The sequence below is a fragment of the Lipophrys pholis genome (genome assembly GCF_963383615.2).
Source record: "Lipophrys pholis genome assembly, chromosome: 11".
NCBI lineage: Eukaryota > Metazoa > Chordata > Actinopteri > Blenniiformes > Blenniidae > Lipophrys > Lipophrys pholis.
The window spans coordinates 4,147,596-4,250,728 of NC_137631.1; the positions used below are offsets into that span (position 1 = coordinate 4,147,596).

General features: G+C 43.5%; 4 protein-coding genes across 5 annotated transcripts in view; 1 reads left to right on the plus strand and 3 right to left on the minus strand.

Moving 5' to 3' along the window:
• LOC308116515 (anoctamin-1-like) overlaps positions 1–5,898 on the minus strand; it is a gene marked incomplete at its 5' end in the record, with an annotated part of 64,645 nt that extends 58,747 nt beyond the window's left edge. The window contains one exon of the mRNA XM_080474764.1: positions 5,791–5,898. Within this exon, the coding sequence (XP_080330890.1) occupies positions 5,791–5,898 (108 nt within the window). The remainder of the gene's footprint in view (positions 1–5,790) is intronic.
• An 11,898-nt stretch (positions 5,899–17,796) lies between these two features.
• LOC308116830 (transmembrane protein 263-A) lies at positions 17,797–25,000 on the plus strand. The gene is made up of 3 exons (XM_080475258.1): positions 17,797–17,953; positions 19,461–19,593; positions 21,478–25,000. Exons 1-3 carry the CDS (start codon positions 17,942–17,944, stop codon positions 21,756–21,758), a joined length of 426 nt encoding a protein of 141 aa, XP_080331384.1. The 5' UTR covers positions 17,797–17,941; the 3' UTR covers positions 21,759–25,000.
• Positions 25,001–30,486: 5,486 nt separating this feature from the next.
• Positions 30,487–60,164, minus strand: ankrd27 (ankyrin repeat domain 27 (VPS9 domain)). 2 transcript variants are annotated; one of them, XM_080475237.1, is made up of 29 exons: positions 59,806–59,943; positions 57,499–57,621; positions 55,265–55,375; positions 52,705–53,013; positions 51,136–51,195; positions 49,809–49,862; positions 49,599–49,664; positions 49,448–49,524; positions 48,496–48,617; positions 46,248–46,326; positions 43,275–43,407; positions 43,008–43,100; positions 42,615–42,736; positions 41,893–41,975; positions 41,699–41,814; positions 40,550–40,642; positions 39,707–39,904; positions 38,482–38,538; positions 38,058–38,174; positions 37,589–37,633; positions 37,353–37,469; positions 36,236–36,430; positions 34,669–34,788; positions 34,215–34,388; positions 33,680–33,773; positions 32,414–32,492; positions 32,227–32,278; positions 31,120–31,472; positions 30,487–30,696 (listed from the first exon to the last, which is right to left on the minus strand). In XM_080475237.1, exons 2-29 carry the CDS (start codon positions 57,598–57,600, stop codon positions 30,621–30,623), a joined length of 3,297 nt encoding a protein of 1,098 aa, XP_080331363.1. In that variant the 5' UTR covers positions 57,601–57,621; positions 59,806–59,943; the 3' UTR covers positions 30,487–30,620. The 2 variants fall into 2 exon arrangements, with proteins under 2 accessions (XP_080331363.1, XP_080331362.1); XM_080475236.1 differs by lacking the exon at positions 30,487–30,696 and having other exon boundaries at positions 30,797–31,472; positions 59,806–60,164.
• Positions 60,165–61,731: 1,567 nt separating this feature from the next.
• tdrd12 (tudor domain containing 12) lies at positions 61,732–101,346 on the minus strand (the record flags this gene model as incomplete). Its single annotated transcript, XM_080474765.1, has 31 exons — positions 61,732–61,802; positions 61,875–61,935; positions 63,298–63,451; positions 64,242–64,355; positions 65,847–65,988; positions 66,346–66,413; positions 66,486–66,658; positions 66,763–66,855; positions 66,946–67,153; positions 68,700–68,881; positions 70,028–70,109; positions 70,249–70,463; positions 72,155–72,291; positions 72,364–72,481; positions 75,679–75,807; positions 78,578–78,769; positions 79,725–79,852; positions 79,924–80,077; positions 81,544–81,726; positions 82,501–82,608; positions 84,816–85,074; positions 86,575–86,643; positions 89,031–89,090; positions 89,942–90,024; positions 95,043–95,195; positions 95,237–95,358; positions 95,448–95,503; positions 95,576–95,695; positions 97,932–98,068; positions 100,700–100,843; positions 101,323–101,346. The coding sequence occupies 31 exons, from the start codon at positions 101,344–101,346 to the stop codon at positions 61,732–61,734; spliced, it is 3,939 nt and encodes a 1,312-aa protein (XP_080330891.1).
• Positions 101,347–103,133: the final 1,787 nt, after the last annotated feature.

Below are 103,133 nucleotides of genomic sequence, written 5' to 3' on the forward strand. Positions count from 1 at the left end.
CCCCAGCATTTTCATACCGTCCTACTCCAGTTATTAGATAATCATTCATTTGGTTCCATTGAGCATCCTCTTTAACCACTGCAGGCTGTATCACTTCTTCTATACTTGCTTTGGACCTGATTTAATATCCTGTTTGGAGAATGCTAAATTGCTCAGATGAATAAATGACACTTTTCGTTCACGTGTCTTTGCGACGGGCTCTTGCTTTCATGATTGTCTGTTTGAGTTCTTTGTGGAGTGATTGGATGAAGTCGTTATGTATTTCATGAAAAAATGACTTCAGGTGCAATGGAGGGAGATTGCCTGTCAGAGGAGGAGCAGCTGCGCTTCCAACTACCTCATATATGAGCCATAAATAGTGAGTGAATTATGGGCTGTGACGTGACCTCATCTTCTCCCTGTGAAGTCTACTGAAGCGGCTGCAGACCTGATTAAAAGTGCATAAAGATCCAACTCCAGGGACAAGATCCATTGAGGTCCATCCAGGTCATATAATAATGGCTTGGATATATATAGCGCTTTTTTCACACTGACTCAGAGCACGTACAGAGACCATTATTCATTCGCACCAGTCCCACCAGTGATGGTAAGCTACGCTGTAGCCACAGCTGCCCTGGGGCATGCTGACAGAGGCGTAGCTGCCATTTTGCGCTACGCCATTTTTTATACGAGGCAATGTGGGTAAAGTGCCAACGACAATGACTGTTTGACAGAGTGGGATTTGAACCGCCAATCCTCCACTTATTGGACGACCGACTCTACCGCCGAGCCACCATCATATGACCTTTGGGTTATCCCACCATAGGTGACAGGTGGGATTTACTTTACAGTAAAGGGACGAATGTTCCACTAAAGTCCACTGAAATGATGTGAAGATATTTTAAGAGTTTGTGTTGAAATCTTTAGTAGGGAGCTCCTGGAGCAGAACTGGAGTGAAGACCCAGACTTGGAGGGTCAAATAGAGCACATGGTTCATGGCTGGGCACCCTGCCTAATATCATGTTGCAGTGACACACCCAGGTGGAGGCGGAGGGTTGGTATTCCCAGGAGAGCTCCTGGTGGCTTGTTTCCTGAAACGGTTCAGCCTAAAAGAGCTCAATAGGAGGACCGTGTGGTTCCACCGCCTACGAGAACCAGCATCAGGGTCAAAGGTAAGGCTGCTTCAGGACCCCCAGGAAAGAACCTTTGGCTCCTCCAGAACAGCCCGAGGAAACTAAGTCAGGAGCAGCTCTTCTTCAAATTAAACCTTGAGGTGTTTACTGGACTCACAAACTACTGCCCCCAACACTGCTTCAGGCTTTAGGCCTCAGTTTGTCTTCGGTGAAATGTTTGTTGCTTGTTGTTATTGTGGTTTGTTCCGTGTGTGTGTGATTCACCTGCATGTGCTCCCTTCCTGTGACAAGGTGGTCACTAGAGTAATGCAGCAAAGGTCACACACATATCCACAACTCACTCACTCACTCACTCACTCACTCACTCACTCACTCACTCACTCACTCACTCACGCACTCACTTTGTTTTTCCTTTATAGCAATGGCGGGCAGTGCATTTCAGTCCTCTAAAATCATCCATGTTATACATGACAGTCACTTTTGTCCTTAACCAGGACCGACCCAAAGTGCTCCGTGTCTCTGAGTTCAGCTGGACGAGGCTGCATGCAGGGAATTTTTCTGATAATCCAGAAACTTTCAGGGGTCCAGGAGCGAGACTAACATCAGTTTTTGGTGGTCCTGAAATCTTGTGTCTGGCAAATGAAATAGTGCAGAATCCTGCTGTGAAGTTGCTGGGTAGTTTGTGAGGTCCAGCTTCGTGCACTCGGAGCGCTACGGTGCGTTCAGTGACCTCTGGAGAAGTCTGTTTTGAAAATGGCTTTTACAATAAATCTATAACCAAATCAAACCGAAAACCCCCCTGTTTTTTATAGGGGCGGTGGTAATTATATTCCGGTGTGTGATGGTGGAGTATACCATGTGTTAATGGACACTGGGTTCTCCCTCACGCTTTACTGGATTTGCTGCACATGAAAGGGAATATGTGTTAGGATGACTTCGATTGTTTCCATCTGTGTAGTGTGGTTTTGAGGATAGGCTGTCAGAAAGATTCTAAAGACAGTAGGTACAGAGGGGAGGGGCTAAGCGTACTGTATAAAGGCCTGTGGCCTCCTCTGAACGAGTGGGACTGAGGACGACAAACCAGAGATCCAGAACCTGTGGAGGACTGAACCCTTGCGATATATTGGTGTAATATATTTTTTGTTATTGTAGACGACCAACTGCTATGATTTTTCCACAATATTTGTGAACAAGCAAAACGTGTTTATGTCGTTCTTTTGTGACACTTCACCTGTGTATAAATACCTCCTTCCCTCATGTGTCTGTTGCCGGATCATCTAGTTTGGGTTTTGTTCTCAGGTTTTGTAGCCTCTTGTGGCTCGTTTTTGGACTTTCTTCTGCCTAAACCATTTTTTAATGCCTCAAACTAAACTCTTCGTAGGGAAATAAGCTGTTTTGAACTTAATTCTCGATTTCTTTTGTGTCTGTAACGCTCCTGACAAAGATAAAAGCAACTACTCAGCAGAGGATAGCTTTATGGTGTAACGAACAATTGTGAACATTTAAGAAGCTGGTATAAAAACTGGAGAAGAAATGGCATCCTAGAAGTGTTTTATACTGATTACTATTGCAACGACACATCATCAGCAGGGTAAAACTAACCTGTCTCATGACGGTCTACACCCAGCTCACGTTCCCTATTAGTGGGTGAACTATCCAACGCTTGGTGAATTCTACAGAATTGGAACTGCCCTCTATTCCTCCTTAAACAACAACAGGTTTCTCTTCAGCACTATAGCCAGGCTGACAATAAGCCACAGCTCTGTTGAACCTTATATTCCATTGACTTTGAGCAGTGATGACTTTGTAAACTTTTTTAATGACAAAATTCTAACTATTAGGGATAAAGTTAAAGACTCACTGCCCAGCTGTTGCAGACCGATCAACCACATTTTCAGATTTGTCAATAGAACCTGAATTACAGTTATCTAGCCTCCATCCTATAGAGCTCTCTGAGCTAGCCTCAATTGTGGTTTCATATAAACCAACAACATGTCTGTTAGATCCAATCCCGACAAAAATGTATAAAGAAAAAAACATCCTAGGCAGGCAGGCAGGCAGATAGATAGATAGATAGATAGATAGATAGATAGATAGATAGATAGATAGATAGATAGATAGATAGATAGATAGATAGATAGATAGATAGATAGATAGATAGATAGATAGATAGATAGATAGATAGATAGATAGATAGATAGATAGATAGATAGATAGATAGATAGATACTTATTATTGGTCATCCCCATGGATTCAGTGATGCCAAGAGCTCAAGAGGGATCCAAGGTTTTCAGAGAAAAGGTAGTTGACACCTCTGAGAGATTCCAAAAAGATCCCCAAAGCACTTTGAGCCAAATCAATGAATTGTAAGGAAGGATACCTGAGCTAGGGAGGTCGATTTTAAGCAACAACTAATGATCCAGGAGGACGGCCCTCGTGCCAACACTGGAATATTAAGAGGGGGCTGTTAAAACTTGTGGTTAATTCTCAGATCCAGGCACTAAACATCCTGAAGACATTGATCCAACTGCAAATTGTACAACATGTCAGAAAGAGTCAAAAAATAATGGGAGGATTTGTATAAATGTTACACGTGAACTGGAAGCATAACAAAAAGACAATGACCTATGACTCTGATTCTCAAACTTTTTATGTGTTCACAAAACAGACACCAGATATGAGGATTGTTAATGATTGTTAATGAATTAATGTTCATTTTTGTCAGCAACAGCCACATGCAAAACAAGAGCTTTATCACAATCACTTCAAATCATCCTAAAAAAAAAAGAAAGTAGCTACTCTTCATCTCTCATTTACAACCCTCAGATATTAGTGTTCAAAGTTCAGTTAAAACAAGTTTGTTAAGCAGAAGTTATAATTTTCAACGATTCCTAAAACAACACAAAGCAGAATTATTTCACATTTAATAGAAACAGTGATTAGTTTGGAAGAAATGTGAAGAGATGAGGAGGTAACTCAAGGGTTAACAAACTGTGACAAGCAGGAAACTCCCTCAATCATAAGGAGCACTGGGATTTACATGTGTTTTTAACATGACTTGATGTCTTTGTAGGAATATTGAGCAAGTGAGAAAACACCCTTAATGTGTGTGTAGATATACACAAGCTGTCAGGTCTGTCAAATCTGTGTTTACCGATGCTTCAGGCCTTCTTACATTTATAATCTTTAATGAGCTCTTTGCTTCTCGGACTACCAGAGCAGACTCTATGGGTGTTCGTGTTACAGGCTGTGTGGGCTCTCCTCTTCATACACTGCTTTATTCATTCATCACTACTAAGAGAGCAAGTTAAAGAACAAATCCAAAAAGCTGAGCTCCATCACACACACACACGCACGCACGCACGCACGCACGCACGCACGCACGCACGCACGCACGCACGCACGCACACAGTTTGAGCAATTCAAACTGCCTGACCATATTTTTTTCTTAATTTCATTTTTATCTATGATACATTTTTAAGCAATTTTTAACCATTTTAAATTTTTCATTCAATCACATCTTACATATAGAACCTTTAATAGACGAAATAAAAGCAGTAGAAAGTGCTCTACGGATAAAATTGATTATAAATAACATTGCAAGCATTCTTCTATCACCTTACTGAACATAATTTTAAATAATAAGGATAAAAATCGCTCAGTATATAAACTTTTTCTATACATCCAAAAACATAATTTTAGGTTGCTTTAATGAAAGGTTATATCTGTAATTTAGAAGAAGCACATTATTTTTATTCATAGCTTTTAGCTGTTCCAAGACAATCTATCAATACTCAAAAAAACGAGAAGTATTAATTCTTTTTCAGTTATTTTGCCTCCAACAAGATTTATCCAAAGATCTCTGTTGGATAGTTTATTAATATAATAGCTTATGAGTATTTTGTCCAGTACGTAATTTTAATCATACTGCTCTGCAACTTCTAAATTTATGTTGCTATTAAAAACAGCCACGGTGTCTTTTCATCTGCATTTTTGTGGCCAATAGCTCATTAAAACTATGAGTTACATTTACATGTGTTCAAAGTTGGAGTCAAATACTCTGATACTTTGATCATATATATTCAACCAGATACATTCAATCAAATGCCTGCAATCAATCCCAGTTAAAAAGTAACTAATACCTCTTTGTAAAGAAGGTGCTTTGTTTTGTTTTTAAACAGTACAATGCAATTAATCACAGTTAAAAAGTTACAGATACTTTAAGCGGCTGCTTAGAAATGTAACTTTAACTTGTTTATCTCTTTACTTGTAACTGAGTACAATTAACTATCTTCCCACTACTGCATTTGTATTTACGCCAATTTTAGAGTCACTAATTGGTCCCAAATGTTTTAGAACTGTGTTTGGAAACCCATGCGCACACAGGAGGAACATGTAAAGTACCTGGACCTGAATTTGTATACAAAGTCCTCAGTTGTATTATTATTAAATGACATCTAATTTGTGTAAACGTCATTCTAAAAGACAGGAATGTACATGAAAGCAGAGATTCAAACACCCTGTAAAAGATTGTTGGTTTATCATTGACATTTACAGACCAGCGCTAGCATGACCTTCCACCACCTCATGTCCTTCAGTGCTTTGGACAGTGTTGGACCTGCTGACCTTCACTGCCTGACTGGGGTCTAAATGTGGACCCCCCTGAAGAGACACTCACCCTGAACTTGCCGTGGAAAACCACATCTCGGAGAAAGTGTGGCGTCTGTTTCTCGGACCCGGAGCTTGGACACGTGTCAGCTTCCACTTCTGCCTCCTCCTTCGTCATGGTCCGAGTGGGAAAGAGAAAAGAGCTGGAAGCCGGAGACAATAGTCCAGTTTGTGTGTCCCTGCTGATCCTCTATGAGAGAGTGTGTGTGGTATGAGCAGCCTCTCCTTTATTTCCCTGTAATTCCTCACTTTTCTGAGTGGAGGGGCTGAACTCAGCCTGCAGCCTTGTCACTTGAGAAGCCGCCTATGAGCCAAGATCTAAACTTAGACAACGATAAAACTCTGATGAGCACAAGGTGCCCTCCCTCACTTTCTCTCTGTTTTCACAACTGCAATCGCTGAAAGATCAACCGGCTCAAAATACGGAGGACTTCCCTCTGTCTCAGACGTTGTGCCTGCTGTCGCTGAGCCCTGCACAGATACTGAGAATGAGCTCCCAAAAGCTCCCAGATCAGTCGGCACTTGGAATACTCCAGCTTGGAGGGAAAGATGAGGTCAACTGCTTTAACAATCTCAAGCTCACTGCAGGAAGTGATGGTGAATGTTATTCTGATCTGCAGAATATCAGACCAAAGGCAGCATAAAGTGTGCTAATTCCACACTCATATAAAACCATGAGTGACATCATGCTCAAAAAAGGAGGATTTAGATTAATATTTCCGATGCTTTGCGGCTTTTTACAAGAAAAATGACCTGCAGCTTTTGTTTCTGAATTCATTTGCACGTGTTCACTGAGGAGTGATTTGGATGAGCCTTGACAAGCACAAAATAAACTGTGAGCTGGTGGTTTTGGTGGAATTTACGAAACATGAAACATAAACAGGAAGGGTTCTGTCGATGATCCCGGCGGCAGCATTTTGAACCAGTTGGAGTTTATGAATGACTGAAGGTGGAGGTATGGTGAGAGGGCAGTGTTGTTGATGTGTGACTGAAGTGATAGATTCTGTTGAGGATGACACCCAGACTCTTGTCCTGAGAGCCTCCTCAGAAACAGAAGAGCTGCCGATGATGGAAAAGCTAAGAAGCTTAGTTTACACGGTAACGTTTCACGTGACAACACCTTGACAGTTAAAAAAACCAAACAGTTGCGTTTATCTCAGGCTGCAGGCACACTGACCATGATGTGGTCAGTATGCTGGTGAAAAGGTGGAGTTGGCTTGTGGCGGCCAAGCGTTCATAGCTACGTGGCTTTTTGATCCTTCGATGTCGCCTCTTCCAATCATTGTGAAGCAGAATTCACCAAGCGTTGGATTGTTCACCCACTAATAGGGAACGTGAGCTGGGATTAGACCGGCGGATATTTCCCTCTCTACGTTTATCTTCATTTACACTGACCCACATATACAGCTGGTTCGGAGCTGCTATGAGCAGCCAAACCTGTAGGGGGCAGTGTAGCAAGAAGCATGAAGCCATGATAGCCAATCAGAATCCTGGGGAAAAAAACAGGACGTCACGAATTGTGACATAAATATTTGCCTTAGATGCAAACAGAGACACAGGGTATGTCTGAATTGTTCCTCCTATCTCCTTAACTTTCGACTTTTCCTGAACCCCGACGCGTTTTGTGTGGCAGCCATGATAAGGACTGTCTGAATTCTCAATAAGCAAAGGAAAGGAGGCTTGTTACTTCCTTTAGAACCTCCTTTAGCTTAGGAACCACTGATGCTTCCTTTATCAAAGGAGACCAGCTCATGTTCCCCCACAATTCCTTGTGGCGACAACATTTAAAGGAACCCCCTCATCAGAGCTTTCAGGGAAACTCACAATGTCAGAGAAAAGGAGCAGATCATGTAAGTTACCAAAGCAATAATCTGCCTCGAACAACTTTAAATCATCTAAAACCTAGATGAACTTTTTGGAGTCCATTTTCTGAAACTTGTAGTTCTTCCCCCCACCATGGCAGACGTCACTAACTTGCGCCGCCGTCGCAATATTATGACACTCAGTGAAAGTGCCGTCTGACTGCCACACTAACATGATCACCTTTCACTAACACCTTTAGGAAGCCTCCTAACACCTTTCCTTAACCCCGTGACATCATCCAGGGGTTAAGGTAAACTCGATACTCGGACGTACCCACGTACCCGTATCACAGTTTTTTCAGACGCCCAGGTACGTGAAGAAAATGGTCTCAGAGTCTCAGAGCTCCTAACGTAGCCTAAATATTCCCAGCGAGGAATCTCAGCTTCGAAGTGATTCAGGAAGTTTCTAAGAGCAACTCTGAGCAGGAGTTCACAGCAACTTTTATCTTAGTGAGGAGGCGAGGTCGACCCCGATGTTATGTATGATGCAGTCTGCTGAAAGCTGATTGGTTGTTAGAGAAAGGAAGACGGAAAAAAGCCTCTGTGCTCCGAGTAATGAACGGAGAGTAAAATGAACCATCAAATATCTTGTTCTGTATTAAAAATGTCTAATCGTGGAAATTATTTGATGTCATGATGATGAAACTCAGAACAATTAATTTGTACACAGCTTCAGAATGATTGAACTTTCCTCGTTCACTTAGTGATTATTACATTGATTTGATTATTATTATCTTTTCTGTCCACGCTGGTTATTTTTACCACTTAATGTATTTGATACTAATGGCTGACGCAGCGTCATCAGTTCCTGTGATTGGTGGAGCTCTTATGAAAAGAGATTTGACTTGGCAGAATGATGAAAACAACAAACGGAATGGAAACGAACAAGAAAACAACAACCTAGAAAGCCCAACTGGACAGAAGAGCAGTGCCTGCTGTGAGCACAGCTCATGGAGGAAAATAAAACTCTATTAAGAGGTAAGCTGGGTCCCGGGATCACTGCTCAAGGGAAGAGGCAGACCTGGGAGCGCTTTACCCAGCAACCCGATGTGTCGTTCTCTCCTTGTAGCACAAGTGACGAGTGTGAGAAGAGCTGGTACCGCTGCAGTCCAAAGCCAGAGCGCAGATTCGGCATTCAAACGAAGTTCTTCTCAAACAGGTGAACGTAGTAGTATATCCCATTAAAGCTCTGACTGCTGACATCAGCTCCTTTGATATTAATACATGTGTGAATGTTTGTGAATTTGATCTGCTCATTTCCTGAACTCTTTAGGGGCTGGATCAGCAGCTCAGCAGCTGGTCCAGCTGGCAGTCGCTGTGTTTAGTGTGTTTAGTGTCTGACAGCAGCATCAGTGGCCTGGAGGAGGACATTGACCGCTCATTGATTCAGCTGGCAGAGCTGCGTCAGAGGAAGGACAAATTGATTTTCCCCCAGAGAAAAAACATTTTACAGTCGGATGAATCGTCTATTTTCAGGTGGATTTGTTGGGTTTTCTCTGGTGGTCTGGACGAAGGTATGGAGCGAGAAGCCAAGCTGTGCAGGGTAACCACTGTCCCCTAACAGGTGGCGTCCAGCTGGCACCTAGCGTCCTTCAAACTGCTGACTCAGCCGCTCTCAGACAGCATCCGGGAGTCGTGCGTTGAGCCTGGCCATTTTGCCACGACGTCCACAATCATACAGTTTGCATTAAAAACAATCCTCGGGTTGATGCTGCGGCAGCGTTTTCTGTTGACGTAAACAGCCTCGCCTTGTGACGGAGCCGCGACGCGGATGTGACGCCATCAATGACACCAACAACACCAGGGGAACACGCCATGTCCATGAATGCCCGTTTGTTTGCCTGAAACCAGTGAGCGTCCAACGGAAAGTCAATAAAATGTGCAACAATGTGAAAGAACCGTAACGGTCAGACGTGTCACTCTGCTGACGGAGGGTTGGGACCGACCCAGTCATCACCGCTCCACCGCTGCAGCTTACCTGTAACGAGGTATCTCAGTGTTGTGATCACCTTCATCTCGGATGTTAGTGCGTTGCTTTGCTGTGTCGGTGAAGTAGGATCATCCCTGCTGAGGTCGACCACAAACATTATTCCTGTACGATGGAGTCGGTACCGCGTCAATAATATCGTTGTCGGTAAAAAAACCTTGAAAATCTTTCTTTTCTCTTTGTCTTTCCATCATCTTGTCTGTTGAAGAAACTCTTAGACTTCTTAAAAGTCCTCCTCACTACTTTTAGTGGTTTTCCACCTCAGGAGCTCTCTTAGGGCTTAAGGCGCTTTGTGAATTACTTTTATCTTAGTAAGAAACATTTCTAAGAAAAATCTTGAATTTCGAGGAATTCTAAGATTTTTTTTAAGAGTGACGTCACTAAGAGCAACTTTTAGTCTTGGGATGCGTTGTGAATACAGGACCTGGTGAGTAAGTCCTCGTACTGAACAAACTTACTACAACTGACCGGGTCAGACGAGGCGAACGACTCTTTTGAACGCCTCACGAGTCGTGTGAGCTGACTCAACACTGAGGACACTGAGCGCCCAGGGCGTCCTCTCCATGTCCAGTTTTGTAGACGAGTCAAGCTCCAAACCTTTAAATAGGAGGTCTTCTATGAAAGCTGCTCCAGAGTCCATACTCTCTTCAGCACCTTCACTTACTCGGTGTGTTCTGATGTTTTCACGTTGCCGGCGCTCCTCCAGGTCCATAACGTCAGCATTTGTTTGCCCCTGAAGTTCCCCAGGACTTGCTTTCGGGTCCCGGCCACATTAATCCGCTCCTCCAGTCCCTCCAGTCTTTCATTGATCCGTTTAACGTCGTCTCGTCTGCTGCACAGTTTCCCACTGGAGTCTTTTCTGAAGTCATGGAGCTTTAACAAGATCGCAGCCAGACGAGCGTCACGATGCCGCTCCAGGTTTTACGTCTGACAGAGCGTCGTCCTCCATGTTGCAGCTTGTTAACGGTAGTTTTTCTTCACCGCCTAGTTTTCTCTGAGCAGTTTTCTTTCCTGTATTTGTCCTTTTTTGTTTTCCCGTGAAAGCAACAATAGTGTATCCATGTTGAACCGTCTCAGTCAGTTTGGACGATTTGTTCCTACAGTCGGGAGCCTGTTTGTCTCTGCAGCCGTCCATCCTCAAGCTGGACGGGAGCACACATTTATTCTTTTCATGTACATTTCTATCTAAAAATGAAAAAAAAAAAAAAAAACTAAACCAAAACAAAACATGCTATTACTCTTATTCTTCTTCCTGATGATCTCTGGCGCCCCCCAGAGGAGGCCTGCACCAACCTTTACATACTACAGATTAAAGCGCATTACAAGTCAATCCAATTAAAAAAAAAAATGGAATAATAAAAAAAATGAAGGAAGTTGTCTGAAGCGGTAAAAAGGCTTTAAGTGTAAAGATTGTGCTGAACTATTTTAGATGAAGTAGTGAAGTAGTTGTATTCCGATATTAATTTGATTTATGATGAACACAAAGAGAGAGTGAGATTTCGCTCCACAAACGATGATTCCTGAAAACTCCGTTTGCGTCTAAAGAGGGGGAGGCGGAGATTTACGAAAATGCGACGTAAACGTTATCATCGTCATCTGTGTGCGACGGCGTTTACGGTATGACGATACAGTGAAAAGCAGCTTGTTGTTCTTGTGCTTTGTTTGTTTTATATTCTAACGCCACATTCAGGAGGAGCTGCGCTTGTTTATCCGTCCAAACAAACAAACTGTTTCACTGAAGGAGCAGGAAATAACTTGGGCCATACTTGATGTTGTGTATTTTGCAGGACACTGATTGGCTATCATGGCTTCATGCGTCTCTTACACTGCCCCCTACAGGTGAGGCTGCTCATAGCGGCTAACCAAGCGTATAGGCAGATCCGCGTCGATTAAGATTTTTGTGTAAACCTGGGTACGTGTAAACATGGTTATAGAAAAACACAAAGATGATTTAATGTGTGTGTTTTAAGATTTGTTCTTACAAATAACACTGGTCTTTCTCTTGCCATAGATTTTATACAGTTCCTACCAACCCTTAGTTTACTTTTTTATTCATCTTTGTGTTGTTTTTTGTGACCTCTGACTTCAAAGCTGTTAAGTAACATTTTTATTGGTTATTCATACAGTTTTTGTGAATTAATCAGAGTCACACTGTTCTTTTATATTTCAGCTTCTGTCTGAAAGCACATTTATCAGAGTTCGGTCAGACTTCTGCGACATGTGTATTGCACATGTTGATACATTTGTGGTATATGGTGTAAAAAAAACTTGTATTTGAAGAGAAGTGCTGCACGAATTGTTGCTTTAAATTCTAGATAACACAAACAAACAGAATATCATTGCCTCACAGTCTCTAAACGTCTAATAGTTTCTCTGTTTTACCATCTTTACAACGGATATTTCTTCATTTTCAATATTTCGCAGGCGACAGACTGAGAGGTACACATGAGTTTACTATTATGAATGAAATTGTTGGTTCTTTTATTAGCTGCCTGTTTAAGAGCATAAGAGACAGTGATGATATCCAGAGTATCAGGAAATCTCATTCAAAAACTCAGGAATACGGCCTGAATGCTGTCCGAGTGCTCGACTTTATGATTGTTAGTGTTAACTTTTACAGTGGAGCGCAGGAAACCTCACATTCTCCTTCGAGCCCTTCTCCAGCTTGTCCCCTCTGTGAAGCCGTTCCAGGAAACTGTCCTTTCCTCCACAATTGTTTACTTTGTGAGAACTTAGATCCAAAAACCTTCTGTACAACCTCTCATTCCTGACACTTCAGTCCAACAAGCTTATGCAACACGGCAGCAAACATCCGCACTTGGGGGTATTTTTAGCCTTTAAGAGTTAAAATACACAGAAAACGGAGCAAAAGGAAAGCAGAGACCCCGCAGAGCCCCGGCTCCCGGGGGACGCCATGTGTCTGCCTGCACACTGGGAGCAAAATGTCGGGGCCAACGGTCAGTTCTCACAGGAAATGCAAGGGAGAGCTGTTTGTGTTCACATACTATAACTCAGCTTTTCTAACAACAATGAGCAAAACCCTGTGTAAACCCGCCGCTTTCATGTTTTCGCCCGCTGGGATTTTACAGATCAGACACCTCCGTATGCTCCGACGGGCCGAGGAACTAAACTCAACTTTATTAAACTGGAAACGTGGAGAAAAAAAATGTGTGAAATGCATTTTGTGCCTTTAAACAAACAGTTCTGATTCTACATTTACAAGCTGAACCTTTAATCAGCTTTTATGTTCAAAAAGTATTTTTTAGCTACTTTCACCAAATACAATTTTAAACCTTTACTATGAGGATATACAGCTTTATTTATACAGCTAATTATGTGTTACTTAAAGTATTTCTAGATCCATTTTGTAGCTGTTTTAGTATATGTGCCCACCTTTTTGTGGATTTTACTGACTTAACTTTCAGCTGCTATTACTATTTTCGACTGCTTTGAATTTTAATTCATCTGTGCCTCCGTTATTTATTTAAATGAGAAAAGGCAATAACGGTTTATAACAACTCACATATTTTACATGTCGTATATTTTATATTTTTTTATTTTTAACAGTCCCTGAATGTACATATACATTCAGGGACAACATGCGGCGTGGCTTGACCCTCCAATCCGACTCTTAATCCGCCAATCTGAGGACAGATTTTATACTTTCCATCTATCATGAATGAGATGTGCTGCTACTATTGCTCGTCTTCTGCCATCTATGTACTTTACTCTAAGTTTATGTACTTGTTTGTTTGACACTGTTTGTGCTTATGTCTGGAATGTGCTGCTCAGGCTCGCAGGGTCGTGCAACGGTTGCTTGTTTGAAGGTGTTTTGATTGGTGTGCTGATAAATAAAGAGTTTATCATCTGCGTAGTTATAGTGGACGTTGTACTGGCCGGTGACCTTCACCACAGGGAGCCATTCACTATGTCGATTGTAAATAAAAGAGGATGGCAACATGAGGAACTCCACGGAGAGATTTTCACAGGCTCAGGTTTGTAATTATTTATATACACAGAATACTCCCTGTACTGTAAATAAGATTTAAACCGCTTTATTGTAGTGCCAGAATTTCCCTGGTATTTTTGGTCGTCAAGTCAAGCAGAATGTTATGGTCAACTGGGTCTTGGTAAGTTCAGTATATACTTATGTCACCGGTTTAAAGTTTTAAAAAGTTTAACACGTACTCATGCCTCACTCGTGTACTTCTGTCCTCAATCTGTTTCCCACATTATTGGACACGTATCTTAGTTTTGCTGAGTCACCAGCAGGAATAACGAGAGACAGCCACGAAGCCGCAGCTCACAGCACCGATGGAATGATAAATAATATTCAAAGACAGAGTGGACGATCACATCCTTCAGGAAGCTGACAATGCTAGAGTGTTCCCTGAACTTTGTGCCTGTGTTTTACTTTGTTGCTTGTTTTATCTTTATCCAGAACCAAAACATCATCTTAACAAGCATTTGTTGTGATGTCCAGTTGTCCCAGAGCTGCTTTTACTGACCACATCCTGAGCTGTTCAGGAAGGACAGTGACTCACAGTGAGCGGCCAAGTGGCGTTTCTCATCGCCGAACATCTCCAGAGCTGGATAAAGTTAGTTTTAATGTTGAGAAATGTCCTTTTGGACCACTGCAGGACCTCGCTATGAAAATCTGTTTAAAACTTGTACAACTGGATTTCAGACAAACCCGCCAAGCTGACAGTTGACAAGAGCGTCCAGCCAGATGGAGTCAGAATAAACATCCACCAGATTTAATAGTTATGACCCCCGCCCCCCCACCCCTCCCCCACCCCCCATCTTTCATGATTATATACTGATATAAGTTAAGAGACACTCTAAAGCCAATTATTGATTGGCATTTTTAATGAAAATGTAAAAACTAAGTATTTCTTTAATTGAGTATTTCATCTCCATCAAAACAAATGTGTTCAACCCAGAAGCTATCAGGTGATTTCTGCACCATCCATCTTTCTTCTTTTCCTTCCAGGACATATGGAGAAGCAGTGGCAGAATGAAGAACACAGAAACTTCTACATCTTTTACAGCCCAAACCAAAAGTTAAAGTTTATTCACCTACGGACCTCCGCTAGTTGCCAGTTCAACAAAAAAAGGAACGGGTGTACCGTGGACTTAACTTTGATTTAAATCAATACTGAAGAGTTACACCTCCACTACCAGTTTGGGAGAAGATCAACAGAATCTCTGATGTAGAAGAAGAGTGAGTGCCGAGGGTTAGGGTTAGGGTCCTCATTGTGTAAAGCTCAAGGTTGTAATAGATTATTATTAGGAGTTTAATTCAAATACTTAAATACTGTAGTACTTAGGCATTAAGCAAGCGAAGTGCAGGACTCTGCTGTGAAGAGATTTGCCCCAGTGGTGTATTGAAATTGTATTAAAGCGGCAGGGTTGGTCCGGCCTCTCGTCACTCTTCTTCCAGCCGGTCAGGTGGAGCCAGAACCTCCAAGAGAGAAGTGTTACCTTCCTGCACCAGCTCACATATTGGGTCAATGTCACTATCACTCAAAACCAACGAATTCCCTCCAGTGCTCCTTGAAACTGGCTCACATGAGGACCGGCCCAGGACGAAAAGTCCAAGAGTCGCCTCTCCCGCTGAAGATAAGTTCATCTGAGTCACTCGCCTCAGAAATAGCAAGTTAAAGGCACTTCAGATGAGTGGGTCGAGAAAATCCACAGAGTTCTAGTAGCAGACACTGTTTGCATCAACAGTTCAGAGGAGAATCAGGCCTGAAAGGTCAAATAGCTCCTAGGAAACCACCAGGAAGTAAAGGCAACGGGCAGAAGAGATTGGTTTGGGCCAAGAAACACAAGAAATGGACTTTATATCGGTGGAAATCTGTACTTTGTGTGTGATGAGTCCAAATATGAGATCTTTGGCTCCACCGCTATGTCTTTGTGCGACACAGAAAAGTTGACTGGTTGGTTTCCACATGCTTGGTTCCAGTGATGCCGGTAACACGTTAATTAATAACGCGTTACTCTGTTACTCCTTTTCAGTAACTAGTAATCTAAGTCACCGTGCGTTACTATTGCAGCATCCAGCAGGACGAGTTTCTTATCTGTAAAGCTGATTTATTATTAAACAGAACCAACAGCTCCTTCTTTCTCCTCCAAACTGACACAGACACACCATGCATGCAGTCCCCACGCTCACCTGACCCGCCCCCTTTTCCACTCTCAGCCAATCACAGGCCAAGTCGCTCTAACGGTGCGTTCAGGCAACACAAAAGAATGGGAACAAACAAACGTCATCAATAAACCTTAATATTGCAATCAGTATATCAGTATCAAATAAATGAATAGATGAATAACAACACACTACAACTACACCTCCGGGTAAAAAAATACCTGTAATTGTGAAAATCTGATCATAGAACCACGAGTCAGATATAAATACAATAAAGAATGAAGGTCAAAGGTTAAATATGTATCAGCAGGAGGCCAGGCAGGCATCAGAACTGAGTTTCTGGTAAAACCGGTTGTCAATTTTATGATGATATCGAGGGTGGGGTGTTGTCAGCAGCTGCTGAAAGTAAGTGAAAATTTACTTGTAATCTAACTTAGTTACTTTAAAAAACAAGTAATCAGTAAAGTAACTGTTACTTTTTAAATTAGTAACTAGTAATCAGTAATCAGATTACTTTTTCAAGGTAGCATGGAGGAGGAGGTGTGATGGTGGGAGGTGTGATGGTGGGAGATGCGATGGTGTGATGGTGTGATGGTAGGAGGTGTGATGGTAGGAGGTGTGATGGTGTGATGGTAGGAGGTGTGATGGTAGGAGGTGTGATGGTGTGATGGTGTGATGGTGGGAGGTGTGATGGTAGGAGGTGTGATGGTAGGAGGTGTGATGGTGGGAGGTGTGATGCTGGGAGGTGTGATGGTGTGATGGTGTGATGGTGTGATGGTAGGAGGTGTGATGGTGTGATGGTGTGATGGTAGGAGGTGTGATGGTAGGAGGTGTGATGGTGTGATGGTGGGAGGTGTGATGGTGTGATGGTGGGAGGTGTGATGGTGTGATGGTGGGAGGTGTGATGGTGGGAGGTGTGATGGTGGGAGGTGTGATGGTGTGATGGCAGGAGGTGTGATGGTGTGATGGTAGGAGGTGTGATGGTGGGAGGTGTGATGGTGTGATGGTGGGAGGTGTGATGGTGTGATGGTGGGAGGTGTGATGGTGTGATGGTGGGAGGTGTGATGGTGGGAGGTGTGATGGTGTGATGGTTGGAGGTGTGATGGTGGGAGGTGTGATGGTGTGATGGTTGGAGGTGTGATGGTGGGAGGTGTGATGGTGTGATGGCAGGAGGTGTGATGGTGGGAGGTGTGATGGTGGGAGGTGTGATGGTGTGATGGCAGGAGGTGTGATGGTGGGAGGTGTGATGGTGGGAGGTGTGATGGTGTGATGGTGGGAGGTGTGATGGTGTGATGGTGGGAGGTGTGATGGTGTGATGGTTGGAGGTGTGATGGTAGGAGGGCTCTGTTGGTGACACTATTGTGGATTTATCCTAAACTGGCCCAGTGAACCAGCATGGCGACAGCAGCCTCCTGCAGCGACATGTCATCCCACTCGGTTTACGTTCAGTTGGACCAACATTAATATTTCAACAGGACAATAAGACCAGACAAACCTCCAGGTTGTATAAGAGCTGTCTGACCCAGAAGGAGAGTGAAGTAGTGCTGCCAGAGGACCCGTCCTCCACAGTCACCTGTTGGTTTGAGATGAGATGGACCACAGAGTGAAGGTCCTCAGCCTCACTGGAACTCCTTCAAGACTGGTGGACAACCATTTCAGGTGACGAGCTCCTGAAGCTCAACGAGAGAATACCACAAGTGTGCAAAGCAGAAATCAAAACAAAGGCTGGATATTTCAAAGAATTGAAAACATAAAACATGTTTTGAGTTATTTCACACTTGTTTTTGTTTACTACATAATTCCAAATGTGTTCCTTCATAGTTGTGATGCCTTCAGTGATAATCTGCACAAAATCTGTGTAAATGAAGAATAAAATAGAAAGAAAAAAATAAAGAATGAATGAGAAGTTTTGTCCAAACCTTTGACTGGTAATCTATATTAAGTAATGTACACTGTGTGTGTCTGTATTTAATCTTCTCTGCTGCCATCGTGCGGCCAAATGTTTTCATTACATCTGTCAGCATATAGTAAACAACACCACGTCACGTCCGGCTTCAGGTTTACAGCAAAACAACAGAAGCAGGACCGATTTTTACATCTTTTCTTAAACACACAAAAACTATTTCCAGGGAGCACGCGCTGGTTGATCGGAGGCTCGGACATGAGGATGAAGGTAAGCGCGTGTCGGAGGAGCTGTGCGGTCTGGAGGTTCAGACACCATACGGTGCAGAAATCTGCACAAACACAACATCCTACTGGCAAAGTCTGCACAACCCTGTGTGTGTGTGTGTGTGTGTGTGTGTGTGTGTGTGTGTGTGTGTGTGTGTGTGTGTGTGTGTGTGTGTGTGTGTGTGTGTGTGTGTGTGTGTGTGTGTGTGTGTGTGTGTGTGTGTGTGTGAGATTCCTATGCCTTTATCTCTATAGGCTGCTATAGAGGAACCAACATAATGTTGATTTTGCCTCCAGCTGTGATGAAAAGTTGAACAATAACAATGTTTGGTCGGAGAAAAACCATGAGAGGCTCAAGTCCAGTGCAGGATGCGACTGTTTGTGCGATGGAACTATTATTGTGATGGAGACCAGGACCAGGGGAGCATCGATTAGTGATGGACAGCTCAGCACCGGACCTTCCCTTCATGGTTTCAGCTCAGACGCAGAAATTGTGATGAACTTCCAGCTCTGTCAGCTTTGGGGAGGACTATTCACTCAGAGAAGGTCGAGCGGATAGGAAAACCAAAATCATGTAGCCCTTCATTACTGTGATGGGATGGAGATATCAGCCTTCTTATGAGACTGTTTGTGGACAATAAGGAAGCACATGAAGTCTCAGACCTGCTGCAGCTCAGATATTTCATTCACTCTGGTAGGAGATGAAACATCAGTGTGGTTCAGGATCAAATCACAAAACAAAGGAAGTTTGTCTGTGAAGATTCTGAGTCGTCCAGCGCAGAAACTCCTGACCTCCAATCCCCAGACTGTATTTTCCCTCAAGAAATCTAAAGAAAACAAAGAAATGAGGCTGTGGCCCATCTGATGTGTAAAAACAATGACACTGAAACCAAATGCAGGCAGATGGCACCACCGTCAGTAAGCTACTAGACCAGGAGAGCCCAGAAGAGAGTTCTCTTACTAAATGGTATTTATTTCATGGTAGAGAGAGAGAGAGAGAGAGAGAGAGAGAGAGAGAGAGAGAGACTGAAACTCAGTGGTCCTCCAGCAGTCTAAATTAGAAAATGGTCCAGGTCTGTCCTGTCTGATACATGTGATCAAATCCAGTTTAGTTCTGTAACTTTTACTCTGGTGATGTTTTCTATTTCTTTCTCTGCAGTGGGACGTTATGATCAATAGTATCAATGCAGCACTGAGTTCTAACCGACCAGAACAGAGACCAGTCCTTTGTCTGAGGTCCAGAGAAGGCCATTAGAAACTTTGACCAGAGAGTCTCTGTCCTACGATGAATCTAAAACCTGACTGGAAAGACTCAGATAGGTCGTTAGTACATAAACGCTCACCGAGCTGAGGGTTTTAGAAAGAAAGGGAAAGTTACTAGTTACCAGCATAACCTGCTGACGACTGGTGTTTTAGGTTAAACAGCTCTGTGCAGATCAGATCTCATTTCACGCAGAAAGATCAGACCCATCTCAGTCTGTCCCTGTGAAAACGCTGGTTCTGTCTCTCAGGCGTCGCAGACGTCCCAGCAGGAGGTGGACGGAGAGGGGAGCTCTTCTCCCGCGGACTCCGACAACCATCAGAGCTGTGAGGAGACGGAGGACGAGGAGGTTCACCCGCAACTTGAAGAGGAGGACGCATACGGTGAGGAACACCAGTCAGCGTCTTTCTGCAGATTTTGATCTTCTCCTGTCTTAGAGCTCCGAGGTCCTGTCCATGCGTCCACCTGTCCTCGGGCCACAAACTTAGTGACAACTTCCTGTATACTTCCTGTATACGTCCTGTATACTTCCTGTATACGTGATTGAAATCTGTGTGCACATACTGTACCATAGTGTCTGGACCAGAAGTTTCCTGCAGTGAAAGGTAAACATCACATGTGACATATTTGAAACTACTGAAATGATCTTCTATTTAAACCTGGTATTCTCACGGGTCCAGTCTACCTTAAATTGTCTTTAAATCAATTCTTAAAATTTATTAGAAGAAAATCCAACATGGAGCTCGTTGTGTTTCATACCACAACCTTCTCTTGCCTGAGTTCATGCGAGATTTTGACTGGTACAGATGTTAGACGCTTGTTGATTGGCCGAAAGAACCGTCAAACGTGGATACTGTGGCGCTGTGCGTGAGAGCGGTCCTTTGCTCAGAATAAAAATAAGAGCCTCTCGTGGTGCCGTCAAACATTCACGCCGCAGAGCAACGCACCCTGGAGATTTCAAATGAACTAAGGGCTCATTTGTCATTGTCAATTACTGAGCTTTCAACGTTCACACTAGCAATGTAGCATCAGCATCTGGGCTTAGCATCTAGCATGAGCATCTAGCATGAGCATCTAGTGTTAGCATCTAGCATGAGTATCTAGTGTTAGCATCTAGCATGAGCATCTAGCATGAGCATCTAGCATGAGTATCTAGTGTTAGCATCTAGCATGAGTATCTAGCATGAGTATCTAGTGTTAGCATCTAGCATGAGCATCTAGTGTTAGCATCTAGCATGAGTATCTAGTGTTAGCATCTAGCATGAGTATCTAGTGTTAACATCTAGCTTGAGCATCTAGCATGAGCATCCAACATGAGTATCTAGTGTTAGCATCTAGCATGAGCATCTAGCATGAGCATCTAGCATGAGCATCTAGTATGAGCATCGAGCATGAATATCTCGTGTTAGCATCTAGCATGAGTATCTAGTGTTAGCATCTAGTATGAATATCTAGTGTTAGCATCTAGCATGAATATCTAGTGTTAGCATCTAGCATGAATATCTAGTGTTAGCATCTAGTATGAATATCTAGTGTTAGCATCTAGCATGAATATCTAGTGTTAGCATCTAGTATGAGCATCGAGCATGAGAATCTAGTGTTAGCATCTAGCATGAGCATCGAGCCCCATTGGCAGGTCGCTGCTGTCTTGTCGACTGTGATTTCAGGGTCTCATACACAATAAAGCATAACGCTACACAAGCGGCGAGACGTACTGGTTGTACTGCAGGCGAGTCCCCGCCAGTTGGACTCTTTCCAAACGCAGGTTGACGCCACCGTCGCCTGGTATCGTCCCAAACTAGTGAAACGTTCAGGAGCAAAACGTTCAGGAGCAAAACGTTCAGGAGCAAAACGTTCAGGAGCAAAACGTGGAGCACAGACATGAAGAGAGTCGCAGGAACTTTGTTGTTGATAAGTTTGGTCCAGTTTGTCCCTGGTAGTTCGGTCCACCGATGCGGCTTCACTGAAACACTTCTGTATTGATTCTGGCAACCGACAACTGAGCAGTTGACATGGGAGCAACGTTTAGACATCTTTCTGACAACTCGTCGGTACTGGCGGCGCCGCGGCAGATTGACCGGTGGTTTCAGGTGGCGGAGTTATGACATTAGCCTCCTGTGTTGCTCTGAAACATACCGGGAAGAGCTGAGACGAGCCCCAGAGCTTTCCCATGTACTCTGAATTGTATTTTTGAAATGAATCATGAAGACAGTGAGATGTTTGACGCGTGCTTAGAACACGACCTGTAAGGTTTCTGTCTTCTGCAGGCTCAGATAAGGACCATCCCAGACCAGAAGGAGGAGTCATGTGGCGAGTGGGCGGCGGCCTGTTCAGCATGACGCGAAACGTGGTCGGTGCGACCTTCGGGGGCGTGGCCTGGGTGGGAACGAAAGGTTTCGAGCTCACCAAGATGGCTGTGACCAGCGTGCCCACGGCCGGCGCGGGAGTGGTCAAAGGAAGCATCTCCATGGTGACGGGGGGCGTCGGCGCCGTGGGGTCCGCGGTGGCGAGCAAAGTCACACCCAAAAAAAAGGACAAAGCCGACTGACTCCCGGAAGGACGGACTCTGTGCGCGCTGGACAAAATACCTGGAGAGTCCAGACTGGAGCAGTTCATTCACTCATGCAGCTACAATCACACAGGAGCAGCTAAATCTGACCGAGGAGAGTTTAATGTCCGAACGAGGCGGGACCTCCGGACAGGGTCCACTCCTCTCCTCGGCTGTGGCGGACTTCAGAGCCCGTTCGGGCCCCGTGCACATGACAACGACTTTACTGGAAACGCCAGACTCTGGTTGAGTTTTGGCCGTTGGTTTACACGACGTTCGGAGGGACTGAACACGGCTTTAACGGCCGCGGCGCTTCTGAATCGCCCTCGTCTTTGTTTCCGTGTAAACACTGAAAACACAACGTTGCTGAAACACACAATAACAATAACAACATCTTCAACGTTTGGTGCGATCGATTGGTAAACGTGAAAGTTTTCCGAGGTTAAAAAGCGATGTCGTTTCCAGTCGACTGTTGTGTAGACAGGGCCTGGGGTTCTCCACACAGATCCTTGTGTAAGGATTCAAAATGTACGACACTGAACAAAACGTGAAAAACATAGCAAAGAGTCCCAACTAATTCTAGGAGGGATGTTTATGATCCCTAACCCATACCCTAACCCTAACCCAATACGTGCTGGGGCAGGGCGGCAAGGTAAGGCAAGGTAGGGTAAGGTAAGGTAAGGCAAAGCGCACCCAGACCATACTCCGTTGCCGGTCCCACCACAGAGAGTACGGTTAAAATGTAGGCGGGGTTGTGAACGACGCAGGTATGTAACGTCATGCAAGAGTAGTGGCAGCATCAACGCCGAAGTTGAGTTCACAAAACAAACAGTGAGCGCAAAGCCGCGCATGTAAACAACAAAACAACAACAAGAGGGTTTATACGGCCGATGAAAGATTGAAAGATTGCGAGCAAGTCCAGAGAGACGCTCATCACTGACCAATCAGCAGACGGCTGCGTTGTCGCTCCTCCTCATGGGACCTGTTCCTCGCTACCCCCAACGGAAGGGTGACGAAAAACCGTAACCGTGGGTTACGGTTCTTTCGGTACCACCCACAACTTTTGTCTGTGGGGACGCGCGAAAACCCCTTCCCGCCCCGTTCCATCACTTATTGCGCGGAGTAAATTAAATATGAGATTTTTTCCAAAAGTCAAACCTAGAATGGAGTTTAGCTCAGAACAAACCAACATGATATGTTGGTTTGACTTTGGATGTCTGACTTCTACTGGTACATTCTGAGACGATCCAATGATTAAACAGGGTTGGTTCAGTGTATTTAGGTCATTGTAAATAATGTTTGTCTTAGGTTTTGCAGTACTTTGTGTTAATTGAAGTTTAGAACACGTTTACTGTCCCCACTTTTATATAACGGCGACAGAAGGTGTGACGTAGGAACATGAAACTGTCCAGTCGACTATTTAACACGACCACATTCTCATCCAGCATCAGCGGAGTTCCAGGATCAACGTAGACCAGAACCTGGTGTAGCAGCCAGCGTGAGTCCGAGGTCAGAGCAGGTTCTTATTGTCCGAAAAGGTCATCTCTAATCTTGTTTTTCTATCTTATAATGCTGAAGATCCATCTGAACACAATCTGAACACATTAAAGTTTGAACTGGACTTGTCCTCATCAACTCGCAGGCTTGTTGTAATATTGGGTCAAAGTGAAATCGGCTCCACGGGGTTTAATCTACTGAAGGTCCAAACACGCATGGTCCAGCTTTTAGTCTGAGACGCTCAAAATGACCTGTCCTCACCCGGTCCCATTACTTTATTCACGGGCGTTGTTGTCAGATATTTTCACGTTTCAGCTCCTCTGAAGTTTCTTCAATCTGTTCTGTCGCTTCAACGTCCCACAGCTTCAACTGTCCGATAGATTCTTTTGTCCGGTTCAGCTTTATTTGCTGAAACGTTCCGACCGTCCGGCTCCGTGGACGTTCTTCACTGCTCAGTCCAGTCACTTTCGGGCTGAACGCTCATTTTTAATCTCTTGTTTGTTTCTTCTTATTTGATCATGAACCTGCAGTTTAACAGGTTTCATACAGGAGCTGAATTATCTCTCTGACTGTCTCTTTAGTTTTCTATACTTTTTATTTATGAATTTTCAATGTAAACGTTACAGAACAAACAGGTACACTGTGGTGACGTTAGAACAGCAAACAGCCTGACGCTGAACAAGTTTTCATGAACGGGCAGAAAAGCAAAAAGAAACAAAATACTGTATACTGACATTTAAAGAGTATTACCTAAAAACCAGAGACCTGAGGTGGAAATGTACATCGATCATAGGCGTTACTGTGTAACTCGTTCTTGGTAAATATAGTAGGAATGGTTGTCACGTCTTACGTTGCAGGGCTGAGAGAGAGACGTTGTGTCGGATCGTTTCCATTTGGAATAAACTGCTGACCTCTGGAAGCCAGGCGGTGAAGGAGGCTCCTCGTCTTCCTCCCACTCCATCGGACCCTCTGGTGTAGTTTTACGGTGCAGACTGGTGAGCGTGGGAAGGACCTAGAATGGCAGTGCTTCGGTCTGGAGGAATATTTACTTACAGTGTATACCTCAGAGGAACAGTTGAAGCTTCTTGTCCAGGGTTCCCCGGGCTGATCTGCTTTTTGAGCTGGTTGGAGGTACAGAAGGGTGGAAGGGATGAAGCTCGGTACAAGAGTAACCGGGTTCCCAAAGGTGCAAGAAACGTTCCATCTTGGGAGCCGGCTTAAAAAAAAGTCACGGTTGCAGTGAAACCGAGCAGCGGTGTCGCGTGAACGGACTCGTGAACGGACTCGTTTCTGTTGTGGCGTAAGCGTGGCCCCGAGTCCTTCGTTAAAAGAGTGCGCAGATGATTTGAGGAGATGGCGGCACAGAGAATCGGTGGAGACAAAGCCGAGAGCGAGTTCCCTCATCGGGGAAGTAGAACTTCCTTTGTTAAAATGTGTAACTTACTTAAGGTCTTAACAGGAATATTAAAATAGTAATCATCTAAGACCTAAACAGAAGAAATGTGTATTTAAAGGTTTACTTGTCGGGTTCATTCGGGGTCAGATGCAGCTGGAATAATAATGCGATATAAATGTAATGAAAGTGGAATAAATGAGTTTTAGAAAGTATTGAAAACCTCGTCACTTTTTCAAGCTGGAATTTTGTTGAATGTTGTGGAAATGTAAAAAAACAAATGTGCATGTTTTTTCTTTAAAGAGACAGTGCTGGTTACCGTGTTCAGTAATTCACACCTGATTAAAGTTGCAAAAAAAAAAAAAAAAAAAAAAACATGGAGAAGACCCAGTTATTTTCCATGTCCAGTTCCAGAACCTTCTGTGAATCTGATCCCCGTCGTGTTTTTAACCCACGATTAGCCACTTACTAAACGAGTCCATCAAACATGGTACTGAGCTTTATACTTTGTGCTGATCCATGCAGGTTTGTGCTGAGCTCAGTTGAGCCAGCTTGGTTCTGCCAGCGGCCGTTCTAGTTTGTTTCAGGAGGAAAACAGTTTCTGGGAGAAGTTTGCATGTTCTCTCTCTCTCTCTCTCTCTCTCTCTCTCTCTCTCTCTCTCTCTCTCTCTCTCTCTCTCTCTCTCTCTCTCTCTCTCTCTCTCTCTCTCTCTCTCTCTCTCTCTCTCTCTCTCTCTCTCTCTCTCTCTCTCTCTCTCTCTCTCTCTCTCTCTCTCTCTCTCTCTCTCTCTCTCTCTCTCTCTCGGATTTTCTAAGATGTTGAGATAAAGACAACGAGCGGTGAGTCTCTGATTATTAACTCTGTCTCGTCTCTTCTAATTCATTCTAATTTGGCTGAAAAGCTGCAGGTCAGGTTCACCTTCCTCCATCATAGTTATTTTTAAATTCACACAAACAGAAATGTGTTGAGAATTTATCTAACATGTCCAGGTTTGTTAATGTTTATAAATATTTAGATAAACTCATATTTATTGATGACTGAAAATCTAGGAGTTTAAAAAAAGCAGTTTATTTTGTACTTCTTTTTTTTTAAGGTTTCCTTTAGGCCCCGCCCGTAATCCGGTGCTGCGAGGCGCAGAGATTACTATCCTAGGACACCAAAAGAACATCAAAACATGCGGAACGTTCAGGAACAGGTTGATGCAATCTTTATCAATGACTCGGTTAGCAGTTTCAGAAAACAAATCCCCAAACACTGCGGAAACTTTTCTCATAGAAAGCAGGTGGGAGAGGCACCTCGTTGGAGGTTGTTGTACAGATCTCTGTCTGAGCCTCACTTGAATTATTGTAATATTATCTGGTAGAGTACACACTCCAAAACTTCTGACACTACAAAATAAAGCCAGAAGAGTCATTTCATGGTCTATTTCAAACTCTCCATTAGATCCTCTCTTCTATAGATTTGGTCTCCTAAAGCCTCCTGAAGTGAATCTTTATCACAACGCATGTATAATGTTGTCAACAGGGTCAAATACTACAGTATGTGAACTCATTCCATTATACTCACCAACATGATACCAGAAATAAACTGCTTCTAAAAGGGAAATATAGAAAACTAAAAAGTGCCATATTTAGTAGATACCATAGAGGTCCAAACGTATGGAACGATCTGGAAAGCAACTTCAAACAATCAGCCACACGATCCACGTTTAAAAAGAAACTAAAGAATCAACTATTGGAGAGTTCTGAACATGGTTTCCATGTGGCGTAGTACTCACAGGGTTAGAAGGTTTTCTCTCTGTACATGGATCAATTCAAAGTATAGATTTACTGGTAAATGTCTGGAAATGTAGACGCTTTTATTGTCTTTTCTTTTTGAGTTCAGGACCTCACTTATAGGGGAATGGGTTTGTTTCTCTATGTATGTATGTATGTATGTATGTATGTATTTATTTTACCAGCATTTCGCAAAAAACTACTCACCCACATTACATGACATTTTCAGGTATGATTTGTCATCATCCAAGGACCAATCGATTAGATCATGTGATCGATCAGGTCAAAGTTCAAAGGGTCACGAACTCTGACCCCTCCCATCAACTGCAGCAAATACTTCCAATCCGAATTAATTGGAGGCAGTACATTATTGGACATAGCAGCTCCTGGACAGGTAGGACATTTGGAGAAGAAGGAGAAGCTCCTGAAGAAGTTCAGACTCAGGCTGCAGCAGGACGTTTCAGATCAGTTACTTAAAAATACTACATGTCTGAATATGTTACTCAGTTTGGTCGTATGTTTTTCTGCAGTTACTACCAAGCAGCTCACGCCGGCTCCTGAAAACTCTTAGTTTTTCAGATTGTACTGAATTTATTCAGCCTGTCGCTCTGCATAGAACTCAGAGCTTTGCTTTAAGCAGCACATCACACATCTCGTGTTGAATATCTCCTGATATTAATTATTATTGCATATTATTCAAGGACACAAAGGGAGAGCCTACTGTGACTGGTCAATGCCCTCTATGACGTAGTGCAGGGGCCCATTTCTGATTTGCTGTTGGAGCTCGTCCACCAACATGTGGGACAAGCCAGTGAGAGGGAGGACAGACTTTTCTCTCTTGTGAAGTGAATTCAGCATAATAAGACCCCGTTAAATACTTTCTAGAGTAGCTTTAAAGCAGCGAGTCTTATAGTCCAGAACTTACGGTGATCACAGTTTTAACTTTCAAATTAATTGTTTTCAGGATTGGAGAATGGGAGATGGGCGAAGACATCGAACGACCAATCCAAAGGACTCAGGGAAGTCAAACATACGGCTTGTGGAGCAAAACCAGCCTGCTGAGGGTGTATCCTGACCTCGGAGAGCCTTCACACACACACACACACACACACACACACACACACACACACACACACACACACACACACACACACACACACACACACACACACACACACACACACACACACACACACACACACACACACACACGGGGCGGCTGCCATGCAAGGCACCCGGTCCATCCATTGGGAGCAGTTTGAAGTTCAGACAGGCAATTGAACCTGCAGCCTTCCGATTGACAGACGACGTGCTCTACCAAGCGAGACACCTTCCGGACCCTCTACCCTCTGCAGGGCCATGGGGGCTAAAGTGGTATTGCATCTTTATATTGAGGCCTTGGCAATAAATTAAAACGTTAACCATGAAGAACGTCAAAATAAAGAAGTTATTTTGTTGTTCCCTTGTTGTCCCCCAGGGAGTCGCTCTGTTGTCAGGACGGAGACGCTATCGAGAAGTAGCGTTAGCACTCTGAGGGGAGATTGTCCAGGTTTAAAAGCTTTTACCAGACTGAGGATACAAACTGATCAACAGGAGATTTCTCCAGATGTGTTCCAACAAGAAAAGATTAAGCTGAATTGTTTGTTGCTTTTCTTATTAACAGAAGGGGAAATATACGTCAATGGAAGGTTTACGATTTCAACTTTAGCAGTTTCAAAAGTAACAGATTTTTAAAATCGACTTAATTGTCCTTAAACTCAGTCAAAGGTCTTTATATCCCATGATGCTGTGATTTCACGTTTCCCGATCAAATCGAACTAAACTGCCTTCAAATCATCGTCCTGTTGGTCCGACCAGACCCACTTCTTGGCCAAACAACACGTCTGGCACTGGTAATATCATAGTTTGTCCAATTAAAATTGAGTATATAGTTCAATAAGTGTGTAAGACGGGATGAATTAAACAAGCTAACTTGGAGGGAGTAGTGTCAATCAAAGGTTTTATTGTGGTAAGAGTGAATTAAATAAGGCACATTCACAACATCTGGAAACATTCAAATCAGTGGTACAAAAATAATACAAACTAAATCAGCATAAATACGAGAGAGCTGTGTGTGTGTGTGTGTGTGTGTGTGTGTGTGTGTGTGTGTGTGTGTGTGTGTGTGTGTGTGTGTGTGTGTGTGTGTGTGTGTGTGTGTGTGTGTGTGTGTGTGTGTGTGTGTGTGTTTCCTTTCAAAGCTCAAACTTGTCAAAGTCTCACAAACCTTCTTTCATTAGAAGTAAATAACTGAAGAATCTTCTGAACCTGAATCAGTTTTTTCAGGAGTTGAAGCCAAATGAAATGGAAGCAGAAACGTTGGAGGCCGGTGCTTCAGGGTGCTTCAGGGTGCTTCAGGGTGTTTCAGGGTGTTTCAGGGTGCTTCAGGGTCAGAGTTGCACTTCATGTCCTCTTTTATCAGAATCGAGCTTTATGTGAAGAACCAAACCTGCATCGGGCCTCTGAAACCTTCACCAGTAAAAGACCCGCTTCGAAACCTTTACATAAAGACATTCAAGAACAAAACCGTTCAACTTGTTTAATAAATCGTGAATTTAATCCGTAAGCCAAAATAAGTTTTCTTGGGCTGATTTAAGGTTTCGTTTTTTTCAAGCAATTTTAGCTGCTTTAGTGGTTTTAGACTTTAGAGTTTATTTATTTAACTTCACATTAGTGGTGCAGTCATTCTGTTTGACCTGTTTATGTATGTTTATAGTGGTTTTAAGTTATTTTCGTTGAACTGTTTTAGCTCTTTGTAGCCATCTTAGTTTTTAGTTGTTGAAGCTCCATCAGCCTGTTTAGTCATTTCATAGTTTCTTTATTTTTATAACCTTATGTTAACAGTTTACCCATTATAGCTATTTAACCTCTTTTTGTGGTTGTAAGTTATTTTAGCAGTTTCAGCTGTTGTCTTTTAACCTATTTGAGCTCCTGTTTTTAGCTGTTAACCCACTAAAAAAATTGCTATTCCGCTAAATAATAGTTAAAAGAAAAAAACTGTAAAAAAAAAGCTAAATTGGCGGCAGCAGCTTCAGCAGCTAAAATGAGCTGAAACTGTTAAAATAACTACTAAAAAATTGGTGAAACAACTAAAACAGATAAAATGGCTAAACCACTTATGCAAGGGTGAAAAGAAAAAGAAAAGCAATAATCCTTTGAGTTTTTACATGAAGGGGCTCCAGGGAGCTGGATCCCACTGAAGATAATGTGTCAATGCTTACATAGCATTACTTAAAATAAGAAAAAAGAACCAGGCAGCAACATCCAAGAGGCTCAAACTCTCTTAATGCACAACTTCAATTCACAATAAAACCTTTAACACTGGAAATTAAAGAGGAAAAAGCAATCATCCATTTGTAATACACGGGAAAAAAAAAGAAGCTAGCTAGCATGTAGTACTCAAGTAAAACTGAGTCAAAGACATTCAAGAAACGGTCTGCATCCCTTTCAGCAAAGTGCTTAAAACTCAGCCGAGACCACGACAACAAATCAGGGGAGTCAAACGTTCGGCCTGCGGGTCAAAATGGGCCTGCGACGGTTTGAACTGGACAACAAAACTTTAAAAAACAAACCAAAAAAAATGTATTTTTCATTGACTGAGGTTCCCAACTTGTCCACTAGGTCGCCCTGTACAGTACTTTACATAGTAAGACATCTTTGCAGATGTTCCTAAACACCTGGAAAGATGCAGTTGTGAATGCTAGCTGCCTGCTACTAAAGGATTTCAGGCAGGCCGGCAGAATAGCATTAGCATCGAGGCTAACCATGTGAAAAACCCCAGATTCAGTCAGAACAGAAACACTCAAATTCATCCGACCTGAACGGAGCTTCAGGACTTAACTGCACATTGTTGACAACTTCAGATGTTTGTGTCTATTGGTTCTGAAGCGACCAGCACCAAAAGCACCGGGAGCTAATCGGAGCGTACGCTAAAAAATACCTCGGAGCTAAATGCTGCGAGTGTGACAAGTTTTAACCTCGGGTACTCAAAAACTGACAGCAGTGAAGTGAGGTGGGAATGTACAGTGTTCACTTGTTGTTATGCCGAGTCAAAACCTCAAAAGTACATCAACAGAAGTGTTCACAGGTTTTCTAGAGATACAAAATGAACACGTCACCAGTTTGGCTCCTTTAACGGGTTCAGGTCGCGGTCCAACTCCTCACCGCGTCACCAAAGTGACGGCTCCCTCTGGTGGCCAAGAAGCGTCACAATGAAGAAGCTTTACAGGATCAAACCTGCGGGATTGAACCAACATTCATTCTTCATTGTTTACTGCTAAAGACGACCACTGGATCGTTTATCCATTTCAAATGTCAAAATAAAAAGGATGACTATACAAAGAAAACCTTGCACTTTTATTCATGCCATATAACAGGATTGGCCGCAGGTATTACATTTGGTGTAATACACGTTTTCTATTACTGGTCAACTCCTTATGGACGCGGACGGGAGGAGGTGATTGGCTGCAGCTGTGCTTGTTGAGGTTTGTAGCTTCGGTCCAGGAGGCAGTGGAGAGAGAGAAGAGCTGCGAGTGAATGTGGTGTGGCCTGGAGGATGGAGACTAGGTGGTGTGTGTGCTCTCTTGCTGTCCGTGTGAAGGCTGGAGTGTGTTTTCACCTTCACTCTCGGTGTGCGCGTGCGACTGTGTGCGTTCGTACCCTGCAGCTGTGCTGTTAGCGTTTTCCTCGTCGTGTCCAGCAGAGTTTTCGCAGCGTGCCGTGGCCTCGGACGGTGCAGGTGTGTGTGGTGGTGTGTGTGTGCGCAGGGCCGTGCGTGAGGGCGGAGAGGGGGAGCTGTCGCCGCTGCAGGCGGAGCCGTCGGTGCTGTCGGTGTGTGTGAGGTCCGGATCTGTGAGCGTGGCTCCTGGGCGGGCGAATGCTGCAGGGTCCAGGGGGTCCGCACAGTCCAGCGTGCGGCAGCGAGTCAATGGGCGCTCTCTGAGCCGGGGCCCCGCCCCCACTCTGACCTCCATCGTCTCCCCTCTCCTCAGCCTCCTCTTGTCAGCCTCCACCTGCACAGAGGACGGGCAGACTTAAATTGAATAAAAATAGATAGATTTAAAAAAAAGAAATTTAACAGAACAAATAAATACTGAATTAAAGAAAAATAAACGGAATTGAAATTGAAAAGAAAATAAATATATCAATGATATGAAGCAAATAAATTGTAAAAAAATGTTATAAAAGAAGAAAATTAAAAGAAACATAAAATGCGATAAAAAAATTTTTTATAAAAAATGAATGCAACCTAAATAAATATAATGAAAATAAATAAAAACATTTGACTAAATATAAATGAAAAATAAAATAGAATACATAAAAAAAAATAGAATAAAATAAAATGACCTCATTGACCTTTTATGCACACAAACTGACCTACAAGCAAACAGGTGAGGATGTTTCCCTTTAGGAGCCTTTCAAAGCCGTTTGTTTCAACTTGTGTTCACGTTATCAGGCTAAAACCTCCACGTAACCTTTTCATCAAGGTCATTTGGGTAGTTTCTGTTGTCGTTATGATTTAAAAAGAGTCGCTTGATAATAAATGGCTTCACACTAATCATGAGTGAAAAAAGTTTTTCTCTCGTCATATTCTCTGAAAAATGGCCATGAAATCATATAGATTCTTCCAGCGAATGTAAACTTAAGAGCACAACTGTAAAACACACAGATCAGCAATCAGAACAGAACAGAGCAAGTTAAAGAGGAAAAGAGCAGGAAATAGTTCACAGTCAGTCAGTGCGAGGTCACAGAGGTCACAGAGCATACCTGACCGACAGGAGGAGGACCAGCAGAGGAGCCTGTCTTCATCTGCTGCACCCTGAACACAACACAGCCACGTGAAGCGGGGGGGGGAGGGGTGGTGTTGGTGGTGATGGTGGGGTGGGGGGGAGGGGGGGGGGGTACAGCATGTGGAAAGTAATTGGGGTGGTGTGTGTGTGTTTTTTTTTTTTACCTGCTAATGGACTGAGCTAACTTGTGCTTCCTGCCATTGGAGTGATCCTGTAACCTGAGACGCTGCACAAACGAATGAGCTGCAACAGATAAAGTAATCAGATTACTTCATATCATCGCCACTGTTAAACTCACTACTTTTAGGAGCGCGTTCACAACAGCCCTGTTTGATCCGGGCCAGAGTTGTCTTCAGGGACTTTCTGGGAGACGCTTCGTCCCCTTGACTCTGATCCAGATCAAACAAGTGAACTCTGCTCCACTTGAAAACGTGAGTCTCCGTTCACTTGCAAGTGAACAACTGTGGACTTTCCAGCAGACGGGTGACGTGACGTAGAGTGCAATGCATTTTGGGAAGTAAACAAACAAAGCTAACCGCGCAAACCCGAAGAAACAGACCCAGAAAGAAAAGGTTGGAAAATATCTTGCGAGCAGACGTAGAGTAGTGAGGAAGACGCAGTGAGGAAGACACAGTGAGGTAGACTCAGTGAGGCAGTGAGGTAGACGCAGTGAGGAAGATGCAGTGAGGAAGACGCAATGAGGCAGTGAGGAAGATGCCGTGAGGAAGTTGCAGTGAGGAAGACGCAGTGAGGTAGACGCAGTGAGGAAGACACAGTGAGGTAGACGCAGTGAGGTAGACGCAGTGAGGAAGACGCAGTGAGGAAGACGCAGTGAGGTAGACGCAGTGAGGTAGACAGTGAGGAAGACGCAGTGAGGAAGACGCAGTGAGGCAGTGAGGTAGACGCAGTGAGGAAGATGCATTGAGGTAGACGCAGTGAGGTAGACGCAGTGAGGAAGACACAGTGAGGTAGACAGTGAGGAAGACGCTCATTAATATCTGGTCTGGAGACTATATATTGCGGGCGTTTGTGGCTACCCATTAGCCACATGCTAATTAGCCTTTAGCTACCACAGGCTAAAGGGGCGGGACTTCTGCTTTCTGTCTGGACCAATCAATGAGCCGTTTGTCTTTTCTTCCTCTCTGGTCAGTGTTTGTTTCGGGAGACAGCGCCCCCATACGAGCAGCTGTTGTAATTGCATGATGTGTCCAGGCAAGTGTGAACGAACGCAAAGCTAACCAAATGAAGGTGTGAAAAAAGGCTTTAATTTCAAAATCTGCTTGGACTTTGAAGTCGTAAACTGTTGCAGTCGGTGACAGAACATTTGTTTTTATTTTAACAGGATTTCTTAAAATATTTTCCCTGGAAGAGTTGAAACAACCTGGGAAAGCCGAAGTTTGTGGACATTTTAAAACAGTGATGCGAGTTACCGAGAGCTCCTTTGGGCACAGAGAGGAGTTTGATGGGTTCGTCATCAGGAGACAGTCCGGACGCCTTCTGGAGAGCTCTCAGGATTTCAGTGTTCTGGAAACATCCACACATTGATTCAATAAGTGAGTTTTACAATAATTTCTAGCTAAACAAAGCTTCTGCCAATAGTGCTTCTAGCTTCAGACATCTCAGTTGCTCCAGAAATAGACTATTGAGTATCTTTGCAATAGCAATGTGAGTATCGGATCGGGAAAGTATCGGTATCGGCCGATACTCAATTCTGAAAAATCGGATCGGTATCGGGGGCAAAAAAGTGTGATCGGGACATCCCTAATTCACAGAATCGCAACCTCACAGACATCGAAAACCATGAATGTCGAAGAGAGTAAGCCTGAGAAAACGTATACGCCAAGCAGCGTGCTGGATGATGGCTAGAAAAATATCACTGAAACCTTCTGAATGGAAGGTCGAGGAGCCGGCGTTGGCGAGGAGAATGCCATCAGATTCAAAGACATGTGCACTTCCTGCCCTCACCTTGCCCCCCAGTTCATGGGCGCAGTCCAGCGGATTCCTCTGCCGCTTGTTTCGTATGCCGGCCGAGGCTCCGCCCCTCAGCAGCAGCTCCACCAGTGGCTGGTGTCCTCGCCGCACGGCCTCGTGCAGCGCCGTGTTGCCCTGCTGGTTGGCCACGTTGAGCAGCGCGTTGCTCTGCACACACAGGAGGAAGGGGAGGACGAAGATGAGGAGAAGTAGGAGGAGGAAGAAGAATGAGAATGATAGTGGGAGGAGGAAGATGAGGTGGAAGAGGAAGATAAGTAGGATGAGATTGAGGCGGATGAAGAAAATGAGGAGGAGGAAGAGATGGATGATAAGGAGGAGGAGGAGAGGAGGATGTGGAGGGGGAAGAGGATGACGAGGAAGACGAGGTTGAGAAGGCCCTTGTCATGTCCTGACACCACATGGAGACGGAGTCCTCGCCATCGCTCACCTGCAGCAAGGTGCTGGCTGCCTCCAGGTTACCACGGAGACAGGCGTGCATCAGAGGCGTGTTCCCGTACTGGTCCTTCTTGTTCAGTTTGGCGTTACACTCCAGAAGAAACCTCAGCACCTGAGAGACACACACACACACACACACACACACACACACACACACACACACACACACACACACACACACACACACACACACACACACACACACACACACACACACACACACACACACACACACACACACACACACACACACACACACACACACACACACACACACACACACACACACACACACACACACACACACACACACACACAGGTTGTGTTGTAAACTGAAACTAAAGACAAAAGAAAGAATAAACTTTTTATTGCCAGTAGGTGGCGCTATTACTATTTCCTAATTTTGAAGTGTGGATGTCTTAAGACTGGGCCCGGTGTCCAGAAGAAGAAGTTTGCCGTTGATGGGATCAAGTGCAGCTCAGATACAAACACTTTTCTTCGGGACTCATCATAAACATGCCACCACATTTGAGCTTAACATGGTCAATGGAGTTCACTTCTAATGCACTTTTAAAGTGCTTGAGCCGTCACAAAGCACTTTGCATTGTTCATCACATTCACACACCGATGGTGGCGAATCAAACCGGCAACTTACCAACTGGGAGATAACCGCTCTACCAACCGAGCCACACCCGCCAATAACGTGCAAACAGACTAGAAATAATCAAATAATGTAAAAAAGCTGAAACTCCTGCTACCACAAGGTGGTGCTATGACTGTGGATGGACACCAGCATGTGAATGTGTTCAGTGCAGGACTGTGATGACACCTGGAGTTACAGGTATGTAGAGCAGAGTTACAAAACACTTCCTGTTTCATGGCGAACCATCAGAAATGCAGAGGGGTCATCCTGGCCACGCCCTTTGACTTTTGAGTAACATTTTGATTACTTTTTTAGTAAAGTTTTTTTTTTTTTAATCAGGAAGGGCTGTTAAGTATACTGGTCCAATTTCATGTCTCTAGGAAAAAAATGTCATGCATAACTCAAAATGGGGAACTTCCTGTTGGGTTTAGAGTTTGGGTGTTGACGTGCTGCATAAGCCTAACAAATTTCGTCGAGGTAGGCAGAATGTGCCGCCTGGGGTGGAAGTTATAAATGGGCAAAACTTGTAGGGGGGGCTATAGAACCACTTTGATACAAATAAGTATAATTCCTCTGAAATACAAAACATTTTTGCAACTTCTGACGTGTGCAAAGTTTAATGCCGGTTTGACGTACAGGCAGTCAAAAATGCAGCATTTTCACATGGAACTAAACAATTAAGTACATTCAACTATAATAAGTCCTTGTATTCCAACAGGGTCTTTGCACCACTTGGACCCTAAAAAAAATAGAACAAAAATGGAATGCAGTAATCGCTGGTTCGCACTGCCTCCTTTCAGTGTGGGGTTTGCATGTTGTTTGTGTGTTTGTTTTCTTTTTGGTGCAATTCTCTTTCACAACTTGTGGCTGCCAGTCGACATGCACACACACGCACACACACACACACACACCCTACCTGCACATGGCTGTTCTGGCTGGCCAGGTGAAGCGGCGTGGAGCTCTGGCTGGTGCGAGCGTTGACGTTGGCGCCATGTCGGACCAGCAGGGCGCTGAGTGCCGAGTGTCCGTGCAGCGCGGCCACATGGAGCGGCGTGAAGCCGTCTATGTTGGAGCTGTTGACCCCGAGGGCTCCGGCCTGCAGCACCGAGAGCTGAGAGGGAGGAAACATCAAATCCAACTGATCAGATCAGGGAAAAAATAAAACACAAATATTCCACAAAACCCAGATTATTTTGTGTGAAACGGGCTTGCAGAGGCGACTTGAGCTGTGATTTTTGGCGTCTTAAAGCTTTGGCCCACCGCCCACCTTTGGCGAGGGACTCATTATATATAAAAGAAAGAACTGAATTAATGCATTTTGATGAATTTCTCCACATACAATTAAAATAAATTGTGCAATTAAAAACAACTCAACAAAAAGATTAAGTAGTAAAGAAAAATTTCAAATAATTAAAATAGTTTTCTAATTATGTTGTTGAACTCTGCATAAGTTGTGTCGGCTCTCTGCTGCACGTGTAGGTTTTTTTTTTAAAGTTATTAAAGAATAAATATATAGATCTACACTCTGCCCTTTACAGTTCTATTATCTAGAATAAAAGATGTTTCAAAGAGTTGAGTTAGCCTAACTACTCCAGCCAGACTGTTCTCTCTGCAGGCAGCAGGGCGGCGCTACCGCTGCGGCAAAGAGAGAGGATGAGGAGGAGCTTCTTCTCTCAGGCTGTTCGCCTGCTGAACCTGAAACAACTGACTCAAACTGCCTTGGATACTTTACTTGTAGCACAATGTGACAGTCTCAATCATTACCTTGTTCATTTTACACACACACACACACACACACACACACACACACACACACACACACACACACACACACACACACACACACACACACACACACACACACACACACACACACACACACACACACACACACACACACACACACACACACACACACACACACACACACACACACACACACACCTTGTGTGCTTTATATTTTTCTTCTTGTCATTTCAGATGGAACAAGTACTGAAAACATTTCACACCACGTTGTACTGTGTGTAACTCACCTTCTGAGTCGGGGCACACTGACGACACTGACACAGAGGGTGGCAGAGAGCAGCCTCGGGCCTCATTGTTCCTTCATCCTCCTCCTCTTCGTCCATCCACTCCAGCAAGTACCGCACCTAACACGCACAAACACACAAACACACACACACACACACACACACACACACCCACACACACACAGGTGTGAGGACGTGCAGGTGGACCCTCACACAGCTTCATGTCAGATCTCACTCACCATCTCTACATCACCATCAGCCACCGCCCGCAGCAGCTTCTCCACCTGACAGACAGACAGACAGACAGACAGACAGACAGACAGACAGCATCAGAAATAAAACGTGTTGCTAACCTGTGGGTTAATAGTTCAGATCATTCGCGTGCAGTTCTGTCTGTCTCTTGATCTCTTCCTGAAAGTTTGCGATTGCAAGTGAATGATTGTATGTAAAAAGTTGTGTCTCCGCTGAGTTAATCCTACAGTTTGTAATTAATCACACTTTCTGTCATATAAATGTTTCAGTCTCAACATACAGAGCATGAAATCCTCAGTTCTTGGTGGTAAAGTTGTGATTTTAGTTGAAAAATGTCAAAATTGGCTTCTCTTTCGTTACTCATCACGTTATAAATCTTCTCTGTCTGGATGCATCAGCTTTTACAGTAAAACTCATTTTCACGCTGATTCCTGAGTGTTTGGAGCTGCAGCCCACCTCCCGGTGCCGGACTCGCTCCCCCTCTGGTTTGGCCTCTGAGCCCAGCGAAGACGTGCTGGAGACGGACGAGCGGCGGCTGCTGCAGTCCGACGCCAGAGGCGAGTGACCCGGAGACTGAGTAGAGAAAGAAACACCAGCGGCATGTTTCATTCAGACTGGAAGCTGTCTCCTCAGGCTCAGACCAGGAAGGTACATTACATGTTCTCCAAAAAAGAAAGCCACAGCACTCCTGGGATTCAAACCAGGCTCCCCCAAAGCCAACATCAACAGTAAAGCTCCAAAACGTTTTGCTCAGCAGAGAGTCTGCGCAGGGCCACAAAGACACAAACCACACTGACTCCCGGCTTTAAGTTAAACCTGATGCACCCTTCAGCCTGCAGAGCTTTAAAAAGTATGAATTCATGTTGGATATGAGACTCACGTGGACTCTGCTGCTGCGCTGACGTCCGTTCTGCGTGGACTGCAGCAACCTGAGGATCTAACCGGAGAGTGAACAGAGAGGAGCTGGTTTAAAGAGATTAAATGGATTTTTATTCACATTTTCCATCAACACTGGAACAGTGAAATCTGAACCACAGGTCACATTAAACATTTCCACATTTATTTATTTCCAAAGAAATAGTCATTTCTGAGGGTTCAGATTCACTGACGTCACTGTGGGAAAGAGAAGGTTTAACAGGATCATACATGGCCATGGCTTTGTTATGTTTGTTAGGTTATTTCTCAACACGAGACAAAACAACATGGTAGGTTTTGTTTTTTCCACAAAATACATCTTAAAAAATGTGAATATCCGGGCCTACGAGGGCCGGCGTCCTGCAGGTTTTAGGTCTCTCCAAGCTTCAGCACGCCTCAATCTAATGATGATGTCATCAAGCTTGTAAAGAAGCACAACAACCAGCCCCCTATTGGATTCAGGTTTGTTCCTTAAACCTGCAGCACACCGGCCCCTGGCGCCTGGAATTGAATACTCCTGCCATAGATTCTCGACGGGGTTCATATCAGGCCAATCCAGCACAGTAACACCGCGGTCACTGAACCAGCTTTTGGTCGCTTCGGCAGTGAGGGCAGGTGCCATGTTGTGACATTAGTGCAGTGCATTCTGGGTAGTAAACAATCAACGCCTTTGGTGCGAATCTGAAGAAGCAGCCGCAGAAAGGAAAAAATAGGAAAACATCTCGTGGGCAGACGTGGAGTAGTGAGGGAGAAGTGGTGAGGAAGGCGCTCATAGATTTCTGGCCTGGAGACCACATATCGTGGTTGCTTGTGGCTACCCATTAGCCACCACCGACTAAAGGGGCGGGGCTTCTGCTTTCGGTTCGGACCAATCCATGAGACGCGTTCCTTCTTCGTCATCCTTTTCAACGCTTCTAATCAGATGTGACCAGAAAATGCGTTACTCTGTAAACAAAGGCGGCCTTGAGATCGTCAAACTAACTTCAGCGACGAGGTGTGACTGTGCAATGAGCGAGACATGCTAATGTATATTTATTCCGATTTTTTTCAATCTAAGCTTCAAACGAATCCATTTGGGCGTCACCTTCTGTTGCTGTGTTTTGAGTGATTGATTAAAGTGATGCCCATGTGAGACTTACTAACAGTGTGTGTGTGTGTGTGTGTGTGTGTGTGTGTGTGTGTGTGTGTACCTTGGAGTTGAGTGCACACTGCAGCGGCGACTCTTTGCTCTTGTTGATGAAGTGTGTCCCCGCCCCGTTCTCCAGCAGCACCTGGATGATCCCCTCGTAACCCCAGCGGGCGGCCATGTGCAGCGCCGTGTCGCCTTTATCGTTCTGCAGGTCCAGGCGGCACGTCTGCAGGTCGTAGTACACCAGCGCCTTCACACACTGACACACACACACACACACAGCAGGGGGAAGTACCTCAGACAGATCCTTCAAAGACTAAACATCTCAAACCATTTTCTTTTCACCAAAAACAGAAATGTGGTCCAGGTTGGAGATCCTCCCACTAACCACTGGTCTGTTTCCAATTATTAAAAGTTATTTTAGTTAAGCATCATTCGACTATTATGACCGTTTCAACTGAGGTGAAGCTCTGACTGAAAAGAGCCGACTGAGGAAAATTGATGAAAACGTTCAAATGAAAACTGGACTCAATATTCCAGTTGATGATCTGATCTGATTCAAAGTCACAAAAAAAACAGGAGTGAAGGAATAGTTTCACTATTTAGCTTTAAATCTTTTCTATATGATTATTCTATATTCACCAAACTTGAAGCGGCTTGATTTTGAAATAAGATTCATGAAATCTAAAAAATTGAATTGAGACTGGTGAACACACCGCTTTGCTCTGTTGATAGTTTTTTGTTCAGTTATCCTGTTCATTTGACCTCGTTCACCATTTTTACCTTCTTCAATCAGTTTAACTTTAACTCAGTTCAAACATTTCAAAGTGTTGAGGTGTCACGCAGAGTTATTTTTGATTCTGGAGTGCAAACCAGGCCGAGCAGCAGTAAGAAGACAACTTACGTCCTCGTGTCCATACATGCAGGCCAGGTGCAGAGCCGTGTTGCCGTTGTTGTCCTGAGCGTCTGTGTTGGCTTTGTAATGCAGCAGCAGCAGCTAAACCACACAAACCAAGCAGAACGTGAACCAGAGGATCACAATCGCACTAGACCGACATGAATGTAGAGGGAACCTGAGCAGAGCTGGTAGAATGTGAAGCGGGGTCACCATGATGTCCAGAAGGAACTGAACTGTGCTTAATATTTCATTATATACAAAGAGTTGCTTTGTGTTGTACGATTTGCGAAGGATTTAAAGGAGTGTGTATGAGCTGAACGGTGCTCAGACAGGAAGAAGAAACTAACTGCTCCCAGTGGAGGGTCAGCGCCTTGCATGGCTGCAACCTCCATTGGTGTGTGTGTGTGTGTGAATGTGAGTGAATGTGTGAATGTGATGAACACTGTAAAGCGCTTTTGGGCTGCTCACGCAGCTGAAAGGTGCTACATTAGTGAAGTCCATTTAAGTTATGTTACTGTGACGCAGAGTCAAAGTGAGATCCATAACTACTGAAGTGGTCGATCAGTACCAGCTCTGTGTCTACAGCCTGTCGGGGCCGGAGGCAGAACTTCACAGGCAGCGTCTGGGACCACTCAGTATCTAATGTTTGTTGGAAATGATGGTTCGTTCGGAGAAGAACTGTTGCATTGAGGAAGCAACACAAACATTCTGACGTTCACTAATGTTGTTGTGTAAACGGGGCCTGATTCTCCAGTGATGGTGAGATCGGCTGCAGTCCGGACCGTTGTGAAGAGGAGCTGAGCTCTCTGTGTATCGGGTCAGTCAATCTCCACCCTCAGAGAGTGAAATCATGGCCACGAGCAGCTGCAGTGAGCTTTCTCTACAGTGTGGCGGCTTCATGACAGGGTGAGGAGTTCAACCATCCAGCAGAGACTTAAAGTCATGATATTTTTACAAAGAAAGGAGCCAGAGGAGGTGGTTCATCTGGTTAGATCCCCTCTGATCGCCTCCATTAGAGGCTTATCAGGCACATCCACCTGGAAGGAGACCCTAGAGTCAACCCAGGAGAGATTATATCTCTGGCTTGGTCTGGAATTTAAGTAGGCAGCAGCTAGGAAATGCGTGACACAGCAGTGCCTGTGTGTGACTGCGTACCGCGACTCCCTGGTATCCACGCTGGCAGGCCAGGTGCAGCGGTGTGAGGGCGTGGTAGTCTGTGGCGTTCACTGGAGCTCCTTTATGTATGAGCACGTCGATGAGCTGAGCCTGACCTGACGCACACACAATAAACATGTGTTATCTGGGCCCTCGGCACTTAAACAGGTGTGTGTGATCCCACTGCTGCTCACCACAGATGGCAGCAACGTGCAGCGGCGTGTAGCCTCGATCGTCTCTGGAGAACGGCGTGATGATGGACGGATCGTTCAGATGCCTGCAGCACAAACACATGGAAGATATTCAGTCCAACGACGTTTGGGTTGATAATGTTCCTTGTTTTTTGGCCATTTAAAGATCCTGGAGTTTGATTGGGGGGAAAAAAAACCAAACACTTTATTTACCAGACAATTGTAAATCAGGTCAGCCACACTACAGATACATAAGATGTACTTTCACTAATGGTCCTGATTGACCTTTGTGCCCGTTTGTGAAGTGAAGGACATTCTCTGAGGGAGTAAAGAGGAAGAGAAACACTTCATCGCCACATGTAACCAATTTAGAGGAAACAGTTGCAAGTGGAGAAGACGGGAAAGTACCGTGTGTTGTGCACGAAGCAGAAACTAAAGGTCTGAGCTTCATGTAGGAAAAATATAATCACACCATTCATTCATCTGAAAAGAAAAGAAGAAAAAACAAAACAAATGCACAAATCTTTGATCTGCAGCTCTTGTGAATGTGTGGAACGTGTGTGGTGGTTTGTTTGGGAAACTTAGAATCAAAGGCTCGAAAGAAAACAAACGACTGAAACAGGATCAATTATTCAAATTCTACAGGTACAATATGTCAAGATGTGAACAGTGTGTGTGTGTGTGTGTGTGTGTGTGTGTGTGTGCGTGTGTGCGTGCGTGCTGACCCCGACAGCTGCAGGTCACAGAGGTCACAGGAGCAGAGGGGGTGACACATCCTGACGTCCTCGTCAGCTTCTCCTTCACTCAGCAGACGCTGTACCTCCGCTTCATTCCCATTTGCGATGTGCTAACACACACACACACACACACACACACACACACACACACACACACACACACACACACACACACACACACACACACACACACACACACACACACACACACACACACACACACACACACACACACACACACACACACACACACACACACACACACACACACACACACACACACACACAGTTGTACATCAGAAATGAAGGTGGAGGTGTCACGCTGCTGTGTGTAGATGGAGGTTGGACGAGCAGCAGAGGACAGGCTTGTGAGCGTCTCACCTCAAACAGACAGTGGATGGGCGTGGCGGAGCTCTGAGCCAGCAGACTCATCCTCTCCTTGAACAGCGCCTTGTCGCTCAGCTCGCCCGAGCCCTGACAGGACGCACAAATCCAACACATTAAACCAGCTCCACCAGCCTCTGTGTGTGTGTGTGTGTGTGTGTGTGTGTGTGTGTGTGTGTGTGTGTGTGTGTGTGTGTGTGTGTGTGTGTGTGTGTGTGTGTGTGTGTGTGTGTGTGTGTGTGTGTGTGCGTGTGTCTCTCTCACAGAGTGTGTGTCCCGCAGCTTCCCCTGACTGATGTACTCCACAGCTGCTTCAAACGTGCTGAGGCAGTAACTGAGCTCGTCTTTACTGGAGCGGCTGAAGCAGAAGTTTCTGATGTAGCTCAGGTTCGCCATCCTGGAATAAACACAAGACAGAACATTCAAGAAACTACAACTACAAATACATAAACACATAAACTACCGATCAAAAGCCTGGACTAACCTTTTCATTCAATGTTCACTCTTTATTTTCTTGACCATCAACTATTGACTGACGGCATCAAAACTAGAACATATATGGAATTTTGGAGTTAAAAATAAGTATGAAATAACTCAAAATATGTTTTCGTTTTTTTTTTTTTTTTTTAGATTCTTCCTTTGCTTTGTTGACGGCGCTGCAAACCCTCTGTCTTCTGTCAATGAGCTTCATGAGTCAACTAAAATGGTTTTCACTTCACAGTTGAGTCTTGTCAGGCTTCACATGTGCTGCTGATTGTAAAGACTTTATCATCAATTCAGTAGAGAAAAGGGGGGATTTTATTGTTTTCAATGTACAACCCATGAAAAGAACCTAAAATATCAGAAACATTCCAACGGAATATTTGAACTATTTCACACAATTAACACTGATTAATTTATATTACATTTTAAGCTTTTTCTAAAGCTCAACAAACAACTCAGCAATAATTTCTCTGCATGGACTCGTCAGTATTTGAGACGGATTCTCAGCTTCCATGTTTCTAACTAAAACCTTCGAAAAGACTCAAATATTTATTTCTTTTTCTCAATGTCAAAACATTTTCATTTCTCGCTGGAAATTGAACATCTAAACGCTTCAAGTACACAATAGCAAGACAATAAGTAGCTTTATTCATTATTCTAATCACTTTCTTTGATAATAACTGTAGATTCTCTATTAATTTAATTCTAATTTCCTAAATCTGAACACAACATAACACTGGAAAGTGTGTAATTTCTAACTATGTTTATAATGTGTGTAAGTTAGAGGTGAAAATGGTGAATTTCATACATTATTGTGTGTCCTGATCTGCAACTCAGTGGAATCCCATTTGTCTAAGGCAGGGGTGTCAAAGGTTCTTTTGAGCCTCATAGTCCGACCTGTTTTGTGGCCGTATGAAAGCTCCAATTCCGATTCTTTTCAAACCGGACCCAGGCCTCGATCATATGTGGTACCAATTTGGATATTTTTCTACATGGGACCGTTTCGTCAATGACGTGTGAGTGACGTCACGGATAGGCGCCGGAGGAAGCGGCTCCGTCAAACTGGTGAATTTGTTAAAAGCTGTGCTCTCTTTTTTCCTCGTTCTCCTTCTTCTTTCTCTCGTCATGTTGTCTAGATTTTGTCGGCTCGTATTTAAACAACCGCTTGAAAATGAATCTACACAAGCTGACCCATGTTGCCAGATCTGGTGGTGTCCCCCAATTGGGGAGTCAAATTCTCTTACGTTCTAACTTGTGTACTTTATACATTTGTGTGCTTATGGCGTGTTCCTTATTACACATATAATAGTTTTTACGGTTTTATCATGATTCCTAAACAGGCTGAGATTTGGGCTGGTTTTTAATGAGGTGTGTGAGTTTTACATTGTTTGGGCTGGAAACAGTGAGTCACATCTGGCAACACTGGTGCTGACTGGCGGGCCATGCATAAAAAGCGTGCTCGGCGTGACTTCACGTCGTTTTCTGCGCTCTGAGCCGCGAAAACATGCGGTCCGATCCAGTTCACACGGCAGGTCGTGCTTGAAATTATAAAGCAAAGAAATCGGATCCCGGCAAACAAATATTGAGAACCAAGACCTGCAGTGTGAACGGAGCCTAACTGTGGATGTTTGGAAGCCTTTACGTCTTCATCCAGCCTCCACATATTGTCTCTGAACTGTGCTTTAGAAATAGAATCAAGACCTGGTTTGACTTCATGTTGATTATCTGCAGCTCTCCCAGACGGGGCGAGCCTGAGCGCTCACTTCCTTCTGACAGCCCCACTGTGAATGTTTACCCATAAAAGCATGAACAATATAATAATCCGTGTGGCACCAAGGAGAGGACACTGTGTTTATCAATAAAAGATGCAGACAAAGGTCTACAAAGCTGAAGTGACCCACATGAAAAGAACCACAGATCATAACTGTATGTAACAAACAGCTGTAACAAATCAAACTGTGAAATTGTCCTGTAAACTCAGTGAGACATGATTGTTCTAACTGTGTAGAGAACTCCTTCAATAGAAGTGAATGTGTTGGAGGAGAATCCAATCCAATCCAACTTTATTTATATAGCACATTTTAACACAACAGCCGAGGTTGACCAAAGTGCTTCACAGTTAAAGAGAAGAGGGTCCTCATAGAAGACGGCGGCCATATTGGATGAGGCGCTATATTGGAGCAGATACCGCAGCTCTGTTTCAACCTTTGTTTACTATCTACATATGATAGTCTATGTGTCAACATGCATGTCTACCGAATTCTAAATGTCTATGTGTCTATCTCTATATGTCTACTTATGTCTCAGCGGTCCATCACAGAATGGTGACACTGTCGTACTTTAATGGTGTAAAACGTGTTGAAAGCCGACATGCTTCTTCAGACTGAGGGCTCAATGTGAAACATTAGAGACGTTTCTGATTTATGAGCACATATGGAAGTTTGTCTCGGGGGGGAATTAAAGAATCGTGTTTTTTCTTTTCAAACAGTCGGGGAAAAAAACAAATCTGGGTCACATGTGAGCTGAATCCATGATGTCGAAATCAGATCAAAAATAAACCTGTTTTGATTCGTTTGGCCGGGTTCATATTTTTCATAACTCGATTCATTAAAACCTTTTTTGTTTAATGCGATTCCGCTAACAAACAAGCCAAATGGGAAACGTAACTTCCTCTATTGAAGCAATTCTGCCTGTCATGGGACAATGGGACGCAGTTTGTGCTGGTTTGATTCGTAAACGGAACGTGGAGCTCACCAGTTGGGGATTTCTGTCTTCACCAGCAGGTAGAGGACGACTGAGAGGAGGTCGTCTGCACTCACAGCTTCAATCCCCACTGTGGAGAACAACACACACACACACACACACACACACACACACACACAGAGAGCAGCTCACATAAATCTGCTACGATAACACACACAAGAGTGCTTGAGCTCACAGTGCTGCCCTGCAGCTGGAAACACCCCCCCTCGGCCCCCCTCACTGATGAGTTAATGGCCTCTGAACAAACATGAATTAGGAGCTTTACAGACTGACAGCGGGGCCTGTTGTTAACCTATTAGCTGGAATATCCGCAGCCACCGGGACAGAGCTGATGTGATTACACACAGTGTGACGGACATCGGGACCAGCCAGAGTTTAATCTGCAACACTCCAAACCCACAGAAAAATACACAACATCTTTTATCTTTCTGCGTCACACAATACACACTTTCAGAGCTGGAGGTGAGTTTTTTTCCTCCATCAACCGAAGCTGTGATTGATCATTGGTATGTTTCCAACGAGAGGATACTAGGGCTGCAAGATATTAAGGTAAACTTGTGATAATGTTATCGAATAAGATTTGAGATCAATATAAACACTTACGCAGATGATGTGAATGTGTCTGTGCTTTGACAATTGTCCTGTAATAACCTGCTCTTTCTTTGGCCTGTAATTTACACCAGCGATGACTGGGACATGTTTTTTTTCATAGTTCCCACCAGAAGTGGTTCTCTTTTTTGGGATATTTACAGTATTTTCATTACTGTGAGTCACAAGTGTTTTTACTTGTTTGGCTTGCGACTTATATTAAGAAGTTACTTATAGATGAAAATATATTGATCAGTGGCAGACAGCCAACAGAGGGCGCCAGGGCTCCGCCCTCCCTGGAATCGAGGAGGATTTAAAGTAAAATATATATATATATATATATATATATATATATATATATATATATTATATATGGTAATTCTGTCGAAATTTGTTTATGCCAACGATCTAACAAAGGGCCCTGAACTGTATTCGTTCATTTTCTACAGATAATCTTCAATAAAAGAGAGACTTTCTTGATTTCTCTCTCTCTAGTCGTCTGTGTGTGTGTGTGTGTGTGTGTGAGCAGCCAGAAACGATGAGGAAAGCTGCCCTGAGGAGGCGGAGCTTAGTAGCCATCTGACCAATTACTGAGTAACACCAGAGTGACCGACATAGAATTAAACCAATCAGCGTCATTTCATGTCCGAGACTTGGGGTGCTTTTTAAATCGCCCCTAGTTCAGTGATTGACTTAAAGTCAGTTCTGGTTTGTTCTCATTTGTTTCTACCAGATGTTGAGATAAAGACAACGAGCTGTGAGTCTCTGATTATTAACTCTGTCACGTCTCTTCTAATTTAGTGTTTGAAAGAAGAAATTTGGCTGAAAAGCTGCAGGTCAGGTTCAACTTCCTCCATTATAGTTACTTTTAAATTCACACAAACAGAAATGTGTTCAGAATTTTGCAAATGTGTCCAGGTTTGTTAAAGTTTATAAATGTTTAGATATGCTCATATTTATTAATGATAATGACTGAAAATCTTGGAGATTAAAAAAGGACACCGTCTAATCTCAGACCAACTATCATTTCCAGTGAACCAGCCCCAAAACATATTAATTTTCTAAAAGGGACCAATGAAGCGTCTGCTTCTATTTGTTTACTAGAATGTTAATAAAAGAGTTTTAATAAGCGCTCTCGGTTCACAAGAACTATAATGTTTCATCACTCAATCTAAAAAAGGCAAGATTGTTGTAATGTGGTTAATAAACGCATTATATTTAAATGAAGTTAACATTGGCTGAAATTAAATATTAATGAAGAAGTTTACCACCAGCCGCCACTGATATCGACACATACCTCCAGAAACCTCCATTACTACTGTATTTAACCAACAGAGCAAGAATAATCATATAATCTGCATCAGACAACAGAGCGAGACACCACAGTGTAATCTTTGTGAATTTATCAATATCAATCACATTTTTCTTTCCAGATTTTAAAATCCTGTCATTCTGAATATGTAGAGTATGAATACACGGTGTGTGTAAATGTATTTACTTTTTGTGACATGTTTACTGCACATGTCGGTATCGCCATAACAATAAACCTGCGTTGCATCGTGCAGCCTGCGTTTGTCACGGTGTCGTGACGTTGAGCCTGAAATGAGACATTCTGGACACGGTGGACATTAGATGGTGTTTTCCAGAGTACCTGTGCGTCGGGGGGTCTGGGTGGCGGTCAGGGCGACTCTGCGCAGGCAGAGCAATTTGAGCAGCGGGGACGTCTGCTGGTTGAGCTGACTCAGCTCTCTCTTGGCCCGGGGCAGGTTTATACTGTGGGAAGACGTCGGAAAACTTTGTTACCCGGTGAAAGACGCGATTTGAACAGTACCAACGTGTCAGCGGGGATCGGCTCCACAAGGTTCAGTCTGGCTCCGTACAGCAGCTTTACAACGTCGACAACCAGAGGAGTCAGGTTTGCCAACGCCGTGAAAGACATTTGTTCATGAAATATTAAGAACTGCCAACATTTATTTATTGAACAGTGTGAGTTATTTAGCAGATTTAGTTCTTAGGTATGACATTTGAGCCGTTTCGTTCTAGTAAAAGTTCCTTATTGTCTCATTTGTTCGAAGAACTGTAGAGAGGCTCTTTGGGCAGTAGCGTTATTTGGGCTCGGAGCTTGTGGTGACCTTCTGCTGAAGTTTTCGCTGAATCGTTGACTTCAACAGAGATTAAAACAAACCCTCTGGAAAGTGTTCATGAGGGTTTTCCTGTCATCCTCGACTCCTGCTCTCTGTGCTTTTTCAGGTCATATTTAATTTCAGGAGCTAATAAAACTGCTTATTTGACAAAATTCCAAATAAAATGAATGCTCCATTAACAGAATAACAATGGCCTGAAAAAGGCATGTTTTTATCTTTTCATTTCAGAAAAGTTTGTTGCTTATCATGTTGAACATGATAATCACATGATTCAAAAGGAAGTGGACACTTTCTTTGGCCCTCAAGTTCTCCAGCAGGCTCTTCCATAAACGTGGAGCAGAACTAGAATAGAATTTCTAATGTGTCTCTCAGTACTGCATCACTGTGTGAAAACCTGAGTTGTGTCATCTTCACTTTGGAAGACCCCCCCCCCCGATGAGTCTCGCACTGTGACCCGACCTGAACTCTGGTTTGACTCCCAGGTGTTTCTGCTGCAGCTCCTGCAGACTCCGGCTGGTTTTGTTGAAGGCGGCGTCCTGTTGAGAGCAGAGAGGCAGTTAGAGTGACACACCGCGATCATTTCTAAGAGATTTTAGTAGCGCTCAACTACCTGACTGGCTTCAAGCGTTCCCACAAAGTTAAAGATGAAACCGTGGATGCCGTGATGAATGTAAATCTGAGGAAAGATGAAGGAACGCTGCTGTCAGCACACAATCCACAAGTCTGATCCACTTTAATGAGAGTGTGCAGAGCAGATGTAGAGATTAGGATTAAGTTTAATCTGAGAAAATTCAATAAATCCAAAAGAGTGAGGGGTCACCTCCACTGCCTGTTTGAGGAGAGTCATCTGAAGCCCCTGCTTGGCCAGAAGTTTCTGTCGGGAAAGAAAAACAGATTAGAAAATTTTAATTTCTGAAATTTGCTCAGTGCAGTTGAAAAAAAACACGATTATTGGAATTTTAAACCGATGGATCAGTTTTTTAAGCATTTCATTTTCCATAGCTAATTTTAGCATATTTGGCCAATTAAGATATGAAATGTTTCTCTTTTCTTCTATTTTTCTGGATTGAACCCTTCGAAAAGGTTTTAGCCATTAAAGCCATTTCACCATCTCACCTTTAAATGTCTTAATCATTTTAGTTTACCTTCGTTAGGTTTACCTTTCTCTAGAGCGTCCGTCGTTTTTGTGGTTTTAAGCCTTTTCTTAATCAGTTCCAGCTGTTCATTTGAAATCCGTTTTTTTTTTTTTCCCCTTTTCACCATCTGAACCATTTTAGCTTTTTATAGCACTGACGCTCCACATTAGTTCGATTCATCCTTTTAATCGAGTCCCACCACCTCTTTTCTTGAATTTTTACATGCTGTGACTCCGTTTCTGTCCTTGAAAGCTTTTTAAACAACTAACTAACAGGACTTCAAACACAGTCGCTGTGTTCTCGGCTCCAGGTTCAAAAGATTTTGACTCTTCAGCTAAACACAGCAAATTAATGTGTCCAATGTTGAAGTTTTCCTGCAGTGAGTCAGACTGAATGGAAGCACACAAGAACTGGTTTGTTCTCATGGAGAGAAAACGGTTCGTTTTAAACCACTTTGAAACAACCTCTGAAAAAAAAGTCTGATATTTTTGTGGCTACTCATTAGCCATGCGCTAAGTAGCCTCTTTAGCCACCACCGGCTAAAGGGGTGGGAGTTCCGCTTCTGGTCCGGACCAGTCGACGAGCCGGGTTTCTACTTCGTCACGCTTTTCTTCGGCCTGGTCAGTGATGGTTTCAAGGCGACAGCGGCCCCCAAATGAGCAGCTGTTGTAATTGTGGGACGTTGTCAGGGCTCTTTAGTCGTCCGCTCTTAAACGTGCGGTGTGACAGTAAACCAAACCAAATGACGGCGAGAAACTTTTCATCCCCGCATCCAATAGAACCAAGTCAGACTATCCTGGTGTGAAAGCCCCCTGAGATGAAGACGCTCAGTTTTTTTTTTAATTAGTTTGCAAAAACAGAAGAGGAAGGAAAAGAAAGAAGAGCAATTAGATCGACAGTGACACAAAAACTGTGTGCGGGCTTCTGTTAGTGCAGCTTATCTTCCTGTTTCCTGACTGAGAATGAAAGGAGGAGAAGCTCAGGGAGGTCGTTCTGCAGAGTTCTACTCACCAGACGAGAGTCTCTGAGCAGACACTGCAGACATTTAGTGTAGAGGCCATTCACCGAGTCCTGAGACGAGAGGAGACAGCAGGAGGTTTAGTTCTCACACGCCGCAGCAAGTGGGATGAGCTTTCATGATGGAATATTTCAGCTCAGATGGAGGTTTTTAGGACTGAAAGTTTCAGCGGTTTCTGGTCCCGTCATTTCCAAATTCTACCTGAGATTTGAATTCCAAAACGACTAAAACTACTGCTAATGGCACTTACTTTCTCCACATTCTCATCCCAAGCTAAAGGGAGAGAAATTACTGAAGCATGGAAGCGGCATCTACGTCTGGGCTTTGCAGTTCAGCCTCCAAAGTCTCCATCTCAGTAAAAATGGAGGCAAGAAAAAAAAACCTGATTCAATGTACCAGCTCCTCTCCTGTGACTGAGCCTCTTCAGTCCAGGTTTCAAACTACTTCGTCTGTGTTTTCAGAAACTTTGATCTTAAATCAGTTGGTTTCTTTTGATATGGAGTTTCGTTGCATTTGTACACATTCGTGAATAAAAAAAATATATATCTCAAAACTTTAATAAAAGATATATTTATGGGCTCCGGAATGGATTCATTCATTTTACGGTGATTGTTATACAAGCATTTGTTCTGGTGTTGGACCAATTTAAAGTTCTACAGCTGGACTACCCAGGGGAAGTCACGCGATGAAACCAACTGAAAAAAAAGGAACCCCTCAATGAGAAGTAGTTTAAGTAATTCAATGAGGGACTTTATTAAAGGTCCAGTTTACGTCATGATGATGAAATGAAAACAGCAAAGCAGCCACACTGAAAATTGTCATGTCACCTTAAGACTCTATTCTTCGGGGTGCTAGCAGTGTGTGAGCACACCGTTAACATACGAATCGAAAACCGGTTCCAAATGTTCTAATTTCTCGGAATCACTTGCCAATTCAACAAACCATTCCTTCATTGATTCCAGGGGGCGCAAACGACGTCACCATGCACGTTGTGTAGCTGCGCAGCGTGTGAGGCGACGTCATTCACCAGGAAACACGGCGTCCGAGTGGCAAGAGTTTGGCTCCATTTCAGGAGAAACGACGACAGAAGGGCAACTTGCAAAACGGGCAAAGTGGATTTTTCATCAAAAGGAGGAAATACGACCAATATGCAGAAACATTTGCACACAGCAGCAATAAATTTGAATGAATGTCGAGTTTTCTGCTCGGCTCCGGAGTGAATCTCCACCCAGCAGCAGCGGCGGCGGCACCATTAGCACGTCCTCAGCTGTTCATACTTCCTGGGGACCCTCTGAGGACCCTCTGGCCCCCATCGAGGAACTCGAGGCTGTGGGCCTCCTAAGAACTGACTGTTGGGTTTGTCAGGTCATGTTGCTTATAAACTAAACAAAGTTGATGCTAATCGACCGGCTTCTTGATCTTCTTTTTTTCCAAATGAGAATCACAAAAGAACCGAATCGCTCAGCAGAATCAAAACTATAAAGATCTTAACTCCCAGCTATAGATCCTCTCAGAGCAGACAGTGAGTATTTGAGTATGAAGCGGAGGGAGGAATCTCTTACGATGTGATGTCGGAGTCCCTTCCTCTCCTGCTCTTTGAAGGCCTGACAGAAGCCCTGGATGAACTTGTCCAGTTTGTGAGCGTGGCCCCCCAGGAAGTCCCGGACGTCGTCCACGCTCTTCAGGCAGTAAGGGGGAGGAGGAACGGTGTCGGCCGGGCCGGGCTCCATGTCCAAGGGCCGAGAGAGGCACAGGATGCTGTAGCTCTGCTCCTGGTCATTGTAGAAGGTTTCCTCGAACAGGATGGGAATGGAGGCCGGAGTCGGGAAGCCGGATCCCAGCAGGACCTGCCTGTCCTGGATCCGGACCTCCTGCAAAACACAGACATGGAAACATGAAGAGATGAGGAGGGAAAACTCTGGACCAGGAAGACTTCTAACCGAGAGGGTCTGACTTTTCATCCCCAAAACAAAACAAAAGCTCAGCAGGCTCATCACTGTAAAAAAAAAGTAAAAGCATGCTTGATATGGATGTTGCCGTTCATGCATGTTAATAGTATAGATGTACTACAGGATGCACAATATATGGTGGTAAACTTTTACAATCTATATAAGAGTAGAAATGATGGTAAACTGTGCAGAAGAAAAGTGAGATTAATTCACAAAAGACTGAAAAACATCAAAGGATTATAGTTGATAGAAGTCAGACAAAAATCAAGGCCTTTTGTTTTTTTAAAGGTTTTGTTCTTCTGCATTAAGGATTGTTTATTAAACACACACACACTTTGTCAACTTTTAAAGTAAAAACTAATATAAAAGTGGAGTAACATATGCAGGGATATATATAGGATGAGCTGCAACACCCCGTGACCCTGAACAGGATTCAGCAGTGTACAGAAAGTTATATTATACAATATGTCATGTAAAGATAACCCATTAAATCACATTTTTTTTTTACATAGTACAAGGGAAACCTAAACGTTTTTGTATTTCACTTTGTTCTCACGATATATTAGAACTAAATCTCCAATATGCGTCAGTTTGAAAGGATGACTGGGCTCCTGATAAGGTTCAGCAGTGTTTTATCTTCATACGAGGCAGAAACAAACTACACTGTTTCTCCTTAAGACAGAAAAGCCCGGATGAGCCGTAATGTTCTGCTTCTGAACTCAAGACAAAACAGAAGTTGTTCCATTTGGCCCAAAACATCAGTGAGAGAAATGATCATAAAGAAATAGAAACACTGGCTGGAATTTTTCTGACCTCCAGTCGCAGTGTGAGGAACCTGGGAGGAACCAACAAGAAACAAGTCGGCCTTCTTTCACCTGCGTAATATTTCTAAAACAGGAACATGTCGACTCAGAGTGACGCTGAAAATGACTCAATGCATTTGTAACGCTTACTTTATTTATGTTATGAGGTTAGAGCTTAGTTTTGCAATGGAACCAGATTCGTTTATAGGAGCTCGGGGTGAATGACAAGCAGGAGACCCAGAAATAAGGTTTTTAGGTGAGTTATATTGAAAAACAAAATAGTTAAACAAATTGAACATATAAATATAAATTAACGTTTAAAGTGTACACGACAATAACAACAATAACAAACACGACAATGACAACAATAACTACAAGAAGAAAAGGTTAACCAAAAAAAACAACCTGTATGACCTTTCGTCAGCTCGTTTGGTTTTGGCAATTTTCTTTTCGAGAGTTTTTAGTTGAAGTGTTTCTGTCAAAAAAAAAAATGGCAGAATCTTGTTTTCCAAAAAACAGAGTTCAGAGTTCGTCGGATCCTTTTCCCAAAAAACAAAGTTCATTGATCAAAAATGAGGGGGGGGGGGGCGGGGGGGGACCTGATCGTCAAATCTCGTGAATTGTCTTCGTGAAGTGGTTCCCAAGTTATCGTAACTTTTCCGAAAGGTTGTTTGTAGTTTTGTCAATACGCGGTCACAGTGGAAGCATTGACTTGCCGACAGGAAGTGACGGCTGTCGGCCATTTTTATACCAGCGCCGCTTGTGGCGGAGAGCTGTGGTACATCGGCAGTCTTTAGAAGACATGGCTTACACATTTGTGACTTCCAGAGTAGACTATTGTAACTCTATATTATCAGGGTGAAACAATAACTGCTTATTAAGTCTTCATTTATTCAAAAAGCTGCAGCGAGAGTCCTGACAAGAGCCAGCAGGAGAGCTCACATCACTCCAATATTAGATTCCAACTTCCGTGGTCAATGAAGGTCATCGTGGACGGTTTCTTAGTAAAGCTGTTATAGGTTTATAATACTTGAAGGCGTCAATCAGAGCACAAGGCTTCTCCCTTTGCTCCACCAGGTCATGATCTCTCTGGAGCTTCCTGCTGGACGGTTACAAATCGGTCATTTCGACCTCGATCGGTGTGTTGATGATTGTTGTCCGCCGTCTTCTATTTTCTCGTACTGCCTCCCAAACCCCAGCTGGTCAAAGCAGAAGCCTGCAGCTCTCAGTCCGGCTCTAGTCGAGGTTTCTTCGGGGAACAATGAAGGGAATCTTTCCACCATCGGCTCTCTGCGGGAGATCGCTGAGCTCCAAGATGTCAACGTTGAAATATGTGCTTTAAAAACGGAGATTAAAACAACAAGACAAACCTTTCCATCGGCGGTCTTGTATCCGTGTTCCTCCAGGTGCAGAACATATCTGTCGAAGTGGGAGTCTGCATAGTTGCTGAGGGTCAAACTTCCACAGCAGGGAACCAGAACCTGGGAGGGAACAAGCAGTTTGTTTCTTTATGACAGAATCATTTACAACTGAAATTAAGCTCCCAAACTAAATCACGGCTTGATGATCAATGTCAGCCTCACATCAGGACCGAGTCCCATGTCAACAAGCAGAAAACACTGAAAATATTCAATTCTTTCATTCGACACAGCAAGACGATTTTAATTTCAAAGTATAAATACTGCAAACACACCTTTGAAAAACAAAACACTCTCTTCCTGAGGCTGCTGGTATGAAATCATCCGCGGATGACACTGAACTGGAGCATCAGCCTTCATTCAGACCAGAATCATGGTGGGACAGAATTCATGTGGATCAAGTCTTCAGGGACCAAGAAGGACATTTCATGGTTTCTTCCAACGTCAACAGCAGAAGTGAGAAAATGAACCCGTGATGCCTGTTTTTTCTCTCTGTGTGTGTTTCTCAATCCATTTCTTCATGATCCAAGAGTTCATTCTAAAAGTTTATTATGTTCCTTTATTAATAGATTCATGTCCAAATGTTAGCTGAAATGCTGACAAAGATTTACCAGCAATCTAATAGCAATCTAATTAGAAAAATCTAATTAAATTCCAAATACAAAACAAATTGCCAATGAAATAATCACGGGAAACCCTGATGTTCACAGAGGGACTGTTGGAGGGTTCTGGAATGTGGCGAGAGGTGAGCAGAACGGGAGCGCGACAAAAGAAAAACGTTTTTTTCTTTATGGTGATGAAGTGCACTTAAAATGTGATTAATTAAATCAGTTTTAAAGCGACTAGTTTGTTAATTAATTTTTAACTGAGTCGCTCCCATCGCGTCACTTTTCCAGCTTTGGATCCTTCTTGAAGTCTGATCAATGTGCCGATGGGTCTTACCGATTCCTCACGTCCAAATGTACCGAATGAGAATCTCGAGGTTTGTGACATAACGTCGTGTCGGGACTCGTTTCAGGATGTAAACAGAGAAGACGCTGAACGTTTGATTCACCCTAAACACAGATCAACATGTCGGAACTTCCGTGACTTCCGTCTTGTTTCCACTGCACAGTATGTCCCGGCACGGTACGGGCTTTCGGGTTTCCACCGACAAAAGTTGCGGACAGTACCGAAAGTATTGTGTCCAACCGTCACCATTGTCGTAACCCCTCCATTGAGGGATTTAGCACATCAGGTTCCATAAGGAGGAGCGACAACGCAGCCGTCTGCTGATCGGCAGAGACGACCCTCCACAAGCCGCAATATTATATTTAAATATTTCGTTTGCCATAAACCATCCGTTGTTGTTTAGAAAGGCTGCTTTATTAACTCGTTTTATTGAAATGTAGGCGCAACACTGCCCCCTGGTGTTCTGACGAGAGGACGGAGGCTCACGGTTTTAGAGTCGCATGTGTTCCTGCACTGGTCCCGCGTTCACTGTCGCGTAATGACGTCACATCCCTGCGTCATTATGCGTGAGTTCACAACCGCGCCCACATCCAACCGTGTCCTCAGCAGTGGAAACAAGAGTTTATTCCCTGGATGGTCCTGCATAGTCCTGTGGGTTTTAGGAGTAATGAGGAGAACGTCGTCTGTAATCTGGCCGACTTTCCCGACATCTCGTTCTTTTCCACTGCTTCGGGAGTCTGACCGACATCCCGTGGAAGGATTAAGATAATCTGATGTGCATCGATCTGTCTGAGGTTGCACTTTCTCAGTGAGCGCATGGAATAATGTTTTATCAAGTGGGAGAGCAGCGTTATCTCCCAATCCTGAAGACTGGGTCAAATCATGGTGGGGCAACACAACGAATAAAAGAACATTTATTCTGATAAAACCGTCTCCTCAAGCTCTTTTGATGTCGTCTAACTGTCCTCATGAGACTCACTTAAAATCATCTGATCTGCATCGGAGTCACAAGCGGACGAACATGTTCAGTTGGAAAACAAGACATTTCACGTCTTAATTCAGCATTAAAACATTGGCCACAGAAATCCGATTACATCTATTTTTTTGTTTTGTTTTGATCCAGATTTTCATCGTTACGTGCTGCTCACAAACAGAACGACTGACAGGGTGAAGCAGCGCTGATCATGTCTGATGAAAATGGGTGAAGTAGTAGTAGTAGTAGTAAACAGACTCACGATGCCGTGGAGCTCGGCAACCCGGCTGCACAGGTCCGGCCTCTGCTTCTCCAGAGCCAGGTAGAAGGGATTACTCAGGATGTTCTCATCATAAACAGCCATAAGGAGGGCGAGCTGGGATTCCTGCACAACGACACCACAGTTAAGGACGACTGAGGACGGAGCACGCAAACACCTTCACTTCACCGCAAAACAAATCTTCAAAATGGGGATGAAACACACAGTAAAGTTACATATATTTTTATATGTACACATATAAAATCTATCAATTAAATCAATTGACAGGACTAATAAACATATATAAATATATACATACACACACACAAATATATATAATTCTAATTGATTCATTAATTCAAGTAATCATTTAATGATGTACTTATTTATTTCATTTTGGCACGTTTAGTCCTCCATTGGGATTGGTCTTGTCATTGACCCAATTCAGTCAGACACAGTTTTTAAATCAAGCTCGAGTCTTTTTCCAAAGACTCTAAAGTCACATGTGAATAAGGAGAACTGGAGGCCTTTCTTCCATTTCTAATGAACACAGATGAGTCTGTGCCCAGTTCCGTCTGGAGAACTTTCTCTGGAGAAAGGCCACCGGGTGGTTCCTCTTTGTGAGACAGGACATGTGTGAGGAATCAGATGTCCTGGCCTCAGGCCGAGCCTCATGCAGCAGCGAACGACAACGGCTGGACATAATGGTTGTTCCAGATTGTTCGACAAGCTCTCAAATGTCTTGTGATCTGAGCTTTTATCAGATCTCCACAGTTTTTATTCCACTGAAGGTCTTCACGTGGGGATAAAAAACCCCAAAACACTACTGGGTCATGTGAATTCATCAGAATCTTCATTTAGAGGTCAAAAGATGTCAGCGCTAGGTCTCTGACGAAAATGAAGAATTGACATCTGGTCACACTTCACATATGACAACAAGAAGACCGTCTGTAAACGTGTGGAGCAAAGATTGCTGAGAAAAACTCCACCAACCTGAAGCGACATTTACAGACTATTCATCCAGAAATACACGTGAAGAAACAAACACGCTGAGGTTATTTTATCAGAGAGCTGACCAAGACCAAGCCCACCAGAGCCCAGACCAAACCCACCAGAGCCCAGACCAAACCCACCAGATCCAAGACCAAACCCACCAGAGCCCAGATCAAACCCACCAGAACCCAGACCAAACCCACCAGAGCCCAGACCAAACCCACCAGAGCCCAGACCAAACCCACCAGATCCGAGACCAAACCCACCAGAGCCAAGACGAAACTCACGAGAGCCAAGACCAAACCCACCAGAGCCCAGACCAAGCCCACCAGAGCCCAGACCAAACCCAACAGATCCAAGACCAAACCCACCAGAGCCCAGACCAAACCCACCAGATCCAAGACCAAACCCACCAGAGCCCAGACCTAATCTACATGAGCTAATAGAAAAGCCAATAGCGCTAACACAAGTGCTATGACCAGAGCTAACATAGACATAATATAAGTAGACACCTCTCACTGGCACTGACTTTTGGAGTTGACATGTCACACTGCCGCCATCTTGAATGGGGCACCCATGCGCACCCAGTGCCTGCCTGCCCCTCCCTCCCTCTACCTCGTACTTCCGCCCACAGTCCACTTCTGCTTTCAAGCACGCGCACACAAACAAGTTGCAACCTGACATGTCTAAATATAAACAAGTGTTCACAGGCTTTAGGATGACTAAGATTCCAAAATAGCCTGAACTGAAACTGCTGATGTTTGTGATAGTCACTGATTAACACATATAAGTGTGCCAGTGAAAGGGGTTGTGTATGAGTTCACGTGTGTATTTATTTTTCATTTAGAAATGTGAAAAGTGTATATGTAAGCTGTAAGGGACATTTCAAATACAAATACTCACACCTCTGGACTGAGGTTCATTTTCAGGGAAATGGTCGGACAGGTTAACAGGCTGGCTCTCTTCAGCTTTATTTCAAGTTTTTCTATACAAAATACGTCCACAGTTACTCATAGTGCGTTAACTCCCTTTGCCTCTCGTGCGACAGTAGAGTGACTTGCCCCAACCAATATGGCGGCAACGCTGGTTTACTCTCCAGCACGGAAGGAGGTAGCTACCTATATTGTGTCTATGAGAGAAAACGCCAGTCTTAACACCAGTGTTACCGGCATCACCAACAAGGCGGACAGCAGCGCCAACACAAGTGTTTCCACCAGACCTCACCACACAACGGTCTTTAGCCCCGCTGCTAGCATTAGCACACCGCTCAGTGTCAGCGGATGGGACCAGAGCTTAGCACGTTAGCATCGTACTCACCTGCTATAAACGAGTCTCTGCGGTCACCCGGGCTGTGGCATGCCCCTGTCACACACGTCCAGCCGCCTATCGCACGCTGGTTACGACTTCACCATCAGGCTAACCGGGGCTGGAGGACCTGCGAGCCCCCCCGATGCGTCCAGGAGGAACCGAGCTGTCAGTGCAGCCTGCCTGCGGTCACTGCCCAGCCTCTCCCCGGTCATACGGAGCTCAGAGAGAGTGGAGCAGCAGTGATTCGGAAAGGAGATGGAAAAAGAGGGAGTTTGATCCGGAGGGGAGATGGAGAAAGACCAAGTTTGATCCGGATCTGATGCAGAATTGCAGATCACTTCACGTCTGCTGAAGACACCTCCGGAATTGTGCTACAGCCCCCTGCTGGTCAGATACCAGAATTGCAACAGACTTACTCAGTGGATGGATGGATGATGGATGGAGGGATGAGGGATAATAATCCTCCTAGGGTGTCCTAGATGCCTGAAATCTGGCAAGTATATACAAGAGGATATCCTGGTGAAAACGTATCAAAATGTCACTAGAGCCTCAAAAGGGCGTGGCCATGGTGCTCCAATGAATATGATAGAATGCCATGAAACAGGAAGTGGTGTAACTGCTCTCCATGCTGCAATGGCCTAAAACTTTACATGCTTGATCAAATACCTCACCTCATCAAATCTGTATGCCAATATTCATTGACAAACATAGCAGCACCTGCTTGCAACACAAAATTGCAAGCAATTTTGTGTTGCAAGTGTAAAATATGCCGACGATGACTTTCGGGGAAAATGGTAAATTTTCGTCAAAGGGCATGTCCATTGCAGCCCTCTGAACTTTGATTTGTCGGGTCAGACAGGCACACAGGTCCTGCAGCGAGCTGCAGGCCCACACTGGAGCCCCACTGAGAAATCTGAGTCACGTACATAGCAGCTGTGACTTTAAGAGTTTGGTGGGGAGCGGCGGCTCTCTGCTGACAGCCAGTCAGTAATTATACTTTTTTGTCACTTTCATGTCATATTGTTTGCCCACATTTAAATCGCATTCTGATGCGGACAAAACCTCGGCATGCGCCACGTTCCAATGTGCAGGTGTGCAAGCAAGGACCTGTTAAACGCTGCTGGCGGCTTTAATTTTATGGATATACATATATATATATATATCCTGAGATCAAAAAAAATTCCATGAGAACAATCAATTGTATTTCTAAGTTGTAGTAACCTGCACATGTAGGGATTTACTACTTTAACTGGTATTTCTACTTGTAAAACAGGAGAACAAAAAGAAAAGACGACAAACTGGAGAAACTGAATGAAACTTGTTAGAAAAAACATTTCAACAAACTTTAATTTGCAGGCGTCATTAAAAATCTTTCAGAAAGTTTCTCACACCTGCTTCAAACGCAAAGTTTCATATTTTCTAACACAAATTGAAATCAAAAGCCTTTCGAGTTCACAAACCTCAGGAAACCGGAACAAACCATGTTTATTTTAAAATTAAAAGAAAACAACAACTATGTAATAATACGTAAATAAAACTGAATCTTTGTGCAGTTTCCTTGTAAAGAATGTGACCAGCTTATTCCGATATGAGCGAGTTATCACGTTATCTGCTTTGTTCCATTCAAAATAAAAGCTTTTGTTGGTGCACAAGAACAACTGTGGTTTCAGTGATATGGAAGGACTCCTCCGTGGTCATAATGTTTTGGCTCGTCCAATCACTGAAAGGAACAAGACTTCAGGCCAACACAGTTGTTGCTGTGATCCAGAAACTTTTTCTTTCCTCAGAAGAGCTGAAGCTCATCAGGTTTTTGTTTGTAGTTTTACTTTTTAAGACCAAAGAAAAACCTTTTTCTTCACTAACAGGAAGTCAACATTCCCACATCAGGGAACAAAACAAGTGTGGCGATGAAGATGACGACGAGGGTGAGTTCCATCAGTCGCTGTCGCTGTCGGAGGTGACGGAATACTGAAAGTTGTCTGCCGTGTTCTCCAGGAAGAACGGCCCTGAAAAGCAGAGCAGGAAGGGTGAAGCAGCTCCCACTCCTCCATCAAACACTCACACCTTCACTTGTCTACCGTCTTCAGATCCGTCTTCGTCTTCCTCAATGTGCTCCAGGTCGTATCTCACAAAGAGGTTCTGCAACAACAAACAACGTTTCACTACAAACATCTGAAGACGCAGTGACACAACCATGATGATTCCTCCGCTTTGGGCCATTCTGAATGCGTTAATAACCCGCTGATAGCGTTTTAACAGAAACGTGAAACAACCATAACCTTCCTCTTGTTTGAGTCCAACTTATTCATGATCAGTTATTAATGCTTCTTTAATCATGTCATAACATTTTCCAATACTCCGGATTTCACAGAGCTGCAGGAGAACGTGGAGGTCTGGAGGAAAAAGACTTTTCTAGCACAAATTAGTCCCAAAATTCATTTTTGAGAAAAAAATTGTGATTTAAAAAGAAAATAAGTGACAAAATGTCAAAAGCAACAAAATCGCTGAGGCTTTTGTTAGTGGAGATGAATTAAGGCCGATTTGTACTCCAGAATAAGGAAGAAGAAACGTCTGACACTCGGGGGGGTCTGAGCAAACAAATGAGGTCATTTCTTCACTCAGCGCCATCTGTCGGGAGGTAATTTGGCACCTGGCTCCTGGTCCGGGCCCGAGGCTTGTTCTGCTGTGTGATGAACATTCCTCCAGCTTACAAACCAAAATGGATTCCACCTCCAACGCTTTTTCTTCTTCATTTTTTCAGCTAAAGCACGTCTTAATACCAAATCTTCCTCCTCCTCAGCTTCAAACATCAGTTTTTCTACCTCCTCTTCCTCTTCCTCCTCCTCCTCCTCCTCAGTCAACTCATTACACTCCTCTCTCTGCTTTTCCCCGCATGCAGACGCACCACATCTGAAAGGTGCAGGCTTGGTGGGCACCAGACCGAGCTGTGTGAGGCGTCTCCTGACACACTCCAGCTCACTAATGAGCGTCAGTCAGATTTTAAATCATGCTCAGCATGTGGCCTCGCTACTGGGTGAGCCCCGAAGCTCTTTAGCATGAAGCTCCAAAAGTTAAACTTGGACCGACATGGCGGCTCGGACACAAACCTTTTCTTTTATTAATGAAACAGTTCAGTGAAAAGTCTTTCTGAAAACATTTGAGGTGACAAATAAACCATAAAACTTACTTTTGGACTATAAATAGGTTATTTCCACTATGATAGGGGTTTTGATGCGGTGCGGCCCACTTGGCGGCCTGCCGACGTATCGCAGGTGATTAAACGCTTCGTTTGTCTGACCTATTTTCAGCTGGGATAGAATTCAAACCAAAAATGTTCAGATCGAATTGTTCTGTTCCTAGATTGAATCTTTCAGCCTCACATCTGAATCAGGTTTGGGAATTCAGAGTTGGACAAGATGTTCTGATTGGTATAGTCGAGTTTGGGAACATCTGCTAGATGGAGTCGTGATGTGATAAACGTTTGATGGATCCAGAGGCCACCTTGTTGGTGAGCAGCCGCTCCCAGGGTTCCTGCTGCTGTTTGAGCAGTGTGAGGACCGGCTCGTTGGACCTCATCTCCCAGTGGCAGCGCTCGGCCTCCACCGGCCGGAGGAGCTGCAGCTCGGCTCTGTAGGAACGGCCACTCAGGCTGCCACTGAGGGGACACACACACACACACACACACACACACACACACACACACACACACACACACACACACACACACACACACACACACACACACACACACACACACACACACACACACACACACACACACACACACACACACACACACACACACACACACACACACACACACACACACACACACACACACACACACACACACACACACACACACACACACACACACACAAACAATATAACAAACACAATTTCAAATGAAGGCATTTTTTTTTTTTAATTCTTTTAATTTCTAAATCAAGTTTCTAAAGAGAACATTGCAGTTCTGTTACAGTGACGCATTTTGTTGTACTTTTGCAGAATATTTAGAATTCCTGTTGTCAAAGTCCTGCAGCATAACTCTGCTGACGATTCACCCTCTGTGAACTTCTAGCTCCCGTATAAAGCTTTCACTCAGACTGTTCACAGATTATAAAGTACATGAATTTCCTGACTTTTGTTTCCTTAACTTCAACATTTCAGATTATAAAATATGACATGCTGCATCACAATATGTACTATGGCAAAAAAAATGTGTTTCGACACACATTACTCTTGTAATGTTGTAATACTGGTGTATTTTAAGTGTTTCAACTGTGTGTGTGTGTGTGTGTGTGTGTGTGTGTGTGTGTGTGTGTGTGTGTGTGTGTGTGTGTGTGTGTGTGTGTGTGTGTGTGTGTGTGTGTGTGTGTGTGTGTGCGTGCGTGCGTGCGTGTCCATGTGTGGTGCTAAGCGTCCTGGTAGCCCCTCTGACTGACCTGTACACCACCCTGTCACGGTGGAAGTGGCAGCTCTGCTCCGCCGGGTTGATCAGCTTCACCGTGACGACCACAGAGTCTGACGTCTGGTACCAGCGGACCTGAGGGTGGTAACTGAAACAAGGTGCATCAGTAACATTTCACTGATTAGGAGTTAGAAAGCTGCTGGGTGGCAGGCCGTATACGGCCAGCAGATCCACAGTTTGGACAGTTGAGCAGGACGTATGTGGGACAACGGATGGAAATTGGCTTCGTGCTGAATCCGTCATATTTACAGTAACCTCATGAAGCTTGTTTATCAATATGTACTGTCCCGTCCAAATTAATAAATGAAAGGTTCATGCTATAGGAAGTTACTGAATCTATGAGTTTTCATCAGCTCGATAATAAAACTAGAGACATTTGACTGAACTGGTCACAGTTCAGCTCTCTGGATATGGTTTTACTCCCTCCTCTAACAACAGAACAACGTAGATCTTCTCTTCACCTTCTTGTTGAGTCGTCACAGGTGGGTTCAGAAGATTTGGAAATGTGGCGAGTCATGGTCTGATCAGCAGCTCCAGGGACTCCTACACACACCCGCACACACATACGAACTTCAATACGTGCAGATCTAGTCTTCACCACCTGTTTTACACTTTAAAACTAACCTTACTGTTTATTCATGTCCTAAAAAAGCTTCTTTACTGACTTTAAAAAGTCCTTAGAGTGAAATAGATTTAACTGTTCTTCCATAAACATGAGATTAAAAAGCTGTTCACTCTGTACATAGTTAATAACCTGTCAACTGTGTACAACTTATTGAAAATATGTCTTTAACTCCTTTTTAGCAGTTAGATATTGTGGGGCATGCAGAAAGAAAACTAAATATCATGATTAAAAAAGCTGAATCTTAAGTGTCGCCTACCAGCAGCTAAAAATGTGAAGTAAGCAGCTGTAACGCTCACATGCAGTTCTCAATGAAGATGTACTGTTGATCTTTTAGCATTAGGTTCGTTCCTGATGCTACAGTTAGCATTAACTAACAGTTACAGCTCTCTGACGTTAAACATTGTGATCTGCGTCTGGAGGTGAAACGGCAGTCAGCAGACATCAGCTCATTAGTTTCTAGTGAAACAATAGAAGTGAAGGTGGGGTGCTCTTTGAGAGAAAGAGTGGATGTACCGTTGTGACGGGGCGTGATGCAGACGGTCAGCCAGCCTGAGGGACAAACTCCTGATCGGTCCCACTTTCTGTGGATGAAATCGAAGGTCGGGATCAACAAACTCTACAATCACCTGATGGGCGGCGTGTATTTGGAAAAAACTAAACAAAAAAAAGGTGAGTTTGCCTGAGCCCTCATGATTTTGTCAAAAAAGGTTTTGAACTGTGAGACAACCTTCTCATTAGTTTGATTCTCACTCAGTAACAATAGCCATGGTCCGTTCTCCTCCTCATATCTGGAGAAAAGCCTCGGACTGACAAGCTTCTCTCATTGTTAACTAGTCAAAATTAACACATTTCCTCTGCGAGTTGCTGTGGTGCCAAAATATATCCTCAATGTGCTCAACTGTAGGATTCGTTCATCAAAAATGAAAGCTGAGAAGGAAACATTTCATCTCTCACCTCTCCGTGATCTCAACTGACTTCCTGTCAGGGATCTGAGCGACTTCCAGCCCGCCCTCTGAAGAGGCGGGGGGCTTCAGGTCGCACACAGGGAGAAGGGGGGGCAAGTCAGGGGCTGGGAACTGTGGGGGCAGTTCAGGGGCTGGGGGATGGGTAGGCAATTCAAGGGTTGGGACCTGAAGGGGAAGTTTAGGGGCTAGGAGCTGGGGGGGCTGTTCAGGGGCTTGGAGCGGGGGGAGGAGTTTAGGGGCTGGGAGTTGGGGGGGCAGCAGTTCAGGGGCCGGGAGCTTGTGGAGCAGTGCAGGGGGTGGGTTCAAGGGGATCTGTTCAAGGGTTGGGAGCTGAAGGGGAAGTTTAGGGGCTGGGAGCGGGGGGAGGAGTTTAGGGGCTGGGAGCTGAAGGGGCAGTTCAGGGGCTCGGAGCTGAGCTGGAAGCAGTTCATGGGTTGGGAGCTGGAAGGGCAGTTCAGGGGGTGGGGGGGTTGGGACAAGGCAATCGCCAGGCTGAGCTTGTTCTGGAGGTATGAAGGCTTTAGCTGGAACTTTTGCCTCCACCTCCTCCACCGGCCTGCAGACAATAAAAACAAGCTGCTGACCGGTGACCTGTGCGTCATTCTGCGATATGGAATGTTTTCCTTACTCAGACCAGTGATTAGCCTCCGAGCCGCTCACAGAAGAACCGTGGTCACACAGGGCTCTGAGCAGATCCACGTGGTTCGGGTTGCTCTCTCCCATCCTGGAGTTCAGGATCTCTGACTGCACGTTGTACTCGTTGATACACGTTTTTAATCCGGGGAGTTTGGTGAGCCGAATCTTTGAAGAAAGAAACAGGAGACCTACAGATTACACACAATCTGTGTGAGGAGGAGGATTCTTCTGAGGGGGACTGCTTCAGGGTAGGGGACGTAAAGTCGTACCATAGGATCAACAAAAATAGTGTTCCCGAGGCTTAAAACCACTCTGGCTTGATGCTGCAGACCTCGGATCTTCTGGCTAATCTGTCTGGTTACCTGGAGGGCCAAAAGTATCCGATTACATGCTGAAATGAGCCCAGGTTTGAGATCAGTGGCGTGTGAATGAAGAGGACACAGGTGGGAGACCTTGGGACACCAGTCGGTCTCGGCGTCTATGGGTTTGACCCTGCACACGACGATCTCCACGGCCTGAGCAGGCAGAGGGTGGAATTGCTCCGGCAGCTGGAGGATCTGATGAGATCTGACCTCCGCCTCCTTCCCCACGTCCACAAAACGCACCAGCACGCGGAAGAAGAGACAGTCGCTTGGCTCCTGCACACAGAGGATCTTCACCCTGCACACAGGGTCAGAGGTTTTACTGAGGAGCCTTTCACATTCAGACAGTCCGTGACGGGATATTTTTCCCAACTTATTCTATCTGCGTCTGCTTCTTCTGATTTGCGCGGTTTGCTTTGATTATTTACTACCCAGAATGCATTGTGCTCTAGATCACGTCCTCTCACTCCGCCCGCTCAAAAGACCGCTTGGCTGCGAACCAAGATCTATGTTCTCAAGGGGAACAGAGAGCGCTTGTTAGATCCAGTTCAGAGTTCACGGGAGCATTAGAAGACGCCCAAACAAAAACGGTCTTTCCCAGAAACTCCTTGATGAGAACTCTGGTCCGGATCAAACATGTGAATGTGAACTAAGAGCGTGTTCACACCAGCAGTGTTTGGTCTAGACCAGAGTTCGTTTCAGGGAGAGTCTGCTTCGTTTGGGCCGGTGTGAACGCACCCCCGGACTCTGATCCGGACCAAGGAAGTGAACTCTGGTCCACCTGTTAAAGTGTGGGTCGTTCACTTGCAAGTGAACTGAAGTTCGGTTGTCGAACAATGTGAACGCATCAGGGACGATCAGTGGACTTTTCAGCGGGAGGATGTGACGTATAGCAGAATGCATTTTGGGTAGTGAACAAACAAAGCTAACAATGCGGCTCTGAAGAAGCAGACGCAGAAATAAAAAGTTGGAAAATATCTTGCGGGCAGTCATGGAGTAGTGACGAAGTAGTGAGGAAGACCTGAGACAGAGCATGCCCTCGGACTCGGCCTCTTCACACAGCTGGCAGCGAGAGAGTTAACTGCACAAAAAGCTGAACTGGGATTATCAGAGCCTAAGCCTCAAAACTTTGAGCCGACATCAATTTGTTCCAGACCTACAGACAAAGCTGGACAGCCAGAGTCTCATGAATGGAGCGGAGTTTCCCCAACATGCAATTAGCTACACGTACGCGCAACTACGTGGGCAGCGCCGCTGCTGATTTATCTATGTAGTTTTCCCGTCTTAGCGCTGTAGAAACTCCCATTATATGGCGTTTTATGGCGCTACGGAGGCTTCATATCCAGATCAATTCACACACTTTGTGAGTAAAGCATTAAAGAGGAGAGAGGAGAGGCTCTGCATAAACTAAAGTTATATTACTTTGTGCGACAGACACCCGACAGACACTCATAACGTGATGATTTATATTGTTAGAACGAGAGACTTATGCTTGAATGATGAAACGGTGTGGACATAAGGGATTTCTAATTGGTGACGGTAATCTCGTATACCCCAGGAATGGTATAGAAATGTGGATACCGCCCAACTCTAATGTATGATAAATAATTTTTTAAGATCCTCTTTGATATTTGTATTGTTACCTGTTTTTGTGGCTAAATATGAATTTTTTGTGAATTTCCAAAACGAGGCTGAAAGAGGAATGAGAATTCAACAGGAGGAGAATTGAGCCCGTTTAATGAATTATGAGGTTATTAGAATCAAAAGGGACCCCAGTCTGTATCACCTCAATGCTAAACATGTTTTCCATGGTTGTGAGTGTGTGGCGATGTGTGGATGACGACCTGTGGAACAGCTTGTCCTCCTGCACAGCATACAGGCCTCCCTCCAGCAGCTCTGAGGCTCCGGGCTTCCTCTCAGCGTAGTAAAGCGCCATCTCAGACGACAGCCGCTGGAAGTCCTCCTCTGACGTGCCGACGATCCGGCCGAGGAAGACCGACGCCGTCTTAATGTACAGAGGAACCACCTGGAAGAGACGCCTAACATTTCACCCACTGTATATTTTTTTTTTTTTAAATAATAGAAAAATCTGAGTATCGATTTTGTAAATTTGATGTCCTAAAACAAGTAAATCAAGAGATTTTCAGGACTGCAATATAATATGGATATTTAGGAAAATGAATGTAAAGCCCCATTCGGACTGGATTAGTATAACCTTGGGACCAATAGTGATTTGTAATAATTGCGCAGGATGTCTGTGATCTTAATCCCATGCGAATGCACCATATCTGTAATTTCTAAAGTAAAAATTCCATTGCAAATTACCTACCATGTATTTTTGGTAATTTATTAACTTTTAAGTAATTACTCAATTACTTTAGGAGTTGTTAATGAGTAAATGACAGTTTATTTCCATTACTAATTAAAATATTTAATAAATTACTTCCAGTGAATTATTACTTTCAGTAATCTATTACTTAGAGTAATTTAATGCTAATGACCAAGCATAAATCCCAACAGACTGATAAACATTAGTGTTTGTTTCAGGTTAACTCCATGTAATTTATCTTACTTTAAAAAATTGCTATGTAAATAGGATCCGGGATGTTGAATGTGATGATTTCCCTACGTGAAACATATTTTCCACGTCATGTTAGCGATGACAATGGTTCCCATTGTCGTCCAAATGCTTTGGGTTTTTTTTCTTTTTAGGGTTAAATTTGAACAATATTGTAGAGTTATGTTAGTAGACAGCTTTTTGAATGTCTCCTTTCTTTTCCAGATTTATTGTTGTATATCGTCGTTTTCAGTTGTAAATATTTGTATACATCATTGTTTATAAACTTATTTTTAAAATTTTTCTAATCTTTATTATGTACATAATCTATTTTGTAAACATTTCTTTGTATTGGTTCAGTTAAGTGCTTTCAAATATGTATGTTCCTTCCATAAAATATTTGGTTCATTCAATATCCTATAATTTGACCTGATGACCTCTAAAGAGTGGACACTGCCTTCAGGGGACACTTGCCCCTTGGATTTTTAGGGCGTCTCTACATCACAGATTTTACTGTATTTTAAATTAAACTCGTTATTTTGGCAGCTTGTGGGGTTCTGCATCATCCATCCTTGACTGATTCTGGATGTGTGTGTAAATGTGTTTGTTTCTTACCTCTATGAGTCCTGACGCCGGGAGCTGAGACTGATCCAGTCGAGGGACAAACCTGTGACGGTCAGGGCAGGCGCTGCTGTCTCTGCAGGAAAGAAAACCAAAAATCATCTCCTCAAATGGCCTCCAACACTGTGTTTTAACGCCCGGAGCAACAGATGGTGCTACGTGCCTCAAACATCTGCAGTAATCGTGTGCTCCTGTGTTTCTGACAGGAGACATACCTGCAGACTCCAAAGCTCTTCAGGTAGCTGCACAGAGGACGCCACTTCTTCTCTTCTTGTGCTGTGTGGACGTCCTGAGCGAAGGCCAGCAGCTCAGGGGGCACAGGGGCTCCGCTCCGGACCAAGTATCGCAGCAGTCCGTTAACGTGGCGGGCGTTCTGCTCTGTGATGAGCAGCACCGATCGGGCCACATTAGCTCGGCTCTCCACGTGAACCTGGGAGAAGACAAACCTGGAGCAAACTGAACCACTTCTCTTCCAGGAAAGTACAAGAGCGTAGTTCAGGGTTCCACAATTCCGGGCCTCGAGGTCTGGTGTCCTGCACATTTTAGCTCTGTCCCACCTTCAGCACACCTCAATCTGATGTTGATGTCATCGCAACGAGGCCCTTATTGCATTCAGGTGTGTTACAACTGCTAGAAACCTAAAACATGCAGAACACCGGCCCTCCAGGCCCGGAATTGGGGAACTCTGGCGTAGATCATGGAGTGATGAGAAAATGAAGGAGGTCTAACAGATAGTTGCCCCTTTCCCACCAAGCTGGTTCTTGTACTAGCCACTGTGGGGGCTTTTCCACCAAAAAGAACCAGCTGCGAGTTCGGAGCCAGGGCCACATTGGGCACCAGTTCTTTGTGTTTCCACCGCCAAAGCCCCAGCCAAACAGGGGCTAAACGGGTACTAAGCCAGCCCCAAATTTTTTGCTGGGCCAGAGTGGGGCCAGAGCGGGGCCAGACACATCATCAGCTGGGGGTGGAGTTATCGTTAGCTACGAGGCGGAGAAGACGCTGTACCGGCATTTTTTAAATCTACAGCGAACATCGCCCAATGTAAAAAACAACAACAATGGAGCGATGAGGAGACGCAATGCTTTCTCGTTGTTTGGTCTGCCTCCGAGGTGTAGGTCAAAAAGCATACGTTGCCTACGATTGTTAACCCTTCCTGCTCCAGTCTCAAGACCGTGGTCGGAGACCAACTTGTACTCCGGGGCGAAGCTGTCCTCCGCTTCGGGGTTAACTCCCTCGCCTCACGGCTGGTGAAAAGCAGGACACGAGACTCCGTTTCTGAGATGAACACTTGCTGCATTTATTTGCCAGTTACTTTATTGTACAGCCTCTTGCTGGACCTGCTTCGCATATGCATGGCTGCTCGCTCCCTCATGTACACTAGTCAAGCAAGCAGCACACCTAACCACTGTTAAAGGGGCCACGCACCCACACACACACACTCTGATGACAGCATGTAATCTTCTTGGTGTTCCTCATCCTTTTCCAGCAGTTTAGATGACTTTCAGCACACTGCTGCCTCGGACGTTTTTGAAGTGATGCAATGACGTGACAATGGAAAAACAACCGGTTCTTTGGAGGTCCGCATTTAAGAACTGGCAATAGCGCCGGCCCTGAACTAGCACCTGGTTGTTTTTGGTGGAAAATCGTTTTAATTGAGGCTCACGGTCCCGGATACCCCCGCCCCTTCCTTTCTGTGTTCTCTAATGGCCATACAACCTCTGTTGGAAAGCCTGTAGTTATTCCTTGGCCAGTAAGACAAAAGATATCTTAAGTTATTCTTCTCCAAAGTAACGGAAATATGCCCTAGTTTGTGCCTTACAGTCAGTTACTGTACCCAACTCAGGAATAAAAAAGTTTAAATTGCTGATGAGCAACATTGGACTAACTCTGCTGGTCTAAATCTCTCTGATGAAGTTGCTGGGAGATTTCGCTTCCTCTTGATAATTTAGCTGAACACATTTTACTGCCTTTGTCACTCTCACTAATATTTAAGAATCTCCAAACAGACATCACTCATACACCCCTAATGAGCTGTTCTCCAGGATTTAAAGGATGAACACGGTGACTTTAGTGAGCTGTCTGACCTCCCTGACGGAGTGTCGATCCTCCAGTGTTTCTTACTTGCGACAGGTTTGGAAAGTGTTGGGCCATGCAGAGGATTCTCCTTCCAAACATTCCGGGGGAGGACGGGAAACTGTAGTGGAGGACACACATGGCGTCGCTGATGTCCAGGCACTTCAGACACTGGTCAGTGGTCACTGGAGGAATGTCAGTGCACGAGAATAAGACAAGCGAAATGACCTCCTCGTGACGTGCGACAGACACTTCACCTAAAATGAGATGAGTGCCGGGGCCAACGTCCGTCCTCCACTGCTGCAGCGCAGAGTCAAACTGCTCTGGAAAGTCCTCGTGTGTCTTCAGGCAGAACAGAGATCTGCTCTTCAAAGCCTGCCAGACAAAACATGTCCCACAATGAACCAACACAGAGGCTGCTGATCGCTCACAAGACACGCTCTCATCTGTCAAGCACAAATCTGTCAAAGTCAAGAAATACTAAAAAGTGAGGATTGTCCTTCTCATTACTTCAGCACAGGACATCATTCTGTCTGCTAATCGTGATACAAAAGGAAACTTATTTCATAAATCCAATATGTCTGCCGGCATGTCTGAACCTCTTAAAGTCACATCAAACGAGAGGAATTGAATCATTTACCACAAATCTGACTGTGAATAATCAGGAGGAATCACATAATTTAAGTCAGGAAATCACAAATTTAATCAGGAATTTGTTAGTTTTATTTTATCCTTTGCCTGAAGTGAACGGTGTAGTGTTTTTTTTCATGATGACAATATGATTTTGTTAACGGCCCAATATTTTTATGACTAAAATGAGACAGTGATGAGCTAAATATCTCTTTGATGATGAAAACATGACGAGACGCTACAGGACTGTCAAAATGCAGAGCATTTCCTCCAAGTGTGTGTGGAATCTGTCTCCCAAACGCTGAAAATATCAGGGGCTGTATTTATCAAGCCTCTTAGAGTGCCATTTCACTCTTACGTCATGAGAATTTGTGAACTTTAGTCCTACTCTCAAACTTAAGAATAAAAGCTATTTATCAACTTTCTTAAGTCTAAGAATCACTCCTACTCTCCCAGATATTTAAGGGACCTCCAGAAGTGGTTAGGAGTTGCCAGCAGGGGGCGGCACTGAGGCGAGAGACGTTCTGAGAGTTTTGTTTGATGACGAATAGCTGATCAAACGTATCCAGGGCTTTAAGTGGCCCGGAATGCACTGGTACAGGTGTTGTGCCAAAAAGTGATTCCCGTCCATGGAAGCAGCTTTCATCAGGATTTACAGTCAGAATGTAAAAATACACTAAACTGTGTCAAGTATGAAGTATATATAATAATACAATAAGCGGTATAACATCTATCATTTCTATATTTTACATGTAACCCATTGGTGAATAATCTTGATTGCAGTTTGCTTCACAAGTGCAAACAAATTAAACAGACAAATCCAACACATAAACAGTGTAAACATTAATTATTGACATATTAATGACATGCAAGACGATGCTATGAGCTGCGAATCCTTTCTTGTTAAATCGTCTTTATATAAGCAACTGGAACAGAACGGACGTCTCCAGCGACAGCCAGTCAGTGTGCGCTCCCGTGGACGGGAATCACTTTCTGAAGTGCTGCACCCTGTCCTAGTTTGGTCACGCCTACCACCAGGCACACACTCACTTCATGGACTATGGATAAGACATGATGGTTCATGGATACACTTTACACATAATCAATCAGAAAAAAATAAACCGGAGTGCCTTGTAGTGGGAGACAGACCTCCTCATGTGATGAACGCTGTGGCTACAAGCTATGTGTAAGAATACGATCAACCTCAAGAGACATTTGAAGGCTCACAATGCAGCTATTTCTGCGACGGTAATTTAACGTTACATGAAGTCCTGTTACCCCCCGGCTAGCAATAAACTCATTGCAAAGACTTTTTATTCTGGAAAACAGAGTAATAAGTATTGTACACAATGTTGTCTTTCGTGAACACACCAATCAACTATTATACTATATATGGAGTTTAAAACTATTGAAATACTGTATGAAGCAAAGAACAAGTTATTGGTGGGTACCCTTAAACTGTTCTGTGAAAGAGAAAAAGGTTACGACTTCAGGGAAAAGTTATACTTTAAAACTCAAAGTGCGCACCACCTTGAAAAATTTCTGTGTTATAATCAATGGAGTAAAACTAAGGAACAAATTAATTGTGGAAGTTTAAATAATTATCAAACATAATTCAGTTCAAAAAAGAGATGAAGAGTTGATTCTGCCAGGCACAGGGTCGGGTCATGACACTGAGGGTTTGTCTTTACGGCGTTACATTGATGGAATTGATGGGCTGTAACTGTTGATGTTTGAGTGTATGGATGTATTGACATTTATGGTAAATTCAGAAAGAAGTATTGTTTGACTTACAAATGAAGGTAATGACAAAGATGCAAAAGGGTAGGATTAAATAAGTTTACACTTCCTCCGACTCACTTTCGAACATGTGAGGCAAGATTGGCACACAGTGAAGACGGATTGTATTCTCTCTTCTACATCTTAATCACTCATTTGGATGTTTTTCCTTTTTTAATTTTTTCTGTTTGTTCTGTTCTAGTTCAAAATAAAGATATACATCAAATATCCGATATCAAACAAATCCTAGATCCATTTGTTAGCTTTGGTTAATGTCATTCAACAATCACTGTGATATTGCCATTACCGGCCAGCGTGGTCATCTTCTAGGTGTGTGTGTTCGTCACGGCGTGTTTGTGCTCTATCAGCGCGTCGCAACATGTTAAACCGGTCGAGTTCTGCACTTTTTTATTATACATTAAATCTATTGTTGTAATTGTGTGACGTCCAGGCGCTTTGTAGGCTTTCAAAAGTGCAGCGTGAAAGCAAACCTGACCAAATGAAGGTAAGAAATCCTGTAAGTCTGTACTTCCGAGAACGTATTTGCGTGTAAGTGCTCGTTAAGTACGCGAGTACATACTTGCATACTTGGATTTGAGAAACAGCCTGAGATTAAAACTAAATCAAAATGGATGCCAAAAACAAAACTGGAACAGTGGCTGCTGTGAGTCCGGCCACGGCCCCAAGCGTCTCTGTTCCCAGCTGTTCAATCACTTTAATGCAAAGCATGCAAATAGCTGTTTATTTTTTTTACTTCTCCGGAGTGTGCTTGTTTTTTCTTGGTCATAAAAGATTCTTCTATTAGTTTAGAAATATCTGAATAGTTTTAAACCAACATCTCCATTAGACTTCCTTTAGAGCCCCCAGATAATCTGGTCAAGTCCTTTTAGTCCTCATTGAAGTTACAACAAAGGTCTTTTCTGGAGCAATTCAGCAGTTTGAACAGTTTTACAAAATGTTGAATGTGAAACATGGTGAAATTAACACCACGTGGGACCCATGTTAGCTTTATGTCATCATTTTAAAGCACTGAATTGCTCAGAATTTTAACAGAAGGTCTCTGCTCAGACAGTGAAGTGATCAGATGGAGTGTGAGGGATTGATTGTCATTCACGTCAGAGTCTCTGTGAAACCGTTGTGAATTGAAGTGGGAACTGCGTTACCTTGAATGCGTCTTCAAGCTCCCGCTGCGAGTTGGTGACGATCAGGGTCTTCTGTCCAGCTTTGGGTATCAACTCCACCAAGGCGAGCAGGAGCGACAGCTTACGGCTGTCCTGAGTCATGTGGATGAACTGAGGGAGAACAAACACCAGGAGAGAAGAGGATCTGCGTGTCTGTTCACTTCAAGTACAACCTTGTTTCACACACGGTTTTAAGCCACCATGTTTCAAGTAAAAGGCACCGTTTTTGCGTTTTCGTTTTCACGTTCATACAGCAGACTTATTCTTTTTGGAACACATTCTATTGTTTTTACGCACAAAGAAAATGCAAAACACAGAAACAAAGCCCCCAACCCTAAACCATTAGACCGCATGTTATCCACTTAGAAAAGAAATGCAAAATATAGTCAAATTAACCAGAACAATCGTGATAAAATAACTACTAACAATAATGAAAATAATAATAAAAATAATAATAATAATAATAACAACAATAATAATAATACAATTATAATTTTAAGATAATTAGAGAAAAAAAAAAAGATGATTAAAACTTAATAAAACAAAAAGACCGCTCTACTTTGTCTCCAGTCCGCAATAGATAATCATGTGTTAAGAGTAACCAGTCATCTGAAGGCCCATTCTACTCTGTGTCCCTGAGTTAGAGAATTACAAGGGGAGGCTTGATTCCATTCAATAGCAGAGTCTTCAGATCTGCAGGTATACAGTTTAGAAAGGTGTTGAAGCTGGTAAAAACAATTGGTCTTTATCCTTAACTCCAGCTTGTAGTCTTTCATAACGGAGGATATGAAAGATCTCCCTGTAGAGAGATACGAGGTGGAAGCGTTTTGACCCAGTTTTGTGATTTAGACTTCTGAGCAACGAGAAAGGTTTTTTCAAACAGCTTATGTGATATCGCAAGATGTAAGTCCCAAAGTGGAAAGCCTTTCTTCCTTTTCTTTTTCAATATCCCACTGACTCCACCGCAGCTTTCTAAAAACAATGTTTGTTTCCACGGAAATGGCAGAAACGCTGAAAACGGTGCAGTTGGCATGTTGGACCACGAGTTGGCACTGTTGGTTGTTTTTGTACTCAAGCCACACACACACATACAGCAGAGAGCAATACACTACAAACATTAACAATAGCAGCAAACGGACATTCTAGTGGACAGACGACCAAGCTGGATTGTTATTACGGTGGCTGTCAACTATAAAACTACCAAGTCCCAGGAGAACCTGGACTGGGGGGGTCATGACACGACCGAGAAAAACATTGTCCTTATTGTCCATCTACTCATGCTCGAACTGAAGAAGCATTTGTATGGCCGTGGCGAGCATAACCAGCAGCAGCGTTTCCACTGTCTACACGGAGACGGAGTCCCAGCATTTTCTAAAAGTTGCATTTTCCCCTGTTTAGTCAGAGTTTGGGCAGTTTTCTTTGTTCCACTTTGGGAGCCATTCTCAAAAGGTTCTGTTTTCTGTGGATCCAACAACTGTTGTGATGTAAACGGACCCCCGAAAACACAACAAAGGTTTTCCGTTTTCACTTGTAAATGGAACTAAAATAAGAAGAGAAGAAAAGACGAATGCTACACGTCAGAGTATGTCTTGTTTCTTTCATTCAGCTTCATCCAGAGGATAAGGGCCAAGAAAAAGTCATGGATAACTTCTTTTAACAGGACTTTTTCAAGAATTTGGATTGAAGTGTTTTACTACAGCCTTGACTTGATAAAGGCATTACTTTGGCTCTTCTAATGGATTTTAGGCACGAAATATTCCCAGAAAAAGGATTTTAAGAAAAGGATTTCGACATCGTAGTAGCAGAGCAAGCTAGCACGCGTCCTCTCAGCAAACTGCCACAACCGGAAGTTCAACTTTTGTTGTGTTTTTATGAATTTCTTTACATGAAAAATCTGTCTTCAGTCCAGTTTGAAAAAGCTTTGTGCTCCACATGAGCATAACGGGCGAGCTTAACAGCTCTTCATCAGCAAAGATTTAAACAGGACAACGCGCTCAGTGTTAACAGTGTTAACACTGAGTGTAGCGTCGTAGTCTCACTGACGTTGTTCATTCCTTTATGCAGTCATCACTTTTTGTCTCTGCACATTGAATTTGAGTCAAGGAACCTATTGTGTATACCTATGTAAAGAATAAGCACAGACACTCCTGCACACAGTAGCTGTGATATGAGCAAAAGGCCATTTTGGACTAGAATTTATCAGCTGACCAGGGGCCAGATGGCTCCTTAAAAAAAGTACAGAAGACACCAGAACCTGTTTGACCTGAGACCTGTTTGTTACAAGGAGTGTTTGTTGAAAAAAGAAAGATCATAACATAAAATGCTACTATATTCTAACAAGTACTTCAAGCTCCCTTTGCAAAATAGGCATCTCAAGTGGGCCCCTCTTTCCAAGCCACGACGGCGTCCATAGTCTCCGCCTTCTCCTGTTGAGATTTCACTCCAAATAAATAAATGCCACAGTGACGAGGCCTTCCATCACGTTTATGCTTCTTACACAATCATGTATTCTTGTGCAATCACGTCCACTCAGGTCGTCGTAGGCTGCGATTCAACTTGTTTTCATTCTGAAATCTGCTCACAGCAAACTTCAAGTCGTGGCCCAAAGTTGATCAGATTCATGTTGTACTGTGCGGCGAGCCGTGAACTTAAAGGAACCTTAAAATCGCACCGTCTGTAGGAGACTTTAATAAGCACATCACGACTCCGCAATTAAACCAATATGAAATATGAAAACTCGAAGGTGGTCCTTCTGAGCCACTCTACTGGGTGAATGTTGGTGGTTGCTCAGTGAATTCAGAGCCAATCAGAACCCTTCCTGCTGGATAAAAGCCCCCGATGGCCATGATAAGTGCAGATTGAAGGAACAGGATGAACTGACCTGCTGAACGTTGCCGTAGAGCGCGGTTTCCTCGGGCACGCCGATGACAATGCAGGGATGGGGCATGTGGTGGGCGAGCAAGCCCTGCATGGGATCGGTCCAGGTTTTTGCCACAGCCACCAGCTGGTGGGGGCTGGAAGCCAGCGCTTCATTGGAGGTCAGCTTCTGGAAATGCTGTAGGATGCGCTCCATCTGACACCAGGACACAAACAACGAGGATGAGTGAAGCAGAGAGCCGCTTTGTCAGCATCTCGCTGCTCAGCTGCGACATTGCAGAGTATCGTCACCATCCAATCAATTCTTAAGTGGCGTCTGCAACAGTCCAAACGAGTCCCTTTTACTCACTTCACACCAAAATAAAGTCGTCTGAGAATGAAAACAGTCGGGCCATTTTCATCAAGGACAAGTGAATATGCTGTTAGATAAAGTATATTAATGACAGTTTCTACAGAACACATAATCTATCAAGTTAAAGTTTCTCTATTAGAAAAATTCTTTACAATATACTTTCCAAAAAAGGTATCACTTCTGCACTGAGAATAAATCATTGCATGAAAACAAAACCGATCCAAGCGTACAAACGGGATCTTGCTTCAGGAATCCTCGGGCTTTTCCGTGAAGCTAAAATATCAATAAACTCAGGAATGTTTTGCGCAATATAAATGCTGGAAATAAGCGTTTAATTTTAATTACAAATTTACTTAAGGTATTGACAACGTTTAGAGATGTAGATCAACACCTAAAACTGGCTCCTAAATATTTCATTGTTATGGTATGGATTCTGTTAGAGGAACTTTACATTCACATGCATGTTTTCTGTTGCATTGTCTTCTTTAATATTTTACAGTTTAAATTTGAAAGGTTGTAAAACAGAACAATATTGTTTTTAAAGCAGTTTTACAGTTTGTACCAAATTTTAACTGTTCTAGTCATGTTCACGTTTGAGCTTTTTTCATTTCTTATCAGCTGGTGGACATTTCAACAAAAGGGAGAAAATTCCGTCAGTATCCAGAAATATTTGCACACGCAGCAGCGATAATTCTGAAAGAATACTGTGTTTTTGATTCACTCCGGAACTATAAAAATCATATCAATTCCAATCCCCCAATCACGTGTCTCGTGGAGCTGAGCCAGACTAAGCCATCACCTGGTCTGGAGCCACGGTGAAGAGCTGGTCGGCCTTGTCCAGAACCAGGTGGCATACCCTCATGAACAGGAAGCAGTGATAGGACAGCAGACGCACCAGACTGAAGGGAGTGGTCACAACCAGCAGGCCTGGGGAGAAAACAAACACAAAGTTTGTCTGCTGAACGCAGCCGCTCGCTGGCTGGAGTGATGAGACTCACAGCTTTTGGGGATCTTGACGGTTTTGGCCTCCTCCTCGGCCAGGCCCAGCAGCACGGCCACCGGATGCAGGAGCGGGCCCACCTTGCTCTCCTGCAGCAGCTCGTACACCTCGTGAACCTTCTTCCAGCCGGCACAGAGCAGCACTGCTATGGGCTGAATGCAAACACACACAGTCACTCTGCGTCACTTCCTCCATGTGCAACAGGCTCATTTCAAGCTTTGATTCGTTGGCTTGTTACTTTAAACCAACAGTTAAAAAATTAGGAGTAACTTTTAACAATTTTTTCCTTTTGTACTTTTTTTTTAAGTTCGAAAGTTTTATAAAGGAGAACAAAACATACAAATCAAAGATTACAGAACAATCAGGTCACATGGGGAAATAAATGATGGTGTATCAGAAAGAAAAGACGAGAAACAAACAATAATGTTTCTCTATGTAGCATGGGGTTACAGTAATCCACGGGGGAGGGGTGAACAGAGTGAGGGGCAGAGGAGGTGTTGGCATAAGCCAGTCGACCCTCTCCAGTGAAAATCCATTCATTCTAGATAGGGACTGGGGACGGTGCCTTGTCAGAGAAATCCATTGGGCACTAACAAGTCAGTGGCAGGATCTGATCAAACAGATTGTAAGCAATGATAACAGATAGGATATCAAGAATAACTAAGTGAGTGAAAATCAAATTGGGGAAAAGCATGTAAACCTGTATACATGCGTCAAATTTCAAATAACACAAAACCTTCAGGAAACACATTAACCCACCCTATCCTATGTCTACTTCCTAACTAAAGGCGTGTTTCCACTGTGCCGTACCGTACGGCACAGCAAGGCAAAGCGTACCCAACGTACTCAAATCTGTTGTGTGATTAAACTGTAGATGGGGGTTGTGAACGGCCGCGTAACGACGCAGAACCAGCGTGGAACACATTTGATGCGACACTGCTCACGCGGCCGAGGAAACCTGTGAGCCTCCGTTCTCTGTGACACAGATTGGAAAAATGTCTCATTCTGCGTAGAGTCCAGCTCCCCGCGAATCACCTCCTCTCCTGTTACAGAGCATCTGCACCTGTTATTTGTCCACCAACAACCAGAAAGCTTAGCATTTGTCAACACTCCAGAGGACGCCCGACACAGGCGGGGCCCCGTTCACAAGTTTGATAAACCACTTTACAAATACAGTCATCCACAACTCACAGGAACGTTGTGTAATCTACGCCTAATGGAGAGGAGCTTTAATAACAGTCTGCACTAAGAAATAATGAGGAAATAAAAGTGACGCTTTCTTGTTGTCATGGAAACACAATGCTGATTGTTTTCACTACTGAGGTTCATTAGAGTTAAAAAACTAAAAAGGTCTTTTCTATAAGCACTTCTAATAATATGTGCTGAAAACATGTTGGTTCTCAATGTGTTCATTTAATATAGCTTCAAAGTGTCATTGATTTATGAAATATAACGTTTGTTTTTTTTCCCGGATTATTCCACCCTTCTCACTCTGGTTAGCATCACTCACATTGAGGAAAAAATAGTTTAGAGACTTTGGAGTCATGCAAAGCTTGCATTGACAGAGTGTCAGCGCTTGCAGTCATGTATCTCCAGTGTCCCGGGAATGTGTCCTCACCCCGGGGCCGGAGGAGCAGGTGTAGAGGGAGGCGAGGAGGATGTGAGTGAGCAGCGGGTGGAGGTAGCTGAGGGGCTGATCGGCGGCGTGGGAAATGATGAGCGTGTTGTTTCCTCGAGCCACGGACGGCCAGCTGTAGCGATCAGTGGGAGACAAAGTGGTGTACTGCTTCTTCTTCAGCACCTGGACACAAACAGTGAAACTCCGTGAACACCCTTAACGTGGAATAAATTCTCACCGCTGCTGCTGCTGCGACTCGCCATCAGAAGCTATCCAAAGCACTTCTGTTGATCGTGACGTGACAGAAAATAAAATACAAATGACACAGCAGTTTTGGTAAACTCTCCTGTTTGTGTTGGTTTGAAAACTGTTTCAAATAAAAAAAGGAAAAAAATTGAACTGGTTCACCCACACGAACATGATCGCTACTGAAGTGACTGTGAAGCTGAAGTATAATATCAATATTTCTCAGGCTGGTCAGGCCAATACTATAATTTCTGAAAATTCTGTCTTACTTTTAAATTAAATTTAACAATTGTCAAATTCATGAAAAGAGTGGAGGTTTAACAAAGCCCGTGTATGTTTCTAAGGTGCTCCATGTGTCTAAACTTGGTCACGAACCATCTTTGACATCAGAATTAATCAAGAATAACACCATTTATAGTAAATGGTAAAAATTATTTTATCCAGTCTAATTTTATAGTATAGAGACATATTTACTGCTGCAAAGAATTCACAAGAGCAGCAAGAATCCATCTGTTTTGCTCTTTAATTAGAATAAACTGAGGATGCGTTGCTTCTATGAGACGCATTTAAACGTCCATCAGAGAGTTTAAACTACCCCAGAGTGAATATGCAAACGGACTGAATCTGTGTCATTAACTGTAACATTCACCTGTAACTACAATCCTAAAGTGATTTTACCAACTAAAAAGCAGAGCATGTTCTTTTTCTTACCCAGCGCATAGCGTCTGTGACGGGAGCGTCATCCAAGCTGCTGCAGGTTTCCACTTGGAGGGCCGAGTGCACCAGAATCCCACTCTTCTTCAAATCCACGGAAAAAAGCTGGGGACGGTAAGAAAACAAGAGTGACAAACAAGAGTGGGTGCAACAACCACAAAACATCCAATATCCTAAGTAAGCTGATGTCTTTGCATAATTACAGTGAAAAACAGTGGAGCCAGGATTGAACCCTGAGGTACAACCTTGGTTAGGTCAAATGAACTGTAGGAACCACATATCTAACAGACAATGAGTGTTGTCTGAAAAAGTAAATGGCAATGATCAAAACTATCAGTTTATTCTATTAACTGACATAAGAAGCCTCTACAAGAAGTCTTTTTTTTCGAGATGATCCACTTTGTCCAGAAGGGACTGGTTTTGGGTTTGAAGCTCTGCAATGGACGACTCTGCTGCTACTAAACATTAAACTGTCCTCGGCTACCTATTCCACAACGGGAACTCGCTCTTGAAAAGAGTTCCCTGTTGTTTGTAATGAATCCTGTGAGGCCAGTAGTGCTTTAAAAGCTTTGATCAAAAATGAAATGTGAGGTCCTCTGACGAACTCTGTGGACGGTTGATCCATAGCAAAAGTCGCTGCAGTTGTGGATTCTTCAGGTGTCGTTGAAGCGTTGGTCGATGTTGGCTGGTCGCTCGCTGCATACAAAGCCAACTTTCCTGCGGCGCTCGTGGCAACGCATGTAGCCGGAGTTTGCAAGTTGTTCATTGGATTGAGGTTCTTAAAATTGCTCATTTCTGCTGAATAAAGCTAAACATAAGTCTCACAACTATAATGTCGAGGTTCTGAGGAAAGGTTTGGTAAAATAAGAAGGTGACAAAAAGTGAACCAGGAGCCCTCAGGAGTACATCCTCTCCCTACGTCTCACGACCGAAGTCCCAAGAAGCCTTTTCTTTTTTTTTTTAATAGCCGTGGTGGCTTGATCTTTTCCGACATTAAAGTTCTTCTACCAGAACCCACAAGGGAAAAATTACAAATTTAGTACCAAGTTTCAGTTGTTGATGTACATCTCTAATGCGTTGTCAATACATTTCTGAATGAAATCTATCATCACACTCAGACAAAAACGGATTTCCAGCATTCATATTTCGCGAAAGAAACTCGAAGTGAGATCCTGTTTGTACACTCACGCTCACAAGGTCTCGGTTCACACTGGGAAAAAAATGAATTATCACTGTCACAGCATCCATACTATTCTCCTGGCTTTAAATACTCTTTCTTTGAGAAAGTCTGGTGTTTTTTCAAGCTGAATCGGTCAAATGTTGGTATTTCCGCTGTCACTGCCACCATCTTTGATATCCCAGAAACCCATTGGGCAGGTTTTCTGAAGATGACGTCAGTTAGCAAAACCAAAACACAGTTTGATGCCTACAAATTCTGGTTTGTTTGTAAACATATCGACTTTTGCGTGATTGATTTAGGCAACTGCAGGTTGGAAATTTATGGAAATAAGTGCTGATGGTCTTGTTTTGGTGATTTCTCTGTGCAGAAGTGATTCCGTTTATGGGAAGTATATTTTAAAGATTAGGTTTGGTTTTCTGGTAGAACAACTTTAAACAGGAGGCAATGAAGCTAAAGCTGACTTTGATTCTTCAGTGAATATAATCATTGCGACTGCTTTTTTTTTACTTTCAAAAAAATGACACTTGCCATCAAACGTAACTAGACGAAACCAAAATAAAACAAACGAGGGTCAACATGTGAAAAAGTCTGTGCAGAGACAAAACATGTTGACTGGTGTATGGGAGTGAGTGAAACTAAACAATTCAGTAAACAAGTGTTTTTAAGGAGAGCCTACAAGGACCAGTCTCACTTCATAGGATTACTTTGGGCAGTTTTAGTATTTACACATCAACAGCAACCATCAAAGAGAGAAAGAGGACCCACCAGATCATCTGCAGGATCGGCATCAAGATCAGGATCGGGGTTCAAAGGTCCAGGATTCAACCACTCCAGAAATCTGTATCAAACAGCATGAAAATTTCACCACAACCAGCGAAAGAAAATCAAAAATGTTTGTTTCAAACAATGAATACGCAAATAAAATAAAAGCCTCTGAAAATGTTGTTTAAATATACATCTTGTACTTGCGCTGGGAGGCATCATTAATGATGTAACCTGGAGTCATTGGGTGTTTCGGGTCTTTCAACATCAGACACCCTCGTCCAGGTGACCCGACCGGGGTACATCAGAGTCCAGCCTGTCCCAGCAGACTGTGTTCCAGCAGACTACGTCCCAGCAAACCATAACCCACCAGACCATGACCCAGCAAACCATATCCCACCAGACCATGACCCAGCAGACCATATCCCACCAGACCATATCCCACCAGACCATGTCCCAGCAGACCATATCCCACCAGACCATATCCCACCAGACCATGACCCAGCAAACCATATCCAACCAGACCATATCCCACCAGACCATATCCCAGCAGACCATATCCCACCAGACTATATCCCAGCAGACCATATCCCAGCAGACCATATCCCAGCAGACCATATCCCAGCAGACTACTCGCAGCAACATATTGGAAAAAAAAGAATTGTGAACTAGTTCATTTTTGGAACTATGAATTTAGAACTATGAATTGAACTAGTTCATATTAAAATTTGCGAACTGAACTTTGAACCAGTTCATGTAGAAAGTGAACTTTCCCAACACTGCCTGTCAATCACTCTTGTTTGGGGAGGAGGGGCACCTGGCACACCTGAGTGCAGCATGAGACCCCGTGAGGAGGAGAGGGAGAGTGAGGGGTTGTTTTGATTATTTATTTTGGATATTTACGATGTCTTTTTTCATAATACAATTCCAATTTTAAATATTCTTAAGAAATAAAGGTTTATTTATCTTTAAAAGGGTATACTTGAATTATTATACCATAATCAATATATTAGTGGAAAACTGGTATCAAAACGGCAATATTATCATTTATCGCAATAATTTCTGAGACAATTTATCGTCCAGCACAATTTGTTATCGTGACAGGGCGAGTTGTGACCTGAAGAGCTCACATAACCAGTGCTGCCACCATCTTTGTCAAGTATTTCAGTAGGAAAAGCGACATTTCAGACATAGAAATGCATATTGGATCATAAGTACATGACTGCCATGAAAACATGTTGTAAATTCAATGAGAACTGTAACCAGGACCAGTATCAGGAAGCTAATTAACAGCACAGAGATCTTGAAAAACAGATGTGAGGCCAAGTTACAACTTTTTTGAGCCGACATCCTCAACTTAGATAGAGACCAGCACGTCTCTATCTAAGAGTTGTAGAACTCTGGCTGCAGAGTTCTACAACATAATGAATTTATTCCAAATATAATACTTAAATTTCGACTCTTCTGGTACAATAACAAGAGAATAATCATAAATGTGACACCTTCTTTGTACGATTACATTGTGTGAATTGTTTTAATCATGTAATGACCTTCAAAAGAAGCAAGTGTGCTGTCAGACAAGCAAGTCCTCATCCAAGATGGCAGCTTTTTTTTCTGTGACTTCTAATTTTAGGCTATATGCAAACATCCTCATGTATATTTTTCGTAAAGTGCTCAAAGATCTCCCTTGCAGACATGCACCCACAGTGCAGTGTTTAAGTAGACGCTGCTTCAGATCAGACTCAGCTCTGACATTCTTTCATCTCAGGATCAACCTGAAGGTCGATTTAAGCGAGTTTCTCCAGGATTCTGCAATCAGCTCAGTTCCCTTGTGAACGGATGGTGAAGAGCTACAGATTTGTTGATTTTGAGCATAAAACCCACTGAAATGATCTACATGGTGACAGATCCCCTCCCCCCTATGGGACCTCCAAGCTGTATTCATGTGATGAACAGTTCTTCTTCAACTTACTCTGAACATATCAAGTCCTGTTCACTCCTGCGTGTTTTCTCTTCTGATCCCGACTCCTGAGTTGTGCTGTTGAAAAGAGACAAACACACATTTCACCTGAAATCAGGATACAAATCAACCAGCAAAAAACCCACGACTGCTGCGAGGAGAACTGTACCTGAAGGCTTCTTCTAAAGCACTCTCCACCCGACTGACTGCAAGACCTCCTTCAAGTCCACAGTTCAGTCTGCACAACCAAAAACAAGTCTTAGATACAATGACAACTGGGGGGATGAACACGGTGACAGAGGCTCTTCGTTAACCACAATATGACAGAGATGAGTGGATGTGGCATTTAAAGCGTACATTTCTTGATCTGCACATGCATCAGAGGCTGCCGTTTCCTCAGGCTGAAGGTCATTCGGTTCCTCTGTCTCACACACCTGGAAACATGACAAGTTCAGTGATGAGATATAATGGGGGGGTTCAAATGGACCGAGGTGTGATGGCTGCGGTGGCACAGTGCCTTTGTGAAAGTGTGTACACTGTCACGAGAGCAGTGGTGCACACCTGGGACATGAACTGACCCATCTGAAAAGCATCTAACAGCTAAATACGGCTGCACAAGGTCTGGGAAACATTATAATATAGTATTGCGTAACCAATATAATTTAGGTTAAATACAAACCCTTACTTAGACTATGTTCATGTGTTTGATATTTTGTTGTGGTTGCATGGTTTTTGTGAATTAATGTAACTTAATTGCACTTTCCTTTCACAATTACAGCTGGTGTTTTGAATTTGCTGAGCAGGACTGCACATTGCATGGTAACATATTTCTTTAGACTTAGCCTTATGATGTGTTGAAATGCATTCTGATTTTGCAATAATGATCAATTTGGTGTGTATTGAGGATCACTAATTGTAAATCCACTGTGATGCCATCTGAGCAATCGAACTGTGAGCATAATGTAGATCAAATAACTGTAAGGCTCCAAACAACTGAGTTTTTCATTTTTCGACTGTGATGTGGATTTTATAAACTTGAGGGAAACATACTTTTGCTTTTTATTTGAAAAGGTCCAGACCTTCAACAGGCCTGCAACAGTCTTGCCACTGTGCGGTCTTTATTAAGTGATAGTCTGGGAATCTTTTTTATTTTTATTTTCATTTGTACAAAGAGCAGGAAAGTCAGAGTCTCGGGAATGGAGCAGTAAATCCCCTACATGCAACTAGCTACCTGTACGTGCAACTACAGGTGCACCGCTACTGCTGATTGATTTATCTATTTATTTCAGTATTTATTTGTCCTGCCTTAACTCTGTAAAACTACCATTACATGGTGGTATATGGTGCTACGGAGGCTTCATATCCAAGTCAACTCACACACTTGGTGAGTAAAGCATTAAAGAGGAGAGAGGCGAGGCTCCATCTCTTCAAAGACTAAAGTTCTATTAGTTTGTGCAACCGACACTTCATATAATAACATAATATATCATTTGTTGATGAAAACCTCATGAAGCTCATCGAGAGAAAGCCAAGAGTGTGCAAAGCAGTCATTAAAGTAACAGGTCGTTATTTTGAAGAATCTACGATATAAAACATGTTTTGAGTTTTTTCAAACTTTGTTGTTTACCTCATCACACAATAGGTGTTCATTCATAGTTCCAATGCCTTCAGTGGGAATCCACAATGAAAATAGTCATGAAAATGAAGAAGTATTGAATCTTTATCTGTATATTAGGGCTGTCAAAATTGATGCATTAACCCAGATTAATCGATCATCATGATTAATCTGATTACAATTTGTAATGCAATTAAGCCATCTGCGGCGCAAAATGAGTCAAAATCCGTCTGGCAAAGCATTCAGGCAGTTTGTGCAAGTAGACCTACCGTCATGCCATTGATCCAGTAGTCAGACAACCAACTCTATGACTTGAGTCTGGAGACTGTTCTCAGCTGCAGCATCATTGTAAATAGGAAGCAGTCAGCACTCCCCCCGGACAATGTCAACAGATTAGGTTGTCTTAGTAGTTGGCTGAATAAAGGAGCAGCAGCCACACATTGATGTGTATAAATGTTTGTTTTGAAAAAGAGAAAAGTTTTGTGTTAACAAGAACTGTTAAAAGAGCTTAATAAACATGGTAAGTGCAGACATATTCTCTTCTTTCCTGAGCCTCTTGGCTCATGCAAAATGAAATGCAATTAATATAATTTGAAAATTAATGATATTTAATCATGATTAACAGAAATTAATTCACAGCAACCCTGTAATTAATCTGAATAAAGATTTTAATTGTTTATATAATAATTGTTTTCTACACACAAATGTCCTTTTCAATCTTCTAAAAGTTTGGCTGTGTTTTTTGTTGATATGTATGAAGTGTGTTGTGAAAACAATGCACTCTGGACAAAAGAGAATAAAAGTTTGTTTGCTCCACTATTGTTTAAGAACATTAGAATTTCCACACTGAGGACACTAATGCTCCATAACATGTACTCACGGTGGGATCTTCTTCTTGTGGGCTGCTGTCAGACTGAAGAAACTTGAGGAATCTGTGGAGGGATTGTTTAATCTGTGATGACGACTGATTGAAAAAGTCCTGAGTGTTTGAGCCTGAAGCCTGGAGTCACCTGAACTGACTGGTGTTCCTGTCCAGAGCTGCAGACTCAGGCGAGTCCTCCGAGGAGTCCCTGAAACATGAAACACACCACAGACGATGTGAGAAGCACTGCTCCAGAGTTATCACCCAGAAGTTGCATTTTTAAAAGGGTTAGGGTTAGGGTTTGTGTTCAAACCAGAATCGCCCACAAGGGAGCGCACCCCAAAACTGGAGATTTTGATTGTGCCTGAGTGTTGTTGACAACACGGAATTTACATATTTCATTTAAAAAAATCCGGGGTGTGTTGCATTGCAGTGTGGATGTTTGTAGATGGCTACATGATCGTTTTGATTTTTCATGTCTGAACAAAAAAACGCTTTCACACAAAGTGCTACCATATCAATAATTCCACAGTTCCTGTGGCCAATCAGCGCGTGTCTGACATCTGTACCAGTCGAAATCTTGCACGTACACTTGCAAGAGAACGTGTCAGAACGAGCTCTTTGTTTAATTTTTTTTCCAAATGTGGAACTGTCTTTATTTCTTTGACAGAAACCTGAAAACTTTGATACAAACTCCACAAGAACACAAAATCTGTTGGGTTTTTTCTTCTTCAGTCTGATAAATCAAAGTTAATTATGTCCAGAATATTTCATATTTCACAAAAAAAGTCAAGAGCAGAACGAGAAGAATGAGCAAGAGAGTGAACATAGTGACATTTGTGCTTTCCCCCCCAAAACAAAACAAACGCTGGTGTCTCTTCTTGCTTGTTGCCTCCCATTTTAGCTCTGATGCTGTTTTGGTGCTACTTTAGTGCTACTTTAGCCGCGGTTCCACCGTGCAGTACATGCCGCAGTGGGGCGGTACGGAAACCCAGACCCAACTCTGTCGCACGGTCCCACAACAAAAAGTACGGTTAAAATGTAGGCGGGGTAGTGAACAATGCAGGGACGCGTCGGGCGAAGAACGCGGCGTTGCGGCCGGCTTTACCTGACCAGAACTTGGTGGCCGTCACAGTCATTCTCTGTGACACAGCATTAACTTTCTCATTGTGAACAGCAACGTCCAGCTCCTGCTGAACCTCCTCCTCCCCTGTTACTGAGAGGAGCGTCTGTATCTTGTTAAAAGACCGCCATGTTGTGTCGTGCACCGACATTTCCATAAACCCAGTTAACGAAACAACCAGTGAGCATAAAGCCGCACATGTAAACAACAACAGGAGGGTTTACGGCCAATAAAATATTTAGATATTGCGGGCAAGTTGAGAGTGGCGATCCTCACTACCAATCAGCAGGCGGCTGCATTGTCGCTCCTCCTCACAGAACCGTTCCTCAGTGCTCGTAGCGGGTGGTGGCAGTTTTTTCTGTACCATCCACAACTTTTTCAGTGTGACCACGCGAAAACCCGTGTGCAGTGGGAACGCGTCTTTTGAATTATGAAAATATCTTTTCAAATACATCTGTAAAACTATTAACCGGTGAGATCGGGTCTCAGTGTTGTTACATGTCCACTGAGCTTAAACAGTGGAAACACGAAGTAAATATATGAAAAAAGTTCACGTTTTATCTGTGATTTCTCCACAATGAAGGGTGTATCAACATGTCTTCAGAGAACCTCATAATGTGCGAAGCTGAATGAGTACTGACCTGTGGGCGGAGGCGGAGGCGGAGGCGGAGGCGGCGGCGGCATCAGCATCAGCATCATCAGCAGCAGCAGCAGCAGCAGCAGCAGCAGCAGCAGCAGCAGCAGCAGCAGTAGCAGCAGTAGCAGCAGTAGCAGTAGCAGCAGCAGCATCATCCCAGCCACGCAGCCTCTTTGGATACCACTCCTCTGTGACCTTTGACCTGGTGTCGTCATCATGTTGGCTGCAGACTGGAGAAGGAGCCAACAGCCCATCATCTCTACATGCAGGCGGACTCTTTGACGTCACTGAGGGTGGGAGCACATCACCATGAGAAAACAACTACTCTGTGTCCCAGTACACATCTAGAAAGTAACTCATCCAAACCACAGGAAGAATGCTTTCTTAATCACACACCGTCATAGAAACATCTGGATCTAACACACTGGAGTACAAAGAAAAACATTATGAAAATATCTTTTTAAATACCTGTGTAGGACAATTAATCGCAATTGCAACATCTGACTGTTTTAACAGATGCACATTGGCAAAATGTGTGAAATTTCCCATTTTGTCTTTTGATTTATTTGCGTCTGACAATACAAAGAAACGCCTTTGAGCTTGTGAGCTAAGACACAATCTGCTGCAGGCTTTCTTTGCAGACTCATTTGGATTTGCTGCCAATGCTAACTCATCAGTCACTGTTATGTCTGTTACTCTCAATTTAAAACGAGCGTGATCCCAGTGAATAGATCTTGAAAAATCATTTGAACTCATTGAAAGTCAAGCGCCCCAGCCGGATAAGACCCTCTGCTGGGCAGTTTAATTTACCCAGATATAAAACGAGAAACATCACACACACCGTTCCTTTAAAGTGTTAAAAATCAACAGCATCGTCAATAATCAATGTCAGAAGTAATAAGATATAACTACGGTAGCACTCTATGGCGCAGGAAGCAAGCGCTCCTATGGATCTCCTGCAGAAAGTATTAAAATTCAACAACTGGGCAATTATTTAAACGGCAACCTTTGCCCAAACTCTGACATATCTTTTATCGCTCCAAGTTGGTCGACACAAACTGTCAAAATGCCCGCCAAATTATGTAAAGTGGGATCTACGACTGATCTGGCCTGCTCAACAGGCTAATTCCATTTTTTCCAATTCCATTCAACTTATTTCCTATAACGCCAAATTCAACAGTCATTTCAGGGCACTTTTACAGAGAAAACCCAACAGTTCCATGGCCAAGACAAGCGGTGACTCGCCCAGCCAAGGAACAGCCTGTGCAGAAGCAGCAGGAGTGGACGACAGATTCCACCAGCGAGAACTTCTCACATCGGTTCGTGACGATATCTCACAGATGTTCAAAGCTGAATTGAAAGCTGCACTAGACAATAATTTAAATTCAATCAAAAGTGAACTCAAAGTCATGAACACAGAGCAACAGGTCAAGCCAGCATGGTGGGTGCCAACAGGCATGGTGAAGGACATGGAGTGCAAACAGTGGAACGCCTTTCTACCGAGGGAGGGAGACTGGAAAATAAAAGCCAGGATTTAAGGCTAATTCATACGTTCCACGTCCACAGGGTGCCTGGTGGGGGTGTCGAATTTAATCATTTCGACAATGCATCGTGACGCAGACGTGAATGAGTCTGCATCACGATGCAGTGACAAAACATAATTGAGCAACCTCGCCCGCAGGTAAGCGCATACTCAAGGCAGTATGAGTGATGTCTGCGGGTTGGAGATTCTTTAATATTAATGAGAATGACAAACGTAAGACGGGCGGTAAAATGTGTTCCGCCAAAATATCAAGGGGAAGCGAAAGCTACCACCAACTTAATCACCAGAGACATTTGGACCAGCAAAGTTAGTCTGATGTCGTTCATCAGCACATAACTCCAAGCCATGCTACATGCTACATGCTAAAGAGTTAAAGGGCACACACACCAGCAACGCTACAAGCTAAACATGATTAAAGTCTGATTGATACACTCATTAACAGCGAGCCGGGGTGTGTGAGTGTGTGTGTGTGTGTGTGTGTGTGTGTGGTGGCGGCACACAGCGAGCTCAGTCTCCAGCATGTATGAAGGAGTGTGTAGTGGCGATACTGCGCTATGCGTACTGCTGTAGCATCGACACAGAGGCTGTGCTGAGACGTTTCACAAAGCGTAGCCTTCACATATCGTTTGCATATGGAGTTTGAATTAGGCTTTATGGCATTCAATGGGTACTCGTGTCAGTACTCGATATTGGCAAGTAATTAAAGGTCAGTACTCGTACTTGTACTCGTCTTTTAAAAAAGTGGTATGGCTGCATCTCCAGTTTACATTTTCATTAAACGTTTAGATATTCATGTTAAGATTTAACTAATTTCTCCTATGGAGTACACTACACCGTATTGATGCCATCCTAGTATTTACTGATGTAAATAAACTTGTCTACTGTGATCAGACTGAAGTCATGCTTATGCTGTTTGTCTAAAATAAAAAAGCGAGTTCATATTTATCTGACTGCATGAGGGAAATGAATGGGAAGTTAGCCATGAGCCGTTATGAAGAAATTTGAGGATGTAACGAGGACTGCAGCGATTGATTATTTTAGTAATCAAGTATTCTGGTATTATTCTGGTGATTAATCGTGCGTTTAGAGGGTGCATGTGCAATTAATAATAACGTGAATGAAGTGCAAACACACTGAACTCCCACTGTAGTGTCTCTGTGTACGAAGAACACAGAGCACGGGTTAGATAAATAAAACAATACAAGTGAAAAGAATATATAACGAACTCTGGCCCGGGAAGCCAGCGGGCAGGGTTCACCAGGGGCTGGCTTCCCCCACGGCCCCGGTGTAAGTCTATCCGTAAGCCCAGCGCCTCCGCCGACCGGCCGTCCTCCAGAGTAAACAGCCAGCGCCAACACGTGCAGTGCTTTACAGTGAATCTCAGCGCGCTCACTTCCGCCATAAAGCGAAGTGATTCAAAAATAACACACAGTTCTGCATCATGGAATCGGTTCGAAGACAAGGTCATCGTAATCATATCGAATGGTGAGACCAGTGAAGAGCCACAGCCCCAGAACCAGGACGACATCCCCAAGCAGTCATAGTCCAGACTCCACCACTACTCTGACTGTGCAGACATTCAGCAGAGAGCTGAGGCGGATCAGGACCAGAGAAATGATCATCTCTCTGTTGCTGGACTTCACAGCCAAAACAACCCCCGACCGTGAGACGGGGCCTCCGAGAGATTCCAGGGGTCCAGAGTGGAATACTGGACCCGGCTCATCTTGGTGTGACATACAACGGAATGGACAAAGTATTTATAGCACCAGACGAGGCCAACAGTTTCTTGAACGACCTCGAAATAGATGAGAACTGAGATGACAACCAGATGACAACTAAGAACCTGTGACATATTACTGGGTGGTGAGTAGATAAAGTCATAATAAAGAAACGTGAAGAATTCTAGACAGATTACTTTTGCTATTGTGAGAGTAAAATATGGACATTTGATCGGACTCAGACTTGTTATTTTTCCCTTTTATAGATTAATTAAATTTGAAACTCGAGGCTCTTATGGCAGCATTCATTTCTATTTGGATTTTCTGCAAATTGACTGGTTGAATAATTGTTTATGGAACGGAATACACTTTTCAAGAGTCGTGACAAGAACCAGAAGGTAAGATCACGTCACTCCAATATTAACTTCTCTTCACTGGCTTCCTGTCAAATCTAGAAAAGAATTTAAAACCCTTTGCCTAACCCCAAAAGGAATAGAAGAAAGTCGCTTACGCATGCACATGTGGAATTCTTGGATTATTCTATTTAAACGAGCCCTGAAATGACTTTGCTGTATTTCGCGCTATATAAATAAAGTTGAATTGAACTGAACTGAGAAAGACACTGTAAGCTGCAGCGCCACCTGGGGGACAAGCGTCCAATCACTTACCAGCAGGGTTCAACGCTGCTTGCAGCTTAATTGGGATTATCATTCAAAGAAGAGGAACCATTACATGAGTATTGTTAGAATGGAGATTGATGGACTTCTGCTTTCCGCCTCACTTCTCCCTCCATTTCAATTCAATTCAATTTATTTATTTATCAGGGACAGAGCAATATACATAGAACAAATCCGATATATAGCTCGACACTAATTTGCAACTCTCATCCCTGGAAGGGCTTTTCAGAGGGTGAAAGAGGAAACAACAGTACATACAACACCAAGATACATCAGACAAGCAGAAATACACAGAATACACAGAGTAAATATCTGATTCACAATTACCTGTTATCATAAAACACATTCCCTCCCTTTAAGTGACGTGAGTGTTAAAAACAAAGATGTCCGGACCACACTGACTGAAGCGATTGAGGAGGATGTCTCACCAAGTTGACCAGGAGGTGCTGGGATTCGTCTCACCAGCCTGTTGGAGGAGGAGGTGGTGGTGGTGGTGGTGGAGGTCCTCTGAGTTAAAGTGCTGGAGCGCAACGTGAAAGGAAAGCCGTCGCAGTCTGTGGACCCTGTCCTGTAATACGCATACTTCTTATCCACCAGGTCGTCGTTCACACAGACCTGGGAGGGGACGAAGGGACATCTTTGAACTCAACTCTGACTTGTGCCGTCACGGGTTTTTGGAGACGAGCGTTCACCTTGGCGTCGTTGATAGTGAGGAAGAGCTCGACGGAGGTGCAGTCTGACTCCGACTCCACAAACGCAGCCTCACTCTGAGTCGACACTTTACAGAGGAAGAGTGAGCATGAGCAGAGATGACTCAAAGAGGCAAACACTTGTGAGCTGGGAGAGAAAGCGCTTGGAGCTGCTCACCTCGCAGCAGATTGTGCAGGTAAAGTGTGGCCGAACTGTCCCACCAACGAGACGGCCTTCACGAGGGAGACAAACACAAGTCAAACACGCGCCGCACACAGACGGACGGAAGATGGTGGACACCTCACACAAGCTTCGCCTTCTCCTCCTGGACGGTCACTCGCAGAGTTGTGGGCGCGATTCCTGCGAGTTGGAACTTCTTCACCCAGAACGGCAGCTCCAGGAACTTGTGCACCGCCACTCGGATCCTGTTGAGAGGAAGGAGAGCGACGCAGCAGATACAAACCTAAAGGCCCGTTCATCCTTTCACGTCCCGATCATGGCAGGAAAATAAAGAACCATTGGAACACTTTTAAAAGACGACTGGCAGGACCTTCACCAATGAATCGGATGACGCAGTAAAAAGTCTCCCGATTCCAACGCTGTTGATACTTATAAAAGAAGTAATAGATTTTGTTTTCAGTGGATTTTGTAGAAAAATTATCAGCAGCTGTAAATAATCAACTTAATACTTTAGGTGTTTTATTGAAGCATTTGATAGGATCATCCTTTATAATTGTACAAAATGGAATATTTTGATGAAGGAGGCACATTTCAGAGCTTGAATTTTATTTTCCAAAATGGGGATGGGGGGGGGGGGGGGGGGGGTACCATGCATGAGCCTAACAACATAGGTCTTGTTGGAGCCAGGTTGGGTTTAAGTTTATACGGTTTGTTTACTGCCCTTTTTTGTCCACCAGAGGGGGCAGTGACATTATTTTTCAGCCAGGGAGGTTAAATACGCCTTAGAATTTCCTTTCCAGCGACACACCCAGAAGGAAGCAAACGTCTTTTGACCGTTGTTCGGAAAGGTTTGTTCTGGTTGGCATTTTAAAGAACTATGAAACTGTTATTTACTGAATTTTATTGATCTAACGTTTTTTTGTAATAAATAGGGCTGTAAGCAGTTTTTAACTCGGATCGATGGCTGGAAAAATCCTTTTTTCTTGCCAACAAACAACAAACAACAAACAACGCGTCATGGAAGTAGAGTCTATATTGTGATTTAAGAAGATGACACTACAGATCTTACATTCATACCCGAGATCAACAGATCAATTACATTTTCTTCTTTGTCTCTCTGCTGCATCAGTGGCTCCATCTTCTCTCCATGCTCTAGTCTTTCTAGTCTCCTCTCCTCTTCTCTCCATGCTCTAGTCTTTCTAGTCTCCTCTCCTCTTCTCTCCATGCTCTAGTCTTTCTCGTCTCCTCTTCTCTCCATGCTCTCATCTTTCTAGTCTCCTCTTCTCTCCATGCTCTAGTCTTTCTAGTCTCCTCTTCTCTCCATGCTCTAGTCTTTCTAGTCTCCTGTTCTCTTCATGCTCTCGTCTTTCTAGTCTCCTCTTCTCTCCATGCTCTAGTCTTTCTAGTCTCCTAGAAGAGCTGTTACCTCAGGTGGTATCAGAATTTACCAGGATACAGCAAATGGTGTTTCTTTCTTCTTCTCTGCATTCTCTGAACTCTGTACATTACTCTAGTTTTGCTGTCTCTTTGGAGGTCTCTTTCTGTGTCATCATGAGTGGTGAAATACAACTGAATTTATATGGAGTTGAAATCAAAACAAATTTCATGAAACTTTTAAGATTGATTGTAGATGAAAAACTGTTGGAAGGCACAGAATATATTGAAGTAAAAATTATTACAACCTCTTGATGTTTTATATAAAATTAGGACTCTGTGCAGCAGAAAAAGCCTGTATGTTCCTATTCAGGCTTTTCTAATACGTCCTACTGTGCTGAGATTTGCAGAAATTTGGATCAACCAATACAGATTCAAAAATGAAATGACAAACAAGAGCTCCCAGTTAATAAATGATGTTGGTTACTGAATCTACAAATCCATTTTTTACACGGTCCTTCACTTTAAAACTGGCAGAACTTGAGTATTTAAAAACATATTAAAGGTTACATTAGGATCAGGATAAGAGACTTCCTGTTTGCGTTCAATGTTTTCTTTTAAGTTTAGAGAAGGCCAATACAATTTAAAGGTTTTATTTTTTTGTAGTTTTTTTTTTTTAGGTTTTTAGAGTTACGTAAGATGAGAACTAATCTACAATGTAGATGTGTTTCTGATGTGGGAGTTAAACTCCAAGCACATAGACACACAGATATAGGACGCCAGTGGCTGTGCCCCTTTTTTGGTCAGCAGAGGTGTTCCAGGTGGGACACAAGCTCAAGTTTAAACTTTTCGTTATTCAGTTTTGTCATTGAGTTGGGTATTATTACTTACATATACACAGATATATCATTTATCGAGAAATGATGTAAAGGTTTTCAGTACTTGGTAGGCTGTGGTATTAATGTTTTGAACACTGACTACAAGCTGGGAAATTCCTGTGAATGAAAACTTCAGGGCCATTTCTGATTGCCATCATGTCACAAAGTGCCTCAAGAAGGAAAACAGGATTCATCATCGTTTGAACAACTTTGTGTCGCTGGCTCTCACCGGTGTGAGGAGACGATGAGTTGTTCTCCATGGTCCACCAGGAAGCAGGCCACTCGGAGCGACTCCAGGTCCTTGATGAGGAACTGCACCACGGCCCGACACCACAAATCCTTCTCCGCCCAGTACGCCACACACACCTGAGAGGAAACACACATCACCTGAGAAGAAACACACACACCTGAGAGGAAACACACTACACATACCTGAGAGGAAACACACACACCTGAGAGGAAACACACCGCACATACGCATGAGCGAAAACACAGAAACACACACACACACACACACACCTGAGGAAACACAACACACACACCCGCACACAAACGAGAAGAAACACACACCTCAGATAAAACAAAAACACAAACACACACATTTGGTATCGATACCATCATGTAGTTCAATACTTTTCGAAACTTTTCCAAATAAAACACAAAAAACAAGTCATTAGATCCAGCCTGTCTTAAGTAGGACCAATGTCTTTAAATGGTATGTTACTATACAGTAATCTTTATCACATTAAATGGCTAAAATAAAATATTTTCATATTACATTCTTTTATATTATTTATTATATTATATTCATAATACTAATATTTATAATAGCTTACATTTTTTTCCAGAGCTTTATTTTCATGGGTATATAAGTTATTACCTGTGGTTCTTTGAACTCCTTCTGCAGGTCTGGGTGTTTTGTCCTTCAGGTGTTTAGCAGGTTAGTAGTGTTGACCAGACCCTTGACCAGACATGTTCTCAAACACTGTTTGCACAGTGGAGCTTCAACACCGTGCTCATTTGTTTTGAAGCCAAAGTACTTCATATAGTACTTCTAGCACCTGTTTTTTCTACAAGTTGCGGCCTTGTGGATGGAGCAGCAGCCATTGTCATTGCCAAAAAACGACAATGGGAAACTGCTTCTAAATCATAGCTCCAACGCAGCTGACAGAGCAGGAGAGCAGGAGCGCAGGAGCGCAGGAGCTCTCTCTCTCTCTCTCTCTCTCTCTCTCTCTCTCCAAAAAAAGAAAAGAAAGCGGCACGCAGTTTTCCGCACTTTCGATTGTCCAAAACATCCAAAACAAGTCAGAAAGCGGAGCAGCCCGCCGACGCTTCCCCCACAGAGAGACTGACGACTCTCCTCGGGGCAAATTACAACAGTGACGCTTCGCAGCGACGAAAAAAAAAGAAAAAAGATACTGGTACCAGCCGGGCCCAATATAGTATCTTATATAGTATTTTAAAGGCGTCAGTACCGCGACACCAATATAGTACTGCTATACCGAACTACCCTAGGACTTACTGTAACATCTTTGCTTATTTGATTTTGGTGAACATGTAACATTTGATAATGATGTCCACTAGTTTAAAGAATTCCCCCAAGTGTCATATTTTTTCCCGCGATATAGAGATGATTTCATTTTGTGGATTATGTTGATGTGTTTTAGGGATGTCCCTTTATCTTGGAGATTGAGGAGACAACTTCTTGTTTTAATGGCTGTGGAGGAGCCTCAGACAGGTTCAAGTCAAGTCACAAATAATTCAACTCAGCATAATGTGCCGTGAAATGTGTTTAGCAGGTTGATGTAGTTTCTCTGTGACCCAACCGAGTGCACTACGAATCAAAGCTAATGTTAAGATGTTGTTTTGTTCTGAAAGGATAACTTTGAGTCTGAGCCGTCCTGAGTGCAGGAAGAGTCACAGTCAGACATCCGACTTGAAAACGTGGCTCTCAGTTCACTTGCAAACGACCTGAGCTCGGTCTGCAGATAATGTGAACCTGTCAGGGACTATCAGCGGACGAAAGCGAGAGGATGTGACGTAGAGCGCAGTGTATTTTGGGTAGTAAACAAACAAAGCCAATGAAGAAGCAGGCAGAGAAACAAAAAGTTGGAGTTGTGAAGAAGTAGAGAAATTGAATTGGATATGTTGCAAATATTGTAATTTACACTAAATTAAACAGCCTATTCTATTCTATTCTATTCTGAGTCAGATTCCTGACAGAGGCTATCATACTACTGAGCTAAAACAACATGATCTGTTCATAAAAATTATTTCTGTGTAGTTTTGGAAGATTAGTTATTATATATCGACAACCAGCTGCTTACACATGAGTAACATGCAGAATTGAAAATGTTGCATTTCTAAAGCAAAGAAATCTAAATAAATCCAGAAGGCCAAGCCATTATCAACAGCAGACTGCACAGAAAGAAAAGCGTTTTGGCAAATTCAGTGACAGTTTTAAGTTGAACAGGGCCAATAAATGAATTTACAATACTGCAGTTTAAAAACGATATAAACTCTCCCGCCTGCTGCTTCCTTATGTACATATAGACATGCATATTTTATATTTTTATGTATTTAATGTTGCTTTTTAAGTGTGATCTGTTTCTATAAACAACTTATTTCAAAGTCAGGAGAGTTCAGTTGATATTTTGGAGGACTTTATCTGTTTTTAACCAACATTTAATTATTTTTTTACATACAAACAAACCTGTATGAATGATGTAAGAAATACTGTGATTAGATCTGAGCAGCAAGACACTCGAGATTTTTTGGTGTTAAAAATGGCACACTGTATCTGAGGTCCATTTAAATGGCATGGTTGTGATACACATACAGTCTTGGACTGTTTTGAAGTGCCACATGAGAATAAATTGTACTTCAGCTCATACGGTGCGAGTAAAACTTCAGGACATTTAGTGACACGACATTGGGGACATGATGCTCCTGGCGTTTCCAGGCCAGATGGAATGTTTGACAGTCAGACTGAAATACCTGTCCTTCCTTCAGGGACGAGGGCGTAATGGTGTCCAGGTCCATGGTCAGGTCACGGTAGAAGAGGTTTATCTGAGTGAGCAGCTGCTTGTACTTCTCCATGTACTGAATATCCCGGCCCCAGAAGCAGGCTGGACTGTCCACCTGCAGACAACAAGCCTCACATGTCAATTTGTTTTAATACAACTCCACCAAATTCATGAAATCTCCAAAACTCTCATCACCGAAAATCCAAGCCCTGTCTTGCCATTCATTTTCTTCACAAAAATATTTCATTTTATGGAGTAAATAACGTCTAAATACATAAACTGTAAAAATTAATGTAAATTTTTTGTAGGTCTGGGAATGTGAAATGTTGATGTGGCTTTAACATAAAAAAAAAAAGAGAAAATCTCTTTTAAGAAAACATAAATGGCCTTTAATGAGAGAGTGCAGGAAAGAAATTAAAAAAAGGAAAATAATTCAGACTTTATACTAAATACATAATTTAAAAAGGTGAAATGAAGAAAAGGTGTTACAATGAGGTGCATAATCAAACTTAAACGAACTGACATCTTTCAGCACAGCCAGTTTAACAACCACTTAATACTATGAAATACTGAGCTCCGAGAGAGAAATGTTACCTTGAGAACGGAGATTTTCTGCATTTTCCCGGTGGAAACTACACACTTTCGTCTGGAAGTGGGAGACTCACAGCGGGGATGCGCCCACTTGCCCCGCGGGAGAGAACAGACAACATGGCGCCGCCGTCACTTCCGGTCTCACCGAACTAACTGCTAACTACAGGCTAACCGCTGCTACAAGCTAACAGCTAACTACAGGCTAACCGCTGCTACAAGCTAAATTGGTGTAGCCTATTAAATAAAATTGAAAAGAAAAAATCATTCATTAGCTTCTTCAAGTTGTAATTTAAACCACAAACAAATTGTTGTTTGAACTCGTCCTGTCTTGTTAACATCTTACTGAGGAGATGTTTTTATCAGAGTGGAGTCATTTTAAAATGTGTACATCAACACTCAATAAAATGCTAAAATTACCACACACACACACACACATTATGAGGTTCTGATGTGCGGCCAGAGAATGTTACTTAGATAAGTGATTCTGTTGTTGAAAAGCAGTAGCGTTCCAACTAGGATTCCTCTGGGAATGACAGGACGTCCCAAAAACCTGCACTGTGGGTCCATGAGCAAAACCCTCAGCCCCCCCCCAGCTGCCCCCAAACGCTGTGACTGCTACCGATGGGTCAATTCGGGAAGGAATTGTGGAAAAACAAAAAACAAAACAAAAAATTCTAATCTGGGCCATAAGACTATCGTGACATGAGTCATCTAAAATTATTCCTGCCTCAGTTTACAGGGTCAGTAGCCTAATGATAGAAACTTTACCCGCTCGAAGTTGGAAACCCGGTTTTGAAGTGTGATATCTTTGAGGATTGTACCGGTGCTGAATACCGGTCAGAAACACACAAGAGGAAAGTTTATTAGGCTTGATTTCGTGAAGACCTGACATCACTTTCACGTCCACGCAAACAGCATCATGTGTTCTTGTTGTCTCAGACATATAAGCCCCGACTCCTCAAAGTCGGAATTCCCAATTTGAACTCAAACAACACTGGCGTGTTACTACTGTGAGGCAGCGTTCAGGCAGAGCTGCTTGAGGACATTAAAAACTTTGTGAACTCTTTAAATCCTTTATTGTAAACACAAACACATTCAGTCACTATTTAGCCTCACAAGCAAAGCAGGGCCCCATTGACAATGTTTCAAGTGAAAACGCATCGTTTTTGTGTTTTGGTTTCACAACATTTTTGCGTTTGCACAGCAACATTTTGAAAACATTGTCCGTTTACACGGAAATGGCAGAAAAGAAACAATGTACTTAGCATGGCGGACCATGAGTTGGAGCTGTTGTTTGTTTTTTAAATGAAACCACACACACGTGCACAGAGAACAATGCGCTCTAAACAGAACCAATGAGAGGACATGAACACTGCATTTTCTCTAGTTTACAGAGAGACGAATTCAAGTTGCATTTCCCCCATTTCTATGGAAACACAGTCAAAAAGCTTTTAAAACCAGAGGTGAACTGGTGTTTTGCCAAGAAGCAGCCGGGACAGCTGAGGAGCAGACTGCAGCTTATTATTTCACACTGTGGATTCATCTGTTCTTCAGTGTGTTGCTCGGCCTGAAAGCTGTCCGGCGTTTGAGTGACATTCTGCTGCAGGTGGACTGAGACGTCCACTTCCTCCACTTCCTACACGTAGCAGGAAGTGGAGCTCCTCATGGCCCAGAGAACGCTGGGAGAGAAGGTGGGCTGGTTTGCTTTTCATAGACGGATGACTCAATGTTGCATTCATTTATTTCAGTCACGTCGTCATGACAAGGCAGGAAAAATACGTTCTCACATGAACAGTGGCAAAGGCACGTGCTGA

Excerpts from the sequence above, each read along its gene's own strand:
- LOC308116830 (XM_080475258.1), top strand. Across the intron at positions 19,594-21,477 it reads TGAAGAGGAGGACGCATACG|GCTCAGATAAGGACCATCCC; the intron begins GTGAGGAACACC and ends TGTCTTCTGCAG.
- ankrd27 (XM_080475236.1), bottom strand. The coding sequence starts at position 57,600 with ATGGCTGTTTATGATGAGAACATCCTGAGTAATCCCTTCTACCTGGCT. Across the intron at positions 41,976-42,614 it reads TGTGACCTGCAGCTGTCGGG|GCATCTGAACGATCCGTCCA; the intron begins GTCAGCACGCAC and ends TTTGTGCTGCAG. Across the intron at positions 39,905-40,549 it reads GCATGTATGGACACGAGGAC|TGTGTGAAGGCGCTGGTGTA; the intron begins GTAAGTTGTCTT and ends TGTGTGTGTCAG.